The following is a 141,120-nucleotide window of genomic DNA, read 5'->3' as shown; positions in this document are numbered from 1 at the left end:
TTGGGGGGCTGATGGGAATTGTAGTCCATAACATCTGGAGTGCCAAAGGTTCGCCACCACGGCCCTAGGAACAGGACTGACTGCTCCTGTTCTATCATTTCTTCTCATGGTTTGCTGTATTGCAGAATCTGTAGCTGATTCTCATCTAGGTTGGAGGGAATGTTGAGATGATCAGTTGGGACTTTTTATCCCCATCAGCACTGTGAAATTCTTAGGGCGCTCTTGGTGTTTATTTTGCTAGGTATTCTATTCATTTAGCTTAAATCGTTTCTTCTTTCTTTCCCCAGGAGAAGACCAAGAACCAGAGCAATGGATTTTTCCATAATGAAAATTTAAAGGCTGTAGTGAGTGATTTATTTGGTGCCGGCACAGAGACGACGTCGACCACCTTGCGTTGGGGCCTCTTGCTGATGATGAAGTATCCTGAGATTCAGAGTGAGTCCTTTCCCTTGGTTGTTTTCCATTATTCAAGGATATCTGGATTCCAATTTCACATAGTTTTTAAGAATGGGAAGAAAACTGAGGTATCTGTTGAATATTACATGAATGAGGGAAAACATATGTGGCTTCAGGGGATCTGAATTTGTCTTCTGGTGTGAGGGGGCTTCCCACCCCAGTACATGTTGGACCTTGGTGGGGTCCATTTCCAGTCCAGCTGCTGACACCCGGTAACCCAAAAAGTCCAGTGTGGTCTTGTGGAAATCACATTTGGATATCTTACATACAACTGGTTCTCTTTCAATTTGCTTTGTAATGATCTCACCAGCTCCACATGTGTCTATGGGGTCTCAGTGCAAATCAAGACATCATCAAAGTATATTGCAACCCCTCGGGACAGATGGTCATGCATGACTTCATTTGTTAAGTTCATGAAGACCCCTGGAGTCCTGCTTATACCAAAAGGCATCGCCAGTTATTCAAATTGTCCTCCAGGCGTGTTAAAGGCAGTTTTCCATTCATCCCCTTTCTCAAGGCTTACTACCAAGCTTCTCATACATTCAGCTTTGTAAAGATTTTCCTTTTTGTGAGGCATGCCAGCAAGTTCTTAATTAAGGGCAGGGGGTACCGGTCTGTTGTGGAAATGGCATTTAACCCCCCCCCCCCAATAGCCAATGCACAGTCTTAAAGTGCCATTCTTCTTCTTCTTCTTGCAAAATAACTCAGCTCCTTGACCTGTGGCACTTTTTCAAGACCAGAGTGTGACATCCACTCATACCAGTTAATGTAGCCCAGGTATATTTACGGCATAATTAAAAATCTGATACAGAAATTTATTTTTGTGGGAATAAATGTTCTGTTTCCTCAGAGAAAGTGCAAGAAGAAATAACAAAGGTGATCGGGTCTGCTCAGCCACGAATTGAACACCGAGGAAAACTGCCCTACACCGATGCGGTGGTTCACGAAATCCAGAGGTTTGCAAATATTCTCCCTATGAGTGTGCCACATGCCACCATTGCGGATGTCACTCTTGGAGGCTACTTCATCCCAAAGGTGATTCTTCTTAGCTTTTCAGTCATTGTTCAGTTGAATAAGTCAATCTGCTCATGTTTTGCAACCAACACTTAACCTGGTGGGATATTAGAAGCAGTTAATGAAGTTCTTCTGTGACCCACAGAGTTATCTTGCTGCAAAGAAAGAAATGGGCCTGACTTTGCTTGAATTGGGCCAAACATTGCAAATTGTGAAAACACTGCCCATCCAAGCCAATTGTTTGCTACCCTGCTTTTCTTGCATTTGAATTCCCACATAACTCAGTTTGGGATGGCATTCTTTAGGCCTGAAGGATAGATATTGTGCTTGATGGAGCCAGAGTGGTGTAGTGGTTAAGAGCAGGTGCACTCTAATCTGGAGAACCGGATTTGATTCCCCACTCTGCCACTTGAGCTGTGGAGGCTTATCTGGTGAACCAGATTAGCCTGTGCACTCCAACACATGCCAGCTAGGTGACCTTGGGCTAGTCACAGTTCTTCTGAGCTCTCTCAGCCCCACCCACATCTCAGGGTGTTTGTTGTGCAGGGAGGGGAAGGGGAAGGAGATTGTAAGCCCCTTTGGGTCTCCTTACAGGAGAGAAAGGGGGGGGATATAAATCCAACTCTTCTTCTTCTTTTCTTCTTCAATAATGTATTGCTTTGACTTTTCAGGGAAGTCATATCCTCCCCTTACTATTCTCTGTGCTGTACGATGAATCTCAATGGGAAAAACCATTTAAATTCTATCCTGAGCATTTCCTTGATTCCGAAGGAAAGTTTGTCAAGAGAGACGCCTTCCTGCCTTTCTCTGCAGGTAACTCCTTTTAGATGCATCACCAATTCAGACCCCTTTGGCAGTGGGAGGCTGCGCCACTAAGACACCACTCCACTGCTTCCCAACAGCTTCTTCACAGTGTGGACACGCCCCCCCCCCAGTGAAAATCTACCATAGTGGAGAATGGACATACACCATGAAAAATGTGGCACACGTCCCAGGCCATGCGTTGGCGTGCAGGGGCAAAGAAGACAGTGAAAATTGAGCAAGGTCAACTCCATCCCCTGGCCTGGCCCCGGAATGGCCCCAGTCATACTGGTGCAGCTTTCTGCATCGGCGTGGCAGAAATATGGTTGCAGCTTCCAGGTTGGTTGCTGCAGTGGGGGGGGGGTTCAGTATCTGCCCATACATCTCCCTCCTTCGCCAGCGCATTTGCCCCTTGAGCCCTGCACTGGTTCCTCAGATAGGTCCCCACCCCGGATTGGGCTGTGAGTAATCTGTCAGGTAGCAAGTTCATTGAGTTGGAAGGACAACGTCCCAGTCGGCCATTTCTCAATTATTCATTCTCTCAATTATTCCCTAGTTAATTTCTCAATTATTCATTCTCTCAATTATTCCCTAGTCGTTCTTTGTTCATCAGTACTATTAATCATTGATTTCCATGTACTTCAGTTCATATTTACTTTTTCATGGAAAATGTTTAAGCAAGCCTTTATTTGCTTAGACAGCAGTACAACAATAATAAAAACAGATTAAAAAGCATATACAATACATGATATACATGTTAGGACGAAGGAAATCTACTGGCATTTAGTAATTTCCAGGAGAAAGTCTGCCACTATCATACAGAGAGAAGGATCAGGGTTGTTTAACAAGTAGTGTAATCTAATTAAATCGGGGAGATCAGGTAAATGTAAAGGAGTGAGATTCACATACTTGGATCTGATTTCCTTGAATCTGAGACAGTGAAGTAATTGGTGGGCCAGAGATTCAACTGAGCCATCGTTACATGGGCACAATCTTTTAGCCTTTTCTTGCTTATTAAATCTGCCATGTAACAAGGCAGAAGGCATAACATTAAACCTGGCGAGCATTATGGCTCTCCTTTGAACAGGGTTTATTAAGCAATACAGGTAGTATGCCAAGTGGCCCCGTTCAAATGGGAGAGAAATATACACGGGGGAGCACGTTTTCTTCATGGAAAATGGGGAGAATGATATAAAACTATCATAAATAAAAAGGCTTCCCTAACCAGTCTGCATTGTCACAGGTCGGCGGATGTGTGCGGGTGAGACCCTTGCCAAGATGGAGCTCTTCCTCTTCTTTGCGAGTCTCCTGCAGAGATTCACTTTCCAGCCAGCCCCTGGGACATCCAAGGAAGACCTGGACCTCACCCCTGCGGTTGGGTTTGCTACACCTCCGAAGATCTTCAATGTCTGTGCTTTGCCACGATCTTAACATCCAACCATGCTTAGCTTCCCTGGATGCACTATTTTGGCTGCCAAAGACATTTCAGACTCAACAGAAATGAACTGTGCCTAGTCACAAACTTTAGTTTAGTGCATCATATGCCTATCTGTAAAGCCCACGGAAAGTGGATCCGAGATCTAGGTAATTGGGTTAAAAATTTGGGCCTCGCTTCTTGAGGTGTTTGCTGCATACAGATAAAATAGTTCTGTGTCTTTGTGATACTTTATTGACCCTACGGATATCTTTGAATCAGTTAAAGGAGCAGCAGTGGCGTAGGAGGTTAAGAGCTCGTGTATCTAATCTGGAGGAACCGGGTTTGACTCCCCACTCTGCCGCCTGAGCTGTGGAGGCTTATCTGGGGAATTCAGATTAGCTTGTATACTCCCACACACGCCAGCTGGGTGACCATGGGCTAGTCACAGCTTCTCGGAGCTCTCTCAGCCCCACCTACCTCACAGGGTGTTTGTTGTGAGGGGGGAAGGGCAAGGAGATTGTCAGCCCCTTTGAGTCTCCTGCAGGAGAGAAAGGGGGGATATAAATCCAAACTCCTCCTCCTCCTCCTCCTCTTCATCATCATCATCATCATCATCATCATCTTCTTCTTCTTCTTCTTCTTCTTCAACAACCAAGTGAGTTCCTTTGAATCAAGTAATAACCAAGCGAGAGCCCAACAAAAACCAAGTGGTGGAGCGGTTAAGAGCTGGTGGACTCTGGTCGTTTTCCCACACACCATTTGTTGCGGGCTACTGCTTGCAAATAATCCGAGGTCCAGCAGTGCTCCCCACCACACCTGCTGCAACAACACAGCCCCCCTGATTCTGCTGCTCTCCTATCCCCTCGGCGCGCATCACTTTAGCTCCTGGAGGAAACTGCACTTTTGGGAAAAGCTCGCGCAGAGCGTGGGGAAGTGGGGAATTCCGGGGTGTGACTCCGAGGCCCAATTTCCCGCCTCTGAAAGTGACGAGTATCCTTCCATCCAATCAGGCCACGGTGGGGCGTGTCCTCTACCTGCAGCCAATGGAAAGCGATCAGGAAGTCCTGATGAAACATTTAATGCAATAATTTAGTGCCTGCCTTCTGCGCCTCCTACCTACGGAAGAAACTTCTCCGGCACCCCAGCTGCGCTTCGGGGGGGGGGGGGGCCTCTGCTTTACGAGCTCCTCATGCTGGGTTCAGAAGAAGAAGCTGAGAAGGGGATTATACTTCCCCAGAACAGGAGCCTCCAAACTGTGCACCCTTGGTGAGAGTTCCCATAAGGAACATTTCTCGGCTTGCTCTTGCCGGAACTATGCACAAGAAGCACCAAGTGTTCCAACGATGGTAGGGAGAAGTCTGTGGGCATGAGGATGGTTAGTTCCAAGACCAAGAAAAAGTCAGCAGGCATCCTCCCCCCCTCTTTTGTTGAGATTTAGATTGTTTTTCCCCTTTCTCCGAAGGAGGTCAGGGTGACTCACGTGAAACTCAGGTTTCTTGGACTCTAGTCAAACATTCAGACTACCAACATTCAGATTACACCAACAATGGATGGGGGAAAAACCCTCCCCCTGTCAGACTCTCGAACGTGGAAATAACAGAGACCGTAGGAAAGTCCTAAAGCAGTTTATTTCTTGCAACACGAAGAGTAACAATAGAAAGCAGGATCTGAGCTAGAGAGCTCAGATCCAGGAACTATGTCCTTTAATGCACGCCCCCCTCATTTCACCCTACACCAAATGTCCACTACAGTTTCTACAACAATTGCACTACAGAGCTTCAAAGAACCTGGGAACCATTCACGCCTCTTTGTAGATGGGCTGGTGCCAGGAGGTTGCCAGGAAGGGAAGAGGGAAACAGGAAAGCATTTACAGGAAAGCATTTTCAATTCACATACAGCAAGACATCTAGGTACTGACAGGCATGGTCCTGACATTCCACCCCCCTTAAGACCTCCCCCACTCCTGGGCGATGAAGGTGAAATGTTAGGAACATGATCTGCCAGACCACAGCAACCCAACCCGGAAAACTCACAACAACCAATCCAGAGTTCGTTTATTGACTACAGGTCTGAGACCTAACACCCTGGCAATTGCCCTGGCTGTAAGGTTGTGGTGAGTGTATGTGTTCCGACTTTGAGAAGTTCCCGCCGGAGGCTTCTGGCTTTCTGCCTGGGAAGGGGAATGTTGCTTTCTGGGTTATCTTCTACTCGCTTGCTAGCTTGTGTGAAACTATGCTTTGTTTACTCTGTCTTGGCGGGAACCTGAATTGATACTGTGTAAAAGCTATTAGCCAAGATCTGGGGCCTCAGATCTCGCATCGCCTGTATCTGACTATGACTGCCAGCTCAATAAAGAACTAAGAACGGTTATTTTTCTCTGGACTTTGCTAGTTCGTTACATTCCTCACCCTCCTCACATTCCTGACCCTCCTCACAATACTCTGTCACTGACTCTGAATTTGTGGCCAATATTGTGACCAGAATATTGGGACAAAATTTCTTCTGGCCGTCAGAAAAGTTAAAATATTCTTTCATTCATCAGGGCTTTAGAGAGCACGTTTTTAACCTTCTAAATTGGTGTTTGACACATTAGAAATGTGCGTTTGAGCACTGATTTCCATTTTAGTTTGTTCTACATTGATTGTTTGGCCAGTACGATGTTTCATGCTTGTACGCCAGCTGCAGGATTGGCAGGAGCGGAAAGACTGAAAGCAAACCAAAACAAACAACTGAATATGCCACAGGTCACAAGCCTTTATTGGCATAAAATAAACATACAAAATCAGCATACAAAATTTGCCCATTATTGCTCACAATTATAGACACTGGTACTAAAATACTAAATACTAAAATATATACATGGTCCTTCTGTAACTATAGGACATTCCTTCAGCTAAGTTAACTCACTTAAACGTCATCGTATACTGACAGAAGCTAGAAAAATTACTGCTGGCTATATGTGGTCATAAATAATACATGGGTATTGGTTGGTATTCAACCTAGACTTCCACGTCTGATATTGTTAACGAAAATTTTGCTACATTCTCACCACACTGTGGGATCCATGTTGTTCAAAAGCATAGGTATCTTAAGAGCATCAGTTAGATTGTTATACAGAAATGGGATAAAATTTTAGATTGTGACATTCCTGATTTTTCGTATATACACAATAGAAAGAGGGTATGATCGAGGTGTCTCCACCTGACCCATATTGCATGGACATAGCCTCCTCTGTTTATCAATTTGTTGATGTCTGCCATAGAGCAGCATAGAAGGCATTAGCTTGAATCTGGCCAGTGTTAAAGCTCTTCTTAATTTAGGGTTGGTGATCCACTGTTGTCGTTGGCCATGTGTCCTTGTTCAATTGGAATAATAGGGTCAAGGGGAACACGTTTTCCTAAGCTATTGTTATCATATCCCGATTACTCTTGTTCTAATAAGCTTAGTTTTCAAACAGCTATAGCTAATATGCTTCTGATAGGGAAAGAAGGGACTAATGACTCTAATGAAAAGCCAAGAGTGTTGATTTTTCCCTCCAACTAGTTTCAACATGCCTAGAATTTTGCATAGTCGGAAAGCATGAGGTGTAACAAACTGGAGTGATCACAAATAGTGGATCACGTAGCCAGTATCTGACAGTTCTCCAGCCGGAGCCATCGTGGCATATGATATTTGCCCGAGTTCGCTTATAGGGCTGCATGCTGAAGCGCAATGGTGGTAAGCGCATAATTTTGGCCGGAAGAAGCCCGGGACTGGGCTGTGTTTATATGTTACTGTTTATAGCTCCGATCCAAATAGGTGCTCCATAGAGGAGCTGAGAGCCGCATTTAGCATTGAACACCTTCAATGCGGATGGTATATGGTGGTGGCCCACTGAGTGAAGAAAGAAGCGCTTTGGTGCTAGGGCACTGTTGTTAGCTGCAGCGAGTGCTAATTTCCTATAATACTTTAGCGATTAAAGGTTTATAGTAGGAGGTTATGCCCAAATATTTGAACTGGTTAACTTGTTCTATGGGTCTGTTATTGATGGTCCATGTATGACTAGGGGATTCAGGACATCAACAAGGGCAGGTTTCACCCAGGGATGTCAAGAGTAAATGCAACAGGGCTGTAATGTTTTCTAAATCTCTGGCTAAAAACAAGAGTTGGGTTTTCTACACACAGGTGGCTGCAATAGGCGGCCCTCCGCCCGCTGTACGGCCATATCACCACAACCACACAGACTTCCGCTAAACTACCAATGCGGTGCTGTTAAAAACCGGGAGGGTGTGTGGATCAGCCTCACAAAACGACAGGGCAGGAACTGAGCGTTCATGCTTTTCAGCAGTGTTATTGATGGTACATTATCTTCCAGAACATTTCCCTGAGCTGGAAACCCCCTGCTGTGTAATTTCTTGGCTAGTGCTGTTGCAATGAGGCGGTTGTACCCTTTCCTGCGATGTTCAGGCAGGGTATAGCCGTGAATCATTGTGGCAAACTGGTCGGTCAGACCCCAGGACACAGGACTTCCATTTTCATCCAGGACGCAGATGCTAGGGAAGCAGCCAATGAGGCTGGCAAGATACGTCCGGCACTGTTCGCTGCCTCCCCGGGACCAGGTCTCATTCAGGAGGGCGGCGTGTGAAACGTCAAGTGAAGCCAGTCTCGGTGGAGAGTTTAACCTTTAAAAAGGGTGGGGAGGTTCCGTTTAACTGTGATGCAATGATCGTGGCAGGTGGAAAATAAGAATGCCGATTGAAATGGGAGAGGGAAAACGGCAAGAGAGAACAGACTCAGAGGCTGGCGGGACTACAATTCCCATCAGCCCCTGCCAGCATGGTTAATTGGCCATGCTGGCATGGGCTGATGGGAATTGTAGTCCATAACATCTGGAGTGCCAAAGGTTCGCCACCACTGCTGTAGGCAGACAGGATTTGTCAGAGATTCAGAAATCACCAGTGGGGTACTGCCTATGGGGACAGGTGGGGTCAAATGACCCTGGGCACAATGACGAGGTAGGCACAAAATCAACCCACCCCCTCCCCGTCTCCCCCACACCGACACGGCTCGGAAGATCTGGGTCAGAGCAGGGGAGATGCCAAAAGACAGAGCTGTCCTGCTGCCATGGCGTCCATCCGAGCTGCCTCCTTCCCTCCCCAGGCCCTCAGGGTGAGCCTCAGGGGCACTGCCAGCCTGCTGCCACTTTGGTGCCCATCCAAGCCACCCCTATTCCCGAGCCCCGCCCCGCCCCGCCTCTGGAAATCACGAGCCTCTTTTTGAGCATTCCAATTTTTCTGTGCTGTTGCTCCCCTTCCTCTGCCTTTCAATATTGATTGATTGATTGATTGATTGATTGATTGATTGATTGATTGATTGATTGATTGATTGATTGATTGATTGATTGTACTTGGATACCGCCCTCCCCCGGAGGGCTCAGGGCGGTGAACAACGAGTTAAACAGGGTACACAGATAGGAGCATAAATAAAATCAGTAAATATCAGAATTACGGTAATTAATAAAATTATAGCTCTACACTCATTAAAACCAAACCCCATTAAAATGCAGCATCCAAATGCCGAGCGCAACAGAAGGCGACCTACTATCAAATAGGTCAATCTGTTTCCCACAACACCAGTCCTGCTTCATACAAACCCCACCCAGTTCCTACACATCTGTCACTGTACTTCTCCCGTCTCCACCTTCGACACCTACACAACACACAGCACCCTTCTTCCTCGACTGCTCTTTTCCTGGTCTTAGGTAGGGACGGGCAATTCCGCTGCTCCGTTTAAGAATCAAGTCTCGTGCTCTGGGGAACCCGGAGGATCTCTTCAGTTAAGACAGAAAAATTATCTGTACTTCCTCAGAGGAACCTCAGATCAGAGCAGGACAAGACTGTTGTATGATATGTTGGAAGTGAAACATTTGGCACTGTCTCTTAACTTAGGCTCCAGAGGGGGACCACAGACAGGTGATAGACAGGTCAGTGTCTCTGTATCCCTTCCTCTCTACTGCTGTGACGCTATCTCTTTGATGTGTAGACTACCACGGTTTGGGAAAGTAGTGTATCAAGGATATGGCAGGTAGGGCACACGTCCTGGGCACCACTTGAAGGAGGGTGCCATCCCCCCCGCCTGCCTGCTAGACCGCCCACATCTTGCTCTGCCCACCATTCAGCACTGTTATATGGTAGATTTTAAAAAATAGAGGGCACGAAGAGATTCTGCTCCTGTTACTCTAATCAACTGGAAACTTTAGCCCATTCCCTCTTCTATTGCACTCAATATGAGGGAATTGTGTGTGTGTGGGGGGGGGGGGATGCAAATGGTCTTCCCTTGAACTGTGACAGAATTCCAGATACTCAAAAGATCTTATACTTGCTAAATAACCCTGATCTTGTAGTTTGTGAAATGGTGGCCAAGGCCCCTTCCACACACACAAAATAATGCGTTTTCAAACCACTTTCACAACTGTTTGCAAGTGGATTTTGCTATTCCGCACAGCTTCAAAGAGCACTGAAAGCGGTTTGAAAGTGCATTATTCTGCATGTGCGGAATGAGCCCAAGTTTTTACTAGAAATTATACGCCCTAAAGGATAGTTCTGTTTTTTTAACTTTGCTGTGTCACTCGGTTCTTAAGAGGTTATTTGTTATCGTTCTCGTTGGGGGTTGTTTTAAATCTGGTTTTTGTTTTTTTTCTCTGTATTTTACCTGTATAGTCTTATATGCCAATAAAGGCTTGGCGCTGCTGCTGAAACTCTGATGCCTTCCCAGAAGTAAATGCAGAGATAAGAGCAAACTCCAGGCATCACACAGGACACTAATATGCAATAGTTAGAAAGCAGCAGGTGGGCAGATTTTTAAATAAAATACAGTAGATCCACACTGAAGCGATTTCAGGAAGCATCCTTTGAGTACTCAGGATGCAGTGGACTACCATTCCCATCAGCCCCTGCCAGCATGGCCAATTGGCCATGCTGGCAGGGCCTGATGGGAATGGTAGTCCATAACATCTGGAGTGCCAAAGGTTCGCCACCACTGGTTTAATTCCTTCCTCTGGCTAGTACTCAACAGCAGCATTGTCATGGAAAGTGATAAGACATACTTAAGGTTAACCTCCGGGAGTGCATCCGGATCTGGATGGGTGACCATTTGGAAAGATGACTGTTTCACATCCACCAGCTTGGGACCAGCTACGGCTTTGGAAACTTCGAATAAACCCTCCTGCAGGCCTGCGTGATTGCAAATACACACCTCATTTATTTATCAGGCTGAAAGTCCGATTAACGTTAAGTCCTGATGCCTGAAATCTAGATTAAAACTGCCTAGCAGGGTACAAAACTTGCCTGAGGGATCTTCCCCATAGTTCTCAGAAACTCTTGGTCATTTTCAGAAGTGCCCCCCTTCTTCCAGCAGAGAAAGAACGTCTACAGGAGCAGCAGTGGCGTAGGAGGTTAAGAGCTCGTGTATCTAATCTGGAGGAACTGGGTTTGATTCCCAGCTCTGCCGCCTGAGCTGTGGAGGCTTATCTGGGGAATTCAGATTAGCCTGTGCACTCCCACACACGCCAGCTGGGTGACCTTGGGCTAGTCACAGCTTCTCAGAGCTCTCTCAGCCCCACCCACCTCACAGGGTGTTTGTTGTGAGGGGGGGAAGGGCAAGGAGATTGTCAGCCCCTTCGAGTCTCCTACAGGAGAGAAAGGGGGGATATAAATCCAAACTCTTCTTCTTCTTCTTCTACATTTGCTCTGAATCTCTCTCGTGAAGTGACAGATATTTCTAAGGAACACCTAATTTGTGCCTTTCACTGATGTGCACCAGCATGGTGTAGTGGTTAAGAGCAGGTGCATCTAATCTGGAGAACCCATTTTGATTCCCTGCACTGCCACTTGAGATGTAGAGGCTTATCTGGTGAACCACATTAGCTTGTGCACTCCAACACATGCCAGCTGGGCAACCATAGGCTAGTCACAGTTCTTTGGAGCTCTCTCAGCCCCACCAACCTCACAGGGTGTTTGTTGTGGGGGGGGAGGGAAAGGATATTGTAAGCCCCTTTGACTCTCCTTGCAGGGAAGATTTAAGAATATGGAACGTTCTAAAAGAGTTTGTTCATGTGATATGACTACAGTTGAAACACTTGACCATTCTTTGTTTCTATGCCCTAAATACAATAAGATACTCATGAAATATACGAATTCCATTTTCTTGCAATGTTCTCAGTGGCATGAGTGTTATAAGATACCCAATCTCCTGAACAGCTCTGATGTACTCTTTTGTGACTCTCCTTGCAGGACAGAAAGGGGGGGATATAAATGCAAACTACTCTTCTTCTCCTTCTTCTATTCGCTCTCCTGTTTCAAATTTAAATTAGATGGCCTCTTACCAGCCAGTTATTGAAAAAAATCAAAGAAAACAGTGGCTAATACTTGGAGACCATTAAGAACATAAACATAATCTTGCTGGATTAGACCAATGTGTTCCTCTAGAATCGATCATCACTCTATTTCCAACAGTGAATAATCAGATGCCACCTTCATCTTGTGACTGCTAACAGAGGCATTCTTCCTCTGACCTAGGAGGCTCCTATATAGCTATCAACTTCTGCTCCAATAATCTTTCCCAGCCCCCTTTAAGTCCACATTAAAAGGGAGTTGTATTCACCCCACAATAGGCAAAGGGAATGAATTGCAAAATCTGTCCCCTTCACCAGCTGCTTTGATGCCTTGCCTCACACATCACTACAAGGACATCTTTCTTCAGAATTCAATCTTGCATTTATCTATCCTTCCTCTCTTTCTCACAATACTAGAACCAGGGGGCACCCAGTGAAAATGCTGCGGAGGGGGGGGAGAATTAGGACTAATAAAAGGAAACACTTCTTCACGCAACGGGTGATTGGTGTTTGGAATATGCTGCCGCAGGAGGTGGTGATGGCCACTCACCTGGATAGCTTTAAAAGGGGCTTGGACAGATTTATGGAGGAGAAGTCGATTTATGGCTACCAATCTTGATCCTCCTTGATCTGAGATTGCAAATGCCTTAGCAGACCAGGTGCTCGGGAGCAGCAGCCGTAGAAGGCCATTGCTTTCACATCCTGCATGTGAACTTCCAAAGGCACCTGGTGGGCCACTGCGAGTAGCAGAGAGCTGGACTAGATGGACTCTGGTCTGATCCAGCTGGCTTGTTCTTATGTTCTTATGTTTCTATGGTCCAGCCAACAATAGGCTTTACCTTGAATCTGGAACACTTGCTCCCAGTTTATAGTTTCTGGGTTCTCCAGCAACGCCCAATACGCTTTTAAATCCTTGTAGAAAACAGCATAAGCATTGGTAAAAGAGTCTAGATCATCACTTTCAGCCTAGGTTTAAAAGAAACAGCACGCTTAAATTCCATGCATAAGTCTCATTTTCTCTCACACACATGTTCCTGCAATTAAAATTGGTTTGGACAAGGGCCTTGCACTATCAGGGATGCTGGTCTGGCACTACATTCGGCTTCACCTGGGGCTATCACAGCCACCCTGACCTAAAGAGTCAGGCAACAGAGGAACAGTTTAATACCACCATTTGAGACACCTTTCCTAGATTCGCTGGTGTCCTTCAGGCTGGGCAACTTGCGGCTGAAAGAAGCAAGCAGATATTCTCCGTGATGCCTAACCCTGCTGCCCAAGAATGCCATTCAGTGCAAGAGGCGGAGATTTGCCAAAAAACAACAACAACCCACAAAAACAAAAAAAACATACAAACAAAAAAAAACCCCAAACAGTTGGCTGTTTTATTACTCTGGGTGGGTATACATTTATAACCCATTTCCTTCTATCAGAGGTGGTAAGTTTAGAGTCCCAAAGAAGTCTCCTAGCCAAGAACTGACCAGACATATCCGAAGCCATCTAACCGAAGACAATCTTGGAGATGGCTTCCCCTAATTACCTTTTGCAGTTCATAATTCCCAGAAAAATAAGAGGTCCATTGGAGGGACATGAGTAAGGTGACCAGATGGTCACCTTTGTAAACTGGGACAGATGGACGAAAAAGGGGGGAGGTGGGCGGGAAACAGGAGCGCCCCAGAAGACAGTGCTCCTGCGGCTGCGTGCGCGGGAGGCTGCCGCACTGCCTTGCACCCCAGAAGGCAGTGCGGCAGCCTTCCAAAAATCGGGACACTTGAAAAAAACACGCGGGAGGCGGGACAAATTGTTTTAAGGTGGGACTGTCCCACCAAAAGCAGGACGTCTGGTCAGCCTAGACATGAGGTATGAAAGACAGCAAGAGAGGCATGTTGGAATAAGCGACTTCTGCATGCCTGGACAAGGGGGGGGGGCACTCTATGTATCTTTAAGCTGTTTTATTGTTCGCTCTCCATGTCTAGGCTCTGCCACCAACTTCCTCCTTCTTCACCCTGCAGCCATTTTCTTTTTTTCTTCTCCTTTTATACCGATCACATGTAATGGCTACCTGCTCCTGCTGGGGCTTTCCCACACAAGCATATCACACTCGCACATACGAGATGGCGTGTTAGAATGCCCACTTGTGACAGGAAAAGTTATCTCTTTAGACTAGGGTTGCTATCTCTCTACTTTTCAACTGAAGAAGAAGAAGAAGAGTTTGGATTTATATCCCCCCTTTCTCTCCTGAAGGAGACTCAAAGGGACTTACAAATTCCTTGCCTTTCCCCCCTCACAACAAACACCCTGTGAGGGAGGTGGGGCTGAGAGAGCTCCGAGAAGCTGTGACTAGCCCAAGGTCACCCAGCTGGCGTGTGTGGGAGTGCACAGGCTAATCTGAATTCCCCAGAGAAGCCTCCACAGCTCAGGCGGCAGAGCGGGGAATCAAACCCGGTTCCTCCAGATTAGATACACAAGCTCTTAACCTCCTACGCCACTGCTGCTCCTGGGACTGGAACAATTCCTGTGATCCGAAGTTACTTGAAATAAATGTAAGTTTTCCTTTTTTGCATATATATGTTTGGAAGAGCCTCTTGTACTGCACTCACACACAGGGCTGGGCTGAGCCCGATTCAACCAAATTCTAACAAAGCACAGACTGCAGCTGTTGCTGTACCTGTCTCTGCCGGCGAGTGATGACAGCATTAAATTCAGGCCACGTGTCCACCACCACTTCTTTCCTGAAGGGGTTTCCTCGGTTGATATTCAGCACTGCTCCGTATACCTTTCACAGTGAAAAATACCAGCTGGTTATAGATGCCACACATTAGGATCATATTATGAGACGTCAAGAGTCATTGGAAAAGACAATAATGCTAGGAAAAGTTGACGGCAGCAGGGAAAGAGGCAGACCCAACATGAGATGGACTGAAGCTCTAAAGGACGGCTCGGCCCCCATTCTGCAAGGTCTGAGAAAGGCTGTTAATGATAGGACGTTTCGGAGACGTTGATTCATAGGGTTGCCATGAGTCTTGGAAGACATTGAGTTTTGGAAGACATTGATTCATAGGGTTGCCATGAGTCTTAAGTCACTTGGCAGCACTTTACACAAACACAAGTTCATTTATTTAACTTGTGTGCCACCCTTCCCCTTAGGGGCTCAGGGTGGTTTCCAACATATAATAAACAAGAAAACAATAAATCACAGTTTAAGTATCAGACAACAACTAGCCCTTTAACCTTAAATATAATAAAAATTGTAAAGCCTTAAAATATCCCAAAATACCAACCCCCCCCCCAAAAAAACCCACACAAAAAGAGGGATAGGGGAGATGTAAACTATACTTAAGGAGCTACATGGCGTAGTGGTTAAGTGCTTGCACTGCCACTCACACGGTCAGGAGTTCGAGCCCCCTGTGGGTCAGATATCCTGGTAGCTGGTTCATGGTCAACTCAGCCATCCATCCATCCATTCCTTGGTTGGTAAATGAGTACCTAGCACATAGCCAGGGGGTAAAGAATAACCGGGGAAAGCAATGGCAAACTACCCCACAAAAACGGCTATGAAATCACTGCTTGCAGGGGTACCCCAGGGTTGGACACAGGGTCGGGAGAGATTTGCATGATGTAAACTATATTTAAGGAGCCACGTGGTGTAGTGGTTAAGTGCTTGCACTGCCACTCACACGGTCAGGAGTTCAAACCCCCTGTGGGTCAGATATCCTGGTAGCTGGTTCATGGTCAACTCAGCCATCCATCCATCCATTCCTTGGTTCATGGTCAACTCAGCCATCCATCCATCCATTCCTTGGTTGGTAAATGAGTACCTAGCTCATAGCCAGGGGGTAAAGAATAACTGGGGAAAGCAATGGCAAACTACCCCACAAAACAGGCTTGCCTATGAAATCACTGCTTGCAGGGGTACCCCAGGGTCAGACACGACTGAAGGGGAAACTTTATTTTTTTTAAACTATAGTTGCCTCAACCATATGCCAGATGGAACAGCTGTCTTACAGGCTCTGCAGAAGGTGCATCCAGTCCTGCAGGGCTCTGGTCTCACTAGACAGAGCTTTCCATCAGGTTGGAGATTTGGGGGTGCATTCTGGGGACAGCAGGGACCTCAGTGGGGTATGATGCCTGTGTGCCCACCCTCCAACGCATCCACTTTCTCCAGGGAAACTGAAGCCCGCATGGTGCAGGGGTTTCAAGCAGGTGGACTCTAATTTGGAGAACCAGGTTTGATTACCCACTGCTTCACAGGAGTGGCAGACTCTTATGTGGTGAACTGGATTTGTTTCCCCGCTCCTACATATGAAGCCAGCTGGGTGAGCGTGGGCCAGGCAGAGACAGACAATAACAAACCACCCTTGAAAGTCTGTTGCCATGAAAGCCCTACGGGGTCTCCAGAAGTTGGCTGTGACTTAATGGCGCTTCCCACCACCACTACCAAGGCTAGGAACGCCAAGTAGTGACATGCCAGACCATTTTGCTCAGCAGAGAGGGCTGTTTCACACCTAAGCAACTACAGTGTGTCCTTGAGGTGCTGGTAGCATAAGGTGACCAGATGGTCACCTTTGTGAACTGGGACGGGGGTAGGTGGCCACGTGCTCGTGTAGCCACAGCAGCCACAGGAGCGCCCCAGAAGGCTGTGCTCCTGTGGCCGCACGCGTGGGAGGCTGCCGCACTGTCTTGCACCCCAGAAGGCAGTGCGGCAGCCTCCCAAAAATTGAGACAATGGAAATAACCCGCGGGACACGGGACAAATTGTGTGAAGGCGGGACTGTCCCGCCAAAAGCGGGACGTCTGTTCAGCCTATGGTAGCACCTTCATTTGCTGCCCACGTGTCTTACCAAGCAGCCGCCCCATCGCTTCTCCAGCGTTTACTCAAACCACCATCTTCACTTGGATGTTGTGGATATCTTTTACCTCCGGCTGTTCTCCACCCAAACCCAGATCTTCAGTTTCCGACAAGGGCCCAAACAAACAGGTCAACTAAGATGGCTTCTCCCACCCGCCCCGCCTTTTCTTTTCGCTGAGTGTCGAGGGCCCTTCTTGTGACTCCTCTGCCTGACCTTGAGGGATTCGGGGAAATTCTTCTTCAGCATTTGTTCCAGTTTCTGCAGCTTTGTGGAAGAGGTGAGCACCAGCATCTTCCGGGAAGGGCTTAGCAGCCACCTAGGTATGAATCAGGATAATTCATCAGGCACGAGCAGTAATAACAACGATTGGGAACCAGCCTTCGCTGTGCTGGAGAAGCGCAAGCCGGAAACAGTCGTCCCACCCGTCCCAGACGTTTTCATATTAAATTACTTGGGGTTAGCAGCAGAGGTGGGTTCCAGCAGGTTCTCACAGGTTCCTGAGAGTAGGTTACTAATTATTTGTGTGTGCCAAGAGGGGGTTACTAATTGGTGATTTTGCCACGGGATTTTTGCCTTAGTTACGCCCCTCCTCTCAGCAGTAGCACGCAGAACTTGAAGCAGTCTAGCAGGAGGTGCACCAGTGTGCGTGGCAGCCTGCGCCTGCGTGCATTCGTTTCCCGCCCAAGGACCGGCGCAGCGGCTGCGTCCTTGCCACAGCCCTGCCCAGGAATGCCCAGCCACGCCCCCGTCGTGCCCCGCCCAGCCCCATTGGCGCTACACCACAGTTTGAATCCCACCACTATGGGAACCTGTTACTAACATTTTTGGATCCCACCACTGGTTAGCAGTTCCTGTTAGACTCAGTTGGATTCAGTTCTGCAATTAAATGCCTGTGATGAGATTTTTTTTTTACACATTGACCAAACATGTACCAATAGTACCGGTATTATTATGTGGTATAAAACAGAACAGAAGGGGTGAATATGGTCAGCCACTTGGGATTCCTGTTGGCCGTAAGGGGGAAGCAGCGTATACATACCTAAATCATCAAAACAGATCTGTTGCTCATGGAAGGGATCTGGGTTTGAAGAAAGACTGCCAAAGAAACTTACTGTAATGCCTTCTGTACCCCTAAAAACATAAGGGTTTGTCAAGTCGGGATTGTGGGACAGAACTTCAGTCAGCTCCCAAACTTTTTGCTATAGAAACTTCTAAAAGAAGTTGCCTTATCTGGGGATGGGGGTGGGGGTGGGGAGGTCAGACCATTTATCCAGATGATGGTATTGCTTATGACCAGCAGCACCTTTTCAAAGTCTCAGCCAAAGTCTTTCAAAGTCTTAGCCAATTTCTGCACAAATTGCTTAAAACATTTGTAAAATGCTTTCTTTCTTCCTTCCTTCCTTCCTTCCTTCCTTTCTTTCTTCCTTCCTTCCTTTCTTTCTTTCTTTCTTTCTTTCTTTCTTTCTTTCTTTCTTTCTTTCTTTCTTTCTTTCTTTCTTTCTGATAAATATTTTTATTTATCTCAAAAAATTACAGAAGGGAAGGAAAAGATTTAGGGGGAAGAAGAAATACATTACACTAGCAGGGCCCGGCCACACGTTGCTGTGGCTTATTGTTGTGAAATGGGAAAGGAACAGTAGCAACAAATCAATTGCAGAGGCCAGCAGTACGTGCTCATGCAAACACGCAGCCTGATACTGTGCGATGTCAGTAATGTGTGTGTCCGCATTCCTGGGGGGGGGGAATGGAAAGGCACCCCTCCCACACATCTAGGCTGGCTGGTCATGATCCTTTACCTGGGAGTAAGTTTGGTTGGTGGCAATGGGTGTCGCTTCTGAGGAAACCTTCTGAGGGGCGTGACGCAGCCATTCAAAGTATGTCACGGTTGCTGTACCAAGCTTACTCCTGAGTAATGCGTGCCTGGTTTTCTTAACTGTAACCGCAGTATTCAGGGAATCTAGGGTGCCTGGCCCCTCCCTCCGGTCCCTTGCATGTCGCCCCTCACTCTCTTCCCTCCCTCACTTCTCTTCCCTTGCATGCCACCCCTCCCCCTCCCTCCCTTCCCTTTCCCTCCGCTAGGGTGGGTGGGTCATATCAAGATGCTGGGCCCCCTGCCTCCCCTCCCTTACATGCCACCCCTCACTGTCTCCCCTCTCTCACTTCTCTTCCCTTGCATGCCTCCCCCTCCGTCCCTTTCCTCTCCCTCCCTCTGTTTCCCTTGCATGCCACCCCTCCCTCCCTCCCTCCCTCCCTCCCTCGTGTGTATGTGTGTGTATGTGTTTCACTTCCACTCCAGTTACTGCCTATGTGCTGTTTTCACTGCTCCTATTTGGCCATCTGAGTGAACATTCTAAGCAGCACGAACATTCTGAGGGTGACACTTACACACAGGCAGCTGCATGTCCTTCACCAGGGAGCGCCAGGAAAAAGGCATTTTACCTGGGCCAGGTATGAAATTTCAGCTATGTGAACATCTAAAAACACTCTCGCCTGGCTGACTATAGTGGCTGGGACTATAGTGGCTGCGCCGGTCCTTGCATGGAAACGAATGCACGCGTGAGGGCGCAGGGCTGCCAAACGCTTGATGCCGGGTGCACCTCCTGTTAGACTGCTTCAAGTTCTGCGCGCTACTGTTGAGAGGAGGGGCGTAACTAAGGCAAAAATCCCGTGGCAAAATCACCCATTAGTAACCCCCTCTCGGCACACGCAAATAATTAGTAACCTACTCTCCGGAACCTGTGAAAACCTGCTGGATCCCACCTCTGCCTCCCTTAGGTGGTGCTAAGAGAGGACTGGGACTGGCCCAAGGTCACCCAGCAGGCTAATGTGTAGGAGGGGGAAACAAGCCCAGTTCACCAGATGCCGCTTATGCGGAGTAACAGGGAATCAAACCTGGTTCTCCAGACTAGGGTCTGCTGCTGTTAACCACTACACCATGCTGGCTCTCTCGGAAGGAACGTGACAGCACTTAACACACACGCGCAGGAAGACCCAGGTCATTTAAAGCTTTACAGCTCAAAAAAGTACCTTTATTGAAGCTTGTGTCCTTTGTGACTGAACTGGAGGATAGATGTGCGTGAAACACTTTCCAAAAAGAACATTCAGCTAGCCCAATATATTATGTCTGTTTTAATTGTCATATAGACAGATCACATACCTGCTATTGCCTTTTTAGTCTGCTGTTCCGTATATACAGCTGAGCCCAAAGAAACAGGTGAGTAGCAACACAGTGGATTTACCAAGCTTTCCAACAGGTCCTCCGGGACAAGGGTAAACAAAGCCAAGTCGGTTAGTCCTGTGGGAGACAGAGGTTTAAGAAGCAGGCTTTTAAAAAAGGAGCTATGAAGGTCAGATAAACTTGGGGGAAACTATCCATCTAGGAGACACTTGATCTGCTAGTATCCCTTCCTATGAATGACCAGGTTTCCTCATTCTTTGGATTAGTATGCCTTACCAGAAATTATTGAATACAATGCTTAATCTGTACTTCAAACATCTATACTGTGTGACAGATGGTAAAATTGTGCATATTAAGGAGATCCTTGTGGGAAGCAGGTGACATCTGTACCCTTAATATTTCAGTTTCGACAATACATGACGGTGTCTTTTTCATTATTATTATTAAATTGTGTTTAATATTACAGCTGCCGTATTATTAGCCGGTTGTTGTTAGCCTTTCATTAACAATTCAAACCTCACCTAGAGGCCTAGGACATTGTAATGCATTGGTGTATTATTTGTGCGATTATTATTATTAGCACTACTATTATTATGTTTGATATCACAGCTGCCAGTTCTTTAGCTGGTTGTTGGTCTTTCATTGCCATTCGAGCCTCACCCAAAGAGCTAGGATGTTGTAATGTATCGCCGTAGTGTTTGTGCAGAACCCAGCAGGGCTGCCTTGTGAATCTGACTGATTTTGTCAATTTGACAATGTTTCAAGTGCTGCCCTAGTGTTTTCGGGATGGCTCCCAGGGTGCCGATTACTTCTGGGACAATCTCAGATGGTTTGTGCCATAGTCACTGTATCTCCATTTTCAAATCATGTTCCTTAGTGACCTTCTCATGTTCTTTTTCATCAACCCTGCTGTCACCAGGTATTGTCATGTCGCCGATGGTCATTTTCTTATCCTCGATTGCTGTGATGTCCAGTGTGTTATACTTGGGCGAGTCACAACAAAGTCTTCAGAGCTCTCTCAGCCCCACCCACCTCGCAGGGTGTTTGTTGTGAGGGGGGAAGGGCAAGGAGATTGTAAGCCCCTTTGAGTCTCCTTATAGGAGAGAACGGGGGGATATAAATCCAAACTCCTCCTCTTCCCCTTCTTCTAAAACCAACATCAAATGGCGAGCATAGGTGTTGGCTGGATTTTTCTTTTCTACATTATTATTATTGTTATTTGCAAAATTTCAATTCACTCCCTCCTAGAAAAAATATTTTCCCCATAAGTTTAAAATTCCTGGAAACTGCATATCTGTATATGTAATTATACAGGGCAAGGTGATATCTCAGTTCATATATGGCTCACACATGCCTCAAAAGAGTTTTGTTCTCTGGAAGCAATTTAATCTAAATTTCTTCAATCTGTACTTGGTATTCCACACAGTGTTTGCAATGCCTTTCTCAGAGCAGGGTCAGAGATGGTGCCTTTTGAAGGACACAGCTGGTTCCAAGCGGAAACCACACAGCACCCCAGATATGCTTTTGGTTTAAGCTAAATTTCAGTCCTCTTGGATAAACTTCACTAATTCCCACTATTTTTATTCAGAATGGATGAGAGTTGTTAAAACGTTAACAGTTTTATGGGTTTACTCCCACAGTCCTACAGCATCTTGGGGGGTTAAAAATAAATAAATTCAGGAGACAGCCCTCCACGTAAATGGTCTTTCAACGTAGTGCCTGCGGGGTGTCATGGTGCCCACCAAATGTTTTCAGGAAGTAGGTAAAGCCAGAGAGAGGTTTTGCCCAGCAAGACTTCTGAATGGCTATTGCAGATTTGATTGGCATAAGGATCTGCACAACATACAGATCTGTGCTGTGTTACGGATGTTAAGACGTGGCAGCCATTTTGTTGCTGGGCCAACTGTGCCATGTTAAGAGTTCCAAATTTTTTCCACAGGCTTGAAAAGATTGAGGACCTCCAAGATAGAGCGTGGGCTCAAACTCATCCAGCAGCAGGGAACCACTGCAAAAATATTGCCCCAGCGTAATATCTTTATGCCTTAGAATTCCCTAAATATCAAAGAGCCTTCATCTTGGCCCTGTCGGGAGACCTGTATATTCTGGGGTTTGCTTTTGCTGCTTTCTGGCTGTTGTGAGTGGTGGAACGGGTTAATTGCATTTCTAGCTGACTTTTCTCTGTCTTTTGTGTGATGCTATATTGTACCAGGTGCTGTCCAAGGTCAGTGCCTGGCTGTCTTCACTGTTATCTCATTTGCAGTTCTTTTGGCGGGCATTCCCACGATGGGGGGGTGCACACTGCTTTAACTATAGGGGTTTGCACGGGCAAATCTCAGTTCTGGCATTAGCCAGGGAAGATCCTCATTACCAATAAACTACTGTTCTTCTACATGAGTTTGTTGCAGTTTTTGGGATTCTGGCAGGCCCACTTTAATGTCGTGCCTTCAGCTCTTCTAGTAGGGAGATATTCATGCATATTTTCATTATGCCCATCCTTACTAACCAAATGCAGTTGAAATAGTTAACCATGTACTGTTTATTTTAAAAGAACATTGGTTCCTTATACATCACCCAGTTCTATCCAGTCTTTCTGGTAGATCCAACAAGTTTGATATGACCCTTCTCCGTTTAGATCACCCTAAAGAAGCCACCTTTAATGTGGCCAGATTTTGTGCTTGGGCTTGTTAAATAAGAAAACGCCTGGGAATGTTTCAATAATGTATGGCAATGAAACTTTCTTTGCAGTTCAAATGAACCTAACCAGAGCAAAATTAATCACATTAAAAACCTTATCTTACCAAAAAAAAAAGGCAGCTTCCAAGGCCCCATCCGTAGCAACCACACAGATGCATTTTGCTCTCTGTGGACTACAGAGTTCATTTCCCTCATTAAAAAGAGACCAGTCAACTGTAAACAAGTTCAGTTGCATCCCAAGGATAAAGCACTCTCTGCTGCGGATGCGAAGAGCAATTTGCTTTTCTCTGTCTTTTGAAAAACGAACGGGTCTGAAAAAGCGAAGCTGAATGAACAGTAGATGCATTATTGTGTTTTCATTTTCCAAAACTGAATGGAAGGGATGACGCAATGAGAACTCTGAACAAAACGAAATTAACACCTTAACCGAGTATTTGCCGACCATAAGCACTGTGAAGAACCAGGTGTGATTCTTTGTTTAAAAGTAATCCAACAGGATAAAGCGTCACACCCAGTACCTGCAATGAAAACCACAATCCTTTAATTTCAGGATCATCCTACTTTCAGTTATGTTTCAGTACCTACAGCAGATCCAGTTTTACTCCGAGAGGAGCAAATGGAAAAAAGATTTTTTAAAAAAACCCTGTTGGTTATCAACAAGGCTTTGTTTTTCTTTCTTAAATTAAAAAGAAAAAAACCACAAACCCACAACCTTATCTAATGCACTGTAACTAAATGTTCAGGAGAGCCACATATGATTAACATGTGTGTACTTATACCCATTTGTCATGGGACTCACAGACTTGTGTACTGGTTTTGTTTATTTTATTTCTACATTATCTGCTGCAGTAGTTTTATCACAGCAACACTTGGGCGTCTGTGTGTGCCATCAAGGCGCATCTAATTTATGGAAGCCCCCAGGGAGTTTTCAAGGCAGGAGCTGTTCACAGGTGATTTGCCATTTCCTGCCTCTGAGTCACACCCCTGGGATTGCTTGGAGGTGTCCCACCCAAATATTAACCAGGGCCAACCCTGCTTAGCTTCTGAGATCTGACAAGACCAGGGTACCCTGACGGATCCATAGCAACACCTGCCAAGGATGATTTGGTAACATCCCCCTCTCCCTCCCTAACCTCCCCTTTGGGTGGGCCAGGACCAGATGACAGGCCCCTCTCCCTCGGGTTGGTGGGTGGCTCTTGACCAGATGGCTTCCATAACCCTTCCCCCCCCCCGGGTGGTTTGGGCCACGACCAGATGACAGCCCCCTTCCCCTTTCTACTCCCCAAGGTGGGTGAGCACTGACCAGTTGATGGGTCTCCTCCCTCTTCCCCGCAGGGTGAGTAGGTCTCAACCAGATGATGGGCCCTCTTCTCCTTCTCTAACCCTCCCCCCCACCTCCAGATAAGCAGACTACTAGGAGTTTACACCCCTTCTTCTTTTACAAATTTCATCAAGGTCACTATGGGGCTTTCCGCACTGACAGAGTTGTACTGGTTTCTACCTAGGTTCGCCTCAGTGAATCCGCACTGCAACCGAGCTCAACATTGTTTTGTCTGCCCCCCCCCCCCAGAACTGCAACATCCTTGTCGCAGTTATGAACTACACTTTTCTGCTGGAACAAGGTCGATACCGCTTCGAAGCTTCGAAGTGCGGACGCATCGAAACGACACCTCATCCGTTCAACCAATCAGGAGCCGCTTTTGTGGCATGCGCAGAACGGGAGAGTCATGGCGGGCAGAAAGTGCATGTAACTGTAAACTGTAAAAACTAAAAAAAAAGAACGCTCCCATTTCCCGTGGTAACACAAGCTCCAATCACGATCGAGGAGCGAGACAGGCACCAAGATGATCCCGCCCACTTAGCTCAGTTCCAGGGGGCCAAGTAAGTTGCTGTGCAGACAGCCTGGAATCGCCCTCCACTGAAGGGAACCGAGTCGACCTTAGCTCCCTTCTGTAGTGCCTTTGTAAAAGCCCCTATGTAAACTTTATTTTCCAATAATTACACTTATGCGAGATAGCTTCAAAGCAACAAAAGCAGGTGATTGTAAGGGTCAGTTACACGGGTCATCAAACAAGACTCAAGGTTTCAAGAGCTTTATTGGAACCATGTCAATCCAGGGCTCAGATAGCCGAAACTAAAGTTTGGCTCCCTGGCTTGGTATATACCTGTAAATTACAGAAAGTTCAACCCCTAATCCCCCCATCCTCGCATTCCCATGATATCAGCATTAGAAAAGATGGTGGGAACAGCGGCATTGTTTAGGACAGATAGTTCACTCCTGCAGGGAAAGGCAGATAAGAATAAACAGTTAAGCTCTATTGACTAGTTACAGCAGCAGTGGCGTAGTGGCTAAGAGCAGTAGCTAAGAGCAGGTGCACTCTGATCTGGAAGAACCGGGTTTGATTCCCAGCTCTGCCGCTTGAGTTCTGAAGGCTCATCTGGGGAATTCAGATTAGCCTGTACACTCCCACACATGCCAGCTGGGTGACCTTGGGCTAGTCACAGCTTCTCGGAGCTCTCTCAGCCCCACCTACCTCACAGGGTGTTTATTGTGAGGGGGGAAGGGCAAGGAGATTGTCAGCCCCTTTGAGTCTCCTATAGGAGAGAAAGGGGGGATATAAATCCAAAACTCTCTTCTTCTCTACATGCAAACAGGGGGAGGCCTCCTTAGCCTCGAGCAATGACAGCGGCAGCACCATCTGTGACCTGGACGTGTGGATGTGCGAGCTGCCAGGCCGAGCATGGCGCAGGTCTGACATTGATCCATCATAGACCATAGAGCTCCTGTCTCTACAGTAGATCAGGATTACTCCCAGATTACTGCATGAACATTCATGTTAGATACAGTCAGCTACGTTGTGCTTTTCAGAACAGGACAGGCTTTAACACAAATTAAGTCACAACTTGTGTGATTTGTAGATTAAAATGTCAAGATGCATAGTGATCAGGATGGTTGCATTTAAACAGTTTTATTCAGTTCTCCGGAAAAAGAGCAGGGTTGAGAAAGACAAATGTTCAGTATTATACAAATATTGTCCGACTGTACAAAGATAGCCTGTTGCCATCTTTGAGGTGTGGAATGTCATGAATATGGTAATAGTCAAGGTCTTGACAATACAAAAGGGAAAACATCACCTGGTGAATTCAGGTGCAGCAAGAAGCAAAAAACCTGTTTTTACACAGAAACTGTGGATATTAGACATGCCAGAATTCAAGATATTGGGAAATTTTGGGAAAGACAGGGCACCAGCGTTCCAGAGTTTGCAAACCAACTGATTCACACTGAGCTTTCTCGTAAGAGGAAAATGAGTTGCAGCATATGCTTTGGTTCTTTGATGTGCAGGATCCGTGTAACTTTGTTTAGGAGGTCTGTTCAGGAAGAATCACAGCGGTTCCGACTTCAAAATGTTAGGTTTTTGGACCTACAGGAGGCAAAAAAGTGGGAATGTAAAGAGGAAGCAACAGATTCTCATGTAATTTCCAGTGAAGCTCATGAAAGCGAAACGATGCAAAAGCATAGATGGGATAAGCAAGCTTTAAAATCTCAGTGGAAAGAGATCAGGAGATGTCCTTTTATCAGTAGTCTGACACTGTCCTTTAGAAATCACCAAACGCATTAAGTTTGGATGGAGGGAAGAAGGGCGGGTCTCCTGAAAGAAGAGATAGTGAAGAGAGGAGCTTGCTCTTGAACATTAGGAATTCTTTGAAACATCTTCCAAGACATCTTTACATAAAGCTAACGAGAGCAGTGAACACTGTAACTTACAAAAGCATTAATTCGGCACTGTCTTGTCCAAGATCGGTGGAGCCTTTGATCACAGGAAATCTGGTAACATTTCAATTCCTCTTTTTTCATCAAGAAGTTAACTTGAGCTCAAAGAACATCTAAGCTACTCCTTTGGTCACAAAAGGAAATGTGCCCTCTTTCACAAAGACGGGCAACTGTTCCAGACCTCCCTCCAAGCATCACTTCTACCTGGGATGAAATCAAGCTGAGTTCTTCACTTGCAAACAGTTTCCAAGCACTGTTCCAAAACAGCAGCTCTTGAATGATCAACTGAACAACAGAGTTGTCTCCCATCAGAAATCAAGAATCAATGGGTGGCCTGACCTACTATTTCAAAAAGGTGCCAAACCCCACTGGCATTGATGCCCCCTGCAGCTAAGGTGGCACCTCACCTCATTTCTTAAGAAGGTGAATGAAACCACTGGACTACCATCCTGAGGGATTACCATTTTAAGTAATATAAGAAAACAGCATAATTTGCAATTTCAAAGCAAGCTAGGACCATTTCCTCACAGTCACTATAGGACTACCATGTTTCCCCGAAAATAAGACAGCGTCTTATATTAATTTTTGCTCCCAAAGATGCACTATGTCTTATTTTCAGGGGATGTCTCATTTTTCTGTGTTCTGTTCATCAGGAATGCTTTCAAACAAAAACTTTGCTATGTCTTACTTTCGGGGGATTGCCTTATATTTCCCACTTCAGCAAAACCTCTACTACGTCTTATTTTCAGGGGATGTCTTATATTCAGGGAAACAGGGTAACAATAAAAAAAAAACATAGAGCCTCTTGCAAGGGGTGCTCTGACTTACATATTCGTCCATATTTTCATAGGCTTGTTCAAGAGAAACCAACATAGCCTTCATCTCCTTTGACTGCTGAATTTTGTTCAAGTCTGTAAGGACACCTTTTTGGTTCGGGATCTTTAATATCAGCTCCTGGACAAATGTGAACAATGTTGGGAGAAAAACAATGTTCATTAAAAAAACTAAAATCAATTCACGGCAAAACATCAGGTTGTTAAAGGATACAAAAAAAGCAAATGGTTATGGCACATAAAGAAGGCCCTGACAACTGGGTGAAATACTAGCAATACTATTTATTTTATTAGATTTGATAGGCTACCCCTCTCCTTCCAAACTTGGGGTGGCATAAAACGATCCTGTAAACAACCCAAAAACATTAATAATAAATATTTAAAACATCAATAAAACAACTGATAAACAGACCAAATGGTGAACTAGAAGTAAAGATAACAGCAAAAGTCAAAATTAGATAACAGATGTTAGAATGTTAGCTGTTGATGGAAGTTAACAATGAGAAGGTACAGTGTAACAGACACCACCAATCCCCCCCCAAATTGTACCTAGACAATCACAGATTATACACAAAGATCAGTTTTCTGTGTATCTCCAAATAAGGGTCCTTTAATCACAGGTAGAAAAAAACCTGTCCCTTCAAAAATTCACAGGAATACTGAACACAAGAATTGGATGTACCTTCAACATGCACAATGCATTAGTAGATAAGAACATCCCCAGTGGATGAAATAGTTCAGGTCGTGTCATTCAGCTACTGCCCAAAAACCTCCTCCCCCAGGAACAGATTGTCCTGACTACTTACCTGAAGAAGAGGTGCTTCAAGGCTCTCTTTCTGGAGTTTAGGGAGAGCAAGAACATCATTGCTTTCTTTCAAAAACAGCTAAAGGAGGAAAAAACAAATGAAATTGTGATCCCACGGACTATAAGCAGAACTCTGTCGAATTCCCTCCCGCTTCCTTATTCTGAAGGAAAATTTGCTGTTGAACAAGAGAACTATAAAAGTATGCTACGCCAGAGAGAGATTACCTAGAACAGGGGTCTGCAACCCGCGGCTCCAGAGCCGCATGCGGTTTTTTCATCCTTGTACTGAGGCTCCGTGTGGCTTGGGACTTGAGCAACCTGAGGACCACGCTTTGCCATAATAAGTAAGCACACAACTACCCCAGGCCGTCTACGGAGGACGCCCCCAGCCGGGCAGATGACAGCAGGCGCCAGACGAGGGAAGGAGGGGAAAGGACGCCAGAGGGAGGAAGGAAGGAGGGGCCAGGGAAGGAGGCGCGCTTGCTGGGTCCCAAGTGCAACTTGCCATCATTGGCGTCGCTGCCGCTGTCTATCCTACCCGTTTGGATGACGGCTCACGACATTTTTTGTTTGCTACATGGATAATTTAAGCTCAGCTTTTTAATTCATTTGAAAGAGACCTTCAACTCGGCATGGTTTTTTTTGTTATTATTTTTTTGAGAGTTCAAAATGTGTTCTTTACATAAATAAAATATCATTTTCTCAGTAGCACTTCATGGATTTCATAAGCAACACACTATAATTGTTTATACAAAGCGTAAAGATTAAAAAAACAATATAAACAGTGTTATCTTCATTTTAAATGTCAAAAAGTATTTGCGGCTCCAAGTGTTTTCTTTTCCATGGAAAACGAGTCCAAATCGCTCTTTGGGTGTTAAAGGTTGCCGACCACTGATTTAGAAAGAACATGTATTTCTTTGTGAAGCCCTATAAACAACACAAACCAGATTCTCTTTCTTGACCGTGAATGCCAGCCCCATCTTTTACCTACCTTCTGCATCATCTCTTCTTCTGCTGCCAACTCACGTTTTAACGCCTTTACTTCTTTCTGAAGATCTGTGATTTCTTCATCTAAGACCTTTGCTTCTTCCACCGATGTGCCTATGGCGTCCTGGATTGAAAAGGGAAATACAAACTAAGAGCACGCTTTAATGCAAGAAACCATTAACCTAGCGAACATTTGTGCAAGACTCAGCAACTTCTTATGGATTTCTACATGGACAGTGGCATTCTGTTGAAATAGAAGAGATGTTCGCATGAGAATACAGAATGACTGACAAGGTGTGAACATTGTATTGTCGAAGGCTTTCACGGCCGGAATCACTTGGGTGCTGTGTGGTTTCCGGGCTGTATGGCCGTGTTCTAGCAGCATTCTCTCCTGACATTTTGCCTGCATCTGTGGCTGGCATCTTCCTCTGAAGATGCCAGCCACAGATGCAGGCGAAACGTCAGGAGAGAATGCTGCTAGAACACGGCCATACAGCCCGGAAACCACACAGCACCCAAGGTGTGAACAGCATAGCATAGCCAAGGAGTATACAGCCACTTTGCTGATGTTAATTTAGGGTCAAGCAGATGTCTGGGTCCAAGTTTCCCTCAGCAACTGTGGGAAGTGAGTTGTTAAAAAATGACACTGTGGGAGAAGGAAGCATTCCTACCTCACACACCAAGCAACTTTCCCAAGGACGTAGGTAAGGAGGGGTTCACGGGTTCAACCCCACATTACATGTCTGAAGCTCCACCCCCACCCCCACCGGCTGGGCTCCCAACCGGCAGTCCCTTCTTCCCTCCCCTCTGGGGAGAAGATACTGCTGTCCCCGGCCTCGGAGAGATGCTTTTATAAGCACGAGGGCCACAGCCGGAGCTTTGGAGGCATGGCCACACCCCCAGGGGTGGGGGGGCATGGTTACGCCCCCAAACCCACCCCATAAAAATCTATATCTTCCTTTGCCAAAATATGGGTACAGTTTTTTTAAAAACGTGTTTTGTCTAGCATCGCCCTAAGTTGGGGTCTGGCCCTGATGGGAGCCCACATGTCAGTTCCACAGCAGAAAGAAAAATGGGTATATACAAAAAGTTAAAACCCATGGTCCTACTGAAACCCACAGCATGTGCCGAACAGAACTGGTCAGGAGAGCATTTGCACAAAGTGAACAAGGCTGTAGTTAATGTCTGGAATTCAAGATGAATTTCAGTGTGTGTGTGTGTGTGTGTGTGTGTGTATAAATAAAACGTGGCATTGACTGCATTGTTCAGATTTTGTAATCCAGATTGGTTGTTGTACATAATATGTCTCAGTACACTGCTCTCCAGTTTCATAGTCCCTGTCTTACATAGTATTTTAATGCTTAGTTAACTAACTTTGTTGACTATATTCTCTTCCAGTAGCACCTTTCAGAAAAACTGGCTTTTTGAGAGTCAAAGCATCTGTCCATAATCTATTGTTCTTGCAGAACTGCTTCTAGCTGTAACCAGCCTTCCTTAGTGAGAAAGGTGGACTATAAGTAAGCCAAGAAGGTAAAACAACTCAGCAAGGGACAATTCCCAAACACATATTGGCAATTTGCAAGGCTTGATATTCTGAAGACAGCCTGCTCTCTTCAGTTTTCTGCTCACCACTTTGGACTGATTGAGTACGATCCCTGATAAAGTCACCTAAACCTCAAAAAACATTTTCTAACGGGCTTGATTCTCCTGTCTATCTTTGGGGCTTTCCGCACTACAGAAGGGAGCTAAGGTCGACTTGGTTCCCTTCAGTAGGGGGCGATTCCAGGCTGTCCGCACAGCAACTTACTTGGCCCCCTGGAACCGAGCTAAGTGGGCGGGATCATCTTGTTTCGCTCCTCGATCATGATTGGAGCTTGTGTTACCATGGGAAACAGGAGCGTTCTTTTTTTTTTACAGTTTACAGTTACATGCCCGCCACGACTCTCCCGTTCTGCGCACGCCACAAAAGCGGCTCCTGATTGGTTGAACGGATGAGGTGTCGTTTCGATGCGTCCGCACTTCGAAGCTTCGAAGCGGTATCGACCTTGTTCCAGCAGAAAGGTGCAGTTCATAACTGCGACAGGGATGTCACAGTTCTGAGGGAGGGGAACTGAGACAAAACAACGTTGAGCTCAGTTGCAGTGCGGATACACTGAGGTGAACCTAGATAGAACCCAGTACAACTCTGTCGGTGCGGAAAGCCCCTGGATCTGAGGACGTGCCCCTTCAAAGTGTACCCTCTCTCCCTTCCTCACCTGCAGTTCCACCAAGCCTGCTTCAATTGCTGCAATCTTTTCTTCTTCCTCCGACTGAAGCTTCTGGACACTTTTCAGGACACCTCGTTTCTTTACAGGGACTTTCAGAGTCTCAAAGTGTTTCACAAGCCTTGATCAAAAAGATGAAACAGAAGGTTACCTCTATAATTGTAACATCCCCATCTCTTCCATCACTGTAGCATTTAAAACTGCAGATCCAAACGGCGCACCAAACTTAGGATTTCACACACAATACAGGATGTCACCCAAATGTAGAATTTCACACACGTTTCACTGTCCCATAAGGCTGTGAGTTCCTTTTTCACAGCAGTGTCCAAAAATTAGCTCCAGTATCTGCTGTAATAGTCTATATCTAACGCCACTCACTGTAACACAGATTTAACTTCCTAAAGGTGATCATTTTGTTTAACCAGAAAGAGTTCTGTGATCTAAATATTGGCCCTTTCCCCACTTACCTTAAGCCCCGCGCTACTCTCCTCAAGTAGCGTGGGGTCCCAGGGCACTCCCCACTACAGGGGCGGCGACAGCGCAGCCGCCCCGACGCTGCCACTCTCGAGCCCCCTCAGCGCGCGGCATCCCTGGCACTCCTCAAAACGGCGCCTTTTGATGACCCCGCGCAGAGCGCAGGGACACCCGGGTGTGCGCCAGAGATGCCGCACGCTGGGAGCAGCACGCAGCAAAGGTAAGTGGGGAAAGGGCCACAGTTTCTGACCACAGTTTAAAGGAAATACACTTACAGATTAGAAATAATTGCTGTTCATCGTTGTGATTGATTGATTGATTGATTGATTGATTGATTGATTGATTGATTGATTGATTGATTGATTGATTGATTGATTGGCCTTATAGACCCCCCTCCCCTGGAGGGCTCAGGGCGGTGAACAAAAATATTTTGAAACATTTCTCTCTCACATCTTTCCCTTTAATTCTCATCTGAGTCTCCTACCACATATGCATAAAAAAGCATTGTTTTTCCTGAAACGCCCATTTTGGTCTGTTATACGTATAAGATGTTATACCTGCCATGACACCATATTCTGCCGATTTTCCTGAGTTGGGCATTTCTCTGCTTTCCACTTTGCTGCAAATATTATTCTTGCAACCATTTCCATATATTTGAATAATTCATTATTAATTTTTGGCATGCTGCTTGTAATATATTTAACTATACAACATACTTTCTGGTTATGGTGGGTTTTCCGGGCTGTGTGGCCGTGGTCTGGTGGATCTTGTTCCTAACGTTTCACCTGCATCTATGTCTGGCATCTTCAGAGGTGTATCACAGAGGGAAGTCTGTTACACACTGTGTCCAGTGAGAAGGGAATGTTAATTGTCATGTCCCCAGGTGGGGAACCAATCAGTAAGTGTTTGGGTGGAATGGACCTGACCCAAACATAGGATTTGCATTCACCAATACTGCTGCTGCTGCTGCAGGGAATGCAAACGTGAATCACTCCCTGGACTGAAAACCCCTACATGCAATACTATTCTATCAACCACACCTTTGCACAGCAAGTTCCACCCAAACATAGCATTACCTTTCCTTGATGCAGTTTAAGTGCTTTTCAATTTGTCCTTGGCTTTGGGTACTTTCATAAACAATAGTTCTGGAAAGAGCAAAGGTTAAAGGTTACCTTCTCACAGGTTGACAACATTCTTTGCATTTCTCGCTCTTGCCAGGAACATTACATGACATTTGGCAGAAGAAAATGTCATTGAACAGAAGAAAACAGCCTATTTCCATAGAAAGGGCTGGTCTAGCTTTTAATTTCATGACCACTCTTCAAGTAAGGCTGCTGATTGACCGGTGAAATAAAAAGAGAGCTTCTTGCATTATTATCCCCAAAGCACCATGCTAATGTGCTAAATAAATATCGTCACGATTTCCAGTTAAAATGGCACAATATAGGTGGCTGCCAAAACGTGGTCATTTGCTAGAGATGTGTGTTCAGTTATTTACTCTTGCCCCTTGGGGGAAGATGGTGTCCGGAGGTGAGCTGTATGAGCTCCTTTTTATCTTCCCTGGCTTAATTTCAAGGTCCCTTCTTGCAGAAATTTTTGACTACATTTTTTAATCGTATTTTGGTTTTAAACTCTACTTTTCTTGTTTGAGAGGTTTTGGCTACTGGCCGGGAGCTGGTTATTGTTTACTCATCTACTTGGCTGCTCTTACAGACAAATTGTTATAGTGGATTATCTATGCTAAAGAGAGCTGACCTTCTGTCTTCCACTGGCTGATAAGTGTTACTCAGTGACTCACAGGCCACTTCCGCACACGCAAAATAAAGCGTTTTCAAACCACTTTCACAACTGTTTGCAAGTGGATTTTGCTATTCCGCACAGCTTCAAAGAGAACTGAAAGCAGTTTGAAAGTGCATTATTCTGCATGTGCGGAATGAGCCTTAGAGTATTTTATTTTGTCATATATCTTCTGCCACTCCACCAGCTTAAGGGGTGCAAAAAAGCATTCCAGAAAAAAAGTCTTCGCTCCCCCTCCCTTTCCTCAACTTTATACGGTTGCAAAGAAGCTGAGCAAACAAGAATTGATCGTTTTCTAGATGAAAAACATTCCCTGGAGGAGGCATTAAATGATATCCCACTCCACCAGCTTAATGGGTACAAAAAAGCCATTCAATACACCTTGTCTCTTGCCTCCTTTGTGGCCAACCTGTGACACTGTTTGGTGATGCTTCTGTAAGTGAGCGGGCCTGTGATGTGAAATGGTCACAACTCCCTCCATATTTTAAAAGAGGCAAGATAGTTAGTGACTGGCTGATCCTGTGGGGCAGAAATTGTGGAGGGTGGTACTCTGAGTAAATGAAAAACAGCGTCACAGCCTGGAAAAACCAACCAACCAAACAAAAACAGTGGGAAAAGTGGAAGTTTGGGGGAGTACTGAAAAGCTCCTATTCAAATATTTTCTCTTTTAAATTAGAGAAATGCTCTCAAAGACAAGGTTATAGACGTATAAAGCACTTACATCGAAAAAATACTTCCGCACCTGCAAGGTATTCATGAAGGGAACCCTTAGATTCAGGATAAGTTTTTTTTCTATCATCCTTTTTGCCTATGGCAAAATACCTGTCGTAGAACCCTGTGCTGCGTTCCAACTTGAGAACCATTTTAACAGCACCGCTACTCAGGAGTTCAGAAACTTCCAGACATAAAGACAGTGTAGAAGGTGAAAAACATCCAGTAAACATCGAGACCACGGAAACAATTTAAAGCATCAATAATGCTTAACATTTATTATACCCAATACTCATTTTTCCTGGGTAATAGTAGACCAAATATGGCTCAAACAAGCCAACCTATTAAAAACCAGAGGTCTAAATTTAGTCAAGAGCCTTCTCCTTTATTTGTTAAACATGGGGAGCGTGTATGGTAACTTTCCTCTCTGTCTAACACTTCCTGTTGATTATTATAAGGAGATCTAAACTGCTGTTGCTAATAACTAGACTCCCAGTGACTATACAGTCTGTACTGTTGGTATATAAATGAGTGTCTTGGGAAATACCTTTGTTTAAAAGAAGGGGTCAAAGCTTAGGAAATACCCAACAATTTAGCTGTGATTTTGTTTTTGCAGATTCTGTCAGGAACAGAACGTGTCTGCTTGCCGAAAAGATCTTCCAACTTGGTCCTGATATCTGGAGCATGTGCAGAAGATCAACGCCAGGCATGTCGTCTCTATTGATGGAGGTGTGTTTTATTCCTGTTCTTTTTCAACCAGCTCTGCAAGAACAGCGGGCTCACAAGAAGCCCTTCTATAAGCAGGGGTTTGGATCCAACCCATAGTTTCCGGCTGAAGCTCCAACAAAATTCTCAGTGTAGATGAAGCTTTGTAATATTAAGGAGTCCAATACTGATGGAGGTGCATTTGGTACTTACAATATTACTCCACGCATGATGGATTGCAGGCGCGCTCTAATGCTCTCTGGAACTGGCTGCCACTTTGCTCTTTGGCCTGCAGTCACCACAACTTTTCTCTCTGGAGAAGGTATTCCTGCCAACAGAGAACAAAGGAGTTTCTAAGCATATCGTCATGGGGAAAACCAAACTTGACAGCCAAGCCTGGACAAGCCTGTGTCTGCTATGGAACACAATGGCGGGATCCTGCTCTTACATTTTCTAATCAGATTTATCATGCTAGGGGCAAGCGCTTGAATCCCTCGTTGCTGTTGTCATTTAAAAATCAGACACCAGGAAGACAAACCATTTATTCTCCGGGGTGCTGTGTGGTTTCTGTTCTGCTTCCCAGGTGGTTATTTAGGTGCCCTACACCCGGCCAAAGCAGAATGTAAGACTCACTGACTCAGTTAACAGTTCAACACTTAAAGCTTCAATTGTAACATCGTTGACAGACCCTGACTCCTCCCGGGTCTAACTAAATAAAGGCTACTTTGTTGCAGAAACTTTCTGGAGGCTGGAACTTATTCACATAAATACTGTGAGCCTATAACATCTTTGACTGTCTAACTTGTTGCTGTCACCCAGCTTCCGTTGGCACCTAACTGCCAAAACCAGACGGGTTGCCAGGTAATAACTGCCGTAGAACACCAGCCCTAGGGCTTCTTAAAGGGACAGAACTAAATTAGGTTCCCTCCCATTGAATACTATACAAAACATAGCTAAACCCATACTATCTGTGGGGAGACTAAATCTTAAAGGGGAAATAAACAAAGGCTCTGTGGGGGCATGACAGTTTCCGGGCTGTATGGCCATGTTCTAGCATCATTCTCTCCTGATGTTTCGCCTGCATCTATGGCTGGCATCTTCAGAGGATCTGCTAGAACACGGCCATACAGCCCGGAAACCACACAGCACCCCAGTGGTTCCAGCCGCGAAAGCCTTCGACAATACATTTATTCTCCCTTCCTACCCCATTTGCCTGTAGAGGAAGTGTGGGTCAAATTCTCTCCCTTCCTGTTAAGCTTCTGATGGCAAAATTCTTTCTCCATAGAAGATGCTCTCCAATCAGAAAGAAGCAGAGAAAGGGGCTCAGGAATTACAGTGACCAGGAATTACAGAGACCAATCTCCAATCAGAAAGAAGCAGAGAAGGGGGCTCAGGAATTACAGAGAACAATCAAGGTGTTATGCGGCCTCTGAAACCCCCATGGAAGACATCCTGGCCAGCTACAACAATAAACTCTCAAGACTATGAAGCAGGAATCAGCAAGGCCTGTAAACACGCCTGAGCCACCTGCACTCCAGGCAGACACGGCTGCTGCCACAGGGAATAACGCAGGTATAACAATGCTGTGGGAAAATGTCCTGTACCTCTGGATTCACACCAAAGTTACAGTAGTTGGCTCTTCACTTTGCACATGCTCAAATGCCTTTCCAGAGACCTGCTCTATAACCAGGCCAACTCTTTCGAATGCAGCTGTCCATCACAGAAGTTCTCTTCAGATGTATTCTGTTCTTCTTTCAAGCTCTGTCCATTTAACATGAACAATTCAGCAATGAATGCCACCTCGGACAAACGCGGCTGAACGAACGGGAGGAACCCTCCACCCCAGGAAACTTAGGGAATGGATTATTTCTGAGTACAACCGATCTTGAACTTGAACCATTTTTAGGAATAAGTTAGACCGGGGATAGAGAACAGAGTGTGCTCACCTTTTTTCTGTTCGCTGTACGTATATGCTTTGATTAAACTTCTTTATAATTGGAAGAACTAAAAGAAGAAGAGGAGGAGGAGGAGGCGGCGGCGTTTGGATTTATAGCCCAACTTTCTCTCCTGTAAGGAGACTCAAGGTGGCTTACAGGCTCCTTTCTCTTCCTCTCCCCACAACAGAAACCTTGTGAGGCAGGTAGGGCTGAGAGAAGTCAGAGAGAACAGTGACTAGCCCAAGGTCATCCAGCAGGAATGCAGGAGTGCTGAAACACATCTGGTTCACCAGAAAAGCCTCTGCCACTCGGGCGGAGGAGTGGGGAATCAAATCTGGTTATCCCGATCAGAATCCACCTCCTCATAACGACTGCACCACGCTGGTAGCTTGATCTCTGATTAATTCAACCATGCCTGTGCAAGAGGAATAAGGGGAGTGGGCAGTTGGAGATTCCTTCACCCATGGAGCACCCAAGTCTATCTGTAAGGAGTGCTGAAACACTAATCCTGGAGCAGGAGACATTCTTTGAGGCTAGAAGGTGACAACAGAAATATCCAGAGAGAAGTAGGTCACTTGGGAGTTAGGGAAAGCAAAGTTTTGCCAAGTGGAGACTTGGGGTGGTCATGGGTTATTCCTGTCAAGCCCCGGTCCCCTTGGGTCTTGTCATGGATTGCCAGGGGAGATGAAACACCAAAGAATCCTTTGCTTGGACTTGCTTTGTTTATGGACGGTTGTAACAGTTTCTCAGGCTAGCCAGGCAACACCTGCTCCTTATCAGGGTTTTGGCCTGGGAGGAGCTGCACAGCCTGGGAATGCTTTAAGCTTTTGGGGGAAACTGTTTGGGGTGGGGAGGGGATATCGGCTGTTTGGTAAACAAATATTAGACTCGGGGGAAAAACCCTCTGGGACGTAACTGTTCCTCACTCAGACGCAATAAGCCTGATTTCTGCAAACCTGAGTCTGGTTATTGGGAGGAGTTTGGCAGGAACAATTCCACACTCCCACATGGGCACACGCACGGTTCTCAGGCAGCACCTCCCCCACAGACGCAAGGCTGTCCCTTTTAGAAGAAGCCCCCGTGACACCACAGAGCTATGTGGAAACAAGAACGCCTCTATAGCAACAGCCGGGCTTCTGAAACGTTGCTTGCACATCTTTCCCCTTTTACTGGTTTTTCACTGGATATATCCAAACTGCAGCAAGCTGCTATTTACTCCCTGCTAAAAAGCACTTCACTATTTGCAAGTATGAGGAATTGCGCCGTTCCCCTGAATTTTTATATATATACTAGCATGCCCGGCCACGTGTTGCTGTGGCGGAGTCTGGTGAAGTGGAAAAGGAAGAAAAGGGGAAGCGAATGGTTCGAACAGGTGTCATTGCACAATGATTGCAAGGGAGGGGAGGGGCAAGGGGCCCCTCGCTCCCCTCCCTCTCTCCCGTTCCCTTGCATGGCAACCCTGCAAATCCCTCCCTAACGTTCCCCTTCCTCTGCTAGGGTGGGTGGGCCATGTCCAGGTGGGCTGGTCCTGTCCCTTTCACTCCCTTCCCTTGCAGGCGAATCATCCACAGATTAATATAACTAAGGAAACAAACGTTAACAAAACACACATTTAACAGCTGTAAAGATACTCCTTGGTGTGTTAAGCAAGATGCAAGGAAAATCCCTCAGTATGTGAACAAAAAGAGTTTTGTACCTCCAGCAGACTGTGCCTTCCGCTTCTTCTTTACCGGTTGTGAACTTTGCTGTAAAGAAACAGGGATAAAACAACTGATGTTTGAATTGTTAACAGAAGGCGGTTTCTCAATTCTTTACACAGCGCATTCCCGATCCAACGCACAACACGCTTCAGCATTTGGACATGAGGCAACTCGAAAGTCAGTAAACAAACACAAGTCTTCGTTTTATCAGCCTTGGTTTGTCCATTTTTTTATATGCAATATTTCATGACATGACTGTGCCCACAAGTCACTACAATCTCTTGGAACAGTTCAACAACACATTCCTTTCTTAGAAGAGAAGAAGAGTTTGGATTTATATCCCCCTTTTCTCTCCTGCAGGAGACTCAAAGGGGCTGACAATCTCCTTGCCCTTCCCCCCTCACAACAAACACCCTGTGAGGTGGGTGGGGCTGAGAGAGCTCCGAGAAGCTGTGACTAGCCCAAGGTCACCCAGCTGGCATGTGTGGGAGTGTACAGGCTAATCTGAATTCCCCAGATAAGCCTCCACAGCTCAGGCGGCAGAGCTGGGAATCAAACCTGGTTCCTCCAGATTAGATACACGAGCTCTTAACCTCCTACACCACTGCTGCTCTTAATTATGACAGTGCAATACAGATTAATTACACACGTTTTATTGATCCAACACTTTTTTGGCTCTGGTCCCAGACAGGCGGAACACTCTGTCAAGTGAGACTTGGGCCCATACAAAGCTGCTGGGATGCGGTGGCGCCCCATCGCCTCCAAGAGGGCTTTCCAGAGGCGCAGGGAACAAAAAAAATAAAGGCCCCAAACCCCTCTGCCACCAGAAAGCCCCACAGGGCTTACAGATTTTCTAGGAATGCCCTGTCCCGCACCCACAGCCCATGCTGGCATCCATTTAGGACGCCAGCACGGACCCACGGCGGCCTGATCTTCTGGTTTTCACTGTGGCAGGGCTGAAGAGTGGCCACGGTTGTGTCTGTCTCCTCTGCCAGGGCAAGTGCCCAGGGAGGGCAAACACGCCACCACAAGGTCACTGCCTCAAGTCCTTTTGCCTCCCCCACCCCTCCCTTTGGATGGGGCTGTTTGTGCAATTTTGCAGGGCCTGTAAGACAGAGCTGTTCCAGCAGGCTTATGGTTGAAGACAGCAATGGTCTCCATCTAGCTCAGTGATGGCGAACCTTTTCGAGACCGAGTGCCCAAATTGCAACCCAAAACCCACTTATTTATCGCAAAGTGCCAACACGGCAATTTAACCTGAATACTGATGTTTTAGTCCTGCGTGCACCCGCCGCTCTGCCCTGCATTGCTCCAGTGCCTCCACCCTATCTGTTCAAGCAGGGGCCAGCCTGCTCTAGCCTCCAGCAAGTCCCACGTCCACCGCTCTGCACCTCTCTAGCATCTCCGCCGCCTCTGCCCCCCCCCCTTGGGCATCAGCCACCTGGAGCACAGGCCCCAGGCCTGCCAGCCAAATCCTCCCTGTTCGCCGTGGGGCGTTGTGCCCAGCGGCCCAGGCCAGCCTAGATGTGTGTGTGGGGTGTGTGTGTGAGATTTTCCACACACACCCCCCCCGACATGATGAACTCTGTGAGCGTGTGCCCACAGAGAGGGCTCCGAGTGCCACCTCTGGCCCCCATGCCATATGTTCGCCATCACTGATCTAGCTGATCTCCCCTCCTTTGCCCCCTCCCCGTTTTCCTTCCCATTTTTCTTTCTATTGGTATTAATGCAGTTTTTATGTTCAATTTTATGTTTATCCCTCAGCGAAGTTAACGATGCTGGGGGACTATTAGGGAATTTTAGTGATCTAATGAGGTTGTAGTTAATGTTGCAAGACTATAAAACGAATAAATAAAGTATGTTGCAAAACAGACTGATGGCACCACTGCTGACGCACAAGTAATCCTGATCTTAAAATAAAGTACTGCAGGACTATGTTCAATTAAAAACTATTACATCTCAGTGGTACAAGTGTAACCCCCATGCCCAGAATGGGTTGACCCAGTAAGGGGGTGGAGACTCAGAGCAGCAGAAAGGCTGAAAGAGCTCTTTGCAGAAGACAAGGGTACCAGACTCGGACCTTGATTTCTATAAGCCCTTAACACCTTGTTAAGGTAATTGCAATATTATTGGGAACTACTGGGAAGGTAGTTGTTTTTGCTATGTTGTAAATGTTGAAGTTTATTGTTTCAGGGTTTTCTTTTGTGGTTGTAATGGGTGAGAGTTCTCCTGGAGACCTTCATCATGTTGCAACCTGTTCATCAAGCCCTTGGAGTCTTCAGGAGCCAGCCAACTTGCAAAGAAGAATTTGGACTTGGCAATATCAGTAGACTGTAAATAGAAGGACTTGAAATGCAACCTGAACAGGACCTTGAATTGTAACGTTAAATGTTGATGTTTTAAAAGTGTTAATTGTAAACAAAAGTAAACCATTTTGTTGTTTAAAAATTGTTGTTGCAACTCATTCCAAGTTGTGCCCCACAGAACCCACAGTTAGAGGTTACACAAGCATCACATTTTCTTTGCAGCAAAAAACAAAAAAACCCAGACAAAAATACCAGCCCCCTTCTTCTGTGACCACAAGATTTGTAATGCATGTTTTGCAAGCAGTGAGCCTCTATGGTGCCAGTCCCAAACATTTAAAAGCCAAAACAGCCACAACAAGTAGCAGTAATTCTTCAGGGAAAATGCACATTGTTAAACTTTTCCATAGTCACTTCCTTAAACAGCCTGGACTGAAGCAGAGACGTGCACGGCAACCACACAGCCCCCAAGGAAGCAAAGCATGACATATTTTACCCAAAGGATGACATTTTGCACACATACTTTACACAAAGGAGCATTTGAGCTTCTTATTCTCCCCACCAGAAGTCTGAAGTGGCACATCCCGTTGGACACACATTCCGTTGGTGTGACCCAGGCCTCGGAGTGCATTCATCGATCAAGTGTGCTGACTTCGGAAAAACTTAGCCACTTAACCCCTCTACAAGTGCAGCAGTGAAACTGTGCCTCTTCTTAAAATGCGGTTCTGCTGCTGACTTGAAAAGTACATCACTCACTTCTCTCTCTGGTTTCTTTCTTGTTCTTCTCCCATCTGATTCTCTTCTTTCGCAGGAAGGTCCGGGTTGACCTTGAGATCTCTTTGCCATCATAGCTCCTTTTCTTTTGGGAGGCATCAGAGAACTACGGAGGCCCTCGGTGAATTCTGAAGAACCAAAATGCGTGCACACACAAATACAGATATAGTTTAGGATCATAGAGTTGGAAGAGACCCCAAGGGCCATCAAGTCCAATGCCCTGCCATGCAGGAACACACAATCAAAGCACTCCTGACATACGATCATCCAGCCTCTCTTTAAAAACCTCCAAAGGAGACTCCACCACTCTTTGAGGCAGTGAATTCCACTGTCGAATAGCCCTGGCAGTCCTAATGTTTAGCTCCCATTCAGCCTCAATATACTTCTGGTGTTTCTGTCTCTTGAGGAGGCGGAAATAGTTTTTCAAATCAAGAAGTCTAGTCTAGACACATTCCAGCTTGTCAGCATCCTTCTTAAATTGTGGTGCCCAGAACTGAACACAATACTCAAGGTGATGTCTGCCCAATGTAGAGTAGAGTGGTACAATTACTTCCGTCAATTGAGACACTATACTCTTATTGATGCATCCCAGAGTTGTATTGGCTTTCTTGGCTGCCATATCATGCTGCTGACTCATGATCAGTTTGTGGTCTCCTAAGACTCCCAGACCCCTTTCACATGTAGTGCTGTCAAGCCAAGTGTCACCTATCCTGTATCTGTGCATTTCATTTTCTCTGCCTAAGTGCAGAATCTTACATTTATCTCTGTTGAAATTCATTTTGTTAGTTTTGGCCCAGCTCTCTAACCTGCCAGATCATTTTGAATCCTGCCCCTGTCCTCCAGGGAATTAACTACCTCTCCTAATGTGGTATCATCAATAATTTGATTAGCATGCCCTCTATTCCACCATCCAGGTCACTGTTAAAAATACTGAACAGCGCTGGGCCCAGCACGGAACTCTGCGGCACTCCACTACTCACTTCTCTCCAGGATGACAATGAACCATTGATGCTCTTTGTGTTCAGCCAGTCAACCAATTACAAATCCATCTTTAAGTTAAGTTCCAAACATCCTAATGTGATTGAACTAGAAGAAACCCCTATACAGCTGTAGATCCCCTCGCAGTTGTTTTCAAAAGAGTCGCAAAGGTGGGCTCGAAGCCCCAGCAAAACTATCAGTCTCAATCGATAGCCTTTACCCAACTTACAGGCTCATTCCGCACAAGCAGAATAATGCACTTTCAAACTGCTTTCAGTGCTCTTTGAAGCTGTGCGGAATGGCAAAATTCACTTGCAAACAGTTGTGAAAGTGGTTTGAAAACGCGTTATTTTGCATGTGCGGAAGGTGCCACACTCTCAGCCTAACTTGTTTCTGAGAGCTGGTATGGAAAGAAAACAGCAGCTGGTATGGAAATAAAAACGGAACACGGGAACAGAAAGTGCGGTCAAGTAGAAGCTGACTTATGGCAACCCCGTAGGGTTTCCCAATCGAGAGGCGAGGAAAGGTGGCTGGGCACTGCCTGCCTCCCCATAGCAAGCTGGGACTTCCAGGAGGGGGTCCAGCATCCAAGCACTAACCTCTTTTAGCATGAAAAATGAAACGGCAGCTTAACTATCCCTTTTTGTTTCTTGTCAAGTCACGGGATGAAAATAAATAAAACCTGCCAGCAAAAGGCAGACTAAATAAATAAAACTCGGTAGCAAAAGGGGGCGGGGGTTAAAGAAATGAATAAATAAAAACTTGCTAGCAAAAGGAGGGGGCTAAATGAATAAATAAATCAAACTTGCCAGTGAAGGGCGGACTAAATAAATAAAACTTGGTAGCAAAAGGGGGGTGGGCTAAATGAATAAAACATGCCGGCGAAAGGGGGCCTAAATGAATAAATAAAACTTGTTAGTGAAAGGCGGGCCAAATAAATAAAACTCGTTAAAAAAGAGAGTGGAGGCTAAAAATGAATAAATAAAAACTTGCTAGCAAAAGGAGGGGGCTAAATGAACAAATAAATCAAACTTGCCAGTGAAGGGCGGACTAAATAAATAAAAACTTGCTAGCAAAAGGGGGAGCTAAATGAATAAATAAAACTTGTTAGGAAAAGGGGGGGGCTAAATGAATAAAACTTGCTAGCAAAAGGGGGGGGGGCTAAATGAATAAATAAATCAAACTTGCCAGTGAAGGGCGGACTAAATAAATAAAAACTTGCTAGCAAAAGGGGGAGGCTAAATGAATAAATAAAACTTGTTAGGAAAAGGGGGGGGGGCTAAATGAATAAAACTTGCTAGCAAAAGGGGGGGGCTAAATGAATAAATAAATCAAACTTGCCAGTGAAAGTGGACTAAATAAATAAAACTTGCTAGCAAAAGGGGGGGGGGCTAAATGAATAAATAAAACTTGTTAGGAAAAGGGGGGGGGGCTAAATGAATAAAACTTGCTAGCAAAAGGGGGGGGCTAAATGAATAAATAAATCAAACTTGCCAGTGAAGGGCGGACTAAATAAATAAAAACTTGCTAGCAAAATGGGAGGCTAAATGAATAAATAAAACTTGTTAGGAAAAGGGGGGGCTAAATGAATAAAACTTGCTAGCAAAAGGGGGGGCTAAATGAATAAATAAATCAAACTCTGCCAGTGAAGAGGCTTGGACTAAATAAATAAAAACTTGCTAGCAAAATGGGAGGCTAAATGAATAAATAAAACTTGTTAGGAAAAGGGGGGGCTAAATGAATAAAACTTGCTAGCAAAAGGGGGGGCTAAATGAATAAATAAATCAAACTTGCCAGTGAAGGGCGGACTAAATAAATAAAAACTTGCTAGCAAAAGGGGGAGCTAAATGAATAAATAAAACTTGTTAGGAAAAGGGGGGGGTTAATTGAATAAAACTTGTTAGGAAAAGGGGGGGGGCTAAATGAACAAATAAATCAAACTTGCCAGTGAAGGGCGGACTAAATAAATAAAAACTTGCTAGCAAAAGGGGGAGCTAAATGAATAAATAAAACTTGTTAGGAAAAGGGGGGGGGGGCTAAATGAACAAATAAATCAAACTTGCCAGTGAAGGGCGGACTAAATAAATCAAACTCGGTAGCAAAGGGTAGCAAAATGAAACTTTGCTAGTCCTGGGTGGGCCAGGGCTGGGTTAAATAAATGAGTTTTTCTAAGAGCTGCGAGCATCCCCTGACCTCTGGCTGAGGCCGAGGGAAGCACCCCAGTGGGGATCTATGAAGGCAAGGCCGGGTTCCTTTCCACCTACCCGCCCACTCCCGCAAACCGCACCTCCCGCCCTCTGCACATGCCCAGAAACCTTGGTAACGACAAGCAACACAGTCAAACGCTCCTCGCTCCCAGACCTGCCCTCGTTTTGTCGATCGGCCGGGCAAAACCCCTCCCAGTCGGAAGTCTCCCCCTCCCCGGTCGGGCAACCCCGCGACCGCCTCTTGCTACCACCGCTACCGGTATTACACCGTTACTACCGTTAACGGTCCCGCCGTTCCGAGGCGCATGCGCAGAAGACGCGGGCACATTGCGCTTGCGCGACCTGAGCGCCGGGCGAGCCGCACCGCGCATGCGCCCAGCTGTCGGCTGTCGCCCTTTCCCTGAGAGCGGGGTTACCCGTGTGGCGCAGGAGGGAAAGGGAAGGTAGGGGGGGTGAGGCGGACTGCCTTTCAGGGGCTACTCGAGAGGTCGGTGTGAGGCCAGGGTTGACTGAGGCTCCCCGTCCCCGTGCGCGGCGAGCTCCTGCCGAAGCCCGTGGCCCCTTTCCTCAGCCAGGCCCTACCTCGCGGGGTTGTTGTGAGGGCACGCCAAAAGGAAGAGGCAGCTGTGCATGTCGCCTTTGGAGGAAAGGGCGGGGCCAAGGTGTCGAGCGAGTCTCTGGAGCCACGGCGTATGCATTCTCTAAAAATAAGTGGAAGAGGTCCAACTGTGGCCCTCCAGATGTTTGTGGACTACGATTCCCATCAGCCTCTGTCTTCATAATGCTGGCAGGGGCTTATGGGAATCGTAGTCCTTGGACATCTGGGGGTGGGCAGTCCATGAACCATAGGACTGTCCCAACTGTGGCCCTCCACATGTTCAGGAACTATGATTCCCATCAGCTCCTGCCAGCATTGTGTTGACAGGGACTGAAGGGAATCGTAGTCCATGAACATCTGGAGGGCCACAGTTGGACACCCCTGACTAAAATAGATAGGAACATCCCATTTAACAAGAAAGCCCTCTGGGATCCCCTAAAAGTATTCTTCATTCTGAACAACTGCAGCTTTGAAATTGTCACACCATAAGGTTGAATTTGGATAGAGTTATTACATGAGCCATTTTGCGCTGCTGGTGTATGTTGTTCTACTATAGGGATGTCCAACTCTGGCATGCCAGATGTTGTGGACTACCATTCCCATCAGCCTCTGCTGAGGAGACTTGTAGGGCCAGAGTTGGACACCCCTGTTCTGTTACTTTATTAACTATATTAATAATATGCTGTCACATTTGACCTGCCAATAAAGGTACAACTAGAATTTTGTAAACAACATCTCTTTCCTGCCAGCAAGGCTGTGCTTTTTTCTTACATGGAAAGAAGTAGCAATAATAATTAGAAAGAGTGGTTGTTGTGGGTTTTCTAGGCTGCGTGCCTGTGGTCTGATGGGTTTTGCTCCTAGTGCTTCTCGCCTGCCTTTATGCTGAAATCTTCAGAGGCAGGTCAAGATGTGCTTCTCTTTGTGGCACAATCCTGAGAAGTTGCCAGCCAAAGATGTGGGCAAAACGTTAGGAGCAAAAAGTACCAGACCATGGTCACACATGCTGGAAAACCCAAAACAGCCAGTTGATTCCGGTTGTGAAAGCCTTTATAATAGGCTCATAGAGTGAGAACCTTTGAGACTCAGATAGTATAGACTTCACCTCTTGAATGCCCCTGCCAGCATGGTCCAATTGGTCCTGCTTTCTGGTGCTACGAAGGGAATTGTAGTCCACATAACATCTGAAAGTGCCAAAGGTTCGCCACCACTGCTCTGGAGGCCTTTATAATAGGAGCAGCAGGGCGAGGGAGGTTAAGAGCTCATGTATCCCTAATCTGGAGGAACCGGGTTTGATTCCCCGCTCTGCCGCCTGAGCTGTGGAGGCTTATCTGGGGAATTCAGATTAGCTTGTGCACTCCCACACACGCCAGCTGGGTGACCATGGGCTAGTCACAGCTTCGGACTTTCTCAGTCTCGCCTACCACAGGGTGTTTGTTGTGGGGGGGGAAGGGCAAGGAGATTGTCAGCCCCTTTGAGTCTCCTGCAGGGGAGAAAGGGGGGATATTAATCCAAACTCTTCTTCTTCTTCTAATACAATTAAAAAGAGCGACTGTATGGTGTTTTGCCACTGAGTCACTACAGGTACTGACCCCATGGAAGTGGGCTTCCTGGTAAAGGTGTGAATTTTGGGACAGGCCTCTGCTCTGGGTGCTTTGTGTTTTCTGAAAGGGTCATGGAATATTTTGCCACATGGGCAGGTTATGTCAACACAATCCAGGGTTTAGATTTAAGCACTGAGGCATGCTATAGCAGCTGCACAATTCAGTATATTTTGCTAATGTTGCTTGCATGCATTTTGCACCCATGGGTGGTGACCAAAACCACAAGATTGCATTGTTATTATTTTTTTAGTCTTGTAAAGTGCCTTCAAAGTTCCGAAATGTCAAAAGGTGGGACATAATAAGTGGAGGTCTAATGGAGTTACTTCAGCCTTCTCCCTCTTTCAGTAGTGTTGCAACTGCAATGGAGATCTCTTTGGAGCAGGGCAGTGTGGAATGAGGTTTTCTGATTGGCTGAGGACACAGTATCTTTTAACTACAAGTTAGTGTGGTTTCCACTGGTTTCCCACCAGTAATGCAGAACGTCTTCTTTCCTCCTTGTGAAAGCATATCTCCTGAGCAGTTACAATATTCATCCATGATCTCTTACATCACAGCATCCAGCCAATGAAAGGACGGGGGAGGGGCGGGGGGTGGAATGATAATTTCAAAGACATTAAAATGTGCTTTGGTAAGGGTTGTCATCTTAACCAAGTTTATTGTTATGATCATTGGTTACCACTGTATGCAAACTCAAATCTGTGCCTTTTCTTGGGATCACACGTTTGGGCAAGCCTGGTTAGTATTTGAATGAGCATCTCTTGCCTTGGAAACTCTGTGGAGTAGCCATAAGTCAGCTGTAAAGTGACAGCACAAAAAATAAAATCATATATATAAGCAATAGTCTGTTGAAAAGCAACAAACCACTGTGGGAAAGGGGGGGTCTGTTCAAAATTATTAAATTCTTGTTGATAATTGTTGGGATGTTCTGATTTTTTTATCGTCAGGCTGAATCTCTCAGTGAAAAATGTTAAGGGCCCGACATAGACGCCTGTGCTTGTGGCTATGCCGTTACCAGAAACAACCCAAGTTGGGCCTTCCCAGGCACGTGCAGCGCTTGCTTCATCAGCAACCGCTTCATCCAGAGTGGTCTGAAATGGCTAAAAAGCAGCTGAAAGGCAAGAACCCCGAGGAGCTGATATGGCACACACCAGAGGGGATTTCCATCAAACCACTGTACTCTGCGCAGGACACAGAGGGCCTTCCTGAGGAACTACCTGGGGTCAAACCATTCACTCGTGGTCCCTACCCCACCATGTACACCTATAGGCCTTGGACCATACGCCAGTATGCTGGTTTCAGTACTGTGGAAGAGAGCAACAGATTCTACAAGGACAACATCAAGGGTAAGATCTAGGGCAGTGATTCCTAGTCCTTCCTCCTTTAAGTCCCATCAGTCACTCGGTTGAAGAACCTAAATTCCACTACCAGAAGAGTTTGGATTTATACCCTCCACCCCTTCCTCTTCTGTAAGAAGACTCAAAGGGGCTTACAAACTCCTTTCCCTTCCTCTCCCCACTACAGACATCTTGAGTGGCAAATCGGGCTGAGAGAGTTTGGAAGAACTAGGACTAGTTCTTCCAAAGACAAGCAGGCTTCACGTGTAGGAGTGGGGAAACAAGTCTGCTGGGGAAACAAGTCTGCTGCTCAAGCGGAAGAGTGGGGAATTAAACCCAGTTCTCCAGATTAGAGTCCACCTGCTCTTAACCACTGCTTCACAGTGGTTCTCTAAAAATTCTAAATCGTTGGCTCTCTAAAAACAAGTGTACGCTGCCTTGTAGTTTAAGTTGTATCCCTGCCTCTTTTTCTATGAGTGAAAATTTCTTCCACTTACACTAGGGCACTTTAGAGTCCAGCCCACAATGTTACATTATGTGGGAATGCATTCGTAGTCTTTTCATAGGCAGAAAATGCTCAGCTATGCAGTCTTTTCATAGTCTTTTCATAGGCAGAATGCATTCATAGTCTTTTCATAGGCAGAAAACGCTCAGCTATGCAGACCGTAAAAAACTGAGCCTAAGAATATGAAGGAATTAGGGGAAAATATGCAAATACCCTTCTTTTGAACTGTGATAGGATATCAGATACTAGGATGTTAGATACCCAAAAGATCTCGTTAAATAATTCTGATCTTGTAGCTTTGTGAATTGGTGGCCACTTTTCTACTAGAAATCATACACTAGAAATCATACACTGTAAAGGATAGCTCTGTTCTCTCTAATTTTATAGTGTCACTCTGTTATTAAGAGAGTCTTTGTTATTGCTTTCTTTAAGGATGTATTATAGCTATGGCAATAAAGGCGCTTGTGTTGTATAACTGAGACTAAGGCATTTGAGAAAACTTCCTTCACTCTATGTATTGTTGAAGGCTTTCACGGCCAGATTCAACTGGTTCTGGTGGGTTTTCCGGGCTGTGTGGCCGTGGTCTGGTGGATTTTGTTCCTAACGTTTCACCTGTATCTGTGGCTGGCATCTTCAGAGGTGTATCACAGAGTGTGAAACAGACTTTTCTCTGTGATACACATCTGAAGATGCCAGCCACAGATGCAAGCAAAACGTTAGGAACAAAATCCACCAGACCACGGCCACACAGCCTGGAAAACCCACCAGAACCAGTTCCTTTGTGGTATCTTTGGTAAGTTGAATTCGAGGCAACTTTTCAATGATTAAATCTCATCTCTCCTGGTTCCAGCTGGACAGCAGGGCTTATCGGTGGCTTTTGACCTGGCAACCCATCGAGGGTACGATTCAGACAACCCCCGGGTTCGTGGTGATGTCGGAATGGCTGGAGTTGCCATTGATACGGTGGAAGACACCAAGATCCTTTTTGACGGAATCCCTTTGGAGAAGATGTCTGTTTCAATGACAATGAACGGAGCCGTCATTCCTGTCCTGGCGACGTTCATTGTCACTGGGGAGGAACAAGGAGTGCCCCAGTCCAAGCTGACGGGGACCATACAGAACGACATCCTGAAGGAGTTCATGGTCCGCAATACGTACATTTTCCCCCCCGAGCCGTCAATGCGGATCATTGCTGACATCTTCCAGTACACGTCAAAGGTATTGTTTGCTTTAATGCATCCCTGTTTGTTATATAAACTATGAGGCATAGTGGAGCATAAATGAATCAGCACTTGCAGAATCCAACTTTATCATTTCCTGCCACAGCCTTTGGAGCTCCAGAAAATTCTGCTTGGGAGGGCCAAGTTATCTGCATGCCAGTGGGCGGGGCAAAGTGGAGATCTGCAGTGGATGGGAGGAGCAAATAAAAATCACCCTCCACTTCTCTTCCAGCAGTTAGATGTAATCCTGTACGTGCAATATGTTAAGTCTTGAATCTTGAAGCAATAAACTGACTCTGTATTGTTGATCAGTGGTGTTTATTGATAGGCATAGATGCACCCAGCTTGACAAAGCCAGATCTGGCAAACCTGGCTTTTGCTATCCTCTTTATTCCGATGTTAGTCCCCCCTCCCATATTCCTAAGAAATGTGAGAAAGAGTTAGTTTGGAGCTGCGGCACCCCAAGGTCAGTGACAGATAGAGACAGAGAGCCACCTGGCATCCTGCCTCCACGAGATAATGGAAACAATCCTGGTTCTTATGAGACCAAAGTGTCAGGGGAAAGCCTAGTTATCTACTCAATGTGTGAAGCCATAAATCAGTTCAAGAAAAAATGCCCCAGAATGGCAGTAATAGTCAGCTGGTTATATCTTGGTTATAGCCGGCACATATCTTGTAGCAATTACATTGAGTTAGGAATGCATCTCAATCACCTAGATACAATCTCCCTGACACAGTACTTAAAAGTATTCAGGCTACGTATAGAAAAAAAAAGTATACTTTTGTTTTTCTGTAGCACATGCCCAAGTTCAATTCTATTTCCATCAGCGGATACCACATGCAGGAAGCAGGAGCAGATGCCATTTTGGAATTAGCTTATACTATAGCCGATGGTTTGGAATACTGCAGAACTGGACTTCAGGCTGGCCTTACCATCGATGAATTTGCACCAAGGTATGCTAACTGAGTTTGTGAGCCCCGCAACTTTAACTCTTGATTTCAAGGTAGAGAGCACAGGTTCCAAAGTGTGTTGTGATAGTTTGCTGTCCTGTTGTAGTTCAACTTTTTTGCTGTTATAAGAGTAGCGTGTGTCTTATCAGCTATCACAGGATTCAAAGAAACAGTTCACCTGGGTAGCGCCTCTATTTGCCAGGTTCTTTCACATATCTGCACGCCCGATTCTCCAGAGATATTTTGCTCCAGAGTTTCTTATGCTACCACCAGTGATTTGTACACTGTATTCCCCACTCCCCTAGGAGAAGGTACCTTTCATAGGAATGTTTTATATTTTTTTAATTATATTTATATCCTGCCCTCCCTCTGCTTATGTAGGACATGGGGCAATGTACAACACTGAGATAAAACAATTTCATATAAAATCTACAATGTAAACGTAGTTAAAACCTTACATACTGCTGTTGGCCGTTATTAGAGACCAGGATACAGACAATTTTCTGAAAGGCTGGAAATCCTTTGCAGACTACTTATTGAAAACATATTCAAACAGAGGAACAGCGGCAGGGTTCAAGACTTACATGAAAACAGCATATTGGATTAAGACAGCTTTATAAAAAGGACTAAGTGAAAAAACTGTAGCTATTACGGTAATTATAAGCATGGAGTTAGAATTATGCTTGGATCCTTAGTGAGGTAGCTGGAAGTCACCATATATATGTGTAGGTGTATGTGTACATGTACATGTTTTTTTTCTTTTTTTCTTTTCATTTAGTATTACTAATGGGGCAGGGGGACTAGAACAGTTTTTCCCCCTATCTTTCAATGTATGTGTTTTTGAGACATGTAAAATAAATAAAAATTCTCACAAGAAAAAATATACCTTACATAAGAGTATTATATACCGTGGTGGCGAACCTTTGGTACTCCAGATGTTCTGGACCACAATTCCCATCAGCCCCTGCCAGCATGGCCAATTGGCCATGCTGGCAGGGGCTGATGGGAATTGTAGTCCAGAACATCTGGAGTGCCAAAGGTTCGCCACCACTGCAAGTATACCATGTCCAAAAATATGACACCTAAAGAATGACATTTGCTCCCCACGACTAAAAGAGCATCCAATATTTTGATCAAATATCCTGCAGAGCATGGGGAGATAAACCCATGTTCAGAGGCTGGTTGAAGTCAAAGCAAGGGGGCTGGAAAGAGGAACGGAAGAAAGGAAAGAGCAGGAAGGAGGTTCATAGATCCACCCAGCACTTAAAATCATTATAGGTGGAAGCTGTTTCTATTTTCAATCATAAACCTGGCAGAGTGTCTCTCTTACCAGCCCTTTGGAACGAAGAGTCTCTTAAACAGAGAGTCTGACAAGGCAGGGTGAGGGTGGAGTCCAAGATTAATTTATGGCCTCTGATATATTTAGTTTTTAAAGTCCTGCCAACCCATCCCTTCCCCCGATTTTCTTCCCCCAGTAGTGTAAGCAAATAGAGGAACGGGCCAGCTTTTTAAGGTGATGCAGATACCAGTTTCAAACACTATAAAATTATGCATGGGGTAGAAAATGTTGACAGAGAGAAATTTTTCTCTCTTTCTCACAATACTGGAACCAGGGGGAATTCGTTGAAAATGCTGGGGGGAAGAATTAGGACTAATAAAAGGAAACACTTCTTCACGCAACGTGTGATTGGTGTTTGGAATATGCTGCCACAGGAGGTGGTGATGGCCACTCACCTGGATAGCTTTAAAAGGGGCTTGGACAGATTTATGGAGGAGAAGTCGATCTCTGGCTACCAATCTTGATCCTCTTTGATCTGAGATTACAAATGCCTTAACAGTCCAGGTGCTTGGGAGCAACAGCCGCAGAAGGCCATTGCTTTCACATCCTGCACGTGAGCTCCCAAAGGCTCCTGGTGGGCCACTGCGAGTAGCAGAGAGCTGGACTAGATGGACTCTGGTCTGATCCAGCAGGCTAGTTCTTATGTTCTTATGTTCTTATATAGAAAACATTAAAGAATGCGGACTCTTGTGGAAAAGAAAACAAAAGAAAATAAAGCTACTTTTATATAGGGCTTGCGTTCATTGAAATAAATGGGCCCTACAAGTTTGTTAGTGTGTTAGTTATTAGCAGATGGACAAGAAGCAAATAGAACACATTTCACCAGCACCTGATATTAGATCCATGTCTGAGGTCTGACTGTTTTTTAGTACCAGAGCACTGTTGTTTCAAAAGGCCAAGTTGGTGTTTGCATTTTTCCTCTGTGAATTCTGTGAACTGGCAGGAAACCTATCTTGGGCCATCTCTGAAAACCAACACAGCTCATTGAAACTTAGGCTCCATGCTGATCCCACTCGCTGAAGGGGTGATAGAGTTTGCTTTCCAGTCTCATGACGGATCTGGATTTGGCAGGTTCCCAGGACATTTTGAAAAAAAGAATGGCCTTTTGCCTCCCTTCCCTTTTTCTTGCGTGCCTGAACTTTTACGTTGCCAGCCCAAGCACAGGACCTGTGTTGGTTTTCTTTTCATGAACCATGCTCACCAGCTGCTCTTTATATCCCGTTTTACTTTCTTGGAGACATTTTGGGAGACAATCCTAATCTGAAAAGCAGTGGGAAAGTAATAATGAATAGCCTGCAGTCAGTGATATTGCATTGGGTTGCCCGTATTTGGGCAACTAAATCAGTAGAAGAGGAGTCTGGATTTACATCCCCCCTTTCTCTCCTTTTGGAGACTCAAAGGAGCTTACAATCTCCTTTCCCTTCCCCCCTCACAACAAACACCCTGCGAGGTGGGCGGGACTGAGAGAGCTCAGAAGAACTGTGACTAGCCCAAGGTCACCCTGGTGGCGTGTGTTGGAGTATATAGGCTAATCTGAATTCCCCAGATAAGCCTCCACAGCTCAAATGGCAGAGCAGGGAATCAAACCCGGTTCCTCTAGATTAGAATGCACCTGCTCTTAACCACTGTGCCAAATGTAGTGGTGGACTCTTAGCTGGTGAGCCAGATTTGTTTTCCCACTCATAAACATGAAGCCTGTTATGTGACTCTGGACTAGTCCCAGTTCTCTCAGAACTTTTTCGGCCCCACCTACTCCACGAGGTGTCTGTTGTGGGAGATGAAGGGAAAGAGCTTGTAAGCTGCTTTGCGACTCCTTACAGGAGAGAAAAGCAGGATATAAATCCCAACTTCTCCTCCTCCTCCTCCTTTTTTTCTTCTAATAAAGAAATGGCTCAGGAAAATGAGGAGCAATCAGGAAACGAAGCCGTAATGAATCTGTGACATCTATTCCCATGAATTATTGTAATATTAGTGTGAAAACAAGCCAGCCGAATCCTCCTTTTTATTTTGAGTTGAATCACATTGTAGTTTATATGCAGTATGTGACCTACAGCATTGTTCGTTCCTTGTTTTGTATCCCAATCAGACCCCGTGTGCTCTCCTTACAGGCTGTCTTTCTTCTGGGGAATCGGTATGAACTTCTACATGGAAATAGCTAAACTCAGGGCTGGGCGGCGGCTTTGGGCTCACTTAATAGAGAAGAAGTTTCAGCCAAAGGACGCCAAATCTCTTCTCCTCAGAGCTCATTGTCAGACTTCTGGATGGTCGCTGACCGAACAGGTTGGAATTTCAGTTATTAAGCACAAATGAACTTCCCGATAAATGAATAGTAAATTTCCTAATTGATCCCGTGTCTAGAGTGGAAAAGGTCGATCTTGAAACAGGTGGAGGAGTAAGAGAGTCACGTAAGATACCAAGGACTACTGTAGGAATAGGTTTTTTCCCAGATGTTGCGGCTGAACTTTGATGCAGCTTTTCTCTCTGCATCGCAGCTTGCTTTTGGAATTAAATGTAGCATATGAAATGTATTTTATTTGTGTGTGCGCGCTGTCAAGTCACAGCTGACTTGGGGCAGCCCCATAGGGTTTTTAAGGGAAGAGACATTCAGAGGTGGTTTGCCATTGCCTGCCTCTGCATTACACCTCTGGTATTCCTTGGAGGTCTCCTATCCATGTATTTGCCAGGGTTGGGGTTAAAAAAATGTGACTGCCCAAAGTTACCGAGCAAGTTTCTACAGCAGAGTGGAGTTTCGAACCTGTGTTTCCCAGATCCTATTCCAACACTTTAATCCCGTGGTGGCGAACCTTTGGCACTCCAGATGTTATGGACTACAATTCCCATCAGCCCCTGCCAGCATAGCCAATTGGCCATGCTGGTGGGGGCTGATGGGAATTGTAGTCCATAACATCTGAGATATAAAAGCCCGCTTAACCCTACTATCACTACACTATGCTGGCTCTCTTATTTTTATGTATAGATGTATGTTTCTTTAAATTTGCATAAATTTAGCAGGAGTCAGAATCTAGCAATTTAGCAGTTCTGAATAGGGCACGACATTCCTTGTCCAGAAGAAGAAATGCAGGTATCCTTGGGAAACCACGACTGTGCTGTTGAAGGAAACTGAGAGAAATTTGTTGTGGCTTTTGAGAGCATTAGTACATGAGCCTGTGTGTTCTTTACACCAATTTCGTTTCAGTCCTAGTTCCACCTTATGGCAGCCTCTAATCTGAAGAACCAGCTCAACTCCCCCCACTCCTCCATGGGGCTTTCCGCACCGACAGAGTTGTACTGGTTTCTATCTAGGTTCACCTCAGTGTATCCGCACTGCAACTGAGCTCAACGTTGTTTTGTCTCAGTTCCCCCCCTCAGAACTGTGACATCCTTGTCGCAGTTATGAACTGCACCTTTCTGCTGGAACAAGGTCGATACCGCTTCAAAGTGCGGACGCATCGAAACGACACCTCATCCATTCAACCAATCAGGAGCCGTTTTTGTGGCATGCGCAGAACGGGAGAGTCATGGCGGGAATGTAACTGTAAACTGTAAAAAAAAAAGAATGCTCCCGTTTCCCGTGGTAACACAAGCTCCAATCACGATCGAGGAGTGAAACAGGCACCAAGATGATCCCGCCCACTTAGCTCGGTTCCAGGGGGCCAACTCAGTTGCTGTGCGGACAGCCTGGAATCGCCCCCCACTGAAGGGAACCGAGTCGATCTTAGCTCCCTTCTGTAGTGTGGAAAGCCCCCATGTGAAACCTGCTAGGTGACCTTGGGCCAGTCGCAGTTCTCTCAGAACTCTCTCAGCCCTCCCAGAGGCATGCAGTGGCCAACCACTTCTGAACACGTTTTGCCTTAAAAACCCTATGAGGTCGCTATAAGTTGGCTGTGACTTGACAGCTAAAATTTTGTAAATGATTCCTCTTCGTCTGTCAAGGAGCTCCTGTAGGATTCCGTTCAAAATATATAGATATGTTTTTCAAAAAAAACTTGTTTAGAAAAACAGTTCTGGATGTAATGAGAGGGTCAAGCTCAGTGCCACTAATGATGCCTTCAGTATATCAGCTTCCTACAGCGTGTGTCGTGGTGAACAGTATCGTTCCTTCAGAGTGTTTTCATTTCTCTCATAGGACCCTTACAATAATATCATCCGCACTGCGGTTGAAGCCATGGCTGCTGTGTTTGGGGGGACTCAGTCGTTGCACACGAATTCATTCGATGAAGCCCTGGGACTGCCCACTGTGAAAAGCGCGCGAATTGCCCGCAACACCCAGATCATTATCCAGGAGGAGTCGGGCATTCCAAAAGTGGCCGACCCATGGGGTGGCTCGTTCCTGATGGAGTCTCTCACTAACGATGTGTATGACGCTGCTTTAAAGGTGAGTCCTTCTGCGTTTGGGATAGGGGGTGGAGCTTTCATTCAATCCTGAAATCTTAAGCACATTTTACTGTGTAGTAATTCTGCTGCCGCCCCCCCCCCCCCCCCCCCACCCCAGTCACTTACCTGAAAGTATTTTTCTTTAGTACTGAGGAGAACTTGATTTTTAAGAAATGTCATTTATAAGTGCTTTTGGGAAGGATGGTAGATCCTCTGGCAGAGGCGTATCAGGGGGAAATGGCACCCGGGGACAACACCTGCTCCAGGTACCACACACACACACACCCCGGCGCTCGGGGGTGGCTTGGACAGGCACTGCAGTGGCAGCAGACTGGCAGCACCCCCAAAGGCCTGGGGTGGGAAGGAGGCAGCTCAAATGGGCACCGCGGCAGCAGGCCGGCTCCTGGCAGAAGGCCAGTTCTGTTTTTAGGTGCCTCCCCCATGCCAACCCAGCTCGTCCAAGCTGGGTTGGCGCAGGGGAGGAGTGGGGTTGGGGGCGATTCCCCCCCCACCACCATTGCGCCCAAGGTCATTTGACAACCACCCACCTGTGAGCAGTACGCCACTCTCTTCTAGTTCTAAAGAGATTTCATTAAGGGTACATGCAGAAACCAAGTAAGAGCTTTATTATTGGTGGATCAGCTTAAGAAACCAGATAAGTACATAAACCTTTAAATACAAAGGCTGGTTCATATGGGTTTTAAATATACTTTTCTGAATTTAAGATTCACGGGAAGCACTGTTCATATTGACTTGATACTGAAATTAAGTTAATATTTGTTCTCTAGCTGAGTCAGTGGGATACCTAACGCAATTTTCCTATTGTGAGCTGTTGTCAATTTCAGATACCTTTTATGGGGTGCTGTTGGATTCGCAACTCTGTCAGAGCACGTTTTAAGCAGAGCTGCAGCCCTCTAAATCCCTGGGAGTCAATGAGCTTAGCAGGGGCTGTACCTGCTTCAGATGGCATTGGCAGAGCTGAGAAATGTATCCTTTGTTAAATGGTTGCTTACATAGCTGATTTCTCATCTCTCCCATGTTGTGCAACTAGCAATTTAGGCAGCAGAAAATCTAGACCAGCATGCTCTAGCGGTTGGGGTGTTAGATTAAAATCCAGTAGAGCTGGATTCGAATTCCCACTCTCAGAGGGAAGTTCATAAGAACATAAGAACTAGCCTGCTGGGTCAGACCAGAGTCCATCTAGTCCAGCACTCTGCTACTCGCAGTGACCCACCAGGTGCCTTTGGGAGCTCACATGCAGGAGGTGAAAGCAATGGCCTTCTGCTGCTGCTGTTCCCGAGCACCTGGTCTGCTAAGGCGTTTGCAGCCTCAGATCAAGAAGGATCAAGATTGGTAGCCAGAGATCGACTTCTCCTCCATAAATCTGTCCAAGCCCCTTATAAAGCTATCCAAACATCAGTTAGTGGTGATATTGTTAACCGGGGTGAGTTCAACGCTTTCAACCTTGGTCTTCTTCAGCCATAACATTTATATACAGAAAGTGACAAGGCATCTAGCCCAAAAATATAACTTAAAAAAGCAACAGACGACATGCCTCTAACCTCCCCAGCACAGGCCCTCAGGGAGCAGGGATAGGCACGGCCCACCGCCCAAGACTGGGCAATGTGGGCCACAACTGGCGCTGCAGGCAGGAGAAGAAAGATGTCCTGCTTGTGAGGTTCCTGAAAGCAGCAGGAGGCTTCAAGGGCCCCCCAGGACCAGATTCTGTTCCCTGCCCTGTTCCTGGGGGGATCTTCACTGGATGACCTTGGGCCGGTCTCATACTCTCAACCTAGCCTACCTCTCAGGGTTGCTGTGCAGATAAAATGGAGCAGAGGAGAATTGTGTGAGCTGCTCTGTGTTGAAGAGATGGGTGGACTATAAGTTAAGTAAATAAATAGGGGATGTTCCCTTTGGCAGGACTGTGGCTTAAGAACTGAGCATCTGTTTTTGGAGGCGGAGGTGCCCAGATTCACTTCTAGGTTAAAAGGACGAGGCAGGAGGTTGTGTGAAAGGTCTCCACCTGAGAACCCGAAGAGCTGCTGCCAGTCAGAGCAGACGATACTGACTTGGACTGGTGTTTCTGACTCCGTACAAAGCAGCTTCGTGTGAATTTATGCATGTGCTAGGTGACAGCCCCAGTGACGTTTCCAGTAGCATTTTCTCCTGACATCCATCTTCTACTGCCGTGGTGGCGAACTTTTGGCACTCCAGATGTTATGGACTACAATTCCCATCAGCCCCTGCCAGCATGGCCAATTGGCCATGCTGGCAGGCTGAGGCCAGTCCATAGCTATCTGGAGTGCTCAAAACCGCCACCACTGTTCTCCTGGAACACGGCCATACTGCCCAGAAACCCCACAACACTCCAGTGATTCCGGCCATGAAAGCCTTCGACAACACAGCCCCAGTGAAGCTTTTCAAACGCAGCTGTTGACTTGATCCATTCTTTGTTGTTTGTGACAGCTGATTGACGAGATCGAGGAAATGGGCGGGATGGCCAAAGCGGTGGCCGAAGGCATTCCGAAACTGCGGATCGAAGAGTGTGCCGCTCGAAGGCAAGCCCGGATCGATTCTGGTAGGGAAAGTGAACGAGGTCACCGTTGAGTACAAAGTACATCCCGCTCATTAAAACTGCCAGAGTTGCAATCCTACATATAATTGGACATGCGTCACTCGCTAAAGTGCTTTGGGCTTTCGCCTGGGTCACCATTCAGAGCTGCAGCCCGCAACGTCCTTCTTGAAGAGTAGGGAACTGGAAGAGAAATCTTAACAATGAATTGAAAACGAATCTCTTGAATTTTGGCTACTTTCACCAGCAAGAAGAGTCTGTCAGTTTGTGAAATATACCGCTTGGGAAATTGCGTTGCTTGGCGTAGCTGAGTTAGACGTGGTTGATCGTGCACGTTGGCTGAAGTCTCAAGAACCGTGCAGCAATTGCCATGTGCCCTAGGGCAGGGGTGCCCATCCGATGGTCCTCCAGATGTTCATGGACTTCAGTTCTCATCAGCTCTACCAATGAGCCATGCTGGCAGGGGCTGATGGGAACCATAGTCCATGAACAACTGGAGAGCCTTAGACTGGAGACACCTGCCCTAGGGCATGGGGGCTTCTCTTCCTATAAATATATAGTTTTATTAATTTTCTCAAATAGAATTCAAAAACAGAAAAGAAAATATAGAAAGAGAAAAAAGAAAACACAGTGACCGGTAAACTATATATCTATTAACTCCTTTTATATCTGTCAGCTCTAACTCATTGGATCTTAAAATCCAGCACTAATATCATTCAGAGAGAACATTACATTGCTTTTAAGATTTGTTACCTTCTAACTTTTAGTTCCAAAACAGCAATAAGTATCTAATAAGCAGTTACTTATATCTTAATCAATACAAATTAATATTTGGGGCTTTCATTCTTTGAACAGCAGCCTCCCATGCCACTTTTGAGAGCTAGAGGACTTAAAATCTTGTAAATTTTGATTCAGCAGGATACAACAGTCTGGGGCCAGCATGCTTTTTGGACAGGCGCTCTCGATCTGACAAACTTTACGTTCGGCAGATGAGGACTTGCGTGTGGCCCCTGGCCTAAAGAAGATTCGGCAGGGCCTTTTTGGCCTTCGCCCTGACCTAGTGGGACACTCTGTCGAGTGAGACCAGGGCCCCGCAGGACATATCACAATTCCACAGGGTCTGCAATACAGAGCTGTTGCACCAGGCATACAGTGGAGGCAGCAACGATTCTGCCACCTTAGGGCCTCTCCTTCTCTGCATTCCACCTTAAAATGCATTTTTATTTGGGGATTTTTGACCTTGTTGTAGGCGGAGCAGCTGAGGCAGATGGACAGATGGCGGAGCTACAAGGGGACAGGAGGGTGCGGGTTTCAATTCACCCTCCAACCCCACCCCCTTCCCGCCTCGCCAGGCCTGGCCCCGCCCCAGCCTGGCCCATTTTCAGCCAGCAGAAAGCTGTTTTCTGCCGGCTGGAAAAGGTAAATGAGGGGGGCCGGGGAGGCGGGGCCGCAGGGGGGTGGAAAACACGGAGTGCGCCCCAGGCGCACTCCTGCCCAGCTATGCTTCTGACTGAGTCCCGTCTAGAACAATTAAACTGAACAGCGGAAGACATGGAGTAGCAATGGAATACCAATAGGCATATCAATATTAAGTAACAATGATCAAAATTGGAAAAAACGCAAACCAAAAATTGTCTGGAGCACAGTTTGTGAATATATTGTAACATTCTGAATATATCTGGGGAAATAGGTTCTGAAGTAATTGTTGGCGTAAATAAGTACCAGCTGGAAAAAGAAGAGACGGTTGAAGTTCTGGCAATTGACAACTCTTCAGTCCGTAACAAACAAATTGAGAAACTTAAAAAGGTAAGTTCTGTTCTCCGCTCGCCCCCGCAGAGATGTTGAGGGAGGGAGGAGCATTGACTTCATGTTCGCCAAATATAGACGTGCTTATTTTGTCAAACCAACTGTATCTAATAAACTACACTATCAGCCCCATCTAATGGGAATAGGGGAAATGGTTTTAGGGCAGTGGTGGCGAACCTTTGGCACTTCAGATGTTATGGACTACAATTCCCATCAGTGTTGGCAGGGGCTGATGGGAATTGTAGTCTATAACATCTGGAGTGCCAAAGGTTCGCCACCACGGTTTTAGGGAGTGGCACAATTGTGCACTGGCACGTTTGTTGCCCCTGGGGCACTGACCCTGGCAAAAACTGGGACTTTGTTAAGGCACTTTGAAGCTGCATTTGGTCCTGAAAATCCTCGGGGTCGCATGGTGCTTCCCACCTTGACTCAAAACAAAAAAATCCTGCCCTTCATTATGATCGATTTGAGCTGTTTAAGCACATTGAGTCTTGTTTCTAACCTACGAAGCAGAATTCCCCAATTTGCTGATTTGGAGGTCATGGGAAATAATTTGCCAGCAAGTCACCACCAGTTCCCGTGTGGGAAGCGAGAAGAGCGAGGAGGATTTTCTGAGGGAGTCGAAGGCTCCTGCCAAGCTCATCTTTATTACAGCGAGCCATGTGTCGGTATCATGGTCAGAACCCTCCCGTGTATTGATACTAGTTAATTTCCTTAGACTTCAGGAAGTCTCGAGATCAGCTCCTGAGCAGGTCTATTTATCCTGCTTCCTTGGGAGCAGCAGCAGCGTGGTGGTCAAGAGCAGGTGCACTCTAATTTGGAGAACCGGGTTTGATTCCCCGCTCTGCCACTTGAGCTGTGGAAGCTTATCTGGTGAACTAGATTAGCTTGTGCACTCCCACACACGCCAGCTGGGTGACCTTGGGCTAGTCACAGTTCTTTGGAGCTCTCTCAGCCCCACCCCCCTTGCAGGGTGTTTGTTGTGAGGGGGGAAGGGCAAGGAGATTGTAAGCCCCTTTGAGTCTCCTTACAGGAGAGAAAGGGGGGAGGTATAAATCCAAACGCTTCTTCTTCTTAGGTTGTTTGTACTCCCAAAAAGAGGCTGGGAACTTTGATCTCTCATCATCCTCTATGTGTAACATCTAACTCCATTCCCTCAGCCACGTCAAAAATGTGTGATTGGAGTCTCCTCAGTCCTCTCTCTTCCTCTGGCTCCTCCATACCTGCAGCCTTTTGTCTTCCTGGTCGGGCTATTTTAGGTTGACTTAGATGATCTTTAAAGTTTTGTTTGGTGTTTCTTTACTGTCTGTCTGTTAAAGCAGCCTGCCTCCTGGCTTTGGGTGACTGTCCAGAAAAATGCATCTGCCAAACCACAGCAGACTCTTGCTCCATTATAACAACTGCTTTCTGTTTATATTTTTATTTGCTGTTTTGTATATGCACATTTTTTTTACAGTTGGCTTCTCATTTTTTAAAAATTGTTTGCCACCTTGAGGGCCCCAATTGGGTAGAAGGTAGAGTAACAATGCTTGCTTGCAATCCACTCTTCTAAAAATACTTGAATATAGTTCAATCACCTATCTTCCAAAGGTGTGCATTTTACCAGGCCACCTGTGGGGTGAGTTGGTATTTCACCACAGTAAAGATATTAAAGAATCATTTTTTTTAGGCTACAATTCTGTGCACCCTTGGAAATCTCATTGAACCTTGTGCAAACATGCGAAGGAAGACGGTGTTTAAGGAAAAGTGTAATTATAGTATTTTATAATATTTTGTTGGCAACTGTTGCAAAGGTGCTGAGAAGATGAAATAGGGTAAGTCTTAGTGGAGCAAGTACCGTATATACTTGTGTATAAGTCGACCCGCATATAAGTCGAGGCACCTGATTTTACCACAAAAAACTGGGAAAACTTATTGACTCGCGTATAAGTCGAGGGTGGGAAGTGCAGCAGCTACTGGTAAATTTCAAAAATAAAAATAGATACCAATAAAATTACATTAATTGAGGCATCAGTAGGTTAAATGTTTTTGAATATTTATTCCAAAGAAAAACAGTAAACTAGCTTTGTAAGTGGAAAAGGGAGTCAACAAAAACAATATGGTCTCGACAATAACTTTAAAAGTACAAAAACCTTAGCTCAACGAGCAACCAAGCTAAAACACAAGAATTAAAATCCTTCAAAACTGGATTTTTGGTCAGGGGAGGAATGTTTATGTTAGCAGTACCAACATTTCAATCTTTAGGAGACCCTCCTGATGATACCACCCAGGTTTGGTGAAGTTTGGTTCAGGGGGTCCAAAGTTATGGACCCTCAAAATGTAGCCCCATCTCCTATTAGGGGGATGGGGCACCCTCTTTGGGGGTCCATAACTTCGGACCCCTTGAACCAAACTTTACCAAACTTGGCTGGTAGCATCAGGAGTGTCACCTGGTGATATCCTGAAATTTTGGTGCTGCTAACCTAAAAACTGCGCCCCCTGGCGGCCGACAAAGTAAAAACCCTAAAATATTTTTAAAATACAGCTGACTCGTGTATAAGTTGAGGGGGGCTTTTTCAGCACAAAAAATGTGCTGAAAAACTCAACTTATACACAAGCATATACGGTAATCATTCATAAACATTAGTTGTGTAGTGGATAAGTCTTACCCGAGCAAGTAACTGTTCGTAAACATTAGTTATGTAACAGGGTAAGTCTTACTATCTGTTCAGTATCTGTTCAGAAATGTGAGATATTAACAGGGTAAGTCTTAACCAGAGCAAGTAACAGATCACAAACATTAGTTGTATAACAGGGTAAGTCTTACTAGAGCAAGTGACCGTTCATAAACATTAACTGTCTGATTTCGCTTAAAGCCTTCTAGGTGATCTCTTTATCCCTGCTTGACTTAAAGAAAGATCCCAATGTAGGCCAAGTCTTGTGAGATGAGTCTTGATGACCCTGGGATAATGGCTGTCTCTTGCATTCTCTCCAAAGGTGAAGGCATGCCGAGACAATGCGGCAGCTCAGGCCCGCCTCGCTGCCCTGACAGAGTGTGCCGCCACAGGGCAAGGCAATTTGTTGGCCCTGGCAGTGGAAGCGGCACGGGCCAGGTATGTGAAAAAGCTGCGTTTAGTGAAGCCCCCAAAATACTCATCTGGACAAGTTCTCTGAAGTTCGGCTTTGTTAGTCATAGGTAATAAATGCAAGTGTTTGAAGACAGGAAAGCTTAAATTCAGATCTTTATTCAGCTGCTGGAAGGCCGTGGGAAAATTTCCTCCTTGCATTTAACTTAACACAAAGGGCCATCATGAACACATGATCTTTGAGGAATATCCCTCAAAGATCTAGCACCCGTCCGAGTTTCCAAATATATGAATCTTCTGAAAAGAAAGCCATGTCAAGGCACAGGCAGGAGGTCAGGCAGGCTGGCTGACGGCTGGAGTTCAGAGGAAGACCAGGTACTTGGAGCTTAGCATGAAGTGTACTCGTTGCACCCAGGCCAAACTACGCCCAAGACAGGGCTTACGTAAGACACTTTCTGCCATAGCGAGCAGCAATGCGGGCACTTCTCCTTTTAGCACTTAGCTAAATATGTCAGCTCTCATTGAAACCTGTGCTGAAGTGGTTAAAGAAATTTGATATTTTGTCTCTGTGTTGTTATCAGATGCACAGTTGGTGAAATAACAGATGCTATGAAAAAGGTGTTTGGTGAGCACAAAGCCAACGACCGCATGGTGAGCGGAGCTTACCGTCAGGAGTTTGGGGAGAGCAAGGAAATTACTCATGCTGTCAATCGGTAAGAGAGGTGATAATATCTTGTAACATAAGGCAAACCATGCTGGATCAGACCAAAGAACCATCTAGTCCAGCACTTGGTTCATGCAGCGGCCAACCAGTTACCTCTAGGAGGCTCACAAACAGGATGACTGCGCTGGCATGATCCTGCCTGTATCCCCAGCAAGGAGATACAAGGAGGCATCCTGCCTGTGGTACGGGAGGGCGGGGACATCTGTCATGACGAGTAACCATTGACAGCCTTATTCTCTGAATCTGACCATTCTCCTTCCAAGCTGGCCACCGTGACCACATCTGGTGGCAGCGTGTTCCGCAGATTAACTACACTGTGTGAAGAACGCTAAGATGTATGTTAATCGTTCCAGTTTACCATATCTGTTCTGCAGATTTGGACTTTCTGGTGGTATTCTAAGCTTAGCAAATAAAGTCTTAGAGCAGCGGTCCCCAGCCTTTTTTTACTCATGTACCCCCTTGGCAATCTATTTCCCTGAAGTTGTACCCCCATATTAGCAGACCCATTATGTAATTTTTTTTCGTGTACCCCAAACACTCTGGTGTGTTCCCCTTGGGGCTACGTGTACCCCAGGTTGGGAACCACTGTCTTAAAAGCTGTTTATTCTGAATATAAAAAGCTATTTTGAATCTATACAGCATGTGGTGGATTGGACATTGTTAAGTGTCTGTCATTTTGCCCTTTGGTTCCTCATTCAGTAAAATTCAGCCTGGGGGCGGAAATTGCGTTAGATCAGCTGAGTCTAATGCAGCGGTGTCTTTAACACAGGTGTCAACTCGCGGCCCTCCAGATGTTATGGACTACAGTTCCCATCATCCCCTGCCAGCATGATGTTGGTAGGGGATTATGAGAACTGTAGTCCATAACATCTGGAGGGCTGCAAGTTTGACACCTATGAGAGAGTTAGACTAGAACCTGGAAGACCAAGGTTTGAATCCTCACTCTGTCAGCGATGCTTACAAAGTGGCCTTGAGCCATTCTTCCTGTCTTCATCTGTCTCTCATCCTAACCTACTCTGTAGGGTCATTGTTAGGGATAAAATGAAGGAAGGGACTGCGATGTTATAAGCTGTTTTGGATCTTTATTGGTGATAAAAGGAAGGTATAAGGAGCTAAATAATGTTGCCAAGTATCTGCTATTAATGAGGAAAGTTTATTTCTAATTTTTTTTTAAAAAAAAAAACAGAGTTAACAGCTTCATGGAGCGTGAAGGGCGGAGGCCACGTCTGCTGGTTGCTAAAATGGGCCAAGACGGCCACGACAGAGGAGCCAAAGTCATCGCCACGGGATTTGCCGACCTGGGGTTTGATGTGGACATAAGTCCGCTCTTCCAGGTATTTAACCTTTTTGTCTGTGAAATGGTCACAAGGCTTAATTAAGACTGCTTTTAATGTTTGCGCCTTAGGCCTCTTAATAAGTGCTGATTCGGCAGGTGTGTCACCTAGCCGCATGTTTTTCTTGAGTAGATTTCAAACACACTGATCATCGAGGGTTTTTTAAAAACTGGTTTTCCGGGCTATGTGGCCACGGTCTGTTAGATCTTATTTCGCCTGCATCTGTGGCTGGCATCTTCAGAGGTGTATCACAGAGAGAACATTCCCTTCTCACTGGGCATCGTGTGTAACAGACTTCCCTCTGTGATACACCTCTGAAGATTCCAGCCACAGATGCAGAGGTGGTTTCTTGTTGCCTGCCTCTGCATAGCAACCCTGGATTTCCTTGGTGGCCCCTCCCATCACACCTCCTGACCATACCTGACCCTTCTTAGCCCTGACAAGCTCAGGCAAAACTGGGCTATTTGGGCTGTACTAGCGAGAGGGTGTAAATGCAGTTGATCAGCACATAATATTCTGTTTCTGATGAGCGAAGCGTCTTTTGCACACACTGGATTCTTGCACCGCTTATTCTTGTGCATTTTGCCTTCCTTAGACACCACGCGAAGTAGCCCAGCAGGCTGTCGATGCCGACGTGCATTGTGTTGGCGTGAGCACACTTGCAGCTGGTCATAAAACTCTGGTCCCTGAACTCATCAAAGAGCTGAACTCCCTTGGGCGGCCGGACATCCTTGTCATGTGTGGGGGTGTCATCCCTCCTCAGGTACACAACACCATGACTTGCCAGGCCGCGGATACTGAATTATGGAGGATAGTTGATCTCTACAGTTGGGCTTATTCTAATAATCTGTAGGTGTGCTAGATTGCTTGCATCTGACACAGAATGTTTTGACTCTCAACAGTTTAGACCCCCAAAATATTCTTTGTCTCTAAGATAGTACTGGATTCAAATCTAGCCATTATACTGCAGACCAAGTATCTATGCTTTACAATTCATTGTAGGTGTGTTATTCCACTGAAGGGATTTCGTGTGGGTGTTTTTGTTTTGCACAATATCTTGTTACTGAATTTTTCTGACTTCTTCAACCAACAGGAAGCCTTGCAACGGTTCCCAGTGTTCTGGTACTTGAGCAGGGTGATTTTTAACTAGTTTGACATAAATATTAATAGCTTTAATTACAGAGCTTTCTAAAGATGGCCGTGTAATCATCAATACATTTTTAAGTTTTAAATACGGCTGGCTATTGTGGGTTTTACAAGCTGTGTGTCCGTGGTCCAGTAGTTTTTGCTCTTAACGTTTCACCCGTGTATGGCTGGCATCTTCAGAGGCATGTCACCGAGGGTTGTGTTTCTGTCTGTTGCACAATCTCACCGTGACATACTTCGGAAGATGCCAGCCATAGATGTGGGCGAAACATATAAGGCAACAACTACTAGACACCGGCCATGCAGCCTGGAAAATCCACAACTGCCAGCTGATTGCTGCCATAAATATATTTAATTAAGGCCAGAAAAATTGACCTTTTAGCCATAGCATATCTTAGCAACCTTTGCAAACAAAACAGCTGTATAAGAACCACAGATCGCTCATAATACCAGGGCAGAGGCAGGAATACGCTTCTCTTCTGATGAGCCAATTGTTTAAGTCGACTAGTTTGTATTTTCCACACAAGTCATGGAGTTTACAAAGTTCCTAACAAGTTTTAAGTGACCCGTGTTAGTCAGGGCTGTTCCCAGAGCGTGGGGTCTTGATTCAGGGAAGGCACACTTTACTATTTGGGCTCACAGCAAAAGTGTTACAGCAGGGTAACGGGTTCAAAATATTTAAGCCAAAAAGCTTAAGCCGACAAAGGAATAAAATCAGATCAATATTTTATTCACGCCAACAGATGGGCAAGACAGCATCAGGGGAACCACGCAAAATGACAGTGTGTTCTTACTTTTATAACATTCGAACAGGTTACATCAAAATGGCAGAAAAGAATACACCCCAAAATGCCCACATCATCAATCAATCATAAAGAAAGGTGGAGATTTTCCCTTTCCCCAAAACCTTTGGGGTTGTCCAAGACCCTTATTGGAAGATGTCAGCACCTGGTTCTTTGACGCAAGATGAACTAGGGCCCTGTTTCTTTCTTATCTGTAATGTCTTGTGTTGCCCTTCTCCTTAGACAAAGAGCCTAAACATTTCATGTTTCTCTCTTCTGTCTCTAGAAGAAGGGCAAATTCAAGGAATCTGTCTGGGAGCAGTAAGACCTTAAAAACAGCTGAATTTGCACATTCTGTATAACTCTGAACAAGGGGCATTCTGCTGGGCTATCAAGCTTGCCTAGTAACAGAAAAGGGATAGATTTTCAAGCTTGCATTTTTCTTTGTTCAGCTGCATCATGGTTGCCAACTCCCCATTACAGAAAGAAAGTAATGGGGGGCAAAAAGAAAATCTGAGAATATTCCTCTTATGCCTTCTGCGCCTACAAAAGCATCATGCCACTTCCCTTTCATTGCTCTCTCCCCATTGCTCCTTACCAGCACAGCCAATACTAAATGCTGTTCTTGCGCTGGGAATTCTGCAGATGAGTATCTTAGAAGGTTTGATTGTATGTTTCATCCTTTTTTAAAATATTTTTTTGTTCCAACAGGATTATGATTTCCTGTACGATGCTGGCGTTTCCAACATATTTGGCCCAGGAACTCGAATTCCAAAGGCAGCAGTGCAGGTCCTGGATGACATTGAGAAGTGCCTGGATAAGAGGCAACAGTCTTTGTAAACCGCTGATGTCTCTCAGTTATTTTATAACTGATCACATTAATTCCATGTGATCAACCGTTGGGATGTCATCTGTGTTATATCAGCTCCAGTGCCTGATGTTGCTTTGTGCTTTCTAAGAAAGTCGAGGGGACTGCCTGCAAAAATGAGGAATGTTTAATGATTGTGTATATAACATTAATAAACGTGGGAGGAAAACTCAGAAAAAAATGAATGGGTCACTTTTTAAAAAAACGTTTGGTTTGCCTAACAGACTTTGTAATGTAGTGGGTGTCTTTCACATTTTCATTGTATCCCGCCTTGAGGCTATTGTAAAGGGTGGAGCATAAATCGAAATAACAAGAATAATTTGAAAATGCCCTTTGGATTTCCAAAATAAGACTACCAGGCCTGAGCAAATTGATGGCTAAATCCAATGACATTTAAACATTAGTAAGTAGGAGGTGAAAGCAAGAATTATTTGAGTTGTAGGAGATATGATCTGACCGGGACAATCTGATTTCTTCAGATCTTGGCAGTTAAGTGGATTTGGCCCTGGTTAGAACCGCTGAAGAAGTCCGGATTCACTGCAGAGGCAGGAAGGCAAACCACCTCTGTGTGTCGCTTGTTTTGAAAACACCACAAGATTCCCATAAATTGGCTGCAGTTTGATGGCACTTGCCACTACCATAGGAGGGAAGAAAGCAAGAATCTGGATCCCACTGTGCTTGCATCAAGCACAACCCAGCACCCCTTATTGCAAGGACTGTCTGATAGACCCACATGGGTCTGTCTCGAGAAACATAGGGCACCCTATTAAACCAAAGATGTGTTTTTGTCTATAGATTCCCATGTCTCCCCAAGAACCAGCCTCCTCTTTTTATCTCAAGAGTAGCTATTGTTGCTGTAGCTTTTATCTCTTGGGGGAGAATAATGCCCAGACTCCATAAGAATAGACCCAGTGTTGAAATGTTTAGTCTTTAAGCATAGGCAAGAAGAAGAAGACCAATAGGTTTCAGAGTCTGCAAAATACTGAATAGCAGAAATAAAAGCACAGCTTCTTAATGCAACATCTTGATTACACCTGGTTCTCAGAGGCAGTCCACAGGTTCTGTCTGATGATGGAAAGGCCTTAGCTTGATGAACCTCACCAGGCATGCAGCAGCTGCCATTCCATTTATCTACAGCTGCCACTGGGGAGGTAGATTGTTTGTTGTCCAGTAGCAAAGAGGAGAAGAAAAAGTTGGAGGTTGGAGAGACCTCACTTAATGCCGTGTTATTACTGCACTGAACATCACAGCAAAACTCCCCCCCCTTCCTTTTCCTTAAATCCTTAAAAAGTTTTCCTTAAAGTTTGACACACCCGCCTTAGGTCCAACCGGAAGCCCGGACTCTCATGCCGCTCTAGCCTTCCCCCTCTATTACTTATCTATTACTTACCTGAGGAGTCTCAAAGCAGCTTACAAACTCATTTGCCTTCCTCTCCCCACAAAACACAACTTGTGAAGTAAGTGGGGCTGAGAGAGTTCCAAAGAACTGTGACTTGCCAAATGTCACCCAACAGGAATGTAGTAGTGGGGAAACACATCCGGTCCACCAGAGAAGAGTCTGCCACTCGTGGGGAGAAGTGGGGAATCAAACCCAGTCCACCAGCTCTTAACCACTGCACCAGACTGGCACTCCACAGATTCCGCCATGCAAAGCAGCCATTTTTACTAGGGGGAATGATTGTTGTGGTATGAAAATATGGCCTAATTCTAGGACCTCTCCAGGCCCCATATGGAGGTAGCAACTCTGTGCGGAAATCTGGCAGCACCTTAAAAGACTAACAAGGTTTTATTCCAGCATGAACTTTCACGGAGCAGAGAGCCCACCACTTGAGAGGCAGGGGGTAGGAGTTTGATGCAGGAGGCACAGGAAGAAAATCAAGAGCAGCCAGGACCAGAGACCATGAAATGCAAAAAGCACAGAGCACAAAATTCAGACCTAATCAGAAAGAAGCAGTGAGGTGCTCATTCATCTATGGCAGTGGTGGCGAACCTTTGGCCATGCTGGCAGGGGCTGATGGGAATTGTAGTCCATAACATCTGGAGTGCCAAAGGTTCACCACCACGGATCTATGGTGTTGAGTTCTGCCACTAGTTTTGTCCCAGTTTTGCTAGGACAGATTTGAAGCCAACAGCTCCTTTGAGACCAATAAGGGTATCAGGGTGTAAAACAGCGGTGTCCGTCTAGTCCTCCAGATGTTCATGGACTACAATTCCCACCAGACCAGTCTGTGAACATCTGGAGGGCTAGAGTTGGACACCCCGGGGGGGGGGCCCTGGTGTAAAGCTATAGCAAGTCAAAACTCTCTACCAGACACCAGCAAAAATGGAGATCTCTAAACCCTTTTGTCCCAGTCTACTCGTGTCTTATTTGAAGCTTGTCCCCAGAATATCTTGTAGGTCTTCGTGGACACTTAAATCTGTTTCACTGCAAACCAATGGGACTGCCCTCTGAAACCCATCTCCATAGTTGCTTTCCTAAGAGGATCAAACAGAAAAAGGCTAAGTCGCAGTTTTACTAAGAATATCAGTCTCTCTCAAGCGAGCGAGCTTTAAATCCTCTGCAAAATAGAGGAACAAAAACAGCCCCTCCGGCCACTGATGTCCAACTCTGGCCCTCTAGATGTTAACGGACTACAATTCCCATAAGTCCTTGCCAGTATGGGCAATGGGGAGAGCTGTTGGGAATCGTAGTTCATGAGCGTCCGGAGGGCCGTAGGTTGCAGAGACCTCACTGAATGCCGTGTTATTACGGCACTGAACTTCACAGCAAAACTCCCCCCCCCCCCTTCCTTTTCCTTAAATCCTTAAAAAGTTTTCCTGAAAGTTTGACACGCCCGCCTTAGGCCCAACCGGAAGCCCGGACACTCATGCCGCTCTAGCCTTCCCCCTCTATTACTTACCGGCCTTCCGGCTTGGCTGCCCGACTCGCCGGCCTGTTTGAGCGAGATCGCGCAGGCGCAGTTAGCCCCAAGCGATGCGGGCCGGGGTCGGAGGCGAGGGGGCGTGGCCCGCCGCAGCTCGCCGGCGGCCATGGAGGAGGAGTGGGCGCAGCTGAGCCCCGCAGGTGGGCGCGGGTTGGGGACGGGGGGCGCCGACGGGGCCATGAAGCGGGCGGGCGGGGGGGGGGGAGGGGGAGATCTTCATTCAAATTGGTCCTCCCCTCTTCTGGCAGCTCTCCTTTCAACCAGTGGTATCAAGGAGGGATGGAGGAAGATGGGTGAGCAGAGGGGGACCTAGGTTGCGGGTCCCTCTATGGCAGGGGTCTGCAGCCTGCGGCTCTCCAGATGTTCATGGACTACAAATCCCATCAGCCCCTGCCAGGATGGCCAATTGATGGGAATTGTAGTCCATGAACATCTGGAGAGCCTCAGGCTGCAGACCCCTGCTCTATGGGGTTCCTGGAGGTCTCACAGAATTGCAACTGGACTCCATCCAAATACAAGAAATTTTCCCCATGTCTGTGGGCAGCAGAACCAAATACAAGAAATTTTTTCTCAGTGTAACGTTATCACCATCCAAATTAATTGCTTTCAGATTGTTGGCTATTTAAACAGTGTTGCTTCAGACTAGCATTTAGATCAGATTACTGATGGAACCGTATGCCATTCGTATTACAGAGCACTATGTTCGCTCCAAAGACCGAACTTTGGAGTGTTGGCTTGAATCTTCCATCAGTTGCCAGTTCTTTATTTAATAGGTTTAAAATTGTGAGAGTACTCTACTTGTCAAGTTATGTTGTTTATGTTGTACACAGCTCAGAGCCCTTCGGGGATGGGTGGTATAAAAGTTTAATAAATCATCATCATCCAAGGACTAACCTGGGGCTGCCCAGTCTCACTGCATCTTGGAAGCTAAGCAGGGTCAGCCCCAGTTAGTCCTTGGATGGGAGACTGCCAAGGAAGACCAAGAAGAAGAAGAAGAGTTTGGATTTATATCCCCCCTTTCTCTCCTGTAGGAGACTCAAAGGGGATTGCAATCTCCTTGCCCTTCCCCCCTCACAACAAACACCCTGTGAGGTGGGTGGGGCTGAGAGAGCTCCGAGAAGCTGTGACTAGCCCAAGGTCACCCAGCTGGCGTGTGTGGGAGTGCCCAGGCTAATCCGAATTACCCAGATAAGCCTCCACAGCTCAGGCGGCGGAGCAGGGAATCAAACCCGGTTCCTCCAGATTAGATACACGAGCTCTTAACCTCCTACGCCACTGCTGCTCCAAGGTTGCTATGCAGAGGAAAGCAACGGCAAACCACTTCTGTCGGTCCATTGCTTTGAAAACCCTGGCAGGTCTCCACTTCACACACACCCTCATAACCCACTCAGGTTCTTCCCCAAACCCAGTCCTTCCCAGGCTCCAGTCCCAAATCTCCAGGAATTTCCCAACCTGGACTTGGTGTGGCCATCTTTAAAATTTGACCATAACCACCTTGGGCCCAGCCAGAAGCTTGGACGCTCATGCCGCTCTAGCCCTCCCCCCCTTTCTTGGGACGGTCTGGGCCACTATTGGAGCAGCAGTGGTGTAGGAGGTTAAGAGCTCGTGTATCTAATCTGGAGGAACCGGGTTTGATTCCCTGCTCTGCCGCCTGAGCTGTGGAGGCTTATCTGGGGAATTCAGATTAGCCTGTACACTCCCACACACGCCAGCTGGGTGACCTTGGGCTAGTCACAGCTTCTCGGAGCTCTCTCAGCTCCACCTACCTCGCAGGGTGTTTGTTGTGAGGGGGGAAGGGCAAGGAGATTGTCAGCCCCTTTGAGTCTCCTGCAGGAGAGAAAGGGGGGATATAAATCCAAACTCTTATTATTATTATTATTGACAGCTCCCGGCTAAGACGGTATTTTTGAGGCCTGGGGATTTAACTGCCGTGCCTGCTCCGTTGTATGTTTTCCATTTCTTAGAGGAAACATCCCGCCTTTTGCATCTTCTGCAGAGCCTGAAGGGTACGAGATCGTGGTGCCTATTACTGTCTTTGAGTTGAGCGATGACGATTTTTTGACAAATGAAGATGTAGCTGTTTCAGGGGAAGATTCATTCTGCCTTCCTTCTGGAAAAGCTGAGATTGTAAAAGAGGACCCAGGAGCAGGAGGTGTCTGCAAGCAGCATTTGACCGAAGGCGCCCTCAGAGCAGAGCACAGAGTGAAACAAGCTGCGCCGGACAAAGTGACAAAAAGCCAGGGACGCGATGAAGAGGTACCTGATGCACGTGAAGACTTAAGTGTGGTTTCGTTTCAGAATGTGCTGGATCACTCAGAGCCCTATCAGGACAGCCGATCAGGACAGAGCCCGATCAGATCAGCCGTGGCTTTCTTAGACCCCAAGATCCAGAAGAGAACAGAAAAAGAACATGAGAGTGCCAGTGCTCTTGGCGGCGATCGCATCTGTGACCGACAGATGCTGGCTTTTCTGAATACACAGAGTGAAGGAGAGAAGACAAATGACGTCGTAAAGGTGGCAACGACAGTTTCGCAGGGGACGGATCCCGTTGCAGACGCAGTTGTTCGGGAGAGGCTGCCGGAGCTTCCTGCTGTGGATCCGGCCAGGGGTGTTAATGAGGAAGGTAAAATCTTTTTTTAAGATGCAAATAAAGTTCATTATTTTGCTGATAAGTGCCTCTGGGTGACCTTGGGCTAGTCACAGTTCTTCGGAGCTCTCTCAGCCCTACTTACCTCACAGGGTGTTTGTTGTGGGGGGGGGAGGGAAGGGCAAGGAGATTGTCAGCCCCTTTGAGTCCCCTTCAGGAGAGAACGGAGGGATGTAAATACAACTCTGCAGAATTTAAGCAGCCAGCAAACATGTAGTGAGAATTCACATCAGGTGGGATTGAAATCTTCTATCCCGTGGTGGCGAACCTTTGGCACTCCAGATGTTATGGACTACAATTCCCATCAGCCCCTGCCATGCTGGCAGGAGCTGATGGGAATTGTAGTCCATAACATCTGGAGTGCCAAAGGATCGCCACCACTATGACCCGGTGCTTGTACAGGGGACTGCTTTTACCTTTATACCAGGCTAGGTCAACCTTGGCAGATCTGAGAAGTTAAGCAGGATGGGAGGCCACCAAGGGACATTTCCCATGCTGAAAGCCAGTAGAAGCCAATCAAGGACACCTCCGCCCCTGGGAATGCCCTTAGCCTGCGCCTAGGTTTAGGCCAGAACAGCTCTGGGGTCAGAGCCACCCGCCCCCCCCCCCCCGTTTGCCTTCCCCATCCCCCCCCCCCCCGAGTAAATGCCACTTACACTGAGTAAATGCTACTTACACTGGTGGAACAGGCTTCCAAGTGAGATCAGGGCCCTGCGGGACTTACAAAGTTTCCGCAGGGCCTGTAAAACGGACCTGTTCTGCCAGGCGTTTGGCCAGCCGGGATGATGTCAACGCCGCCATAAGAACAGCTGGCCTCCCGTGGGTATATAAAGGGGGAGGGAGGGGCTGAAGCCATCGGGAGTCTTGTTATTTTATGTATTTATATAAATTATATACAATATTATAAGCTGTTTTTACTATTGATGGACACCGCCCTGAGCCTTTGGGGAGGGCGGTATACAAATATAATTAATTAACTAATAAAGAAAGAAAGAAAGAAAGAAAGAAAGAAAGAAAGAAAGAAAGAAAGAAAGAAAGAAAGAAAGAAAGAAAGAAAGAAAGAAGAGATGGATTTATATCCCCCCCCCCCTTCTCTCTTGTAAGGAGACTCAAAGGGGCTGACAAACTCCTTTCCCTTCCCCCTCACAGCAAACACCCTGTGATGTGGGTGGGGCTGAGTGTAAGGAACCAGAAAAGTCCAGGCCAACAGTAACTTTAAAAGCTCTTTATTGACTGGCAATCATGATCTTCTACAGACAATGCGGAATCTGATCAGACTCTCCCCAGCTGCCGCTTTTACGGGCGAATGTTTTCCCGTAGAAACCCCAGCCCAAAACAACCCTGCTTTCCCATCCCACTATTCCCACCAAGACAGAGATTCACACAGAACAGAAGCCTGAGATGGCAAGCACGCAGCAAGGTTAAGAAAGAGATAAACACTGGCCTGGGCACAACGCCCAGACGGAGGAATGCAGACCCAAGGTTGAATTCAGGCTGCTAGCAAACCAAGACAACCTTACACTGAGAGAGCTCTGAAGAACTGTGACTAGCCCAAAATCACCCAGCTGCCATGTGTTGGAGTGCACGAGCTAATCTAGTTCACCAGATAAGCTTCCATAGCTCAAGCGGCAGAGCGGGGAATCAAACCCGGTTCTCCAGATTAGAGTGCCTTCTCTTAGCCACTACACCATGCTGGGGTGGGCAAATGCATCAGCACAGTCCCACACCAGTCCCAAAAGCTGATATGTGCCCCCCACCCCCATCATTGAGTTGCCCGCTACCTGAATGTACTACGTAGACCTGGCTGGCTAGGAGGAGAGATATTCTTGGCTGAGTATGTCCTCCAATATAACTGAGTTCCCTGAAAAAAACGTGTGTGTAAGAAATGTATTGTACTGGAATGGCAGTATAATTTGCAGGCATAATCCAAAAAAGTTCCAGCTCCGTCTCCAGAGTTCTCCAAAATCTTGTTCCCATTGTGCATTTCAGACATAATTTGTTTCACTTGTTTTTCTGCCACCGTAGCAACTGGTTTAACCTTTATTTTTAGCACAACAGAGTCTTTATCCAAAACAGGTCCTGGAATATGGTTCTGTGAAATATGGCAAGTTGTCCTCTGTTAGGATTAACTTGCCATATTTCACATTTTTCAGAGACAAAAATCCCATGTCAGGTATCTGGAAAAATGAGTGCCAATCCAAATCCAAAACCTTTATTAGGCATAAAACCCGGTGTGTGTCAAGAATTCCAAATACAATAAGATCATTATTGCGAGAGTGCCTGTCTATCATAAGGCTTTTCCTAGTCCCTGTGAAGAACCTACAAAAAAAAAAAATGAACAGGGATTAACAGCACAATCCAGAAAAGAGGTACTTCAGTCTAAGCCAGTTGAAGTCAAAAAGCTAAGACCAGAGTAACTCTCTTCTGGATTGCGCTGTAAATCTGCCCTCTCACTCAGTTGTCAAGTTGGAGTCCTGCTAAAGCTAATTGGTGAAAACGGAGAACTCAAAAATCATGTCAACAAATAATTCAACATTTAGAAATGCTTGGATTTTTCTGAAGGAGATGACTTTCTATGCATATAGTGCTTCATTTTTATTTTTTTATTTATCATATTTATATACCGCCCACCCCCAAAGGCTCAGGGCGGTGTCCATCAGTCATAAAAAAAAATTTAAAACAGATAATAATACATAAAATACTAAAACTTGCAGATGGCTTCAACCCCTCCCTCCCCCCTTTGGCCAGATGTTCTTTATGGCGAAGTTGAAATCATCCCGGCTGGCCAAATGCCTGGCGGAACAGGTCCGTTTTGCAGGCCTTGCGGAAACTCTGTAAGTCCCGCAGGACCCTGATCTCACCTGGAAGCCTGTTCCACCAGGTAGGGACCAGAGCCGTAAAAGCCCTGGCCCTTGTATCGCCTTTTTTTAAAATAAAAGTGTCTTAAGAGGTTATTATGTGGACGACATAAACATATTCTCTTCCTCCCTCTCAAGGTAGTGGCTCTTTGGAGTGTAATGAAACCAGCCAGGGACTTAGAAAGAACAGTGTACTCAGTGAGGAAGCGCACCAGAGTAACAACTCAAAAGAGTATCCACGCGTTGCTGACAAAAATGAACAAGGCGCCTCATCTCTTGTTAATGGCGATTGCCTTACAGGAAAATTCCCGGAAGATGCTGAAAGTTTGATAAAGCGTGACTGCTCTAATCCCAAGACAGACGGTTCTGGAAGCTTTGCTCCACCCGAAGTGATTGACGGTTCAGAAAAGCACGATACGCACAAAACCACGAAAGACTCCAGCGAAAATGCAGAAAGTGGCCAACGGTTAAAAAGAAATGGTGGTCATCCACCTTCAGTTAATGTCAAAAAACGCAAGACCGGAAAAACAGCACGGGAACAGGCAGACGGCTTGCAAAAGGGGGAAACCGTCGGCCCGAACGCCGTGGTGTGGAAAAAATCGGGCTGTTTTCCACAGACGCATAGTTGTGACCAGTGTGGCTTGGTACTTCGCAAAGAAGAGCACTTGGTATACCACAAGGCCGTTCACTTGCAAGTTCAACCGAGTGAGAATGGTAATGACCAACCATCTGGGAGGGATGCAGGGTCCCCTGAAGCCAAGTCTGCTGGTAGACCAGCTCTTAAGCTGTTCAAATGCCTGCAGTGTGCGTATGTCAGTTCCTCGTTCGACAACCTACGCCTGCATTTTGCTACTCACACAGGGGAAAAACCGTTCAAGTGTCACGACTGCGACAAGTCGTTCCGAAATTCCAGCCACTTAAAGCGGCACAGCTTTCTGCACATTCAGAACCCCCGCAAATGCAGCTGGTGCCGTTTCATAGGCGGCACTTCGGGGGAACTTAAGTCACACCAGAAGACCTGCAAGGACAAGAGGCCAGCAGGCAAAGAAGTCCAACCCTCCACTTCAAGATGCGAGGACCCCGAGGAGCAAACAAGTGGGGAGGAAACAAAGAGAAGCGCTCTGTTGTGTGCGAGCCAAATACGTTTGTACAGCTGCGAGCACTGCGATTATTCTACCTGTACGTCAGACCGCCTGAAAATTCACGTGAGAATTCACACGGGCGAGAAGCCGTTTGCTTGCGACGTGTGCCAGAAGAAGTTTCGAACCTCGAGTCACCTGAAGCGTCACACGTTGGTGCATCAGAAGCGGGAGTTTAACTGCAGCCGCTGTGACTATTCCGCCGGCAACTGGTTGTCCTTGAAGCAACACATCGCTTCACACGGGGGCGAGAATCTTCAGAAGAAACCTCCCTTGCCTGCCAAAGTTCACGCGTGCCAAGAGTGCAGCTACTCCACTCTCAAAAAGGAACACTTGACGATTCACCTCCGGACACACACAGGGGAGAAACCGTACGAGTGTCTTCACTGCGGCCACGCCTTCCGTACGCCGGGGCACTTAAAGAAACACCTGTCCACCCATGCGAAGCTGCAGTGTGACCAGTGCAATTTTGCTACCCTTGACAAGCATGTTCTGCGCAAGCATGCCCAGACTCACAAGGGGACAGAGCCTTCTGAAGATAAGTACAAATGCAATAAGTGCAGGCGCACCTTCTCTGCGTTGCGCATCTTTAAGGCTCACAAGAGAAAGCATGAGGGACCCAAAAACGTGAAATCATAAAAAGGCGAGTCACTGCCATCGAGGAAGCCTGTGATTCACCCTGAACTTGTCTTTTACGGATACAGACTTCCCAAAAGCATTCAGCGTTCTGCTTTGGCCAGAAGTTTGCCTGAATCGACAGCCAGGATCTTGTAAGACACAAGAGAGGGCTGAGAAATTTACTCCTCCGGCCAGTCCCCGCTCCTTCCTCTATATCCGTGGTGGCGAACCTTTGGCACTCCAGATGTTATAGACTACAATTCCCATCAGCCCCTGCCAGCATGGTCAATTGGCCATGCTGGCAGGGGCTGATGAAAGTGCTCAGTCCCTCTGAGTGCCAATAAAACCCGCCATCACTATATATTATTGCCCCTGTTGTTTGCTGCCCACCTTCCGCCTCCATCCTTCCTGCTCCACTTTTCCTCCCCCCCCCAGTTTCTCGCATCCTTCTTCTGCCTCTGTCCTTGCTTATTCTCCCACTGCTTTTAGCATGGTGTACTTTGCTTGTGCACTTCTTCCTTCTCTCGCCTATTTTGCAGCTGCCTCTTCCCGTGTCCGGCAAGCTTAGCCAGCGGCCCAGCCTGCCACGACCTCCTGGTTCCCATGAGTGCCTCTTGTCAGTATTCCAACCTTGTCCTGTTCCATTTCTCCCAGTCTAGCCCTCAAAATAGCAGACTCGGAATGTTGGGGGGGGAAGCCTCCCCATGATTACTATTTAGGTTCTTCTGCCAACCAAGGAGTTCCTCTGGGCTCATAGAAAAATGTCTCTTGGGTGCAGTGGCGTGGGGGTGGGTGGGGGAGAATGGTGGCAGGCCCCCCTCCCTTACTTTAGTTCAGCCAGCTGCCTGCTGGGAACTAAACTTCTCAGGAGACCTTGCAAGCTGCAACTCCTGCGAAGGCCTCTCCGGGGGGGGGGGGGGCTCGCAAGGTCTCCTGGGAAGTGTAGTTCCCAACAGGCAGATTTGAGAGCAGCTGGGTCCCCCCGCCCCCACCGTAGCTATGTGATTGCTTGGGTGTACATGTCTTTATTATCCGGATTTTTCCGTCTGCAGAGAGGGAAAGTTCAGAATTAGATCGGGGCCGGCCGGTCCTTTGAACTGTGTCGAACAAACGTGCCGTTTTTACATTAAGATGGTTATAGTGATAATTTGCAGCCTGCTTTCATGCTGCTGATATCTCGTGAAACAAAGAGACCTCTTTCTCTTTTGGAGGAAGATTACAGATTGAAGTTAGGACAGATTGCAAATTGATTATACGAAGTTATTATGTTATTCCTCCATTGGAGGAAAATTGCAGATTTAAATTATTACAGATTGAAGTGATTATACAGATTGAAGTGATTATACAAAGGTATTATATATTATTCCTTCGTTGGAGGAAAATTACAGATTGAAGTTATTATATGACTGACTGAGTTATTTGCTGCAGGCACTTGAGAGGCTGCAGGCACTGGAGCTAATGAAGAAGGGGATGACTGGTTTGGTTTTTTTGCATCAAGGATATATATATATATTGCTGACGTTTTAGATAAAAAGGTTTTCTCTACACTAAAATCAATTATGAGGTCAGCATGGTGGAATGCTCACCTGAGGTGTCACATGATTTAAAAATAACAACAGCTTGGATGCTTACAACTGAATAACGAGGCGACCATACAAGTTGCACTTCACATCCGGAAGTGCTCAAAATCCCAAGGAGACAATAAACCCTTATTGTAATAAAACAGCAGTTTAATCAACAGCTTGTGGATCTTCCCTGGACAAACCTGGAACTGATTTACGCCGCAAAGATCCAGTAATTAAAATGGCTTGCACCCCCCCCCATCCCCTGCAAATGGCGCCCAAAACAACGGCAAAGGAGATAACGGTGAAGCTGCCCAGCCACTGACCTTGGGCAGCACCTGGGGAATGAAATCATTCTCAAGAAACAGAGCAGAGACAGACAGTATTGCAATTAACCCATTCCACCACCACCCATTATACAAAAAGCGGCAAAAGCAACCCCAACATGAGCAGGCCTCCTGACAGGGTGTGAGGTTGCAGGCTCGATCAGTGTAAGGCCCCTTCCGCACGTGTGATAATGTGTAATAAACTTAGTCCTACTCTGTAATTGTAACAACTGTAATGGGTAACTGAGTATTAAGTAATATGACACAACACTGGCTATTGTAGGTTTTTCTGAATGCTCTTGGGTGTTGAAACATCCCGAGAGCGCAAAAAATCCTGAACATGACCCCACAGCCCAGAAAACCCACAACAGCCAGTTGATTCTGGCGAAGAAAGCCTTTGACAATAACATAATGTGAGATTTTGTTTGTCACTAATGCCTGTGTTAAGGGTTATCCTACTATTACAGTGGTGGCGAACCTTTGGCACTCCAGATGTTATGGACTACAATTCCCATCAGCCCCTGCCAGCATGGCCAATTGGCCATGCTGGCAGAGATGATAAAGTGTAATCCACTATGAGTACTAAAGGTCCTCCCTATATATAACTTATAAATGGTCCATCACATTTTAGCTTATTTTTGAAGCCACTGGAGCCTGGTTGATTTCCTGTAGGCTTTTCATGAATTTGTGCTGTGCTAGAGAATTAAAATCTCCTGTTGTGCTGTAATTATTTTTTAGTTGGTCTTGTGTTTTTTTTTTTGAGATTCTGGTGCTTAGGTATGAGCTCTATTAAGATGATTAAAGATAATTATTTCTGTGGGGTGTTTAATTGTGAAACATTTTTTTTCCATTTGTAACTGGGCTTTTTTTCCTGATCCCTTTGGGATCATATTGTTGGTGATTGGCTTCTCTCTCAAGGGCATGTCTCTCCCAAATGTCAGTCTGATAGGAGAAAAGCATCCCCTTTTCATAGGGAATAAAAATGCTTGTATATGTTCAGTGTGTGTAGAGAAACATAAGAGTAAGGGTTTTTGCCCTCCTTTCCAAGGAGTCCTTCGGTGGAAAGCAGGGCTTATTTTTAAACAAAACCAGAGCATGCCACACAAAGGAACAGCTAACTTTTAGGTTGGCCCCAGCTGATTTTAGCATTTTTTTTCCTGATTTTTTAAAAACTCAACAACTGGTGAGTCTCCTTACTGGAGAGAATGTCTGGGTATAAATCCAAACCCCTCCTCCTCTCTCTTGCTCATGGACTCCCAACTTGCTGTAGAATATCACACTTTACACTGTGCTCAGTATGGTGTCTGTTTTGTCCCCTTCCCTCCTTTTATTTTCCCAAGCAGTGAGGTCAAGGCAGCTGAGCAGGCATATCATACCTGGATCTCTGTGGTCCTAGGTTGATCCTAATTACTCTTACACCATACTAGCAATCTTGCTTTCTTTACCTCATAAATGGGAGGTTACCTGTCTTTCCCCCACCATCAGAGCCCAATAACAGCTGTGGAAGCCATTTGTATCAAAAAAAGTGGGTGTCTGGTTTTGCCTGAAACTGAAGCCACTGAGCGATCTTAAAAGTGTATTTGTTGTTTCAGACTCTCACGTGTGTATTTTGTTTCTACTCTTTAGAAGTCTGCTACAGTGGAGGTAGTAAAGGAGGATATCTCCCCTTCATAAGGCTCCATCACAATTGCTTGTCTGAGTTGGCTGAACATTTGGAGGGAGGCATATACTTTATGTTTTCCCTTCTCCATCATAGCAGCCTTCCAGCGGGCAGAAGCAGAACAGTGTTGGCAGATGTAGCATGACTTGCTCGGGTCAGCTGGAAGCCACACAGCCTACCAGAGATGATAGAGCAGTGATGGCGAACCTTTTCGAGACCGAGCGCCCAAATTGTAATCCAAAACCCACTTATTTATCGCAAAGTGCCAACCGGCAATTTAACCTGAATACTTAGGTTTTAGTTTAGAAAAAATGGTTGGCTTCACCCATTTGAAGCGTTGCGGTTGCTTCACCAAGCTTACTCGCAAGTAGCGATAGCCTCAAACTTCGGTGAAACAACTTAGGTGCCGTCTAGCAAATAGGTGAATCAACGCGACCCTAGGAGGGGTTTACTCAGAAGCAAGGGCCCATTGCCAGCAAGCGAGCTTACTCCAAGGTAAAGGCTAGTGCCCCGGCTAACCTATATGTGTGTGTGTGAGGGTGATTTTCCGCCCCACCCCCACATGATGAACTCTGTGCATGTGTGCCCACAGAAAGGGCTCTGAGTGCCACCTCTGGCACCCGTGCCATAGGTTCACCATCACTGTGATAGAGAGATGTAGCATCTGCATTCTGCCTGATTTCACCACCTGCCAGAAAGAGTTTTCATCCCTGGTACGCCAACCATTTCAGAAACAAGGCGGGTACAGAAAGCAGTGTGGCATTGCGTTTGCATAACCTGATAAAGGCCCTCCCGAGCCAGCACAAGAGTTGGTGAACGTGGAAATGTGTCATCGTCAGCAACATCTACAAACTCTTCAGATGGGGAGATGCCTCCATTGGTTACATTCATCGCGGAGTCTCCCTGCTCTCTTTCTCCTTCTTTTGACCCCCTGCAAGTGTGAAAAGCAGATCGCAGGATACCAGAACAGCCATTTCCACAGAACCATGGGGTACTTTCACCAGCCAGGTGCATGGTATTGAATACAAGGCCCCTTCCACACACGCGAAATACTGCTTTTTCAAACCACTTTCACAATTGTTTGCAAGTGGATTTTGCTATTCTGCACAGCTTCAAAGAGCACTGAAAGCAGTTTGAAAGTGCATTATTCTGCATGTGCGGAATGAGCCCAAGTTAGGAATTTGTAAGAACTCGTGGAGATTGGTGGGGAGGGGGGCTGTCCCCCATAGTCCCAGTGGTGGGATTCAAATGACTTAACAACCGGTTCCGGTGGTGGGATTCAAATAATTTAACAACTGGTTGTTTTGCAAAGCACCATTTTAACAACCCGGTTTCTGCGAAGTGATGGTGCCCGAGACCGGCTGAATCCACCTGTTCATAGGGCAGACCTGGAGCATTATACGGCCAGCGGGCCACATCCGGCCAGCCCATGGGATGACTGACTATGGCCCCACTGCGTGCTGGGGGGGGCGAGAGCCTTTGAAAGCCAGCATGAGAAGCCGGTTGCCTTCTTCCTATGCCTTTCCTCACCCTCGTAGCCCCTGCAGCTTCTCCTTCCCCCACTGTTACCCCCAAGAGCAACAAGCAGTCTACCTTTTTCTCCCGGGCAGGAGCGGGGCAATGAAAGACGGGAGGCAGAAGGGTCTAGTGCTCAAGTGTTTCTTGAAATAGACTGCATCTTTTGTGGCAATCAAGAGAGAGAGAGAGAGATCTCTAACAAAAGAAGTCAGGTCCTTTCATGGAAAAAAATATACATTGACACCTAGAAGCATACATTACAAGAGCTGGCATCACCGAGAGGGAACACCCATAAGTCTTCCCATCCATCTGGTGCTCCCCGCTTCCTCCAACAAATGCATTCTTCAAAAAAACAAAGTTGGTAGTTTGCTCCTCTGTTATCCTGTGGGAGGTGTTTGGTCTTTTTAGGGAGATGCAGGGCAGCCTTGAAAGCAGCCGGGTGAAACGACGTCATCTCATTTTCAAGAAGGAAATTAAAAACAGTAACATCAAAGCTTAATATTTTTAGCAATAAAATCCTTTTCCTTGCATACAAAATCTACATGGCTAAATATTTTTAAAAATAATGATTAAAGGCCTCAGCCCTAAATGCTGGCGTTGTGGAGATCAAGAGGCATATTATAGCCATATGTGGATGGAATGTCTTAAGTAGAAAAGGTTTTTTTTGGAATAACTAATGATGTTATATATCGAGGAAACTGGTGGGAATTAATATGTGGGATAAATAATGATGTAATGTTCATGGAACGTAATGGAGGATAGAGGTAGATAAAATGTAGCTATATGTATAATAATGATCAAAGCAGCACACATGCAGCTCAATAGCTTTTAGGCCAGGAAAGAAAAGAAAAAATGGACAATCCAGAATATGGTTGGGGCATACATCCTAGGAACAAATGACACTGGACATTTCCGATATAATAACAAAAAAATAAGCTGTGGCAAAGATAAACAGAAGGCGAAATCTTGAAGATATGGACCATATCACGAGGACTGGATGAAAGGCTGGAGTCAATGAGGGGAGAAATGGGTAGAAAAGACTACAAAGAGAATGAACTTACTGCTGTTTGTTTATTGAAACTAGAGAAATACAGGGGGGAGGGAGAAAAAGGAGAAAATGTATTGTTTGAAAACAAATGAAGAAAAGCATCAATATAAAATGTAATATTCAAACGATACAATAAAAAAAATTAAAAAATATATGTTTTAAAATAACAACTAAAACTCAAATATAAAATGGCTGGTTACAATAGCAAATATATTGAGATAGATGTATGTAACCTGAATCCTATTTCTAATTACCGACTACCCTTTGAAACCCTAATTTACAACTTGCATCTGGTTCCAAAGTTGCTCATCCAGCCGGCACAGTTGCCTTCAACTCTTACTCAGGAGTTGTCTGCTTATGAAGTGGCCGAAACATACCAGTGAGCCTTGGTGGACGTGCTGGGGGGGGTGCTCCACAGGGCCCACTCTGCAGGCAGAAACAAAACCGGTCAAGCTCATTAAAACCAGAACTGTGCAAAGAGCAGCATCCCAGGGGCGTCTTACGGAATTATCTTGGCCCCAGAGGGCGCTGTGGCCAGCCTCCCACTTCCCATTTTCGTGCGCATGCGTGGAGCGAACAGCGAGGGCGACAGTTTAGAATGGAAAAGGCTCTCCCGTCTCCTCCAATCCCAAATCAGCTCGCTGGCTTCCGAGACCGCCGCCCCTAGGCCCGCGCATGCGCAGTGGTCCAACCGCTTCTCAGCGGCGAGGAACTAGGAACGCCGCGCCGCGGCCGTTATTCTCTTTGTGGCTGAACCGCCTCCTTTTGTGCCGCCAAAATGCCGCGGATTATGATTAAAGGAGGCGTGTGGCGCAACACAGAAGTAAGTAGCGCGGCCCTTTCCCTCTGCTTTCCCCGCTGGCTTTTCTCTGTCCCTCCCGGAGATTTCTCGCTGCACTTCAAGTGAGAGACCCGCTGATGCGCGCATGCGCCGGGGAGTAGAAAGCTTATTGGTATTCATGGCGCATGCGTACGAGTCTACCCTCGCGCTAAATGGGGCTTTGTGCTGATAATGTTAAGAAAGCAATAATGCTAGGACTGAAAAGGCTGTGTTGTTTTATTAATTAAACAACATTCAATAATAAAAATATTAATTGTTATTTTGTTATTATTTAATTTTGTTTATTGTCACAGTTGCCAGTTCTTTACCTGGTCGTTGGCCTTTCATTACTGTTATGTGCTAGCCCTGGAAGTGCCAGATCCTGGATCTCTTTAAGTTTGGGGAGGGACTATAGTTCAGTGGAAGAGCCTCTGCATTGCATACAAAAGGTTGCAATTGTATTGTCAAAAGGTTCTAATGTACAATTGCAACTTTTTGCATGAAATGCATTGGAACCTTTTGACAATACAATTGTAACCTTTTGCATGAAATACATCGGAACCATTTGACAATACATTGTCAAGAGACTTTCCTGACAGGATCGGCTGGCTGTTGGCCGGTTCTGATTGGGTCTGTCGCGTGCAGTGGTTTCGCCCTAACTTTTTGCCGGCATCTTTAGAGGCATCTTGACCACATTCACATTTTATGGGAGAAAGGACATGTGTGCTCAAGCGATACTGATCACAGAGCTTTAGATCAAATGGCTGTTGTAGATTTTCTGGACTGTGGGGTCATGATCTGGTAGTTTTTGCTTCTGACGTTTCCCTCTCATCTGTGACTGGAGCCTTCAGAGGCATGTCATGGTAAGATGCGTTTCTCTCCTTGGAATGGTGCATTCTTTGTAAACACATATTGGTGTGATGCAATCCTCTGAAGATGCCAGCTATTGGTGTGGGTGAAACATTAGGAGCAAAAACTACCAGACCATGGCCACACAACCTGGAAAACCCACAACATCCATTTGAACAGATCCTCTGAAAATGCCAGCCACAGATGCAGGTGAAACGTTAGGAGAAAATGCTACTGGAACACGGCCATACAGCCTGGAAAACCCACAACCTCCTTGTGATCTAAAGCTATCTGTGCTCAGAGAACAGATTATAGTTTGAGTGTGTCATTTCCCTCATAAAATGCGAACATGGTCAAGATGTCTCTGAAGATGTCTATTAAAAGCATCTGCCAGTAGGTGATGTAAAGGATTTCTACCTTGAGAGCCACTGCCCATCTGAATGGATATTACCAATCTTGACAGGTTCAACGTCTGATTCCGTCGCAGGGGAGCATCATGTGTGTTAGCTGCCAGCTCAACCTGGGAGCAGTTTCTTGTGGCTAATTTTTTCCCCTTATTTAGGCTATTTCTCTTCTACCTTGCTACGTAAAAATGCTCAGGGTGATTTGCAGTAAAGCCGACAACGAGTGGACTGAGAAATATTGATTTTTATCGTTAGGGATGCAGTCTAAAAAAACAACAAGATGCACCAGGGGAAAGGAAGAGAATCGTTTTGTCAGAATGTATACCTTTCAGTTCAGCTGGTCTTGTCTAGTCTGATTTTGCATTTCTAAAAGCAATGGAACTACCACATGACCCTAATTCTTCTGTGCAGTTGCAGAGCTCAGATTTCCTTTCCCCTTTTTCCTCTCTTCATGGGGACAACTGGTAGGTAGCATGAACACAGCTCTTTCTGGCCAGTGGCTGATCTTCCCTTGCTTTTGATGTGTTTCCTGCTGACTGACACCGGAGTAATCTTTTGGTTCCCTTTTCTAGTCTTAGGAGAACTGGCTGACAAAGATGGCCTGTGGTGTTCCTGTGTGATATTATGCTTTGCAGTAAGCCAGAGTTGGATTGTGAGGAACCCTTTTATCAGTGGTTAAGTTCTGAAAAATCATTTTTTGCTGACGATGCTGTCAGTGGTAGCATAGAAGAAGAAGAGGAGGAGGAGGAGGAGGAGGAGGAGGAGGAGGATTTATATCCCCCATTTCTCTCTTGTAAGGAGATTCAAAGGGGATGACAATCTCTTTCCCCTTCCTCCCCCTCCAACAACAAACACCCTGTGAGGTAGGTGGGGCTGAGAGAGCTCTGAAGAACTTTGACTTGCCCAAGGTCACCATCTGGCATGTGTGGGAGTGCACAAGCTAATCTGGTTCCCCAGATAAGCCTCCACAGCTCAAGTTGGCAGAGCAGGGCATCAAACCTGGTTCTCCAGATTAGAGTGCACCTGCTCTTAACCACTACACCACATACCCAAATAGCCTTTTCAACCCTAGCACTTGACTGGAGAGGGAGGGCTACTAACTGTATTGTAGGGTGTGATGAAATTTGTTATGCAGCCTGTGTGACCTGGGGTTGTTTTTACAAGTGTCAGCAGAAAGGCTTCCTTGACATCTTTTATTTGCGTGTGTGTAAAGTGCAGTCATGTCACAGCTTACTTAGGGTGACCCAGTAGGACTTTCAGTGTAAGAGCTGGCTTGCCATTGCCTTCCTCTGCATAATTTTTACTACTCAATTACTGTATACTCACATAATTACACCATTTTTGGGATGAAGAGAGTTGCCTGTGGCGTTTCACAATTCTGGCGAAAAGTTGCCTTGAATAACTTCAAAACCTTCTTTTGATTTTTTTTTAGGATGAAATTCTTAAAGCAGCTGTGATGAAATATGGCAAAAACCAGTGGTCTCGTATTGCTTCCCTGTTGCACAGGAAATCAGCAAAGCAGTGCAAAGCCCGATGGTAGGTAATCAAATGTTGTGTCTGGGGGAAACGGGATGCATTATTAGAAGGAACTTCAGAACTGTTCATCCAGTAAAAATGGGTGAAGCAACTAAGGCTCTGTTTAGAAGGGAGAAGTCCCCCTCATTCAAAGAAAAGCAAAATCCTGAGTTGAGTAAGAAGATGTGCAGGTAATTCTTCCGACGGGAGAAAAGTTTCACGCAAAATGTGTGAGGAGTGCAGGTGAGAAATTGTTTCAGTGTCGCTTTGATGGTCTGCAGTAGACCAACTAGCTTTGAGTTCAGTAGCCCTGGGGAGTGCAATCTGGGGCGAAGGGGGCATTTGTTCTGCTGGGGGTTTTGCTGCGCCACAGACAGCAAACTGAAAATGTCACTGCCTCTCCCCTGAGAAAGTGGGCTCTCAACACAGTGGACTGTGCTGCTGATTTTACGTCAGCAAATGGGTTTATTTCCCTGACTGAGAGGGTTGAGGAAGCTTCCCTGTATATTTGGGTGCTGTGTGGTTTCCGGGCTGCATGGCCGTGTTCTAGCATTAAGCTCCTGGCCGTTAGCCTGCCATCTGTGGCTGGCATGCTTCAGAGGATCCTCTGAAGATGCCAGCCACAGGCTCTGGCAGCATCAGAAGAAAATACTGCTAAGAACATTAACAATAACTCGAAATCTACAACACAAGCCTAATTCGACCGTGAAAACCCAGCCGACAATACTTCCCTGTATATGTTATTTAAAATCAGTTTTTTACTATTGTTGTACTGTTGTCTATGCCAATAAAGGGTTGCTTGCTTGATTTACTTATGAGATGTATAGCCCACCCTCCCCCAGCGAGGTGGGCTTAGGGCAGCTCACAACAGTCAATTCAACAATAATGAAATTGCACTATACAGTTGATCCCAAATAATCCCAACTGCTTAATTTCAGTTTCTCGGGACCCCAAAATCAATAGGTAGTGAAAACCAATCTGAGGGAAGGACCAAATCAAAGAGAGGATTGCAGGTGGATTCCTAAAAGAAAATTCACCAGTTAAGGGAAAAAACCTCCGTTTTGTCATACCTGATGAAGGTCTGCAGTCTGGCTGGACCCCAGCATAAAGAAGACCGAGTGGTCCCGGGAAGAGGAAGAGAAGCTGCTGCATCTGGCCAAACTTATGCCAACCCAGTGGAGGACCATTGCGCCCATCATTGGAAGAACAGCTGCCCAGTGCTTGGAGCACTACGAATTTCTTCTGTAAGTAGTTCCGTTCTGTACCAAACAGCTCCGCTTGTTCCGTGTTGTTCTGTGGGGCTTTTCCAATTACAGCAGCAAGAATTTTTTTAAAGAAAGCATTGGGGTCAGTTGCGAGCCTGTTGACTCTGCCTGTGGGTCTCCTCAGAGCGTCCATCTTCTGGAGAGAAGGTTACAAGTGATAGTGCGCTTTCTGAGAACACGTGCCATTGGTGGGGCTTTGTTCACAGTGCTATGTTCCTCTTAGCATTGATTTAATGTGATCTTTTTTGCATAACTATTACTGCAGTCCCTTGATCTGTCGTCTTTTCAGGGATAAAGCCGCTCAGAGAGACAATGAAGAAGAAACGGCTGATGATCCTCGGAAACTTAAACCTGGAGAAATTGATCCAAACCCGGAAACCAAGCCAGCCAGGCCAGATCCGATTGATATGGATGAGGGTATGTTAGAGAAAATGTTGTCAGCAAACACGCACAGGTAGGAGACCGCTTTGGAGGTCCAGGCTCTTGCCACTGGCAGTAAATAACCGCACGGACGTGGCTGGTTCCAAAATAAACAGGAAGGCATTTATGTCCTTTTTTTCCAAAGTATACCACACACAGAGGAGCCAAAGCGTCTCTCTCACGCCCATACACACACACAGTTGTTTCTTCCCTCCACCTTTATTTGGACTTCTAGGAAAACCTCTGGGCCAGCCAATCCCTGCATCTGAATGAGAAGCAACCCTAAAACACCCTGGGAGAACAGTCCACTTTATCTTGTGACCTTGCTGACTCCGAGGCTTAGACCACAATTTGTAATACTGAAACCTTCAGTATTTTAACAAATGTTTTGTGAAGTTGTCTCACTTCCTCCTTTTTTACCTGATGGCCTTCTTTTCTTGTGTGCCCTGCAAGTTCACATTAGTCATTATCCAGCTTTTTGTGTTTTGTTTCTTTATTCAGTGAAGGACACATTACTGTTATTCCCATAAGAGGTACTGAATGTTTTCCTTCTTAATTCACCATTGCCCAATAGCCTATAGCCTTCTCATCTCTCTGATCTGTTATCTCATGCAATCTTTACTTTAGTTTAACAGTGTGTTACCGAAATGATGTTGGAGAAAAAATAGCGATGAAGATGAAGATGGTTCAATGCTAACAAAAGCTGTGGTCCTCAGTTGGCTTAGAGAACTTATGCCAGTCCGTGTTAACTTGCTAGAATGTTTTGGAAGTCCTAAATTAATAATCTGGGTGGCGAAGTGGTTGATTATACAGTAGATAAATAGATACTTCATGGGGTCGCCGTACGCCAGAAGCAATTTGACTCCACTTAAGATAAACATACGAGAAAGAACTAACCGTTGCAGTTGAAAGCTTAGGAAGGAGTCATCTGTAGAGTCAAATCAGTTTTGAATGTTTTCAGGAGACACAGGACATCTGGAATCTGTGTGACTGCCCCCCCCCCCCCCCGCAGTTTTTAATATTCTTCTGTTGATTGGTTTCCTGCTGTCAATGAGCATGCATTAACTTTTTATATGTTACTTTTTACAGATGAACTAGAAATGCTTTCTGAAGCTCGAGCTCGTTTGGCTAACACTCAGGGAAAGAAAGCCAAAAGGAAAGCAAGAGAGAAGCAGTTGGAAGAAGCTAGGTAGGCATCGCTTCTCTTCATAACATTTCTGCATTTCTTGGCAATTTTGCTATTGGGTTCCAAGTTGAGGTTTCATGGTTCTCAACCTTCTCAAATGTTGTGTAGCTGCACTGCTTTTTTTGGGGACGGGGAGATGTTGGATTGCTCAGCATTGTGGTGCCCCTTGGGAGTACTACCTACAACCCGCTGACTTGGACATAGCACCCAGATGCTATGCAGTCTTCTTGGTTCAGGCGGCCACATTGTATTTCAGCAGATGTCCAAACTCTCCCTTTTCCTCTCTGCTTTCAAAGTGCGGCAAGTTATGATCAGTAACAACTGCAATAAGGCAAAGAAAATGTTGTAAACCTTGGTGCTGCAATGCTATGTGTTTCCTGCCCATCCTTTTATTCTGTTCATTTATTTAAAAAATGGGGTTGGGTCCAAGTCACCAATTGATTTAGAATGAGCCCAAGATTTATCACAAAGCGGATGAATCTTTCACCCCATATTCTTATTGGGTTGGGCAGTAAAACTGATGGGGTAGCCTGAATAAAAATGGCTACAGTTTTCAGTGTGGGCATTGTGATTTAACATGACTGTTAGATGCATTTCCTCCAAAAGTGGTCCATATTTAGTAACCGACAAACATTTCATTTTTTCAAAGCTAGAGTCCAATTTGCCTATCCACCTTCTCAGAGGTACCTGGCTGCCACTCCAAGAAAGAGGAGGGAACTCAAGAGCTGCAAGAGTATTAGAGATCAGAAGAAAGAAGAGAGAAAAGAAAAGAGAATCGAAGCCTATAATGCTGAGATCCCATTTGAAAAGAAGCCTGCTTTAGGTTTTTACGACACATCAGAGGAAAACTACCAGGCGCTGGATGCGGACTTCAGGAAGTTACGGCAACAAGACTTAGATGGGGAACTGAGATCGTAAGTTCGCTTTTGATTAAAAAGTGGTGTCCATTTGCGCAGAACACTTGGATGGGTCAGTTCTCCACAAAGTACAGTTTGCTGCATGATAGCCCAGCTATTGTGAATTCTTATTAGAGTTCACAAGAGTCTGTAATCCTGCCGTCCAACTTTTCCAGGCATTACTGGAGAAAAATGTTCTTAAAATCTGTTGCTTGTATACACTGACTATTTGAACTCAGGAGTGGACTGGCCAATGAGAAAGCTTCTACATCCACAGCAGTAATTTAACTCTCAGGTTGGTAGTTTTTGGATCCCCTGCTTCTGCTTCCAGATTCCTTATCATCTTTTCCTCTTAATTTTACTAGCACTAGGGAAAATCCATATTTGTGGCATGTTGAAAATATCCGGCTACCTAGAAGGCAAGCTGTGTTCCCAGCAATTCATTCTTTAAATCAAAGGACGTGTAGTCCAGAGAGAGCTGTTTCCTGCCCAAAGTGTGGTCACCTGGGCTACACCTCCCACAATCCTTTGTTTTAACAGCCCAGTTGTCACCATGCAAGGGAGAAGGTCTTGCCGCACCCGCAGTGCCTCTGGCTGAGGCGGTGAGAGCGGAGCTGTGGGGGAGATGCCTCAGCACACCCACCCAGAACAGGTTGGGACAGAAAGAGAATGAGTGCTGGGGAGGAGACAGAAAGCTGGAGGCAAGGTCCAAGGAGGAGGAGGCAACAGCGAAATGGTCAAAGGTCTGGAGTCCATTACGAAGAGAGGCTTAGGGAGCTGGAGAGGTTTAGTCTGGAGAAGCGAAGGTTATGGGGGGACATGATAGCCATGTTTAAATGTTTGAAGGGGGGTCATGTTGAAGAGGGAACAAGCTTGTTTTTTGCTGCCTCGGAGACTAGGACACAGAGTGATGGGTTCAAGGTGCAGGAAAAGAGATTCCACCTAAACATTAGGAAGAACTTCCCTGGCCCATCCAGGGCTGTTAGACAGTGGGGTGTTCCACTGCCTCAGAGAGTGGTGGAGTCTCTCTTCTTTGGAAGTTTTTAAAGAGAGGCTGGATGATCATATGTCAGGAGTGCTTTGATTGTGTGTTCCTGCATGGCAGGGCATTGAACTTGATGGCCCTTGGGGTCTCTTCCAACTCTGATTCTAAATAATATCTGTATTTGTGTGTGCGCGCATTTTGGTTCTTCAGAATTCGCTGAGGGCCTCCCTAGTTCTCTGATGCCTCCCAAAAGAAAAGGAGCTGTGATGTCGGACTTGATGGCCCTTGGGGTCTCTTCCAACTCGATGATTTTGTGAAGGCCAGCAAGAGAAAGAGAGAGCTGGGACAGTGTTCAGAAAGAAGGAATGGAATCTGTAGCAGGGAGGCAGAAAGAGAAAGAGAGTTGGGGGAGCTGGGCAGAAAGAAAGAGCTGGGGTAAAAGAGCAGAAAGCAAAGGGGTGGCAGAACGGAGAGGGGCAGGCGGAGAAGAACGGTGAGAACAGAAGAAAAAAGGTGCAGGGTCATATCCTCTCTCCGCAGTTATCTTACAGGTCCCACTTGCCAGAGCCCGTTGTATTTTTTTCACACCACAGGCTTTACTGCTAGTGTGAGAATATTTTACATGTAGGTTATTGCTGAATTTTCTTGAACTTCTAGATGCTAATAATGGGTTTTCATGTGAAATTTTCAGTCGTAGGACTGGCTGTGTGACAAAACTTCCATTCAGAGTGACCCTATTTTCTATCTTTGTGAACCCCCACCCCTGCTCTATACTTAACTCATCTGAAGTTTTCAAAGTCTTGAATCAGACTCTGCTGTGCCATCATATCTGAAAGCAAGTGTCAAGGGAGTTGGAGGTGTCATCTCCCCCCGCCCCCCACTTTCCACAAACCAACTCCAGTTTCTCTAGTGGTATTTCCATTCCTTCAGGGTATCTTTATTCGGTTGTCGTGACCAATCAGAATTCGAGTCAGTGATTCCAAAAACAGGAACCCTCCATTCATGCCCCATGTGGGTAGAAGGGAACAATACAACCATGACGAAGAAACTGGCTTGTGCCTCTCACAGAAATAGACTCCTGTGACGTTTGGTAGGGTAAACTGGCTTGAACGTGTATCCTCCAGGTGCTCAAAAATGTGGCTTTGATAGAACAGTGCCTTCAGATGCTGTTGAATCTTGTATGTAAGGAAAAGGCGGAAGGTACCATTCAAATGAACAGCGTTCTGACGTGTTTTATTGTGATTTGTACTTGATAACATTTGGTAACATCCTAAACAATAAAACGCTAAGAAATGGAATGTCCTGACGACAAACCTTCCACCAGTGGGACAGCAGGACTCATGAAGTCTCCCATTGGTTCAGGGGTCACTGTCAGGACATTCGAGTTCTTCCAGGCCTGTGGAGCAGCGGTGCCTTGGCACCGCTTTTCACTGAACCTCCAAGCCAGCCTCAAAGCCAACCTGGGCTGCAGGGAACAGCTGATCTGTGACACCCAGCCCCTGGCCCCTCCTTCCCAAGCTTGGCGGCAGCCAGACCACCCCTCCCTCCTTCCCCTTTCCTAGAAAGCAGCATCCAGGCCATGAGGCCCAGCAGACTCCTCACCTTCCCCTCCTGCCCCCACCCCAAGCAGCAAAAGCCCATTGCAGCGGGGTGTGTGTGTTTTCTAGAGCCCATTGCAACCCCCCCCCCCCCCCCGCCCCGGGGCTTTTGCTGCTGGTAAGACACAAAAGGTACTATTGTGACCATTTCTTTTCCTGTACCTCCTCTCCCACCCACCCCCTTTTCTGTTTCCAAAGTTACAGTATTATATGGGAAAAGAGGAAGAATGCAAGAGGAATAATATTTCTGTTGGTGTAAAAAAAACCCTATGTTTTGGCTTAATATTTTATCTTGCATCCTGATCTGGATAGCCCCAGGGTCGTCTGACCTTGGCAAATCTCAGCAGCTAAGCAGGGTCAGCCCTGGTTAGTAGTTGGGTGAGAGACGACCAAGCAAGTCCAGGGTTGCTTTGCAGAGGCAAACAGTGGCAAACCACCTCTGAATATCAATCGATCAATCAGTCATAACCCTTATTGACATAAAGAAGAAAAAAACCTATATACATGCAGGGCTCAGTTTGATGATAAATAGTAATCAAGTAGACAGTTTTTAAATTATCAGATAAACCAGGTCTGTTAACCAATAGCAGATTCAACAAATTGGTTCTTAACAGTCGTATAAAATAGGCAACACAACAACATATGGTGAACAGTTTCCGTGAACTTCACAGCACATGCGCATACCCTTTTGGCAAGAAGGATTTGTTGGAACTTCCCTGATAAAATTGCAGAAGGATGTGCGTTACATCTGGCAAAGGAACGGGTCCTGCGATGTTTAGGAAGAGTTAATTGGACTAAATACGAGACCACCTGGGATGTTTTAAAAGGACTTTCGAGTTGTAAAGGCGAACAAGATCTGGCGAAACGGCTAAGAAGGTTCGCAAAACTCTTGATCTAGTACAGTGTTGGCGAACCTTTGGCACTCCAGATGTTATGGACTACAATTCCATCAGCCCCTGCCAGCATGGCCAGTGTATGCTGGCAGGAGCTATTAATGAACTAAACATTTGGAGTGCCAAAGGTTCGCCACCACGGATCTAGTAGCCTTTGTTGTAGGACTCAGAAAATTTCTTTGGGAGGTAGCATAGCTGAGGACTCCAAAGAGAAGCCTGAAGTGGATATCTTTTGTTTTATTAGAGCCCCCAGCCTGGAGGAATACCTCTGGATGTCTCTTGCCGCTAGTCACCTGTGACTTGATGGCACAAAAAATTAGCTTACAAATTGCACAACCTCAAATAACCCCATGATTATGTGGCTTTTCTTTGTAAGTCCACCAGATCATCGGATGAGCTCAGCGGTGTCGCAGTAAAATCTGTCCTTTTTCTAAAGCATGTGATTTTTTTCTGCCAGTGACCAAAACGTTACTTTTTTTAGCTAGTTGTGGCCTCTTTCTTTTTTACTAGGGAAAAGGAAGGGAGAGAGCGGAAGAAAGACAAGCAGCAGCTAAAACGGAAAAAGGAATCCGATTTGCCTTCAGCCATACTTCAGACCAGTGGCGTGTCAGAGTTCACCAAAAAAAGAAGCAAACTGGTGCTTCCAGCCCCTCAGGTATGTGGCTTTTGTTGTTGTTGTTTCCGGATGGTAGGTAGCCAGTGAAAATTAAGCGACTTTTGTGTTGCAGCCACTGCAGACGATAACGTTTTGCCCACAGGAAGAAAAAGTTGAAGTGACTGTGGTGGGTTTTCTGGGCTGTGCCAGAACAAAGTTCCTCTCAACCTTATTGATGAGCATAGAATGTTGGACAGACCAGCAGAGGACTGTTTATCTGTTAAACAACAATTCCAGGGATGCTTTAGAGCAAACGGCCAGGTTTTTATGCCTGGTCATAAACAAACGATGTTAATTTTTGTTCTGGTGGGTTTTCCAAGCTGTGTGGCCGTGGTCTGGTGGATCTTGTTCCTAACGTTTCACCTGCATCTGTGGCTGGCATCTTCAGTGTGTAACAGACTTCCCTCTGTGATACACCTCTGGAAGATACCAACCCTAACTTTACAGAACTGTGGCGGAAACATTAGGAACAAGATCCTAGACTACGACCGCACAGTTCGGAAAACTCCACCGTAGAACTAGATTGAAATCCCGACGGCCGTGAAGGCCTTCGACAATCTTAATTTTGTTTTGTGCTTTGTCTTTTAATTTTTGTCTTTTATTTTAAATCTTTGTGGTATGCCATTAAAGGTTATCTGTATCTATCACTGTCCCGTGATTCCTTAGGAATCTGACCGTACACCATGCTGTGAGTGTCTCTTCTTTTTTAAGATTTCAGATACGGAACTTGAGGAAGTGGTGAAAGTTGGCCAGGCGAGCGAGATTGCGCGTCAGACCGCAGAGGAGTCTGGGATCATGAACTCTGCCTCCAGCACGCTGTTGTCTGAATACAATGTCACCAACAATAGCATTGCCCTCCGAACGCCCAAAACGCCAGCAGCCCAGGACAGGATCCTGCAGGTGAAGCCATTTTTAAATCGTGGACATTCAGGGGGCAGTGGCACAGATCGTTTTCCTCAGCCGCCTGCTCGGTCAGTGTTCTGTGGGCGCAGGCTGCAGGAGGCCAGCACAGTGAGAGCGTGCCCCTCACCCTGATGTGCCTGGAGCGTAGCCTGGGTGAAAGTGGCACTGCCTTGTGACTTGCTTGGATCAAAAACAACAGAGAGGGAGTCTGTTGGGAGGAAGGGCTGAGAAGAAAGCTTAGGCAGAACTTAGCCTATAGGGCCATGGTGGTGAACCTTTGGCACTCCAGATGTTGTGGACTACAATTCCCATCAGCCCCTGCCAGCATAGCCAATTGGCCATGCTGGTAGGGGCTGATGGGAATTGTAGTCCATAACATCTGGAGTGCCAAAGGTTTGCCACCACTTTTACTACTTACTAGGGAGGCTATCGCGTCCGAAGGGCCTGCTTTCTGTGGGTTATACTCTGTGTGAATTTTTCTGCTTGCTAGCTCGCAGTCTGCCAGGTGCGCTATCTGCTTTCTGCTTTTCCTGGCACGGGCCTCTTGAAGGCCACGTTCTCAAAAGTAATTCTTGCTCGCTGTCTGGATGGGAGGGGAAAGGGGAAAGAATGCTCATATGATTAACAGCTGTGCCAAAACTGGCAGAGCTGCCTTGAAACTGTTCCTGACCTGACTTGTGCCTGCAATAATGAAACCTTTGTGATCCTACAAGTGTCTTCATTGTCTGGTCAAGGGGGTCTTGAGAGGCTGCGAAGACCCTCCCCTCTACTCAGAAAAGGCGGACCGACCCTATCCATACCACCTATTTGTTATTCAGGCAAGCACAGTTTCAAGGAGGTGGCAGTTCTCCAGCGGGTGCATAGAGGGAGAATTATGGGAGCAGTGGTGGAAGTGTCATATGTAATGGCCCTTGGTTCAACATGACTGAATGGAAGTGGAGCAACATGTTCGCTTCTCATTAAATCTTGGTCTTGGGTGCTTTAGCAGTGTTGGGTTCCTTTTCTGCAAATAGCATTTTGACTTGCCTGCGTCAGGGTCTGTCGGCCTCCCTGCAATATAACCAGACGCCTGGATCCAGAAATCGGTTTATTGCACAGGAACACTGCGAACAGAGTTCAAGCAAATCTTTACAGTGCACATCTCCTGGTTAACATCTCTTTCCCAAACACGCCTCGCCATCCCAGTTGGGTGAAATCACTAGAAAACGTTCTCAGCCTCCAAGGCCCAAAGGAAAAATAAAGTTCAGGTGCCTTGAAGGATAGAGAAAGCTGCCGTGTGTCTAAAAGCAGAAGCACAGAGATAACAGCATACAAGCAAGGTTCTCACGGTACCGCCATCTCCTGGCCTACCCTGCAGTTTTGTGACAAGAGCCAGGGCTAATCTCTTGACAGGGAAATCTTAGCCGCCTGTAGGGGTGTCCTTCTCCCTCCCCTTATCAGAGGGTGACTTCTCAGTGAATCTAGAGCTCTTTATCGTTTGACATCAGCCGCAGGGATGACTCTGACATGGATAGCTTTGTTTTTTTGTGCTACACAGGAAGCCCAGAACTTGATGGCTCTTACAAATGTTGACACACCATTGAAAGGTGGCCTGAATACCCCTCTCCATGAGAGCGACTTCTCTGGCGTGACACCTCAGAGACAAGTTGTTCAGACCCCCAACACTGTGCTTTCCACACCTTTCAGGTAAGCCAAGCTACTTGACTGGAAGGGGTGAGGTAGCGCTTGAGCTTCATTGCACTTGCGGTAATGGTTTGCTTGTTGGTTATCCCATGGTGAAAGAAGGGGGGCTTGATCCACCTACCCGCCAGCTGACGATGCTAATGGAGGTGGATCTTTGCCATGTTCCACCCCCACCCTCAACAACCTCTCCTGACTCCAGGAAGTCGATTCCTAGCCTCATGGGAACTGGCTGCACTGAGGAAGTACACCGCCACAGCAGAGCTGCACTTGTGGCATGGCGACTGGCTCGTGGAGAGCACCGAGGCGAGGAGTCATCCCAGGATCTGAGCGACAGACTCCTGGCAGCAGAGCTTGAGAGGGAGTTATTGAGCGAGACATTACACAGGCCGCCAGGCTTCTGAAAGCCTGCAGGCAAATTTTAGCCCTGAGAGTCACACTTTTGAGAGCCAGCGTGATGTCATGGTGAAGAGCTCTAATCTGGAGAACTGAGTTTGATTTCCTGCTCCTCCACATGAAGCCTGCTGGGTGACCTTGGGTTAATCACAGTTCTCTCAGAGCTCTCTCAGCCCCACCTACCTCACAGGGTGCGGAGAGAGGAAGTGGAAGGCGGTTGTAAGCCACTTTGAGACTAATTACAGGAGAGGAAACCAGGGTATAAATCCAAACTCCTACTCCTCCAGTGTTAATGATAATTGTAATTGTAATGATGGTGGTGGAGAGAGGGAGGGAGGGAAAAGGAAGGCCAAAGTTGTACAAATCATTAATTACACAGTTGCTGGTGAGAGCCGGCATGGTGCAGTGATTAAAAGCAGGTGAACTCTAATCTGGAGAACTGGGTTTGATTCCTTGCTCCTCCACATGAAGCCTGCTGGGTGACCTTGGACCATGCACAGTTCTCTCAGAACTCTCCCAGCCCCACCTGCCTCACAAGGTGTCCGTTGTGGGGGAAGGAAAGGAAAAGGTGCTTGTAAGTCACCTTCAAACTATTTTCCGGAGAGAAAGGCGGAGTTATCAATCTTTTCTGCTTTTGTTTAAAACCTAAAAGTAGCCAAGACAAAATCTTCATGCTTTTGTGGGTGGTGTGTAAGTGAGCCCAGTCCTAAAATCATACGAATAGGTCGTTCTAGTAAACATGAGACAGAAATACATAAAATTGAGGGAGTTGGTCCATTCTTAGAAGAAAAAGGTGTTTCATCAAGTATTTACCTCTCGGTCTGTCTCTCGCAAGAAGAAGAAGAAGAGTTGGATTTATATCCCCCCTTTCTCTCCTGTATGTACACTTGCTCTTAACCACTACGCCACTGCTGCTCTCTGCCCCACTGCTGCTCTTTTACAAGCTCCTTGCTCTCCCCACAACAGGCACCCTAAAGTGAGGTAGGTGGGGCTCAGAGAGTTCTGAGAGGACTGTGACTAGCCCAAGGTCACCCAGCAGGAATGTAGGCGTGCAGAAACACATCTTGTTCACCAGATAAGCCTCCGCCACTCAGGTGAAGGAGTGGGGAATCAAACCTGGTACTCCAGATTGGAATCCACCTGTTCTTAACCGCTCTTAATTCATCGCCACCTTCTTCCTGCCCTGGCCAGGCACGCTGGTTCTCGTTAGTCTGCCCTTGCATCACTGACTGCCACCAAAAAAGATCAGCCTTCATTCAGGCAAGACTTGGAACTTTCACAAAAAGCAGAGTACAAGTCTTGGTCATCTACCATTTGCTTTTCTTCTCTCCCCCCTCCCCCCACTTGCTAAGAATTTTACTGCAACTGCTCCCCCCTGCCCACTTCCTCAGTCTATGTGTACATTTTTAAGTTGTTAAAATAAATGTTAGACAAGAAACGAACTTGGAATTTTCGAACCACAAACAGATACTGCAGTGACGTTAGGTTGAAAGCCTTGCGCCAGGTCTGTGTGGCTTTTCTTTGATGCATCGTACTAGAACAGAGCCTCTTTTCTAGAACTCCCTCTCATGGAGGCGAAGGACTGACTCCTCACAGCGGAATGACCCCGAAGCCAGTAGTGGGAGTGACGCCTGGTCGGACTCCCTTGCGCGATAAATTAAATATTAATCCCGAAGAAGGAATGGCAGACTACAGCGACCCATCGTATACGAAACATATGGTAAGTATGAGCCCTTCGGGGATAGTGCGGTATATTAAATCCAATAAATACATAAATAAATATAAGTAGCAGAATGGAATGATCAGAAGTGGAGATGGATCAAGCAAATTAATTTGATGTTTTGCCAGGGTAACTGTGGGAAGGATATCTCTGGGAAATGCAATTGAGTGGGCGGTAGGGGTGGGTCATGGAGATCCACGGGAAAAGGAGACAAGTTCCGCCTTGAAGTCTGCAGAGGTTTGCCCGTAGGAAGGAAGCCACCAGCAAAACTACAACATTTCCCAGTCCCCTCTTAGCAGTTGCCCACATAAGGATACCAGTTTTAGGTTAAAATGAAAGAGAGCACTTGCTGGGGTCAGGGCAGGGTTTTTACCTCCTTGGTCTGTCGTTCTTCTCTGGCCGTAGAGACTCTCTCATGATCGCTAAAACACAGCTGGTGGTCATAGTGTAACAAGGATAAGAATCAAGCCCTTCGTGTAGCAAATGGGAAAGAAGAGGTGCCGAGCACGTCCAGTGAAGCTATTTTCAGAAATACTTGTATACGTAACAGTCTTGGAATAGGAACTGTTCAGTCCCAAAGAGAGAGTCTTTCCTGTAATTTCACCCACATACCCAACTCCTGAGTTTGGCTCCAGCTGTGAATACAGGACCTTATAATGAACTTCCTCTCTTCACAGAGCAGAACTTGGTGCTTTTTTTAAAAAAAAGATGCCACTGGCTTTCTAAATTCTTTCCAGTTCCTCAGAAACGCTAACTCCGTTCCTTAGCACTCTCCTGTTAGCTGTGCCACAAGCAGCGTTTGTGTGAAAGTTCTCCTGAAAACTTACTATCTGATTGTATGTGTTTTCTTATGGATTTTGACATGTAAAGTTGGAAGGATTTTGAATATGGTTGTCTTTGGGGCTTGCCAAATCTGAACTCCCTTGTAAATTAAAAAAGGAATACTTGCCTTTACTTTTAAATAACTACCTTCTGTGCAAAAATACATGGTCCATCTTTTTTTTTTTCGCTCTCTGAACAGGAACATTCTGACTTGTTTAGAATCACAGAGTTGGAAGAGACCACAAGGGCCATCAGGTCCAACCCCCTGCAATGCAGGAACACACAATCAAAGCTCTCCCGACATATGTTCATCCAGCCTCTGTTTAAAAACATCCAAAGAAGGAGACTCCACAACTCTCTGAGGCAGAGAATTCCACTGCCGAACAGCCCTGACAGTCAGGAAGTTCTTCCTAATGTTTAGGTGGTCTTCCCAGACCTTGAATCCATTACTCTGTGTCCTAGTCTCTGAGGCAACAGAAAACAAGCTTGTTCCTCTTCGACATGTCATCCCTTCAGATATTTAAATATGGCTATCATGTTCCCTCTTAACCTTCACTTCTCCAGACTAAACATCCCCAGCTCCCTAAGTCTCTCTTTGTAGGGCATGGACTCCAGACCTTTTACCCTTTTGGTTGCCCTCCTCTGAACCTGTTCCAGCTTGACAATATCCTTCTTGAATTGTGGTGCCCAGAACTGTACACAATATTCCAGGTGGAATATTCAGTCGCTGGTTGGTTGAGGCAAAGCAGAATAAAACTCAGTCCATTGAAGACAGAGGTCCTGTGAGTGGGTCACGAAAGGGGGGAGGGGAGTTCCAGATGCTGTTGTTGGCGGGGGCTTCTCTATCATTAGCTCCCTCAGTCCGGAGACTGGGGGGGTTGCCTGGATTTGGTTCTCTCCATGGAGGCCCAGGTAGCCCGGACGGCTCAAGTGACATTTTTCCATCTGCGTCAAGCACGTTGGCTGGCCTTTTACCTCTCCCAGACTGACCTGGCCACAGTGATTCATGCGATGGTCACCTCCAGGTTAGACTATTGCAACTCGCTCTATGCGGACCTTCCCTTGCGGTTAATCCGGAAGTTGAAGTTGGTCCAGAATTCAGCGGCACGACTTCTTACGGGTAATTCATCTCGAGACCACATCTTGCCTGTGCTGCACCGCCTGCACTGGCTTCCGCGAGAATTCTGAATCATCTTCAAGGTGTTAGTTTTAACCTTTAAGGCACTCCACGGCCCGTGGCCTTCATATCTTAAGGGCCGTCTGATATATGTCCCTGGTGTTGACTTCCAAGCGGGAGGCCCAAGTACTGGTGGTCCCAAGGCCCCTCCAGCGTCTGACTGGCCACTGCCGGACCCAGGGCCTTTAGTGCCCTGGCCCCAACCTGGTGGAACACTCTCCCCTGCAGCCATCCGGGCCCTGCGGGACCTAGAACAGTTCCTCAGGGCCTGCAAGACAGAGTTGTTCCGCCGGGCCTTTGGGGAGGTCAGTCATTGAAAGTGCCATCCCCTGCGCCCCATATTCCACCTTGGGGGCTTGTCCATATTATTTTGACCGCCCGATGAGTTTGTCATTGTTTATGTTACCATCTGATTTTAAGATGGAGGTTGATGGTTTTATTGGTTGTACACCACCCAGAGGTCTTTGGGGATGGGGCGGTATATTAAATCAGAGAGAGAGAGAGAGAGAACATGTAGTAAAATCAGCCTCTTTAGATAATCCTGTTATTATTGAAGAGCCTTGACACGGAAGGTTACATCTGGTTCCTGTTCTGTCACTTATTCCAACCATCCTGGCCATCTCTGACACACTTGTGCACACAAGCATCTTGTGTGCTCTGGTGGACCAAAGATGGATCAGAAATGTCTATAGTGGTTCTTGTCCATATCTGTGGACTGCTGCTTGTATCATACTTGTTGCTATCCTTACAATCACACAAATTGTCTTCACTCAGGACACTGTCCTGAACACGGCCCATGAAAATCACTTTTTTTCTGGTTGATCTGTGAGAATAGGTTGTTTTCAAGGTTGGACCATTTTGTAACTCTCTGTCCCGTTCTTCCATCTCAGAACCTCCTCTACTGTACAGTGAAAGTCACAGGTACAAGGAACTGTGCTTGGAGCTGGTTCACAGCCAGTTAAAATCTTAGAAAGCGTGCGTGTGTTTTAACTTTATTCCTTTGTCTGATTTAAGAAAACGAACCCCATAACATGTTTTTGATTTAGTAAACTACTTCAACTTCTCCACAGGAGAGAGAATCCCGTGAAAATCTCCGTCTAGGCCTTATGGGCCTTCCTGCTCCCAAGAACGACTTTGAAATTGTCCTGCCAGAAAATGCAGAAAAGGAGCTTGAGGATAACAGTGCCGATGATGCCTACATAGAAGATGCAGCAGATATGGACGCTCGCAAAGTGGTAGGAATAAATTCTTGAATTCATCCAGTAACCCAACTCACAATACCATTTATGCATTGCATCTTCCAGATATGTGGGGGAGAATGTTCCTGAGTTTTTCCACTGAAGGTTTTTTATGTTTATAAACTCACTTTTTCCATAAAATTAGTAACAAAGAAGAAGAGTTGGATTTATATCCCCCCTTTCTCTCCTGTGAGGAGACTCAAAGGGGCTTATAAACTCCTTTCCCTTCCCCCCTCACAACAAACACCCTGTGAGGTAGGTGGGGCTGAGAGAGCTCCGAAGAACTGTGATTCACCCAAGGTCACCCAGCTGGCGTGTATGGGAGTGCACAGGCTAATCTGAATTCCCCAGATAAGCCTCCACAGCTCAAGCGGCAGAGGAGGGAATCAAATCTGGTTCTTCCAGATTAGAGTGCACCTGCTCTTAGCCACTACGCCACTGCTGCTCCTGTTACCATGAAATACGAGCCACTGCATGCCAGCCAGCTTTTGCTGGAACTGAATTCCATTACAGCACTTTGTGGTTAATATCTCTTCCCCAAACATTCTCTAACTTTCACTCTCGGGATGCTAGCAGGATGAAATCCAGAAGCATAGCGCCAACGGGGACATCCGGGGCGGATAGTCCCAGGCACTGCAGGGGCACCGGGCAGGGGAAAACCTCTCTGCCTGGTGGAGGAGGCAGCTGCCTGCTCGGTCAGGCGGTGGGGAAATGGTAGCCGCGGCCTGCCCAGTGCCGCGGCCTCTCGTGCTGCGGGAAACAGCGACACCAGACAGGGAAGCCCCTTCTGCTCCACAGAGCAGGCAACCTCCTGCTCTGTGAGGCTGAGTGGGGATGGCAGCTTCCAAATTTTCTGCCCCCTCCCCCTGTGGATCTCCGTGCCACACCATCAACCTAGAAGGTAAGATAAGTGGTGGCTGGGGGTGGGGGGCAGAAAACTCGCAGGCCGTCCCGGGCGCAGCTTTGCCCAGCTACGCTTCTGATGACATCACTAAGAGCGTTCCCAAGCAGTGCGGAGTCTTCAAGGCCAACCCGAAGATAAGGCCAAAGTAAACAAGCCAGGGGGTCCCACATTGTGACCCGTGCCCGGCCCACTCCACAGCCTCCTGGCAAGAACCAGGGAAGAGCTGAGATGCTGGCGTGTCTCAACAGAGTTTTTGACAGTTGCCTTCTGAAAGTTTTCTGTGTTGCCAAGATGCCTTTTGGGGAACCTTTGAACCAGCGTCTTAAATGCCTTTTCAGGCTATTCGAGAAGCCGAGCGCATCAAGGCCCTCAAGCGGATGCACAAAGCAGTTCAGAAGGATATGCCCAGACCCTCGGAGGTAAGTCTGTTTTATTTATCTCTTTAGAATGTCTATGCAGTCCCTTCCGAGTCCTGCTCAAGGTCATGATCATAGAACAAATTCAAGAAGAAGAAGAAGAAGAGTTTGGATTTATATCCCCCCTTTCTCTCCTGCAGGAGACTCAAAGGGGCTTACAATCTCCTTGCCCTTCCCCCCTCACAACAACACCTACAGTTGGGTGGGTAGGAGCTGAAGGAGAACTCGAAAGAACTGTGACTAGCCCAAGGTCCTTTAGCTGAAGCGTGTGCGTGTGTGGGAGTGTACAGGCTAATCTGAATTCCCCAGATAAGCCTTCACAGCTCAGGTGGCAGAGCGGGGAATCAAACCCGGTTCCTCCAGATTAGATACACGAGCTCTTAACCTCCTACGCCACTGCTGCTCAAGGAGATTTTCCTGTAATAATAAAATATTTAAAGCTAGCTAGACCTTGCAGTTAGTTAGTGAAAGGGTAAATGGGTAGGTAACGCAGATTTTGGGACAGAAATAATTTGATTGCAGTTGGGACAGATGTGGCCCCCAGATGTGTGCCACGTGCAGGTGACAGTGGCATTTGTGGCACTCAGATGGGCAGGAGGGTGGGAAATGTAGGTTAAGTTACCAGTCCGCCACCCCTTTCTGACTTCTCCGAGTAGGGCTCCAGGACAGCTGGTATTGTGTAGTAGCTACAGTGTAAAACAGGGGTGTCCAACTCTGGCGCTTCAGATGTTCATGGACTACAATTCCCATCAGCCAATTGGCCATGCCAGCAGGGGCTGATGGGAATTGTAGTCCATGAACATCTGAAGTGCCAGAGTTGGACGCCCCTGGTGGAAAGACTCAGGTTTGAATCACCACTCATCCATAAATCTCACTAGCTATTCTGCGTCCAGTTGCTCTTTTTCAGCCTCACCTACCTCACAGGGTTGTTTTGAGGCCGAAACGGGGAGAAAGAGCCACGAATGCCCTCCTGAGTTCACTGGAGGAAAGACAGGGCAAAAAAGTATAGAAAAGAAAATTGCTTACCAACGAGCATGGCAGGGAAGACAAGTGAAATGAACGAAGGCGGTAAAATGCTACTTTATGGTGTTAAAAGTATTTAGGCTTATGAATATTCATCACGTGCTGCTGGGCACACATTGACACAGCAGAGCACTGAAGGAGAATGCAGTCTACCTGGCATTTGGCTGTGTCTTCTAGGGAGATTTTTGTGTGCTTTTTTTGGTTCCGTTTTAGGTAAACGAAACCATCCTGAGGCCTTTAAACGTCGAGCCGCCCCTGACAGATTTGCAGAAGAGCGAGGAGCTGATCAAGAAAGAGATGATCACCATGCTCCATTACGACCTAGTGCATCACCCTTCCGGGGAGCTGCCAGGGGGCAAGAAAGGGAAGCCCCCCGGGTTTGGAGCCAGCAGCACAGAGCACATCGTTTACCTGGAGCACAACCCTTATGACAAGTTCCCAAAGGAAGAGCTCAAGAAGGTACACGTGTGAAAATGAGCCCTTTTGGTTCGAACCGAAGACCCATCTAGTTCTGAACTTCTCCCCCGGCCTACAAATGCCTTCTTGCCCTGCTTCAGAGGTTCCTGGGGGGCAAGTAGCCCTCTCTCCCCCCCACCCCAACTTTTGGTGCTCTGAGAGCTTAACGAATTCCGCAGGGCCTGCAAAACCGAGCTGTTCCACCGGGCCTTTGGGGAGGCCAGCCGCTGATGCCCCCCCCCCTCCTCCTTTTATAACATCTGTTGGATCCTACCGTCCCTTCCCTTTTTTTCTTTTTAGGGGATCTGTTAGTAGGACGCCATCTATTTATTTGACTGAACACTGCTTTTAACGGGGTAGTTTTTAACTTATATAGAGCCGCTAGTTAATGCTATTTAATTTAACTTGATATTATTGTTTTTATTGTGTGCTCTATCTGTATGTTTTGTTCACCGCCCTGAGCCCTTCGGGGGAGGGTGGTTTATAAATAATAATAATAATAATAATAATAATAATAATAATAATAATAATAATAATAATAATAAAAAATAATAATAATAATAAAATTTACAATGGAGTTTGGTGGCTTCCTTTAGTCATCATATTTAAGAGCTGCTCCTTCCATGAGCTAGTCTGCTTCCTGTTCAAAACCATTGAGAGTGCTGGCCGTTACCCCAATTGCGTACCACGAATACGAATCAAGTTTCTCAGGTGTCTTTCATCTGCCCAATGTGTCTCTTCGTTGTTTGTGCGCTCTGCCTTTGGCGCAGCGTAGCGCCACACTGTGTTTTGCTCGGGAGGTGTTTTCCAGCCCTGGCTTCTCTTGCTGCCTCAAATCACACCCAGGTGCTTCTGGAAAGGCCGTTGATTCAATAAGCAGCATTCTTTTTAACACCAGTTCCCAACTTCAGCTGGCACACGGAGCACTTCTTGTTTTGGTGGTGTTTGGTGTGTTTGCAGACTAGTATTAAATTGAAAACTTGTGACTTGTGTCTGGTTAATTTCTTAGTCCAGTGGTGGCGAACCTATGGCACGGGTGCCAGAGGTGGCACTCAGACCCCTCTCAGACGCGTGCAGAAACAGAGCCCACACACACACATCTAGGCTGGCCTGGGCCGCTGGGCTCAATTATTAGCATTAAACCTAAGACCTAGTTTTGGGGAAGCAGTGTAGGTAACCCGGATAAACGCTATTAAACCCTACTGATTTTCTTGCTAAGAACTAAAGCGCGATCCTTCACCTGGGAGTAAGCTCAGTTGCTGGCAGTGGGGCTTTCTTCTGAGTAAACCCTCCTAGGGTTGTGATCCACCCGTTGGAAGAGTTGCATGGTTGCTTCAAAGCAGAGCCACCGACTACCACGAATCTTACTCCCAAGTAATGCACGCCTCGGAGCCAACTGGTTTTTTCTAAACTAAAACCTCAGTATTCAGGTTAAATTGCCGTGTTGGCACTTTGCAATGAATAAGTGGGTTTTGCGTTGCACTTTGGGCACTTGGTCTCAAAAAGGTTCGCCATCACTGTCTTAGTCTTTTAAAGATGCACGCAGTGCAGTGTAAGCTAAAACAGTGTCCGTCAGTGTCACCAGATACCAGCCTTAGTGAATGGCTGGCGAAATAAAACAGAAGAAACAATCCTTTCTGATTTTCAGATAGTCTGGTTACTTAGAATGTGCTCATTGCCTTAATTATTCTTTCCAATATGTCCCTTATGCACTAGTCTTTCATTTCAGACAGAGCATGTCCCACTTAATTCTCTTCGTTATCTGGTATAGGCAAGAGTTCAAGAGAAAGGTTGTTCACAGCAGATGAGTGGCCTAAAAGCATCATGCCTGCTCTTAGGGGTCTCTTCTTTCTAACACATACGAGCCAGCGCTGGATATATTTTCTGTCCCTGGAGGAGACAGAACCTCTGAAGGTTGTGCCTTCCCACCCCACTGTGACAGACAGGGCGGTCCTTGGACAAGCCAAGGCCATTTCGCTCACTCAGTATATTGATGGTGGTATCAGATGCCATCAAGTCGCAGCTGACTTACAGTGACCCCCTTTTGTGCTTCCAGGGCAGGAGTTCAAGATGGGGTTGCCGTTGCTTACCTCTGCATAGTAACCCTGGACTTCCTTGGTAGTCCAGGGCTGACTCCTGCATAGCTTCCAGGATCTGGTGAGACAGGGCTAGTCTGGGGCATTCAGGAGAGGGCAAGAGACAAAGAGGTGGCTTGCTGTTGCCATGATGTGAAATGTAGGCTGTTTTGACCCCAGGGAAGGCTGCGTTGTCTCGGGCCCTTAGGACTGGTAAGGTGTCACCCCCCTTGGGAATTCATAGTCAGGGGTGGTGTGTGATGTGGGGGCATGATGTGGGGTATCATGGCTTTGTCGCTTATGCTTTAGTTCTGGCAATAGAAGTCTAAATGCTTATTCCTGATTCTGAAACAGCATCATCATAATAAAACATTTATACCCATACCCCATGGGGTCAAAACAACACACTCCACACCACTGACAGAGCTACAACAGCAGGTGTCCAATGAGCTGATAAGGCGTTGCTCGGGAGCCAAAAGTGTGAGAAAGTACAACCAGACACAGCAATGAAAAGGGGGGGGAGGGGATCCCACGTCCCGTGCGGGAGCCACGGCAGGATCAAACCAGACATGGGCTGATCGTGACAGCTGTTGGCTGCCTCTGTGTAAGCAACCTGGGACTTCCCCAACTGTCTCCCACCCAAGTACTAACCAGGGCTAGGGCTGGCCCTGCTTAATTGCTCAGATCTGAGATGATCCAGCTAGCCTGAGCCACCCAGGTCAGGGCCACTTTGTATATTAGATGCAACAAAGATATGCAAAAGCGTTCATACAGGGGACAGCTATGGTGTTTCCCCTGACTGTTTCAGCTCCGAGATCTTCATGGATTCCCCATGGACATGGCCCACTCACCCTAGCAAAGGGAGGGAAGGGAGGGGCAGGGGTGCCATGCAAGGGAAGGGGAGGGAGGGAGGGGAGGGTGGCATGCAATGGAGGGGGAGGGGGCAATGCGGGCCCTGTAGGGAAAAGTGAAGATTGTAATTGATCCTTCCTTTTGCGCAGGCAGAAGAGCTCTTGGCACAAGAGATGGAAGTGGTGAAGCAGGGAATGGGTCACGGAGACCTCTCCAGCGAAGCTTACAACCAGGTTTGGGAAGAGTGTTACAGCCAGGTGCTATACCTCCCTGGACAGAACCGCTACACGCGAGCCAACTTGGCCAGTAAAAAAGACCGAATCGAGTCACTGGAGAAGAGATTAGAGGTCAGTGGTTGTTTCTGGGTTTGGGTTTTGACTTTGTTTCTGTGGCAGATTTCATACTTCACACATAAAAATGACAGGTATCATTTCATTGAGCAGCCCAATCAAAGGCTCATTCCGCACATGCAGAATAATGCACTTTCAAACTGCTTTCAGTGCTCTTTGAAGCTGTGCGGAATAGCAAAATCCACTTGCAAACAGTTATGAAAGTGGTTTGAAAACACATTATTTTGTGTGTGCGGAAGGGGCCAGAATTGCAGATGCATCAGACTAGGAACAGTAAGTTTTCAGTGTGGATGTGTTTGGGGAAGAACTAAGACTTAATTTAGTATGGGTGTGACTGTTATCTCCTGCACTGTATTCCAAGGTGCATGACAAAGCAGCCACTGGGTTTTCATGGAGTCGCAAATGGCGCTGGCCGCTTTTGAAAAACAAAAACCTCTCCTCTCCAAGGTTCAGTCAGATGACTTACCCTCCTGAGCCAATGCATCACCATCTGGGCTAGTATCAGACATTTGATATAAGGTGCATTTTTGAAACCAGTTGACAGGTGTTGCTTCTCAGGAGGACTAGCATCTTGTGGAATCTTTAACCTTTTCCATTATTTATTATTGTTATTTATTAAATTTAATAGACCACCCTGCCCCCGAAGGGCTTAGGGCAGTGTACAATAAAACCAACAACAAACAATAATATATGATATAACAAATCAAAAAGTGCATTAAAATCCATTAAAACAGTAGCAGCATCATAACTTGCATAAACCCATGTTTTAAAAGTGGCGTCCGAACCCCTACTCCATACCCCTTTGGGAGGGGACCAGCAGATTGCCGCAGATGGTATGCCCGGATGGTACACGGGGCATCAGGAGGGGGCGGACGATCTGCGGCTAGCCTCCCCAACAGCCCGGTGGAACAGCTCAGTTTTACAGGCCCTGCAAAACTCACCAAGGTCCAGCAGGGCCCTAACAGCTGGAGGCTTGTTATTCCACCAGGAAGGGCCAGGGCGAAAAAAGCCCACATCGGGTAGAAATTAGCCGCATCATTAGGGCAGGGAACCACTGAAGTGAAATTACCTCCTACAGGAACACTGGGGCTGGAGCTTGGGCGGCATTGTATGGGGTAAGGCGGTCTCGAAGGGCCCCAGGCCGCAAAGGGCCTTGAAGGTCAACACCAGCACCTTGAAGACAATATGGAGTTCCACTGGGAGCTATCGTTTCTTCTCAATCAGTTTTGTGGCTGGAAGGCAGCAATAATTTTCTCTTCTCCAGTTGTGCCAACAAAGGACCAATGGGTTGCATTCCAGCAGTTCACATCCATTGGCTCAATGATTCTTTGTCCTTCTACTGGAAGTGAAGTTGGGATGTTGAGTGAGGATTTTGAGACTGGAGGCTTTTAAAGATCTTTTCCAGATATGTCCCATTTTAAAGGCCTCACGTACTCAGTACACATTTTTACATAGCATAACCTTCAATGTGCTTAGAGTGTTCTGGAGAGACGAGAGCTACTCCTGAGTCAAGCAAGTTCCTCACCAGCCGTAGTGTGCTATCTCGTGGCCCTTTACATGGTGGTCATCTTTGCTGTGACTGTGCTGGTATTAATTACCTTTTGGGGGCCTTTCCAACATGTGGAGTGTAGAACAGATAAGTGGACCTAAAAACTTTGGATGTGTATATGGATGAGGGAACAATTGTCTGTACTGGTTCTGGTGGGTTTTCCGGGTTGTGTGGCCGTGGTCTGGTGGATTTTGTTCCTAACAGCAGTGGCGTAGGAGGTTAAGAGCTTGTGTATCTAATCTGGAGGAACCGGGTTTGATTCCCACCTCTGCCACCTGAGCTGTGGAGGCTTATCTGGGGAATTCAGGTTAGCCTGTACACTCCCACACATGCCAGCTGGGTGACCTTGGGCTAGTCACAGCTTCTTGGAGCTCTCTCAGCCCCACCTACCTCACAGGGTGTTTGTTGTGAGGGGGGAAGGGCAAGGAGATTGTAAGCCCCTTTGAGTCTCCTGCAGGAGAGAAAGGGGGGATATAAATCCAAACTCTTCTTCTTCTAACGTTTCGCCTGCATCTGTGGCTGGCATCTTCAGAGATGTATCACAGAGGGAAGTCTGTTTCAAACAGAAAAGTCTGTTTCTGTTTCAAACTGTGAAACAGACTTCCCTCTGTGATACACCTCTGAAGATGCCAGCCACAGATGCAGGCGAAACGTTAGGAACAAAATCCACCAGACCATGGCCACACAGCCCGGAAAACCCACCACAACCAGTTGAATCCGGCCGTGAAAGCCTTCGGCAATAAATTGTCTGTACCTTTATGATGTGTGATCATAACTGGCTTTGAATATTGCAGGTAAGAGTGTGCTGTGTCCTGTTCCCCCCCAACACACCAAAAGAAAACCCTCAGCAAAAAGCTGCATTGCCTTTAAAATACAAGCCCTCTGCCTCATTCACTTTCTGAGCGGTAGCTGTATTCATTGGTATTCGCCACAAACACAGTACAGTAAACTATTGTGGCATAATCCTTTCCAACCTCAAACCCAGTCAGGGGTCTGTAGTCTGGGGTTATTTCACCATATATGTATTGTTTTGTAAGGTGATCACTACACTGCTTTGCGTGTTTGCTGAAATGAATTCCATGGGCCAGCAGAGGGTGCTATTGCTCTGTGCAATGTTTTTTTTTAGTTGTGCTCCAATGCTGATTTCTCTCTTTGATAGTCTTCAGTATAAGTTTCTTATAAACTGGAGTGGATTATGGGGGGAAAAAAGACAATATAATTTCATGTTCTTTGTTCTTCATACTGTCGTGCGTTGCCGTTCAGGTTTTCCTCTTCTAACAAAAAGCTGAGTTAACGTTAACATGTTTTAAATGTGACATTTATTTCTGTGAAATTGACCGCAAGCGCTGTAGTCCTTCCTGAAGCATTCAGAAGGCTTTTTAAAAGGGTATAAAGGAGCAGCAGTGGCGTAGGAGGTTAAGAGCTCATGTATCTAATCTGGAGGAACCGGGTTTGATTCCCAGCTCTGCTGCCTGAGCTGTGGAGGCTTATCTGGTGAATCAGATTAGTTTGTGCACTCCCACACATGCCAGCTGGGTGACCTTGGGCTAGTCACAGCTCTTCTGAGCTCTCTCAGCCCCACCCACCTCACAGGGTGTTTGTTGTGAGGGGGGAAGGGCAAGGAGATTGTCAGCCCCTTTGAGTCTCCTGCAGGAGAGAAAGGGGGGATATAAATCCAAACTCTTCTTCTTCTATAAATGCTGTTTTGTGAGAACTTCCATCGAGTCACAAGATATGCATGACACAGAACAGCTTTAGCTAGGTTTTTTCCTTCTTCTAAAGACACAGCTGCCCGCTTGTCACTTCAGTCTCACAGGCCCCTTCCACACACGCCAAATAAGGCGTTTTCAAACCACTTTCACAACTGTTTGCAAGTGGGTTTTGCCATTCCGCACAGCTTCAAAGAGCACTGAAAGCAGTTTGAAAGTGCATTATTCTGCCTGTGCGGAAGGAGCCTCACAGTTTAAAAGAACTGACTGACCTTTCTTTGTTAAGCATTCTGCATTTCTGAAATTTTGCACAACTTGACAAGCTTTGTGAGGACTGTTATGAACCTGCCCCCTGTATAAAAGGCTGCAGCCATGTTACTGTTCAGGGTTCAGTTACCAAGGACATACTGCCCTTCCGTCTCCCAGTTCAGTTCAAAGGGCCTGGTTCTTGCCTCTAAAAACCCTCAACTGGCTAAGAAGAAGAAGAAGAGTTTGGATTTATATCCTCCCTTTGTAGGAGGCTCAAAGGGGCTTACAAACTCCTTGCCCTTAGCTCTATCAAACACCCTGTCAGATAGATGGAACTGAAGAGAACTCCGAAGAAAAATGACTAACCAAAGGAATCCAGTTGAATTAAATGAGGAGTTCACAGGCTATTGTCTAGTCCCCAGATAAGCCTCCACAGCTCTGGCAGCAGAGAGGGGAATCAAACCCGGTTCCTCCAGATTAAAGTGCACCTGCTCTTAACCACTACGCCACCGCTCCTCCTAGGGCCAGGGTACCTGAAGATTGCCTTCTGCCATGCTATTCGCCTGCTTAATGTTGCTGTCTCTACTTGTGTGAAATTGAGATGGGTTCCATCCAGAGACGGGACATTTTCAAAGGTAGGGAGGGAGCTGTTTATGGAATACTCCCTCCTTGGTAGTTTGCCTGGCACCTACTATACTGTACTTTAAGCACTGGGGTTAAATTAGGTTTTGTTTCCCTTGGCTTTTAGAGGAGTTCTCCCTGGGCCATTTTACTGTCTGCTGTTCATCCTGTTTGTATTTTTATAACTTAATGCTACTTAATGTATTTTTATAACTTAATGGTTACTTTTAAATTGTCAGCTGATATATTTTTTAAAATGACTCTGCTGTAAACGGCATTGAGCATTTGTTTTTTCTTCTGAAGAGGCATCTAACGAATAATATAAGTAAAGTGGCTGTCGCCTCCTAGCACATAAGGAACAGATAGACAATGACGTTAAATTCCAAGGCTCATTCCACACATGCAGAATAATGCACTTTCAAACTGCTTTCAGTGCTCTTTGAAGCTGTGCGGAATAGCAAAATCTGCTTGCAAACAGTTGTGAAAGTGGTTTGAAAACACATTATTTTGCGTGTGCGGAAGGGGCCCAAGTTTGCCTGGGGTCCAGATTCTGCTTTTACCTACAAGATTCTCTCTTTTGAGAGTTCTGAATCTTTATGACGAAGTAACTGTGAAAAGCCAACTGGAGCAAACAAACTAGAGAGGCCTTTCAAGGTTTGCATGTTTGTTTTATTATTATTGTGTTTCCGGTGCTTGTCTTCAGAGATATACAGGAATTGGTAATAACTTTATAATGGGCTTGTGAATATTAATTTAGAATGCTGCATTTGGATGAGAATTTTCTGATAGGGCAGCATACTACAAAGGGTTAAATGTGATTTTATCATTACTTCCTCTTGTGATATAGAAGATATGTTTGTCAAATTTGACTGCAAGTGCTGGGTTTCCCAGTTGCAATATATTTGTAAGGAAGAAGAAGAAGAGCTTGGATTTATACCCCTGTCAAAGGGGGAGGGGAGAATATAGACCAATGATGGCGAACCTTTTTGAGACTGAGTGCCCAAATTGCAACCCAAAACCCACTTATTTATCACAAAGATTATAGTAGCAATTTATTACTGAATATACTGAGGTGAGAGTTTGGATTTGAAAGTTTTTAATGAGGGTTTATTGCGGGCATTGTTCGTTTACTGATAAACAAGGTTTTAAATTGTTTTAATGTATTTAAGGGTTATTGTATATATGTGATTTATGTTGTTCACCGCCCAGAGCCCTTCGGGGGTAGGGCGGTATACAAAACCCAACAATAAATAAATAATAAATTTAAAAACCGGTTGGCTCCGAGGCACGTGTTACTCAGGAGTAAACTTACTGAAGCAACCGTGCAACTTGGGTGCTGTGTGGTTTCCGGGCTGTATGGCCGTGTTCTAGCAGCATTCTCTCCTGACGTTTCGCCTGCATCTGTGGCTGGCAACCGTGCAACGCTTCAAATGGGTGAATCACAATCCTAGGAGGGTTTACTCAGAAGCAAGCCCCATTGCCAGCAACCGAGCTTACTCCCAGGTAAAGGATCATGCCCAGGCCAGCCTAAGGTGTGTGTGAGTGGCACATGATGAACTCTGTGCGTGAGTGCCCACAGAAGAGAGATACAGTGCCACCTCTGGCACTCATGCCGGAGTATGTGCCCCTACGTACAGGAGGTTGGACCTCAAATGGTCCCACGCCCGATTCTCTTTAACTCTATGATTCTATGAAAATAGAGATCAGCACTCCCATTCACGCTTTGCCATCCCAGCTCAATCTCTTTATTTAGGCCAGGGCGTTTAAATTTTGGACCCCTGCTCTGAATGCATGCGTTTATCTCCCATACAGTATCCATAAATTATCATGTCAATACTATATTCAAACTTAGGAGCAGAAATGAGGTTTTACCCTGTCACTGTTCAGATAAAGCACTCCCTGTCAATACAAGGACCAGCCTTCCGACATCTCCTGTTGTGGATCCTTTCATGAGTAGAGTAGTAGGATGCAGCCCAGTGAATGTTTTTCTCCACAGGAATAAATCGGTCTCATTTGAGTCATGGAAGAGGCCATTTAGTCCAATCCCTGCTCAGTGCAGAATCAGCCTAGAGCAGTGATGGCGAACCTATTTCACGGGTGCCAGAGGTGGCACTCGGAGCCCTCTCTGTGGGCACTCGCACGCAGAATTCATCATGTGGGGGGCGGAAAATCACACACACACACCCCCGCACACACACACACACACATCTAGGCTGGCCTGGGCCACTGAGCACGACGTGCACACACCGCGGTGAGCAGGAAGGACTCGGCTGGCGGGCCTGGTGCCTGTGCTCTGGGTGGCTTCTGCCCAAGGGGGGAGGGTGCAGAGGAGGCAGAGATGCTAGAGAGGCACAGAGCGGTGCTCACGGGACTTGCTGGAGACTAGAGCAGGCTGGCCCCTGCTCGAGCGGGTGGGGCAGAGGAAGAGGGAGCCAACTGGTTTTTTATAAACTAAAACCTCAGCATTCAGGTTAAATTGCCGGGTTGGCACCTTGCGATAAATAAGTGGGGTTTGGGTTGCAATTTGGGCACTCGGTCTCAAAAAGGTTCGCCAACACTGGCCTAGAGCGTCCTAGATAACTGTGTGCCCTGCCGCCGCATCAATTTGCAAGCGTTCTAATTGAACTTGGAATCATTCGCTCAGATTTTTTGGTGACATCAGATGTCGCTATAATGACGCAGAAGAGCCGATCCCATAGTTTGCCAGGGGCGATGCTTATACGGTGGTTTTTTCCCTCCTTCCTCGTTTCTGCGTGCCTCATTTATGGGGACTAAAATAACCCCAAAGGTCTTGAATTACCAAGAAGTGATTGAAAAGGTGTGTGTGTGTGTTCTCATTTTTTCCTCTCTTTTACAAGGGAGCAGCACTTGTTTGCCTCTACTGAAGCTCGTTTTGCTTCCAAGGTGTGAACACAAGCTACTGTTTAAGCACACCTCTGCTTGACTGCTTGGAATTTCGCTCTGGTGTCAAGAGCTCTAAAATTTTATGAAGTTTGAAACTCAAATTGTACGTAGCTGGCATTATTGCAGAATCAGCCATTTTTAAAAGAAGTAGTCGTTGTTACAAGCGTTGAGACCTGACCCTGACCTTCTTGTGAGTTTCTGAAGACTTCCATGTCAATGCCACAGGAAACAAGGAGCGTCTGTTGTTCGGCAGGCTAAGAAGGGAAGAATAGTTTGGTGGAGGTTATTGCCGCTCTAGCAAGCCACTTGATTCTAAGTGAAATGTACATTTTTATCTTTGTGTCCTGCGAGAGCTGCAAAAATAAATACTTCCCCTCTCTATTAAATGTTCTTTTACAATCCCTCTCTGGTAAATGTTCTTTTACAATCTAGCCAACCACCTGTTTTGCCCCAGCAGTGTTTGAATACACCTACGCTACCTTGAGGCATTTTTGAAAAGGTCTTTTTGACAATCCTGTCGCTTACCAGTTCAGAATTAGACTTGCGTAATTAACTGGTTGTTGTGGGCTTTCCGGGTCGTGTGGTCGTGATCTGGTAGATCTTACATTAGGACATTTTGCCTGCATCTGTGGTTGGCATCTTCAGAGGTGTAGCACAGAGAGAAGTGTGTTATACACAGTAACACACTTCTCTCTGTGATACACCTAGAAAATCTGCTCAGAGTCTGAAAGCGAAGCGATCCGGGCAAGAATCTGCCAGATAATGGCCACACAGCCCGTAAAACCCTTTATACCAGCTCGAGTCTAGCTGTGAATGTCTGACTGACCTGACTGATAGCCAATTAAAGTTCACAGGTAGGTTTAAGCATGTCACAGGTGTCAAGTTCACCTTAAGTGCACAGGTGTCTTTCCCACCTGTGCTGGTTTGTGGGTCGTCTGGATTCACAGGTACATCAGTTGTGTGTAACTTCTGAAACTGGCCCAGATTTAAGTCTTTTTAGATATCTGTAAACGTTCATTTAAATGTATTTCTCATGGTTCATCCTCGGACTGAATACGGTAGAATGAGTGGGATGGGATAAATCTTGATGATCACTTCCACTAACAGAAAGGGTGAGAAATTCCAACCAGTTCCCTCCCATAACTGCTTCTGCATATCTCCAGTTTGCTGCCATTCTGTTTCTGGGAGCCTCAAGAGTAGCGACTCGAAGAGGTCAGTCGAACTCAGCAGAGAAGAGGGAGGCAGGGAAATTCCGTTCTTCCAGCAGCTCTGTCTTCTGGGAGCGAATATTATCATTGGGATCCATTCCTGTGATGGAACAAATTAACAGCAAGCCAGGCCTGGCTGTTAAAAATCTCCCATTCCTGTTTGTCCATCTGTTTACTTCCCTGGCGCACGTGCATTTGTAGTGAGCCTTTTGCAGCATGTTAAAGAGGAGGACAGCTCATCGTTCTTACTTTAGTTCCTGATGTACCGTTGAAGTTAGTATGATTCCTGCTTCATCTAGTCATGCTTTCACGGCGAGGAACAGTGGGTTTTCAGGGGAAGAGACCTTTTGGGGGTGGTTTGCCATTGCCTGCCTCTGCGTGGGCTGAGAGAGTTCTGAGAGAACTGTGACTGACCCAAGGTTACCTGGCAGGCTTCATGTGGAGGAGTGGAGAATTGAACCTGATTCTCCAGATCAGAGTCTGCCGCTCATAACCTCCACACTCAGCTGGCTCTCTGATGTACCATTACAACCCTGAATACATCCAGTTAGTTTCCAGTCTGACTTAGCAATGATTAGCAACTACACTTTTAAATAATTAGCAATTTAACACTTCAAACTTTACTGTTCAGTTTTTAAAAAAATATATTCCCGTCTCCAGCACAGCAGGATATCCTTTGAGTGTGAATAAGCCGATTTTTGAAATGTTGAACTTTTACCCTTTTTTAATGTAGCGTGTTTTCCGCTGTGCACTTTGCAAAGAAGAAAGAAAACCTTCCTGACATTTTCCATAAAGACACCTTTTAAAAAGCCAAGCAAATCCATATGAGTTTTTATAGGGGTGACACCTCTCCAGGACTTGCAAAAAAGAAAGAAATTGATTGAATGAAATTGGAGCAAAAAAGTCCGTCCCCCCCCCCCATTGAAGTCATTGGCGAGAACTTTCCCCATAAAATGCTTGGGTGTGACATTGGCCCATTAAAAAAAAATGGGGGGGGGCCTTTTTCAGATATCCAAACATTTTCAGCTCTGTGAGGAATTGGGGGGGGGGGGTGTATTTTAAAGTAGAGGGATTACATTTGCAGCATAGCTGCCGGTGGCTCTCCTCAGAAGAACACCCGTATCGATGAAGTTTTGGTCGGGGCTGGGTCCAATTTTAAAAGGTCCCAAAGAGGGTACCCCCACTTGCCATTCAGAATAGTTGAAAACTCAATTGGGGCTCCCAAAATTGACCCAAACTTCACTAAACCCGGGGGTTCTTCTAAAGCGAGTCACCTGCAGCTATGCTGCAAATTTGATGCCTCTAGTTTGAAAAACAGCCTCCCTCCAGAGCCCACCCACCCCAAATTCTACACAGATTTTAATGGAGTCAAACATTTTTCGATAACTGAAAAATCCCCCTCCCAGTTTACTGGTATGAGTAGTCAGCTTTTTTAGGCTTTCCTGAAAAATAAACCCAAATATGAAGAATATCAGGGGGGAAATGTTCCCCGTCCTTTGTAATGAGCAGAAGAAATGGTGGTAGCTTCTAGCAGCGTACCAGAAACTATCTGGCGGCATCTTGTTCAGGTGGCAAATTAGTGCCTCCCAACAGCTTGCTGTGTGGAGGCTATTTAAAACATTTCTTGGTCACCTGTCTTCCTCGGGGAGCTGCTACAGCATGGGTAATACACACAAAATAAAATATATTAAAAACCTAAAATTTAAAACCACAACTCCGGACTGCTAGTAAATGTAGCCAAATGCAATAAAACAGTTTTCTTTTGCTTCCTAAAGATTGATGGTGTCGCTCATGTGACCGGCTGTTGTCTATCAGTATCAAGAAGACCTCCATTCACAAAACCTCCCCACTTCTTTCTGTGGTCTTCAGGTGCTATCCAGTCTCTTCTTTCAGTTCTGTCTTGGGCCCTTTTGTACCACGTTACTTCTCTTCTGTTTCAAGCTCCTGAAACTCTGCCTTGTCATAGTGAGTAGTCAGGAAAAAAATTAGTATTAATGAGCTTAGGAGCTTACCGTATAATAATCATGTGAAATCATAGAGTTGGAAGAGACCACAAGGGCCATCAAGCCAAGTCCCCGGCCCTGCAGGAACACACAATCAAATCTTGGGCTTTATACTCTTTTATTTCTTCATATTTACTTTATTCACATCCTGCCTTTCACCCTTTCCTCTTCTCCGTTTTAACTTCATAACAACGCTGTAAGGTAGGTTAGCCTGAAAGGCAACTGGCCGAAAGTCACCTAGTGAGTTTTCATGGCAGAAATGGGGACTTGAACCTACCTTTCCCAGATCCTCCACCAAGGCTTTAACCACTACACTGCTTGCTAAATTAGAGAAAAAGATGGGCTCTCTTGTAGCACACTATGCAGCTGGCTGGGTTTTCTGCCAGGTTATAAGTGAGTATAATCTTCCTGTGTGGAGTAATGCCCAGCTTGTGTTTCTGTCACCAGATAAACAGAGGCCACATGACGACAGAAGCTAAGAGGGCCGCCAAGATGGAAAAGAAGATGAAGATTTTGCTTGGCGGCTATCAGTCTCGTGCCATGGGGCTAATAAAGCAGTTGAATGACTTGTGGGACCAAATCGAGCAAGCTCACCTGGAACTGCGCACGTTTGAGGAATTAAAGAAACATGAAGATGCCGCTATCCCAAGGAGACTGGAGGTAAAACTGCAGAGGCGTATCGGGGGGAAATGGTGGCTGGAGACAACACCTCCTCCAAGTGCTCCACCCCCGCGCTTGGAGGCAGGGCTCGGGGCGGGGCCAACTCGGATGGGCACTGCAGCGGCAGGCCGGCTCCTGTGCCGGCCTGCTTCCACGGTGCTCATCTGAGCTGCCCCGCCCCCCACCTCTGGACAGGTGCCGCGGCAGCAGGCCGGCTCCTGACAACAGGCCGGCTGTCTTTAGGTGCTTCCCCACCTTGACCCGGCTCGGAACCCCACCGTTGTGCTTGGGGTCATCCTTCCCCGGTCCCCGAACGCCTCTGTAAAACTGCCATGTGGGATCCTCTGGGCATCTAGAAGGGAGAGGGGCGAAGAGTATATTAAGTATTACAGGATGGTTTTGGATTTTCTTGCAATTAAGTGACATAACACTTACCTTAAGGTTGTCAGCATCTAGATGAAACCCGGAGAGCTCCTGGGGTTATAACTAATCCCCAGGAGACAGAGATTTGTTCACCTGTAGATAATGGCTGCGTTGGAAAGGGGAATCTATGGCATTATACCCCGTTGAAGTCCCTCCCCTTCCCAAACCCCACCCTCCTCAAGCTCCACCTTCTAAATCGCCAGGTATTTCCCAACCCTAATTACTTATAATGATCCCATAAGGCCATGGTGGCAAACCTTTGGCACTCCAGATGTTATGGACTACAATTCCCATCAGCCCCTGCCAGCATGGCCAATTGGCCATGCTGGTAGGGGCTGATGGGAATTGTAGTCCATAACATCTGGAGTGCCAAAGGTTCGCCACCACTGCCATAAGGTTTCCAGGGCAAGGGCGGTTTGGAGGCGGTTTGCCATTGCCGGAGTCGGTGTCCTGCCCCTGGTGTCCCTTGGAGGTCTCCCATCCAAATACTTTTTAGGATCATGGCTGAGAGTGTGTGGCTGGCCCAAGGTCACCCTGCAAGTTTCCATGGCTGAGTGGGGATTCGAACCTGGGTTACACAGCGCTTAGTCCGACACCTGAACCACCACACCACAGTGACTCTCAGTACAGGATGTTGCCTCGCCACAGTTTTGTTTTCAAAAGTAGAAAATCAGCATTTTAAAGAAATTATAGTTCATTATTTTGATGCTGTCCATTTTATTTAGATTGCTTTTTATTGCCCCTTATGATACTATGTTGTTGCTTTTTTCCTTTGGCCTTTTTCTTGAGAGCCAGCATGATGTAGCCATTAAGAGCAGTGGACTCTAATCTGGAGAACTGTTGGATTCCCCACTCCTCCACGTGAGCAGCAGATTCTAATCTAGAAAACTGGGTTCGATCCCCCACTCCTCCACATAAGCCTTCTGAGTGATGCTGGATCAGTTTTTTAGCATTCTCTCAGACACCCCCCCCCCCCCCCCCCTACCTCACAAGTCTTTTGTGGGGAGGAGAAGGGAAGGCACTCGTAAGCCGCGTTGAGACTCCTGTTAGTGGAGAAAAGAGGAGTTTTTTTTTAAAAAAAAAAAAACCCCTCTTCTTGGTGATTTCTCCCTGAATTTTAAAACACCGACGGCCCTCTTGAAAACTGATTTTCTCTCACATGTTCCCCAATGCTGTAAAATCACATCCAAGTGCAGGGCGGGTGCAGGAGCATCCCCATTCTGTTCTTGTTGTGAGGCGGGGAGGGCAAGGAGATTGTCAGCCCCTTTGAGTCTCCTGCAGGAGAGAAAGGGGGGATATAAATCCAAACTCTTCTTTTTCTTCTTCTTCTTCCCTTGCTTAGTGAGTACCCTGGCCGATCAGACTCAGTTTACACTTGTATGTTACTCATTGATGAAAAACTACTGATTTTGGCACAGGCTGTGAAGTTTTGTATGGCAGTCTGTGAAATTCACCAGATGCTGACAGTTTAAATTTATGTTATGTATTACAAAAATTTTAACAACTTTATTATTTTACTTATGTTTTCCTTAAATCATAAGCTAACTCATGTGTGGGAGTTACATAGACATACACGCCTTTATTGGCATATCAAATTACAATAAAACAATTGTCCATAAAAGACAGATAAATGCAACAAACATTCAGAGTCTTACCAATGGTGTAGTCCAAATGAACTCATCCGTGCCAGTACCGCACCTCTCCACAGATTCAGACTGAAGACCCACCAACAGAACCCGGGCCTCACCCAACATACAGTATCAACACTCCACTGTAAAACACCACAGAGTTTGTTTGGGGTGAAAGCCAAACACAGAACAAGGGTTGAGGGTTAAAGGAAATGGGCGCACAATGGTGATCATTTCCAATAGGTTGCCACAGCCTTCAATTGTCACACCATCTGGCAATCGATAACAAAACTACGACATCTCTCTATAAATCACCCCCAGGTTATTTGACTTTGGATGACCATAAACCATGTGTGGGAGTTAATTTTTAATTATTTCTTTTACCTGTTTGGATTTTGCTGAAATTTGTGCCGGTCTGTGTCCATATGACATAGTCACCCTGTGGCATCATTTGAGAGGGTTTTTTTTGTTCATGGCTGTGTAATGTGCTGTAGAGCATTCATTAGTTGTTTTATTCTTCCAGTGCCTGAAGGAAGATGTTCAGCGGCAACAAGAAAGGGAGAAGGAGCTTCAGCAGAGATTTTCAGAATTCATGCTGGACAAAGAAACATTTCAGTCGAAATATTAAGTGACACACCTTGTGCTTCAGCCGTTGGCTGCGGAGCTTCTGAAATGCTACAGACACATTTTCCCATCCATATCTCAGGTCAAAGTTTCAAAGCACAGCTATATTACAGAATTCTTGTGTTTTAAAAAAGACTGTTGTTGTTCCTTGTGTTAAGGTAAGGGACCTGTTTTGTTTGGAAGGAGAGAGATTAAGAAAAAACAAACAAACAATGGAATTCACACCCTGATACGGTAAGTTCAGTTAGCATGCACTGAAAGTTCCTGTATGAGACAAAAATCCCAGCAGCCAGTGCTTCGTACATGAGTGCCATTAAAGCATGGCTCCCAAATCAGAGGAAGCAAATTATGCCAAATTCCCGCTGAAACCAGCCAGGCAAGCTGACGGTGACTGACTTGCACATGTTGTTACTTGAGCCTGACTCACTTTTTATTTTTGGGGTGGAGGGCTGTGCCATATGACGTCAACTCTGATGGCCCTAGAGGGCAAGTGGGAGGGAAATGAATCCGAGCCCTGCCCCCTTGAGCCCTGCCCCCCATCTGAGATCTGCCAGTCCCAGTGATGTGTGGGGCAGATGCACCAAGTGAAGACTTCTGCTTCAGCCTTCAACGCAGTTGGCTGCTGCGCACAAACATCTGGAGATCAGGGTCCCAGCATTTCCATATTAAATCACTTCGGATTTCATTTTAATCACATTGTCGTTTGCTGAAATTACCATTTCCCCGTGATTGTAGTATTTTACCATGGTTAAGATCAACAATATAGTTTGTCTCTGTGTGTACCAGTGACTACTGTGGCTCTAATAAATCTGGCAATGTAAAACAAAAAGTATTGGTGTTTGCTTGTGTCCTATATCTTGAATAGAGTTTAAAACTGTTTTATTAAAGAAACTTTGCCAGCAGCATAGAGCTTATATATTTACCTTGGATCCTAAAGAGTGAAAAACACCTAGTTCTAAAAGCAAGATAAATCTTGTATGGAAGAGCTTCCTTAAAAACTTTGGCAAAAAAGACTACCCCCCCCCCCCCGCCCCCCTCCAAAAGATCCTGTTTAGGCTGCAATTCTGGAAACGCTTTCGTGGGATTAAGCCTCATTCAATAAAATGGGGCTTACTTATAGACCAGGGGTAGGGAACCTGCGGCTCTCCAGATGTTCAGGAACTACAATTCCCATCAGCCCCTACCAGCATGGCCAATTGGCCATGCTGACAGAGGCTGATGGGAATTGTAGTTCCTGAACATCTGGAGAGCCGCAGGTTCCCTACCCCTGTTATAGACCAACCTAGGAGTGGTCCTAAGTCTCACTCAGTAATATTACAGGTGTTTAAGTGTCAGACTCTTCATTTTGTTAACAGTAAAAGACTAAAATGCAAAATCTAAACGTAGACGTGATGTGAGCAAAAGCTGTGCTCTTGTAAGAACACTGTGAAGGAGCTGTTCTGAATTCAGTCTCTGTAGGATTTAGCCTTGCTTGACTCAGAGGGGTAAATATTTGTGAGAATGGTACAGCACTTGAACCCTTTAGGTTTGAAAACATTGGCTGGTTCATTTCCTAACAGAGTACCATGAGATCAGAATAGATTAAGCTGTGATTAATGACTCTGAAATCATTGTATGAGACCATCTGCACTTCCATCCCAACAATTAACTTGTGCTTTGTCGAGAAAGCTTCGTGGTACTAAATCGCTATAAAATAACCTTCAGTTAGCAGTGGTGAAAACATAATTTATGTTCTACAACAAACGAGGTAGTTATTTAAAAAAAAAATCCTGTTGCCAGGTGACACTAAAGTAATCAAAGATGTTGGTAAAAATACAAGTATTTTAAATAAATGCTTTGCATATCTTTTTAAAGTTTTGAGTTTGGCTTTCGATTCGTGAGTCCCTGTAATCTCTTCCTCTCTCCTGATTTCACTATTAATTAAAAAATTTAAAACCCAAGTTTGTAAAGTACCTAATAGTCAACAACACCAACAACAAAAATCACATCTCCATTTAACTGAACATTGATTGTTTTATGTCAGTCCTTTTGTGGACAAAAGTAATATCTTAGTTTTAGTAATTTGATAGTCAAGGAGAGGGCCTTCTAAAACACAGGAGTAGCATACAAAGGAGGTGTTGTTCCCAGCTACTGGACTTTAGCTGTTCTACTGCAGACCAACATTGCCACCTTCTGAAAATAAGGGATCTGGCTCTAACACAATCACTGGGATTGCCTTCAGTGCCACATCAGGTTGGTAGAGATGTGGGCTTCAAAGGTCAAGTTCATTGCTCCTTTTCATTTTTTTATCATCTGCAAGACTAGGCTTCTACAGTTATCAGACAAGAAGGGGAGTTATCTGGACAGAGAAAATAGACATCTCTTAGGATTGCCTTTCGTGGTCATGTGCTCCCTATTCTGGAAAACTAAATGGACCAAAATCTACACAAGGCATTTCATGGTGATTATGTTTTGACGACAAGCCCTTGCAGCAGGCGCTGTTACTTTCCCAGGTGCAGCTAGCCAAGTTCATTCAAATGCTCTTATGGCTCAACCCCAGGGCCAGAAGGTAGCTGAGATCTGTAGGCCCAGACTAGGGCTGCAAACCTCTAGGTCCGTGGTGGCGAACCTTTGGCACTCCAGATGTTATGGACTACAATTCCCATCAGCCCCTTCCAACATGGCCAATTGGCCATGCTGACAGAGGCTGATGGGAATTGTAGTTCCTGAATATCTGGAGAGCCGCAGGTTCGCCACCACTGCTCTAGGTGGCAGCTGGAGATCTGGGATTACCACTGATCTTTAGACAACAGAGATCACCTGTAGAAAATGGCAGCTTTGGAAAGCAGACTTTATGACATACCCCGTTGAAGACCCTCCCCAGACTCCACCCTCCTCAGGCTCCGCCCTCAAAATTCCCACAGTCCCAGCACGGATGACACTCAATGAACAACAGTTACGAAGTGCAACTTTATTCTCTTGTCACTTCCACTTTGGAAGGCCAGGAACACCCTTCCTTCTCCTGTTGGTTCATGGAGAAAGACAGCTGCAGAAGATCTGGGCTACCCTCACGGGAGCCACACTGAACACAAATTTAGAGCAGAAAGTTGCTTTTGAGTTTGTGAGCGACTTGAACAAGATGAATGGACAAGCAAAACCAGACTTAGGATGCACTTGGCAATTTAAAAGAAAGACTTGCCACAAGGTGTATGTGTATTTATTTTCTGGCATAAAATGAATGAATGAAATTAGATGGTTCCTAATAGATGCCAGCAGTTTTCTCAGCTAAGAAAGGAACGATAGGTGATTTGAGGGGGGGGGGGGGGGCGCCTGCATCTGGTTTAGCCAAACTACAAGCATAAGGGTGCCTTTCATTTTCTCCTCCCTCCTCCCCCCAGCATGATTTTTAAAGCATGCAGCTTTGTGCAGAAATCTCTTTCAGATTAAAGTCAAAAGTTTTTGAATGTATCGGTTTAGACAGGACCTGCCTTATTAGATCATTTTAATGTCTGCAGGTTGGAACGAAGATTCTGATGTATTCAAATTACTTAAAAGATTCCTCAAAAGAGGCAGGAATAGTTCTTTAGAATCACTTTGTCCATCACTAGCGTTTATGAATTGCGATGCCTGGGAACGGGGACTATATTTCTTGTTGATTCGGTTCATATGTTGTGTGGAATCCCTGCCAAATACGCACTCCAGGTAAATGCCTCGGGGGGCTCTGGCCAGAATTTGTCTTGTTTCTCCTTCCCTGCCTCTCCCCGCCAACCAATGCACATGTGGGGCACATTCAGCATCTTTATTTTTCTGGTAACCATCATTTAGTACATAGTTATACCTGCTGAGGCTGTCTAGTACTTTTTTGAGAGAATTATTTAGGAAAGGGCCTCACAATTGCATAAAGACTGTGGTGGATTCCGCACAGCTTAAATATAACGTCTTTAGGATGTAATAAAAAGCATTTTGGGAAAGAACTTTGCACAGCTCTCTTCCTAAAATGACTTCAGGGGGAGAGGCCTCGCGTGCCACGGTGCCCATCCAAACCCTGCCCCCCAAGCGTTTAGGGGCACGTGGGGGTGGGCGCCAGGAGCAAATGCTGTTTTTAGGATTGCAGGATCCATGCTGAGAAACAGTAGGGTGAGCTGGAATAAAGAGGAACAAGCAGAGCTGTGCTGGGTGACCTTGGGCTAGTCACAGCTTCTCGGAGCTCTCTCAGCCCCGCCTACCTCACAGGGTGTTTGTTGTGAGGGGGGAAGGGCAAGGAGATTGTCAGACCCTTTGAGTCTCCTGCAGGAGAGAAAGGGGGGATATAAATCCAAACTCCTCCTCCTCCTCCTCCTCTTCTTCTTCTTCTTCTTCTTCTTCTTCTTCTTCTTCTTCTTCTTCTTCTTCTTCTTCTTCTTCTTCTTCTTCTTCTTCAGGGAGAAGTGATTTTGGATCTTGTGAGCCACTCTGAGTCTGTGACCCCCGGGTAGGGGCAGGAGATCAGTAAAGCAAAATATACTTTTGCTCATGAGGCCAAAATACACTTAAAGGGCACAAACACACTGCTTCCAGCTGTGAGCAGCGGCAGGCACTGATCTGCTAGGTTGGCCGCTGCCTTTGCCCCCCCCCCACCCCGGGGGGGCTGTTGAGATGTCAAAGGAGGCAACAGGTGCCAGGCGGGTGCTCTTGGGTTTCAGTTGCTGGAGCTTCCCTACGTATTTCCCTGGATCTCCTGTAAAAAAAATGCTGCAGTTGAGGTACGCAGTCAGAATAAATCAGAGAATAGGAACTGACGGCAGCAGGAGCTCTCTTGGCTTTGCTAATTGGTTTTTCTAATGTTGCTGCATCCAGATTTGGGTCGCAGGTTCTACAAGCTGGACAGACAGAAGCTCTGGTGGTTCAGAGACCTGTTTAGGTGCTTCTGCACTTGCTCCTTCAGCCCCCAATATATAGTTTCCCTTTTTTAAATTTTCAAGGAGTTATCTTTATAGGAGGAGGAGGAGTTTGGATTTATATTCCCCCTCTCTCTCCTGCAGGAGACTCAAAGGGGCTGACAATCTCTTTGCCCTTCCCCCCTCACAACAAACACCCTGTGAGGTAGGTGGGGCTGAGAGAGCTCCGAGAAGCTGTGACTAGCCCAAGGTCACCCAGCTGGCGTGTGTGGGAGTGCACAGGCTAATCTGAATTCCCCAGATAAGCCTCCACAGCTCAGGCGGCAGAGCTGGGAATCAAACCCGGTTCCTCCAGATTAGATACACGAGCTCTTAACCTCCTACGCCACTGCTGCTCCACATAGCTACACATTAGATACACGAGCTCTTAACTTCCTACGCCACTGCTGCTCCACATAGCTACACATTAGATACACGAGCTCTTAACCTCCTACGCCACTGCTGCTCCACATAGCTACACAGACATGCAGAAGAGAATCGTAGCCACTCAGAAGATGGGTCTGCTGCCCGTGGAAAAGCATTGAGTTGACCTGCCCTCCATGGATTGACTTCCTTACTGCACAGAAAAATTAAGTCGGTCCTGGTTCTTGGAAGCACAGTTATATTCACCAGCGCAGCTGTGCTACCCACAACTGGTGAGACTGAGCATTTCCAAGACAGAAAAGGCCCGCGTGCTCAGTCAGCAAGAGGAAGGTCTAGTCCCGTGGCGGCAAACCTTTGGCACTCCAGATGTTATGGACTATGATTCCCATCAGCCCCTGCCAGCATGGCCAATTGGCAGGGGCTGATGGGAATTGTAGTCCATAACATCTGGAGTGCCAAAGGTTCGCCACCACTGGCTAGTCATAGTGGCCTCCTCACCCCATGTATTGCAATGCTGATTCTTGATGGAGGAGAAATTACGACTCTGTTCGCAGTTTGGGACTCTATATTCTGAAAAAGCTCCAGAAGTTCAGCGCAGGAGGAAGAACGACTCCTGCCGAATTGCTTTGCGGGTGATGTCCAAAGCTCGTCTTCCTTTCAGTTCTCCCATCAAAGCGTTGATGGGGCCGAGGGGGGCCCTCTGAGATCCCTCGGAGCTCCCAGTGGAAGGTGGACCGGCCACAATGTGGAACTGTGCTGTAGGAGGTCATGATTAATTCATGATGAACTCATTCCCTCGCATAAAAGATGGCTTTTTACTGCCGTTCGATGCTTCAGGCGACCGGACCGCAGCACTACAGTGATTTATTTTTGTAATGGGGTTTGAACTGGTTTCAAACATTTTGAGTTTGCATTTGAAAATATCCATTTCCTTGCCAATGCTATATCCACATATTTGCTCAGCATACACTCTACCTGTGACTTTGATTGATGACTCCCCACCACCATCACACACACACCTACAACCAGAAAATGGTCCAGGGCTTACAGTTGGTTAAGCAAAATTCTCTGGTGCGGAGTAGTTTGGCTGTTCACACACTGTTGCCTTATCCCCCCACCCCCCCTTACTCCAGTATTTCTTGAGTGGTCGTGGGAGGCCTGGGGAGAAACACACCAGCCTTTCATGCACCAACAGGCAAAAAGATCTGGCATGAAAAGGATCACTTTAGGAAGTTACACATGTGTGTCTTCCACCTTCGTTTCCGTCTAGTTCCGTACAAACGTCTGGTACTTCCACGGACAGAAACATATCTCACCATTACGTGATTCTGAAGATGCCAGTCATAGATGCGGGCGAAACGTTAGGAGCAAAAACTACAAGGCCACGGCCACACACGTCAGAAAACCCACAACAGCCAGTTGATCGCAGCTGTGAAAGCCTTCCACAACACTGTACTTTCGTTCCTTACAAAAGACACTGCCATGTTTACTGAATGAGTTATATCAAATCTTGGACCTCCCTGTTAGTCCTGAGGAGAGAAAAATCTCATGTTGTGTTATGGAAAATCAAAGCAACACGGATGGTGGCTCGTCCGAGCCCTTTCTACTCAAATCTCCTAAAATGTTTGCAAAATGTATTCAATTCCTGCCCCCCTTTTGATCAGGCCCCCCCCCCCCTTATGAAGCCTTTTAAAACATCTTTCAGCCCAAAGAATGCTAGAAAAGGGAATCATTCAAAACTTTTTGAGACTGTAAACAAAACATTTTGGGGAAAACTATGCGGAATTCCACCCCCAAATGCTTTGTTTTCTATCCTGAAGATGTTTGATTTATGCTGTGCGGAAATGATCCCGGCGTCTGCAGAAGGAAAACCTGGTCAGGGAAATATTAGGATTAGAGAAGTGATACTCGGCAACTTGGCGGGGGGGCGGGGGGGAGCACCAGCAGCACGATCTTGAAATCACTTTTTTGGGGAAAGTGATGTCAGATCTCTAGAGGGATTTCCAGAAAATCTATGGTAAAATCATAGAGTTCCCTGTGATTCCTAGAGAGGATTGATATTCTCTTTTTTATTTTTCTGGGAAGTGATGTCATGATGTTGCCTGATGCTGATCTTTAAAATTACTTTTCTCCCGCTGGTCACGGTAGCAGGAAAGGAGAGCCTGGGGGGTAAAGAATTTCCTCCCCAGAGGGAGTTTGACAATCCTACTGGAGAACCAGACACAAGATCTTTGCCTAGTAAGGCCTGTTGATGGTTCCCACCTTTTCACGTGGGCGGCTGGAGCAAGGGTCTGCAACCTATGGCTCTCCAGATGTTAATGGACTACAATTCCCATCAGCCCCTGCCAGCATGGCCAATTGCTGTGAGGCGGGGGGGGGGTGCTTTTGTGAATGTTTTTAAAAGACTGGGGTGCTGATTTATTTTAGTTTTTTTCAATTTGTAACTGAATGTCAACGGAGGAAAAATGGGGAATCAAACCTTGTTCTCCAGATTGGAGTTCACTTCACTTAACCACTACGCTACAATTGCTGAATTGCTGTGAACTGGAACAGCACTCTTCTGGAGAGGTAGCTGAGAAATAACCCTGGGCGAGCCACAGTTCTTCAGAGTTCTCTCTGGTCGTTTCCCCACTTACCTCAACCACCCGCTTCCTTTGTTACGCTACATTCTCAGGGCGCTGCCATTTCTGGATAAAGGGCTCCCGGGCTTCTCCCCTGACCCCAAGCCCAGCTTCTGCACGGGGTCATCAAAAGGCTGCCGGGTTGAGGGAGCTTCCAGGAATGGTCGCCAAGCACTGGAGGGGGGGGCGCGACAGCGGCAGCGTCGGGGCGGCTGCTTTGTCGCCGCCCCTGTAGTGGGGAGTGCCGGGGGACCCTGCGCTACTTGGGGAGAGTAGCGCGCAGCAGCAGGTAAGTGCGAAAACGACCTCTGTTACCCGCTGCCTGAGCAACTTAAATAGTGATTTCAGTGATTTCAGATCTGCAGCAAATAAAGAGGTTCGGCAGGCAAGATTCTTCAAAAAACATCTCTTTACTGTAACACCAAAGAACCCCTGTGACAGCACTCTGCTAGAGCAACCGCAACTCGAGCGTACACTGGCACACAGGCACAACGCACACTGGGCACCAGGTGAGGCACAAGGCCAAGCCTGGCAGAAAGTTCCCCTAACACAAAACACCAAGTTCTTATAGTAAAATTTTGGAGGTTACATCATGGATTGAATTATACAGTAATAATACAGGGCCATCAAGGTCCATTGAGCTTCTTCTGAGACATCCAGGTCTTATCTTTAGTCAGAAAACACCTCCGGATAGTTGTCCTTGTGATAATGCCGATGTTTGCCTGCTGGCTCTTATGCATATTCACCTGAATGTTCCGCGCTGTTTCTGGCTGTAAATGCTTCGTTTTTGAAACTTACAAATTTGGGAGAGATTTTTAGTAAGACGGAAATTAAGGCCCCTTCCGCACATGCAAAATAATGTGTTTTCAAACCACTTTCACAACTGTTTGCAAGTGGATTTTGCCATTCCGCACAGCTTCAAAGAGCACTGAAAGCAGTTTGAAAGTGAATTATTCTGCATGTGCGGAATGAGCCTAAGTTATTCTTTAGTGATTTTTCCCTAAACTAGGAGGAAATTGCTTAACATAAATTCTGCCAATGGCTGTTGGCTTTTCCTGGTATGTGAGACAAACAATTACTTGGGACTATGTCAAAATGCAAAGCGGTTTGCCTGATTCATTAACTGTTTGCCTCCTGTTTCGTTGGGTCCACCTTTAGCATAATCTAATCTTTTGTTCCAGCAAGGTTGTGACTTGGACAGTGGTTTCAGGGAATAATACATTTTACAGCAGGAAGAAGAATGCTTTACAGAAAACCAGAATAAAACCTAAATTCTATTAACACTATATGTCTGTCAAAACTATATTAAAAACAAAAATCATTATTACCTGTTCCTCTGCCTACATCTCAATCCCACCTACCTCACAGGGCATTTGTTGTGGTGGGAGGGAGGAAAAGGAGATTATAAGCCCCTTTGAGTCTCCTTACAGGAGAGAAGGGGGGATATAAATCTAGTGTGAATTAGACCTATCGAGGATCCTCAAGTGGGTTGGACCCAGTGGGTTGGACCCAGTTAGTTTTATCATTGGCGTAGGAGGCAGTGGCGTAGGAGGTTAAGAGCTCATGTATCTAATCTGGAGGAACCAGGTTTGATTCCCCGCTCTGCCACCTGAGCTGTGGAGGCTTATCTGGGGAATTCAGATTAGCCTGTACACTCCCACACATGCCAGCTGGGTGACCTTGGGCTAGTCACAGCTCTTCTGAGCTCTCCCAGCCCCACCCACCTCACAGGGTGTTTGTTGTGAGGGGGGAAGGGCAAGGAGACTGTAAGCCCCTTTGAGTCTCCTGCAGGAGAGAAAGGGGGGGATATAAATCCAAATTCTTCTTCTTCTCTTCCCAGTGGTGGGATCCAAAAAATTTTATAACAGGTTCCAATGGTGGTGGGATTCAAACAGTGGCGCCGCCACACACACGCACCTCCAGTCCCTATTGGGCAGGGAGGTTGCTTTAGTAACCCCTTCTCGGCACTCAGAAAAAATTAGTAACCACTTCTAGAGAAATGGTGAGAACTGGTTGGATCCCACCTCTGCCTCTTCCCTTCCTGTCCTACATGGGTTTTATCCATGCAGGTCCCATGATTCCCTGCATGGCCTTTTTAATGGTTAAAGGGAGCTGTGCTTCATCACCAGTGGAAGGAGTGGTTGGATCAACCCTGCGACATATTAAGAATTCTGGAAGATTCAGGAATCTCAGCACAGGGGGCCCAGCAGATGGAGAAATGGGCCAAAGCTCCCCAGGGGGCTGAAAGTCCCTTTCTGCAAATTATGGGTTCTCTCCCCGCCACCCACCCCCACCCCTACACGCCTTCTGCCCCTCCGGCAATGGCAGAGACATATTTCCCGAGCAGCCGTTACTCGCAAGGCAGACTTGCTTCCTTAGAGCTTTGGCCTTTGATTGCCTGTACAATTTTTCTCCCTAATGTTTTACTGCGTCAATAAATCAAACATTTGCTGGCTGGTATCCAACCATGCATTTCCTCCAACAGAATAGCATTTTTGTCAGTGGAAAGGGGGTAGTGGTGGCGATTTCTACTAATTTCCCCTCTTTTTGGGGACCTCAAATGTGCTATCCAGGAAGGACTGCTGACCCCCCAGGACAACATTGGGGGGGGGGGCTCGGTGGGCTGCAACAGGAGGAAGAAGAGGAAAAGTCCTTCTCCTTGAAGTCCACAGATGGTTGGCTACATGCCAGTATCTTTAAATATCTCCTTCAGTTTGCATATCTGTCTCGATATCTACCTCCTGTTTACATATTCTGTCCATCTGGCAACACCTCGATCAAAGTCTCTGGCTTCAAGGAATTCAAATAATTCTTCTATTTCTGTCACATTTTATTTCCCTTGTTTCTTATTCTTTTGCCGTCTTTAATCAGAGTCCTCGGGAGTCTCCCAGACTGAAATTCATAGACTCCCTCTCTCCCCCGCCAATTATTCCAACAGAGCTTGACTAGGAGAGAACTTGTATTTATTTTTTAAAACAATTTCACCCTGAGATTCCAAATGCAAATTATATATGTTAATACCAGCCTCTCCCCTCCCGCCCCTGCCCCAGCCATAGAAAGGGTATATTTCACTTCAGGAGGCTACATGGGGTTTTGTAGCTGCCTTATGAAAGAACATTCGTTATACTGCATCTATAATGAGAAAATTATTCTCGATTGCCCAGGGGATTGGTTGTGATTAGACTATTTGCCTTTCGCTTCCTCTCCTAAATTAACAACCTCCCCCCCCCCCCAAAAAAAAAACCCTGGAACGCAGTCAGAAAATAGTCTGGCAAAATCTCTATGAGACCAGGATGTAGGGTGTGGAGGGGGGCAGTAAAGATATTTTTGTATTAAGCCAGTCGATGGTTCAGTTTTGCGCTCTGATATGTTGCCAAGTTTCTGAGGGGTGTCAGAGGAGGAAGCGCTCCCTGGGCGTGTGCAGTCAGCAAAGCCCGTTCCTTAGCCTGTTCAAATGCTTTAAACCCTCCCATGACAGGCTTAGATGAGGCGTCAGCTGTCTGTCTTTTCAGCTGAGTTCTGTGGGCGGGGGCGGGGGGGGGGGGGGGGGGGAATTGCCAGCAGCCTCCTTCCCCGTCTTCCCCAAAATTCTTGATCCTTTTGAGCTTTCCATGTACAAACAAGGCTGAGCTCTTGACATGCAACCTGTCGCATTTTGTGGAGTATTTTTCATGCTCCCCAAAACAATATGTCATCCCAGCCTCTTGGGGGACAAGTTACCCAAAATGGTCATTTTGGGGGTGGGATTTTATCATTCGGAGGTCCCTCCTAATCTGGGCGCCTGGATCGAGGATCCCCAAGATGGCGCTCGTGGGCACTTGCCCGTGACTCCTTCTTGGCACCCACCAAGTGTTTGTAGAAAGAGGGTGGGGTCCGGAGGGGCTCCTTTCCAGAAAGACTTCTGTTTGGCCACTGGGGATCTGCTCGGTTGCATAGATTAAAATTGAATTGTTTCGGCAGCGTTGGTTTCAACAATACAACAACCTTTATTAGGCATATTAAAATAGGCTCCAGAGCGTTACAGACATTTCTGAAGCGCAAATCAAAAGCACATTCAAAACACAGACAGATAAACTGTATCTAGCATTGGACGTTACTTAGAAAATTCTGTCACTTGTAAAAGAAATTTTGCTACTTTTTCCAAGAGCACGGCCTCTGTGTTATTTAACAAAAGCTCCACAACAGAGTTGTCAGAGTCTCTTTCAGATTTGTCGAAGACCCGCCCAGGAGAGAAATTCCTAATACCCACATATCTCGGACAGTCAAGTATAATGTGAGCAAGAGTCTCCACTTGGTTTTTACAGCGTGGACAGACCCGATCCTGGAGACGGATAAGTGTTGTTTTTATTTGTTGGTTTTATTTCCACTCATTCCACTTTTCCAATGTATTTTTTTAAAACACACTCTCTTGTCCTCTGTGCTTATGCTTCCTCTGTGTGAGTGGCTCCCCGAAGAAACAACCATTTTGTGGCTGGTTTCACCTTCTAGCCCCTCCAGGTTCCAAAATTTGGGGACTCTTGCCCTAAACTGTGGATTATTCACTAGCAGCTTGAATGCAGATCCAGTTCTGATCCCTGAGACGACAAATAAGTGCTGAAACTTCCAGATGCATATCTAGGGAACAGCAGTGGCATAATGGTTAAGAGCAGGTGCACTCTAATATGGAGAACCGGGTTTGATTCCGCGCTCTGCCACTTGAGCTGTGGAGGCTTCTCTGGGGAACTAGATTAGCCTGTGCACTCCAATACACGCCAGCTGGGTGACCTTGGGCGAGTCACAGTTCTTCGGAGCTCTCTCAGCCCCACCCACCTCACAGGATGTTTGTTGTGGGGTGGGGAGCAAAAGGAGATTGTAAGCCCCCTTGAGTCTCCCTGCAGGAGAGAAAGGGGGGATATAAATCCAAACTCTTCTTCTTCTAGGGTGGGGACAGTGGGGTCGTGTGTTCCCTAACCACCAGGAACTCTGCTTTGCCCCTGAAGGGTCCAGCTATAAACAGTGGACTTCAGAGGCGGAGCCCACAATTTAAAGTTGGACCCAGTAGGGCTGAGTCCAGCAGCGTTGAACTGCGGCTTTGGCCTGGCCTGGTCCGGCTTTGTACTGCGGCCTCTGCCTCTGGAGCTCTGCCTCCAAAGTCCAAATGGACTTTGGAGATGGAGACTGCAGTGTAGAATTCTAGGCTCAGCCTGGCTAGGCCCAGTGTTGAAGGGAGGGCTTCGCTTCTGGTATCCAGGTGGACTTCAAAATCAGAGCAGACATTTCAGTGCTGCATTGAGCCAAAGCTCCTCGCCGTGTCAAATTGTTTCATCAACACTGTCCAAGCAAGTCGGGGGCGGGGGGAGGCCTTAGAGGGAGCAGAATGTCAGGAGGCCTGTATGTTGGGACTTTGCTTATGCTGCTGTTTCATTGCACTGGGGGGAGGTTGGTAGGGGTTAACTGCATTTCTAACTGTCTTTTCCCTGTTGTTGTAGAATGTGGAGTAATACCAGGTGGTATCAAGGCCGTTGCTTGCCCATCTTCTGTTATCTCCTTACACTTACTTTTAGGCGCACTTTCCCAGGCTGGGTGGGGGGGGCTTCCAGTTCTTTTAGCTATTGGAGTTTGCACGGGCTTTTTCTCAGTCTTGGCTTTGGCCAGGGAAGATCCCCGAACCAATAAAGCTGCTGTTCTTCAACAAGAGTTTTTGTGTGTTTTTGGGATTCTGACACAGGGGAGGGGTTTTCAACATATGCCCTAGGGACCATTTTCCAAAGGTACGCCCCTGGATTCTTCCTATTGCTGGTCTAGTTCCCTCCCAGCGCCATTCTGCTGGGCTCCCGTTCCCTTGAACTGGGGCCTACAAAATCACAAAGGCTCTTTGTCCTTGAGAGCCAGCGTGGTGTAGTGGTTAAGAGCAAGTGGATTCTAATTTGGAGAACCAGGTTTGATTCCCCACTCCTCCACCTGAGTGGCAGAGGCTTATCTGGTGAACCAGATGTGTTTCTGCTCTCCTACATTCCTGCTGGGTGATCTTGGGCCAGCCACAGTTCTCTCAGAACTCTCTCAGCCCCACCTACCTCACAAGGTGTCTGTTGTGGGGAGAGAAAGGGAAAGTCGCTTGCAAGCCACCTTGAGTCTCCTTACAGAAGAGAAAGGTGGGATATAAATCCAAATTATTATTATTACCATCATCATCATCATCATCATCATCACCACCACCACCACAAGCATAAGCATTTTATTGTCATTGTGCACGCACAACGAAATTTACAGCAGCATTCCTCGATGCACACAATTTCAGACTCATACCCCATCCTCACTTTCCCCTTCCTCCACCCATCCCTACACAGCCCCAAACACATCAACACGAAGCCCCGGAGTGCTGGATGAGACGGGTCTCTCAGAATATTTTGGGCTTTTTTTAGGCTTTGGGAATTATAGAGTTCTTCCAAGGAGGGGAGAGGGCAGCCGATAATCCTCTGTGCAGTAGTGATCACTCTTTGGAGCGCCTTCCTATCTGCCACTGTGCAACTGGAGAACCATACACAGATGCAGTAGGTTAAGACACTCTCTATAGCACAGCGGTAAAAGGACACCAGGAGTTTTCCATTCAGTTGTTGTTTCCTTAACAGTCTCAGATAGTACAGTCTTTGCTGGACCTTCTTAACCACCGCAGCAGTCTGTACGCCCCAGGTCAAGTCCTCTTTAATCATGACGTCCAGAAATTTAAAACTAGCCACCCGCTCTACCTGATCTCCATTTATAGCCAAGGGCTGAATTTCTGAGCTATTCCTTCTGTAGTCCACTATAAGCTCCTTTGTCTTGTTAGTATTAAGAATCATCCTCCTCTTCCTCTGTTTGGTGATCAGCAATCAGCTGCAACTTGACTTTATTTTATACTCATAGAGTAGGTGATGAGAAAGTCCTCTGCTTGAGAACCTGGAGAGCCATGGCCAGTCTGAGTACACCATATTGACTTTAATGGAGCAATGGTCTTTCAGTAGAAGGAAGCTTGACATTTTAATGTTACCAGTATTGAAAGGCAACGTTATAGGAAGGTCTTTGCATCAATGTCAAGTTTGTTTTCCCTCCAAGATGCTAGATCAGAAGGACCACTGATATCACCTAGCAAGGTTCTTCTTATCTTCTGAGCTGTAGTTTCTCGCTTTTAACCACTTTCTGCTGATATGGAAAACAATTTCCCCCAAGTGACGTTTGGTCAATCCCCCAAAGTGATGTTTGGCCTCACGGAGAACGGATATGCAAGAACTCTGATCTATCATTCCCTGGCCATCTTGGAACAAAGCCATGGATTCCACAGAAAAGGAAACATTTCTCCTAGATGTACATCTCGGAGTTACGTTAGCAGAACATCTGTGTTGTGTGACAAGGGTTTGTGCATATAAAATACTGGCGGGGGGTGTTTTGTGTGCAAGATGGCCCTTGAATGGTTGAGTCCTCGAGCCAAACTGTGCTGACCCCCTATGACAGCAATACATTTTAAGCTGACCCCACACTGAAGCTGTAAGCTTGTGATTTCTTTTTCCGACTAACTGGAGAATATGTGATTTTTAGCTACTGGTCAGGCCGGCCGGCGCTGCCAAAAAGCTTTCAGGGAATTTCCTCACCATGTAACAAATTTTATGAGTCATATGAAAAACTGGGAAATGGTTCAAGCAGCTGACTCAAGTTGACGTGAAGATTTTTACAACACCTCCGTGCCCCGTCGCTGATGGAAGCCAGTAGAATGGGTTATTGTAACATCGGATGGTCTCATTCCGAGGATGCATTCCCAGCTATAAAATAGCTGCAAAACATTTGCAATGCTGGCCAATACAGATGTCAGCCATGACTCCTAGCAATGTGGTGGTTAAGAGCAGGTGGACTCTAATCTGGAGATCCGGGTTCGATTCCTCACTCCTCTACAGTGAGAGGCGGACTCTTACCTAGTGAGCTGGATTTGTTTTCCCACTCCTACGTATGTAGGATGGCTTTCTGAACGTGCGGGGAGCAAAAAAAAAAAGCTCCAAACCAACTCTACCACCTCCCCACCAGAAAGCCCCACGTGGCTCAAAGGACAGTCCGATGGCCGGGGATCAATTTTCAAAAATTCCAGGTTGAGGGAAGGCAATGGGGCAGGGCTGCACGGGTACCGCATCCTCGAAACCTTTGGATGGGGCTGTATTTATTTATTTATTGGATTTATACCTCGCCCATTCCCGAAGGGCTCAGGGTGACTATACAACAATAAGCCAGGATGCAGTTAAAATGTGTCCCTCGAATCATCTAAATTACATTGATTTAATGTCTGAGGCTCATGAGAAGTCATTCAAATCGGTTTTAATTACCATATGGATATCACAATAGGTCTCCAGAAAGTTTGTGTATAATCTATCCCAACTTAGTGTATTGGATTCCTCGTTGTATTGTTGTTTATGATACAAACATACTGTATGCAGAATTATTTATGCCTAATAAAGGTTTACTGCAGTTAAAATAACAATAAATATTTAAAATACATCAATACAACAAATTCAGCAATATCATTAATGATGGTGATTTTGTTGGAATGAGCGACTTCTGCATGCCTGGACACCGGAGGGTGCTGCGTATCTCACTCCAAG

The 141,120-nt window shown here is 46.2% G+C and overlaps 6 protein-coding genes across 9 annotated transcripts in view; 4 read left to right on the top strand and 2 right to left on the bottom strand.

The window, feature by feature from the left end:
* The window catches only part of LOC125436226 (cytochrome P450 2K6-like), a 154,231-nt gene extending 150,242 nt beyond the window's left edge, over positions 1-3,989 (top strand). For both annotated transcript variants that reach the window (XM_048503063.1, XM_048503053.1), the window contains exons 6-9: positions 288-435; positions 1,307-1,491; positions 2,142-2,283; positions 3,515-3,989. In XM_048503063.1, coding sequence (XP_048359020.1) covers positions 288-435; positions 1,307-1,491; positions 2,142-2,283; positions 3,515-3,702 — 663 coding nt within the window. In that variant the 3' untranslated portion in view covers positions 3,703-3,989. The remainder of the gene's footprint in view (positions 1-287; positions 436-1,306; positions 1,492-2,141; positions 2,284-3,514) is intronic.
* A 3,753-nt stretch (positions 3,990-7,742) lies between these two features.
* On the bottom strand, positions 7,743-20,196 carry GLYATL3 (glycine-N-acyltransferase like 3). 2 transcript variants are annotated; one of them, XM_048503099.1, is made up of 7 exons: positions 20,064-20,187; positions 17,946-18,037; positions 17,120-17,222; positions 14,725-14,832; positions 12,899-13,025; positions 10,773-10,899; positions 7,743-8,349 (listed from the first exon to the last, which is right to left on the bottom strand). In XM_048503099.1, the coding sequence occupies exons 3-7, from the start codon at positions 17,195-17,197 to the stop codon at positions 7,923-7,925; spliced, it is 867 nt and encodes a 288-aa protein (XP_048359056.1). In that variant the 5' UTR covers positions 17,198-17,222; positions 17,946-18,037; positions 20,064-20,187; the 3' UTR covers positions 7,743-7,922. The 2 variants fall into 2 exon arrangements, with proteins under 2 accessions (XP_048359056.1, XP_048359047.1); XM_048503090.1 differs by lacking the exon at positions 17,946-18,037 and having other exon boundaries at positions 20,064-20,196.
* Positions 20,197-25,731: 5,535 nt separating this feature from the next.
* CENPQ (centromere protein Q) lies at positions 25,732-45,251 on the bottom strand. The gene is made up of 10 exons (XM_048503120.1): positions 45,134-45,251; positions 41,823-41,968; positions 38,760-38,808; positions 35,340-35,454; positions 32,990-33,058; positions 31,431-31,560; positions 29,180-29,299; positions 28,190-28,267; positions 27,379-27,504; positions 25,732-26,200 (listed from the first exon to the last, which is right to left on the bottom strand). The coding sequence occupies exons 2-10, from the start codon at positions 41,937-41,939 to the stop codon at positions 26,162-26,164; spliced, it is 843 nt and encodes a 280-aa protein (XP_048359077.1). The 5' UTR covers positions 41,940-41,968; positions 45,134-45,251; the 3' UTR covers positions 25,732-26,161.
* A 111-nt stretch (positions 45,252-45,362) lies between these two features.
* Positions 45,363-69,425, top strand: MMUT (methylmalonyl-CoA mutase). The gene is made up of 13 exons (XM_048502985.1): positions 45,363-45,468; positions 48,169-48,567; positions 49,914-50,281; positions 51,080-51,237; positions 54,682-54,853; positions 56,700-56,948; positions 59,414-59,525; positions 61,210-61,325; positions 64,302-64,417; positions 64,972-65,103; positions 66,301-66,448; positions 67,044-67,211; positions 69,088-69,425. Exons 2-13 carry the CDS (start codon positions 48,189-48,191, stop codon positions 69,214-69,216), a joined length of 2,247 nt encoding a protein of 748 aa, XP_048358942.1. The 5' UTR covers positions 45,363-45,468; positions 48,169-48,188; the 3' UTR covers positions 69,217-69,425.
* Positions 69,426-71,902: 2,477 nt separating this feature from the next.
* On the top strand, positions 71,903-79,640 carry LOC125438368 (zinc finger protein 431-like). The gene is made up of 4 exons (XM_048506795.1): positions 71,903-71,931; positions 72,088-72,308; positions 74,165-74,791; positions 77,812-79,640. The coding sequence occupies exons 1-4, from the start codon at positions 71,903-71,905 to the stop codon at positions 79,449-79,451; spliced, it is 2,517 nt and encodes an 838-aa protein (XP_048362752.1). The 3' UTR covers positions 79,452-79,640.
* A 6,542-nt stretch (positions 79,641-86,182) lies between these two features.
* On the top strand, positions 86,183-125,449 carry CDC5L (cell division cycle 5 like). 2 transcript variants are annotated; one of them, XM_048502971.1, is made up of 16 exons: positions 86,183-86,367; positions 89,050-89,153; positions 90,212-90,376; positions 90,687-90,814; positions 91,907-92,006; positions 92,687-92,917; positions 96,886-97,030; positions 97,742-97,930; positions 99,471-99,619; positions 101,567-101,729; positions 104,799-104,963; positions 106,209-106,289; positions 107,523-107,768; positions 110,842-111,039; positions 121,733-121,945; positions 124,520-125,449. In XM_048502971.1, exons 1-16 carry the CDS (start codon positions 86,323-86,325, stop codon positions 124,622-124,624), a joined length of 2,427 nt encoding a protein of 808 aa, XP_048358928.1. In that variant the 5' UTR covers positions 86,183-86,322; the 3' UTR covers positions 124,625-125,449. The 2 variants fall into 2 exon arrangements, with proteins under 2 accessions (XP_048358928.1, XP_048358918.1); XM_048502961.1 differs by having other exon boundaries at positions 86,187-86,367; positions 89,050-89,157; positions 90,220-90,376.
* The last annotated feature ends 15,671 nt before the right edge of the window (positions 125,450-141,120 follow it).

Source organism: Sphaerodactylus townsendi, linkage group LG01, assembly GCF_021028975.2.
Source record: "Sphaerodactylus townsendi isolate TG3544 linkage group LG01, MPM_Stown_v2.3, whole genome shotgun sequence".
NCBI lineage: Eukaryota > Metazoa > Chordata > Lepidosauria > Squamata > Sphaerodactylidae > Sphaerodactylus > Sphaerodactylus townsendi.
Note: the sequence above shows the minus strand (reverse complement) of the source record. Positions and strands in the feature narration are given on the sequence as shown.

Coding starts and splice junctions, on each gene's coding strand:
- GLYATL3 (XM_048503090.1), bottom strand. CDS start 17,197: ATGCTGGTGCTCACCTCTTCCACAAAGCTGCAGAAACTGGAACAAATG. Junction 14,833..17,119: donor ATTTCCCCGAATCCCTCAAG/GTCAGGCAGAGG, acceptor TCACTGTGAAAG/GTATACGGAGCAGTGCTGAA. Junction 13,026..14,724: donor TCACTCGCCGGCAGAGACAG/GTACAGCAACAG, acceptor TTTTAAACCTAG/GCTGAAAGTGATGATCTAGA.
- CENPQ (XM_048503120.1), bottom strand. CDS start 41,939: ATGCCTCCCAAAAGAAAAGGAGCTATGATGGCAAAGAGATCTCAAGGT. Junction 29,300..31,430: donor CAGGCTTGGTGGAACTGCAG/GTGAGGAAGGGA, acceptor TTTTCAATCCAG/GACGCCATAGGCACATCGGT. Junction 28,268..29,179: donor AAGAAGAGATGATGCAGAAG/GTAGGTAAAAGA, acceptor TTCCTCCTTTAG/CTGTTTTTGAAAGAAAGCAA.
- MMUT (XM_048502985.1), top strand. CDS start 48,189: ATGTTAAGGGCCCGACATAGACGCCTGTGCTTGTGGCTATGCCGTTAC. Junction 54,854..56,699: donor GATGGTCGCTGACCGAACAG/GTTGGAATTTCA, acceptor TTTCTCTCATAG/GACCCTTACAATAATATCAT. Junction 56,949..59,413: donor TGTATGACGCTGCTTTAAAG/GTGAGTCCTTCT, acceptor TGTTTGTGACAG/CTGATTGACGAGATCGAGGA.
- LOC125438368 (XM_048506795.1), top strand. CDS start 71,903: ATGGGCAATGGGGAGAGCTGTTGGGAATC. Junction 72,309..74,164: donor GGCGCAGCTGAGCCCCGCAG/GTGGGCGCGGGT, acceptor CATCTTCTGCAG/AGCCTGAAGGGTACGAGATC. Junction 74,792..77,811: donor CAGGGGTGTTAATGAGGAAG/GTAAAATCTTTT, acceptor CTCCCTCTCAAG/GTAGTGGCTCTTTGGAGTGT.
- CDC5L (XM_048502971.1), top strand. CDS start 86,323: ATGCCGCGGATTATGATTAAAGGAGGCGTGTGGCGCAACACAGAA. Junction 89,154..90,211: donor AAGCAGTGCAAAGCCCGATG/GTAGGTAATCAA, acceptor TACCTGATGAAG/GTCTGCAGTCTGGCTGGACC. Junction 107,769..110,841: donor CAAAGGAAGAGCTCAAGAAG/GTACACGTGTGA, acceptor CCTTTTGCGCAG/GCAGAAGAGCTCTTGGCACA.